The sequence below is a fragment of the Syngnathus floridae genome, chromosome 4 (genome assembly GCF_059516105.1).
Source record: "Syngnathus floridae isolate MCC-2025c chromosome 4, RoL_Sflo_1.0, whole genome shotgun sequence".
In the NCBI taxonomy this organism is placed as follows: domain Eukaryota; kingdom Metazoa; phylum Chordata; class Actinopteri; order Syngnathiformes; family Syngnathidae; genus Syngnathus; species Syngnathus floridae.
The window spans coordinates 12,499,340-12,623,075 of NC_142416.1; the positions used below are offsets into that span (position 1 = coordinate 12,499,340).

The 123,736-nt window shown below is 40.0% G+C and overlaps 9 protein-coding genes, 2 long non-coding RNA genes and 1 other non-coding gene across 16 annotated transcripts in view; 5 read left to right on the forward strand and 7 right to left on the reverse strand.

Moving 5' to 3' along the window:
• crebbpa (CREB binding lysine acetyltransferase a) overlaps window positions 1-6,106 on the forward strand; it is a 24,026-nt gene extending 17,920 nt beyond the window's left edge. For all 3 annotated transcript variants that reach the window (XM_088372310.1, XM_088372311.1, XM_088372312.1), the window contains 7 exons: window positions 476-622; window positions 706-819; window positions 906-1,071; window positions 1,371-1,538; window positions 1,636-1,797; window positions 1,904-2,185; window positions 2,380-6,106. In XM_088372310.1, coding sequence (XP_088228436.1) covers window positions 476-622; window positions 706-819; window positions 906-1,071; window positions 1,371-1,538; window positions 1,636-1,797; window positions 1,904-2,185; window positions 2,380-4,923 — 3,583 coding nt within the window. In that variant the 3' untranslated portion in view covers window positions 4,924-6,106. The remainder of the gene's footprint in view (window positions 1-475; window positions 623-705; window positions 820-905; window positions 1,072-1,370; window positions 1,539-1,635; window positions 1,798-1,903; window positions 2,186-2,379) is intronic.
• Window positions 6,107-6,949: 843 nt separating this feature from the next.
• On the forward strand, window positions 6,950-16,879 carry slx4 (SLX4 structure-specific endonuclease subunit homolog (S. cerevisiae)). The gene is made up of 14 exons (XM_088373339.1): window positions 6,950-7,099; window positions 7,213-7,732; window positions 7,882-8,089; window positions 8,295-8,513; window positions 8,670-8,896; window positions 9,078-9,373; window positions 9,700-9,895; window positions 10,066-10,229; window positions 10,332-10,478; window positions 11,041-11,210; window positions 11,310-13,363; window positions 13,557-13,662; window positions 14,227-14,553; window positions 14,790-16,879. Exons 2-14 carry the CDS (start codon window positions 7,339-7,341, stop codon window positions 15,133-15,135), a joined length of 4,854 nt encoding a protein of 1,617 aa, XP_088229465.1. The 5' UTR covers window positions 6,950-7,099; window positions 7,213-7,338; the 3' UTR covers window positions 15,136-16,879.
• On the reverse strand, window positions 15,564-18,442 carry mcrip2 (MAPK regulated corepressor interacting protein 2). Its single transcript, XM_088373342.1, has 5 exons — window positions 17,935-18,442; window positions 17,788-17,857; window positions 16,931-17,064; window positions 16,317-16,424; window positions 15,564-16,004 (listed from the first exon to the last, which is right to left on the reverse strand). The coding sequence occupies exons 1-5, from the start codon at window positions 17,990-17,992 to the stop codon at window positions 15,934-15,936; spliced, it is 441 nt and encodes a 146-aa protein (XP_088229468.1). The 5' UTR covers window positions 17,993-18,442; the 3' UTR covers window positions 15,564-15,933.
• Window positions 18,443-19,917: 1,475 nt separating this feature from the next.
• gde1 (glycerophosphodiester phosphodiesterase 1) lies at window positions 19,918-23,195 on the reverse strand. Of its 2 annotated transcripts, XR_015857959.1 has the most exons (7): window positions 22,780-23,195; window positions 22,487-22,662; window positions 22,206-22,311; window positions 21,862-21,954; window positions 21,236-21,447; window positions 20,953-21,154; window positions 19,918-20,523 (listed from the first exon to the last, which is right to left on the reverse strand). XR_015857959.1 is itself a non-coding variant. In XM_088373340.1 (6 exons), exons 1-6 carry the CDS (start codon window positions 23,035-23,037, stop codon window positions 21,007-21,009), a joined length of 993 nt encoding a protein of 330 aa, XP_088229466.1. In that variant the 5' UTR covers window positions 23,038-23,194; the 3' UTR covers window positions 19,918-21,006. The 2 variants fall into 2 exon arrangements, 1 of the variants encoding a protein (XP_088229466.1); XM_088373340.1 differs by having other exon boundaries at window positions 19,918-21,154; window positions 22,780-23,194.
• A 372-nt stretch (window positions 23,196-23,567) lies between these two features.
• On the forward strand, window positions 23,568-24,882 carry tmem186 (transmembrane protein 186). Its single transcript, XM_088373341.1, has 2 exons — window positions 23,568-23,720; window positions 24,002-24,882. Exons 1-2 carry the CDS (start codon window positions 23,709-23,711, stop codon window positions 24,668-24,670), a joined length of 681 nt encoding a protein of 226 aa, XP_088229467.1. The 5' UTR covers window positions 23,568-23,708; the 3' UTR covers window positions 24,671-24,882.
• A 10,017-nt stretch (window positions 24,883-34,899) lies between these two features.
• On the forward strand, window positions 34,900-86,522 carry LOC148399200 (uncharacterized). Its single transcript, XR_015858039.1, has 4 exons — window positions 34,900-34,960; window positions 75,333-75,476; window positions 83,470-83,602; window positions 85,984-86,522. It is a non-coding gene; the product is annotated as an uncharacterized LOC148399200 (long non-coding RNA).
• cxcl12b (chemokine (C-X-C motif) ligand 12b (stromal cell-derived factor 1)) lies at window positions 43,362-54,449 on the reverse strand. The gene is made up of 4 exons (XM_088374390.1): window positions 54,299-54,449; window positions 52,565-52,682; window positions 47,386-47,469; window positions 43,362-45,721 (listed from the first exon to the last, which is right to left on the reverse strand). The coding sequence occupies exons 1-4, from the start codon at window positions 54,363-54,365 to the stop codon at window positions 45,682-45,684; spliced, it is 309 nt and encodes a 102-aa protein (XP_088230516.1). The 5' UTR covers window positions 54,366-54,449; the 3' UTR covers window positions 43,362-45,681.
• LOC148399202 (uncharacterized) lies at window positions 62,266-79,548 on the reverse strand. Its single transcript, XR_015858040.1, has 4 exons — window positions 79,524-79,548; window positions 79,393-79,448; window positions 63,410-63,570; window positions 62,266-62,720 (listed from the first exon to the last, which is right to left on the reverse strand). It is a non-coding gene; the product is annotated as an uncharacterized LOC148399202 (long non-coding RNA).
• A 632-nt stretch (window positions 86,523-87,154) lies between the features above and the next one.
• Window positions 87,155-89,899, forward strand: LOC148399203 (uncharacterized). Its single transcript, XM_088373849.1, has 3 exons — window positions 87,155-87,398; window positions 88,233-88,329; window positions 88,541-89,899. Exons 1-3 carry the CDS (start codon window positions 87,299-87,301, stop codon window positions 88,854-88,856), a joined length of 513 nt encoding a protein of 170 aa, XP_088229975.1. The 5' UTR covers window positions 87,155-87,298; the 3' UTR covers window positions 88,857-89,899.
• Window positions 89,900-91,322: 1,423 nt separating this feature from the next.
• trnag-gcc (transfer RNA glycine (anticodon GCC)) lies at window positions 91,323-91,393 on the reverse strand. Its single transcript has one exon. It is a non-coding gene; the product is annotated as a tRNA-Gly (tRNA).
• Window positions 91,394-91,650: 257 nt separating this feature from the next.
• xpnpep1 (X-prolyl aminopeptidase (aminopeptidase P) 1, soluble) lies at window positions 91,651-106,993 on the reverse strand. Of its 2 annotated transcripts, XM_088374237.1 has the most exons (21): window positions 106,832-106,964; window positions 105,383-105,499; window positions 105,094-105,218; window positions 104,817-104,884; window positions 104,029-104,129; window positions 102,866-102,958; window positions 102,405-102,548; window positions 100,406-100,501; window positions 98,153-98,234; window positions 97,549-97,759; window positions 96,548-96,637; window positions 96,369-96,419; window positions 95,738-95,796; window positions 95,272-95,349; window positions 95,124-95,195; window positions 94,997-95,057; window positions 94,836-94,905; window positions 92,425-92,598; window positions 92,241-92,317; window positions 92,039-92,137; window positions 91,651-91,911 (listed from the first exon to the last, which is right to left on the reverse strand). In XM_088374237.1, the coding sequence occupies exons 2-21, from the start codon at window positions 105,399-105,401 to the stop codon at window positions 91,792-91,794; spliced, it is 1,890 nt and encodes a 629-aa protein (XP_088230363.1). In that variant the 5' UTR covers window positions 105,402-105,499; window positions 106,832-106,964; the 3' UTR covers window positions 91,651-91,791. The 2 variants fall into 2 exon arrangements, with proteins under 2 accessions (XP_088230363.1, XP_088230364.1); XM_088374238.1 differs by lacking the exon at window positions 105,383-105,499 and having other exon boundaries at window positions 106,832-106,993.
• Window positions 106,994-107,842: 849 nt separating this feature from the next.
• cusr (Copper-only SOD repeat protein) lies at window positions 107,843-116,530 on the reverse strand. Its single transcript, XM_088374206.1, has 10 exons — window positions 116,364-116,530; window positions 113,024-115,109; window positions 112,519-112,618; window positions 111,932-112,000; window positions 110,791-110,898; window positions 110,584-110,716; window positions 110,272-110,386; window positions 109,985-110,109; window positions 109,684-109,767; window positions 107,843-109,025 (listed from the first exon to the last, which is right to left on the reverse strand). Exons 1-10 carry the CDS (start codon window positions 116,398-116,400, stop codon window positions 108,952-108,954), a joined length of 2,931 nt encoding a protein of 976 aa, XP_088230332.1. The 5' UTR covers window positions 116,401-116,530; the 3' UTR covers window positions 107,843-108,951.
• Between the last annotated feature and the right edge of the window lie 7,206 nt (window positions 116,531-123,736).

A 123,736-nucleotide genomic window follows, 5' to 3' on the forward strand; every position in this document is an offset into this window, starting at 1 on the left:
TTAAAATTTATGTAGGCGGTGATTCTTTAATTTACCGTGGAGGGAGCTACACCAAGCACACTGAGACTCACTTCATGTAAGATAATTTGTTTGCAGCAAGTAAAATGGGCAACTTCCTTTATGTAGTTTAAAAGGAGCCAAAACAAATATTTTCAAAAAACGTGCTTTGTCACGTAACTAAGTCATCTTTCCTCATCAGTTATAAAACGATTACACATTTCAAACAATGCATCATCATGTTTACCAATGTGCACTAATTGGGAAATGCAATTTAATGCTCTTTTAACCCCAAGAAACTTCATGGCAACAGAATTGAAATCACCAAATGTTGAAACTCAATTGTGCTTTAAAGATTGATGTGATTACATGCAAAACACTTGAAAATGAGCTGCACGCATTACACAATTCACTTTTTTTTTTCCATTTTACTATAATCGCACGTCCTTCAATAATTGTTTTCCCTTGACGATTTCAGGTTTGTGGATACGGGTGAGATGCCAGAGACCTTTCCCTACAGAACCAAAGCACTTTTTGCCTTTGAAGAGATTGATGGCGTCGATGTGTGCTTCTTTGGCATGCATGTCCAGGAGTACGGCTCTGAATGCCCGTTCCCCAACACTAGGTCTGTACATGGGATGATTAATTTGTGGTTTGAGGCTTTCTGTGGGTTGAATGATCCGAATCTCCAATTTTCTACCCTCACAGACGAGTCTACATATCATACCTTGACAGTATTCACTTTTTCAAACCTCGAGTTTTGAGAACAGCGGTGTACCATGAGATCCTAATCGGCTATCTGGAATATGCCAAGAAACTCGGGTAACCACACCACATGGATTACATATATTTTGTTCAAATCACAAACGGTTCTCAGGTGTAACCTTTTGGTCTGTGCTTGTGTGAAGCTATGCTCAAGGTCACATTTGGGCGTGTCCACCAAGTGAGGGAGATGACTACATCTTCCACTGTCACCCTCCCGAGCAGAAGATTCCCAAACCTAAGAGGCTTCAGGACTGGTATCGGAAAATGCTGGACAAGGCCTTCGGAGAAAGAATCTTGCACGACTACAAGGTGAACATAATGACCATCACAAAATAAAATAATAAGAGTTAACATAAAACAAACAGTATAGTATTGCTGTGGGTCTTTGCATTCACGCTGGGTATTACTAAAAAGCTAGTATCGAAGGACCTGAGGGTCAGGGAAGTTTGATATGGTAAAAGATCTACGAGATAATTACTTCAACATGATTTTGCCACTATTTTTGGCAGTTTCCGTGGCGAGTTTCACACCGCTTGCAACATTTGCCATTTTTGTATGTATGATGGACATTTTAAGTAAATTACTAATGCTTTGTGTCTTCTACACAGGATATTTTCAAACAGGCAACTGAGGACCGTCTAACCAGCGCCAATGAGTTGCCCTATTTCGAAGGAGACTTCTGGCCCAATGTTCTGGAAGAAAGTATCAAGGAGCTCGAGCAGGAGGAGGAAGAGAGAAAAAAAGAGGAGAACACGGCTGCTTCTGAAACGCCAGAGGTTTGTCAACAATCTTAAACTTAGTTGTAATATTTTATTCTAGAGTAGTGTGAATTTGGTGAGTCTACTTATATGCTACTCTTTCATGTGCTCTCAGGGTACCCCAAGTGACAGCAAAAATGCTAAGAAGAAAAACAACAAGAAGACAAATAAAAACAAAAGCAGCATGAGTCGAGCTAACAAGAAGAAGCCCGGAATGCCGAATGTAGCGAATGATTTGTCCCAGAAGCTCTATGCTACCATGGAGAAGCACAAAGAGGTGAGTGAGACTCGTTTACAGCGTAGGTACTGTTTTTTTGACCATCAATGATGGACCAGCCATTGAGGGTGTATGTTTTAACACGAAAGTTGTTTGATTGCTGTAGGTGTTCTTTGTAATCCACCTCCACTCCGGGCCCATGGTCAACACTTTGCCCCCGATTATCGACCCGGACCCCTTGCTCTCCTGTGACCTGATGGATGGCCGTGATGCTTTCCTGACTTTGGCCAGGGACAAACATTGGGAGTTCAGCTCTCTCAGGAGATGCAAGTGGAGCACCATGTGTATGCTCGTTGAGCTGCACAACCAGGGACAAGACCGCTTTGTGTACACTTGCAATGAATGCAAGCATCACGTCGAGACACGTTGGCACTGCACAGTGTGCGAGGTCTGTTACCCTTGTGACAAATGCATGTTTTGCATACTCACCTAGATTTTTCCTGTCGTTACCTTTATGTACTTAAAATAGATGTCACACACTGTAGTTATTTAAAAAACAAAACAAAAAAACAAGTGCTGAAGAGTTACAAATTTAGGGGTATAGTCATGTTATTGACCTTGTCCCTGTCTTCCATTTCACAGGACTTCGACCTTTGTATTAATTGTTATAATGCAAAGGGTCATGAGCACCAGATGGTGAAATGGGGTCTCGGCTTGGATGATGACAGCAACAGCCAGAGTGGCGAGGCCTCAAAGAGCCCACAGGAAAGCCGGCGATTGAGCATCCAGCGTTGCATCCAGTCTCTCGTCCACGCTTGTCAGTGCCGCAACGCCAACTGTTCTCTGCCGTCCTGCCAGAAGATGAAGAGAGTGGTGCAGCACACCAAGTGTTGCAAGCGGAAAACAAACGGTGGCTGTCCTGTGTGCAAGCAGCTTATTGCTCTATGCTGTTACCATGCAAAGAACTGTCAGGAGAATAAGTGTCCGGTGCCGTTCTGCCTGAATATCAAGCACAAGCTTCGCCACCAGCAGCTGCAACACAGACTCCAGCAGGCTCACTTAATGAAGAGAAGAATGGCTACCATGCAAGGCAGAACCATGCCACTACCGTCCCCGCCGGCGTCAGCTGCTCCAACAACTCCCACTTCCCATACCCAGCCCAACACACCCCAGACGCCACAGCAGTCGCTGTCCAGTCAGCCTCAGACCCCCAACTCTGCAGGTGTCATGTCGCCCTCGTTCCCCAGCGCACCTCGAAACGGACAGCCTCAAGCGGCTGTGCCCCAGGGTAAGCCAGGGCCCCAAGCCTCCCCTCTGCATCAGCAACCGTCCCCTGTTCCACAGCCACCTCAGCCACAACAAATGCAGCAGCAGCAGCAGCAGCAGCCTCCTCTCGCTGCTGTCAAGATGGCACGCCACATTGAGTTGATGGCACAGGCCCAACAGAACCAGCAGAACTATCTGGTCAACATGAATGGCTTGCCCATGAACCCCCAGCAGCCACAGCAGCGTATGGCAGGACCGATGCAAGCACCCATGCAGATGGTACCAGGACCTCGGGGACCACAGGTCATGCAACCAAACATGGCCCCAGGTCAATGGCCTGGACCTGCCGGGCCCATACAGGCTGCACAAACTCAACAGCAAGGCCTTGTTCCAGGCCAGAACCCCCAACAGGCCATGACCATGCAGCGAACCATGATGGCCCCTGGACAGCAACCTCCGGGCCAGAGGATGCTCATTCCACAGCAGCCTGGTGCAAGGCCACAGGCACCACAGAGACCTGGTGCCATAGCCCCCAATGCTCTTCAGGATCTTCTCCGTACCCTCAAGTCTCCCAGCTCACCTCAGCAGCAACAGCAAGTCCTCAACATCCTCAAATCAAACCCTCAGCTAATGGCTGCCTTCATCAAACAACGAACAGCCAAGTACCACGCCAACCAACCGCAGCAACCCGGTCAGCAGCCAGGTTTGCCCACAATGCAGACCATGGCCATGCCGGGAGGCACTGTGCAGAGGCCAGGGATGCCATCTCAACAGTCTCAGCAGCCTCCTGCTCAGGGTATGGCAGCGATGGGGGCTCAAGGGCAGGTGATGAACACGGCACACAACACCAATCCGCAGATTCAAGAGCTCTATCGTCGGCAACTGTTAAGACAGCAGCAGCAGCAACAACAACAGCAGCAGCAGCAGCAACAACAGCAACAGCAGCAACCGCAACAGGGAGTGATGCCTCAGGGACACCCTGGCCAGTTCCCTGCCCAGGCTCAGGGCACAGCAGCTACGTACTCGCAGCTCCGCATGCAACAACAGCAGATGCAAGCCATGCAAGCAGGCGCAGGAGCAGCTGGCGGCCCAATGGGCCAGCTACCATCCATGGCTCAGATGGCTCAGACGGGCATGGGAATGGACCCTGCTCAAAAAATGCTCCATCAACGAATGCTTCAGCAGCAGCAGCAGCAACAGCAACAGCAACAACAACAGCAGCAACAGCAGCAACAACAGCAACAACAACAGCAGCAGCCGCCGCCGCAGCAGCAGCCGCCGCTGCAACAACAGCAGCAGCAGCCGCTGCAACAACAGCAGCAGCAGCCGCTGCAACAACAGCAGCAGCCGCTGCAACAACAGCAGCAGCAGCAGCCGCTGCAACAACAACAGCAGCAGCAGCCGCTGCAACAACAACAGCAGCAGCCGCAGCAACAACAGCAGCAGCCGCAGCAGCCGCCGCTGCCGCAGCAGCAACAGCAACTTCCTCAGCAACAGGCCGTCCTCAAGCAGCAGATGGCTTCTCCCGCACAGCCCAGCCCCATGAGTCCCCAGACCCACCTGCTTGCTGGCCAGCCCTCCCTCGCCAACAGTCTCAGCAACCAAGTCCGCTCTCCTGCCCCTGTTCAATCCCCACGTCCACCCTCGCAGCCACCACCACATTCCAGTCCCTCGCCGCAGATCCAGAACCAGCCCCAGCCCTCACCGCAGCACCCGCCTCCATCCCACTCCAGTTCCCCCCACCATGGACTTGGGGGCCCACTGTCTGGGTCCATGGAACAGGGACACCTGGGGACACCAGAACAAAGCGCCATGCTACCCCAGCTCAATCCTCCTAACCGAGGGGTACTAAATAGCGACTTGAGCATGGTGGGAGATGCTACAGGAGACACTCTAGAGAAGTTTGTGGAGGGATTGTAGCATTTCTGTTGAGAAATGAAGAACTACCGCGTCTCAGTACCTGAGACCCCTCCTAGATTCTTCCTAACTTCCCCTCAGACTCTTTATCTAAGAGGGCTTTGTTTGTTCTTTCTACTATTGAGATCTTTTTTGTACCTGTATAAAACTGTTGTAAAAACAAAAAAGAGAATTTGGTAGAGGAAGAAAAAAAAATAAAAGTCCAACACCCCGTGAAAATGAAATATTCCTTAGTTAAGGTTCCCCCCCCTTCTTGAAAATGTAACGGGGTTTGCAATTCGCTTCTTAAAATGCAATTTAAGTCACAAAGAATATATTTTTTGGTTGAGACCAAATGTGTTCAATACGCAATTTATTTTTGGTTGGTTCTTGGTGTGATTTCATACCATCCTCATTTTTTTTTTTAAATGTACAATTGCATTATATTATTCATATCTTTTGTACCATTAGAAAAAAAACAACCTTTTGTGTTTAAGTTGCGGCACCGGGCCAGGTTTTTGTTCTGTTCTCAAGCTGTCGTTCCTGGCATTTGTGGTCACGCGTTAAACCATTGCTCCAATATGATGTGCTGAGGGACTGAGACCTATCTCTTCTCTGTGTGTATGAAGAGCACCCAGTTGTATTAAAATAGGAAATGGACTGTGGCAGGTTGTTTACACAGACATGTATACAGGTGCACATGAAGACACCGATGCAAACCTCACACTCTCTAAAAGAATGACACATCCTACTGGTTTCACAAATCCCCTAAAACTAAGATTTACAGCCTCCATCTCAGATGCCTGGAAGTTGGAAACTCTTGTTTTGCAGGTGTAGAAAATTGTTACTTTGACATTAAAAAAAAAGAAATTGTCATGCTTTTTTGATACAAATATTGTAAAGAGAAAGAGACCAGTGACTTGAGGTGTGAGGTGCAAAGATCATCCAACCTTTAAATTATACACTAAAGTGCGTTTGAAGAATGGAGGCACCATCAAGATTCTCTTGGGAGTCATCAAGGCTCATTCCTCTTACAAAAAACTTGAACGGGTGGGAAGAGTTTGCTTTTTCTCCTATTGTAAAGCCAATATTAAGCAAAATACTATAAATATACGAGAGAACGAAAACACTGTACAAACTGGTAAAAGGCTCATTTCTTACTTCTATACCATATTGTTAAATAAACTGCAACAGATGAACTACAGAACTGTTGACTAAATCATGAAGGATCACTACTATTCATATTGTGAGGGCCTCGGTGTGGTTTCACTTCAGCCGCTTTATTCCCTTGAGTGGTTATGGAATGCACGATCATTCAAGAGCTGCTGTCTGCCACAGCTCACGCACAGTCACTCCACGCACACTGACACCTCACTTGGGTCACAAACTACAGTGGCACCCTCTATTCATGTTGAATAGGGACGTGAATGGAAGATGTTTGTGTGTTGGATGGGGTTGGGGGTTGAAACCTCGAATCTGCCAATCCGCGGGTGGCAAACCGCGACTATGCGGGTCCCATTCTGGGAAGTGCGCGACTTCGACAAATCGTTTCAGCGCAAGATTCGAGGTAAAACGCAATGGGCGGATCTGCACATTTTCTCGTATTCCGACAACCACTTGATTTAAATATGAGAAAATAGAAAATGTTGAGTACAATTGGGGTTGCAGTCGACGGACAAGTTTCGCTGTGGGAAGTGTAATTGTTCCATCACCTGGAAGCCATGCGATGTGAGATAGTTTTTTCTTTTTTTTTAATAAGTGCAAAAAATAACTGGTGCTTTGAAAAATCAGTTCTTTTCATAATTTCATTAGTAAAATTTTAGCCAAGTCTACCACGGTGTATGAAGTGCTGCATGGACAATTATGCAGTGTCAAACCAGATGTCAGCTTTTTTATTTTTTTATTTTTTTTTTAGGCTCAAACTCCTGCTATATAAAAACATAAATATTCATTCTGACTGTCCCGGTGCAAATCTGGTAAACGTAAATGTAAAGTGACACTTTCGAATAGCCAGCGCGACCCGGAAGTAAATAGTATGTTTTCCTGTCACATGACCAGAAGTAAAAACAGTTTGATGTGCGCGCTATAAAATGAAAACAAAACCGTCTGTAAAAAAAGTAATAAATGTACATTACAAACATTGTCAATAGAGGGATGGTTTGGAATTAGTATGAGACACTACATTGATGCTGAAAGTCCGGTGAGAACTCAATGTATTTATTCACGACTAGCTTGATGCTATATTTTAGATGTATAGAATATTGGAACGTATACATGGATGTATTATTTATTATTGGTTTTTTTCTATAATAGCACCCGCGGATCCTTGAATCAAACTGCAAGGGGCGAAAACGTTGGCGATCCGTTATGGATATTTGCCAGCGCGGATTCCATGCTGGCATATGTTCACGGTGACCAGTCAAAAAAAGGGTCGCAGTCATGAACGAGTCGGACCAGGACTTTGTTGACCTCTGCTCGAAGCTGTTGAAACGGTCCCGCAAGAAAGGATCCGAGCCTAAACGTAGGCGAATCGACCAGAAGACATCTTGTCAGACCAGCGATGGGAACCAAAGAAACGAGGGAAGCTCTGGAGCTCAGCTTGTCAGAACGGACTCACAGCCTGCTCATATCGAAGCACAACAGCTCATGGGAAACACGGGCAAGGTTGTTCATGATTCAGGAGATGTTTTGTTATCTTTAGCACAAACAACTGAACCGGGCATGGGGGCAAAAGATAAATTACTCAACGGGATGCAACAGTTTAAGAGAGCCAACCAGCCGAGGATGGTGCACAATGTGGAGCATAGCAGGGATCCATCTCCTCCACAGTCAGGTGAGGTGACATGATGGTTCCCCCCCGCCTTTCCCTCATTTTACCATTCAAATATTCTGACACAATTTCCAAACTTTATTGGAATCAGAGTTTTGTACCACTGTCAATGCAATTAATGTATAGTGAAATGCACACCGATCTGTCCCTAGAAATACCGCAGTCTTCCACTTCAGAGCACCAACTAAGGCTTCAGGACAGCGATGAGGTTCTGGCCATGCGGATGCAGAAGCAACTTGACCACGAGGCGGCAGAGGTCCACACACTGGACTTGGCAGCTGATGGTCTCTTCTTTTGCCACATCTGTCACCGAAACGTTTCACACATGACACCCGAAGGGCGCGCACAGCACATCAACAGGTCGGTCTTTTTACTAAGAAGTTACCAGTTGCCCCTGCTTTGGTTATATCCTAATGAATATAGTAGTGCAGTCTGTATTCTGCCCTAATAACATTTAATAACTGTTGAAGTCAGTTTATTTCCCTTTTAAACAGTGTCACATTTTGATTTGGGGTTGATATCTTTTTTCTTAAGAATATTCAAATGTGTATATATCTGCTGGTAGGTGTTTAGATGACAGTGAGCATCAAATGGTTGCTCCTCCTCGTCCTCCTCCTGCGGATGTCCCCGACTGTCCAATCTGTGGCAAGAAATTCAAGTCGCACAAAAGTCGCTCCACCCACTTAAAGCGTTGCTCGGCGGACATGGGTGTCAGTCCTGCCGACCTGCTGCAGGCGCTTCAGAGGCAGGCCGAAGAAACGCAACGTGCCACGAGCAACACACTGTATGTCTGCCACCTGTACACTTCACATCAGTCAAGCATACACACATTTGTATCTGTGGTTGAACAGAGTCCATTCCTCTTCAAGTTCTTTTTGCATTTTTATAAATGCATTCTCAACCCAAATCGATTTGGCCTCAATATTTTTATAATTTTCAGCATACAGACTGGAGGAGGCAAGAGGAAAGGCGTAATGAAGGCAAACCCGGCAGCAAAAAAGAAGCCCAGGAAAAAGACTGAGCCCCTGGATGAAGACACCATAATGGCCCTGGCTCTGTCATCCTCCCTGTTGGAACAGGAGAGGAAGCAGCTAAGTCTGGCAGGAACAGAAATCATCGCCACTGATTCCTCCATGAATCCTGTGTTGAAGTGGAGGCCAGATGCCGGTACAGCATCACCTCCTTTTGCTTGTCTTGCAAAATTAAGTTAATTTAGTAATTTTACAGAGATGGTACTGACTATAGAGTTAAAATGATTCAATGCTCTAAGGAAGGAAGACAGTATTTTGAACCTTGATGCTATGAATGTTTAGTGTGTCTAATAACATTCCAATTGCTCATTTTATAGGTAAGGGTCATGGTAAGAGGAAAAAGGGCACGGCCCCTCGTCCTCCTCCGATCCTCCTCATCCAGGATGCTGATACGGCCCTGACAAGGCTGCAGGAACGTGTTTCTGCCCTCCTCCTATGCAGTCGAGCTCCATCTCCACCTACCCCGACTCGCTGTCCCAGCACCTTGTCCACCTTGAGCGACGCTGCCCCCCTCTGGCAAAAGAGTGCACTGCTGAATGGACAATCAACCAGCGTATTAGACTTCTTCGTCCCGGAGCTCAAAGACTTTCTCGCACCGTGGGAACCAGCACGAGTAAGATGATAAATGTATTGGAGATGTTTGAATTAGTGAAAGCTGCTGTCCTTGTTCACATGGTGATTTTCAGTAAGGCATAATGTGATATTTGTAATAGTTCTTATGAATTCCTTTAGATGTTAAAAAACAAATTTGACTGGCTGGTGACGCGCCCCACCTCTTGTCTCATGCCCATTTCAGTGCACGGTTTTCATTAGACATCATGTGTGTTTTATTGATTGTTTTAATCAAGTAAGACCGCCATCATCTATCTCCAAATATATGCATATAGTAACTCCAAATGAGTTCTCCAATGCTCACCACTTTTTTACATCTGCCTGTAGATTCCCAGCGCTTCCACCCAATCCAACGACAAGGCTTCCATCTTATCATCCTCCCAGACAAGTGACTGCTCCTCAGCTCCCTCCAGTCCGTCTACGGGGCATCTCCCAGCAAACAGTCAGGCCCTGCAAGAATTAGTGGACCTGTCCAACGATGAAATCGCCCGCAGCACCTACACTGCTCCTGGCCCTAGCAAAGGTAAAAGAAATATATAGCTCTGTACTCTACACTGAGCATTTTGATTTGTGTGGTTCAAAATTGTCTATATGTTCTCTGAGGTTGACTAGCAACCATTCCAGTGTGTACCACCATGATTGTGAATTGCTGTCACTGTGGAGTATAATTGTTTTCCAATGATGTTTCCACAGACAAAAACACTAGTTTGTACACCGACCTCCAAGTGAGTGGCTTCTTTCTAGAAGAAACTACTGACCCCTGTGTGAAAGGTGCCCCTGGAGGTGACCTCCAGTGCCAAGCAGAAAGGTCTTTATGTCAACCAGAAGCAACAAAAGATTGCAGCAGTCATTTATCAGTAAGTTAACTCTCCACAGGCCAAAGTTTGGAAGTACAGTAACACAATGAATGTGTGGGTTCTTCCTGATGAGAGACAACTTCTCTCTTGTTTCCTCTGCAGGTGGCGCTATCCACCTTGGCATCAAACCTGAGCAGCATGGTGAATAACCCACTGCTCAGTGACTGGCAACTCCAGGTGGACAGTGGCCAAGTCTTCTTTGCTCATTCCTTCATGATATATGCACGATGCCCCCTCCTGGCAGAAATGGTAACTGCAACACAGTACTAAAAGAACTACTGTAGGCACTTTTTTCATCAAACAGATTCCATTTGTCCAGCTGGCATCAAAATACCCCAAGAAGCAGGAATTATAGTACACTTTACACACTTTATTTTCTGTCTTGCCAAAATCAGATTGATTTTTGTCGTATTCAAATGAGCCAGCTTTCATCCCGTCCCATGTACTGTTGGCCAATGGGAAGCCAGTCATTTGTTATTTACCATTACGGCTGTGGGCAGAACATCATGTCATTATAGAGGCTGGAGGTATATTTATTTTCTTTAAAAGCGCTTAAATACTTTTTTCCACACTCTGAACTCCGCTTGCTTTTAAGCTAGTAGAAGCAAGAAGCCCGTTGCAGCGCACACTCGGCCACAAGGCGAGACAAAGACTACGAAAGAGTTTATAATTCCGGGGGCAGAAATACTTTTGTCTTAACGTAGACATTTTCAGAAGTCGGCTGGTAACAAAAGAAAATAAATCATGCTCAGTTACCATCGAGAGGCTGAAAGCCTTTAGGGGCCTAAATATTGTGGTGTTTTTCTTCCAGATGCATGAAAGTGGAATCGGGGTGCATGAGGAGGGAATGCCGGCCGCTCAAAGGGTGTTGATCAACGATGTCCCAGGACAGGCGGTGTTAGTTCTGCTGCAGTACCTCTACACTGCTCAATTTTCCCTCTCAGCCTCATTACATCCTCATGTACTGGAGTTGGCATCCAGGTCAGTAAGCAGAAGTCACACATTTCCATACCTTACCAAACAAATTGAATTGATTTATTAAAGAGTAGGTGTATGACTTATCTGCTCCTATTTTGTAAGGTTTGATCTACAGGAGCTGCAGCAGCTATGCAAGTGTCACACTGATGAAGCTTCAGCTCAGGATGATGCCGGAGCCGCCGCAAGCCCCGGGGAGCACCTCGGCAACGGCACAGACGAGAATTTAACAGCGCTTTTCAACTCCATGTGGTGCCAGGAAGACGATGCAGACCAAGACGAGAGCAATGTCCACAAAGCTACTGACGTCGCATCAGGCGACAAAGAGCTCCACGAGGAGCAGGTGAACGAGGAAGAGCTGGATGAGATTTATGAGTTTGCCGCCACACAGAGAATGAGGGATGAGGAGGAGGTGAGCGTGGGAGAAAGTGATGAAGGAGGTGAGGAAGAGATATCAAGCAAATTAAGTGAACCAGGAGATATTCCAGGGAAATGTACTGACAAAAGCCCTCAGCATGAATTCGACCCTCTTCCGGACCACAGTCTTGATAGTAGTTATAATCGCCTCTTCTCAGATTCTGAGGCGCCCTCCAAAGAAGATCAAGACTCCTTCAGTCCTCCTTCCTCAACTCCACCACAAGCACATACGCCTTATGCTCCCACGTTCAAATCATCTGGTAGAACCACGCTTCAGTCCTCAACAAGTTTACGCAGTGACAATCCCACCGATCCGTCCATCTTTCCTCCACACCGGAATGATAACTGCTGTACTGTTGGAGTTAAGGAAATAGTTGAACAGGAACTCCCGGAACAAGGCATGCCTCGAAAGCCTCAAAGCCGTGTCCCACTACTTTCAAACTCCCCCCAGAAAAAGGAGCCAGACCTGATAGTTTTGTCAGACTCCAGTGAGGACATGGAGGGATCAGTTTCTAATCCCAGTGGCCAGAGTCCTATCTTGTCACATTCGCATAGCAAGCAGAACTTCACTCACTTAAAGCCAACAGAACCTTCTGCGGAGCAAAAGCACTCCAGAAATATGGAGCATAGTCTAGTTGATCTAAGTGAATCTCCTAACCAATGTGATCCTTTAGATTGTTCGCCAGAGCTCTTTTGGATCGTCCCCCCCACACCAGTCAGCACCAGTCCCAGAAGAACAAGTTTGGAGAGTTCTACTCACACCAAAAGCAGCATGCGTAGGGCAGAGCTGTTCCCAAAAGAATTTTGTAACACATCGAAGACCTCCAACAGTCCCACTTGTATTTCGACCAGCGTTTGCCCACTGGAGGAAAGTGGCGCTTGGATGAATCCGGAAAAAGCAGAAGTGGACTCGCCAGCACTTGCCGAGCCCAAATTTTCACTTTTCTCAGTTGTTTCCAATCACCTCCATGATTCGTCGAAGCAAGAAACGCCTCTCCAGCCCCGCTTTGAGCCTTCTAGCAGCACTCCTCTGCACTTAGATGTCCTCCAGCGCCGAATTCGGCTCGACACCTCGCCGCTCTACACAGGGATTGATGAGCAAAAGTCATTTAGTCAAGAACACGAAAGCCCAGAGAAGATACAATTTGATAGCTTCCATCTCTCCCCCTTTTCTGACTCTTCACAGCCACAATCTTCTACCACTCACAAAAGTAGCCAGAACAGCACGGGCTTTAAGCCAAAGAGTGGAACAACAACAAGAGAAGATGAAAAGATCACACAGTTGGATGATGATGTCATGGAAGAAGACGAAAGAAACAAAAGTTTTGAACAGGCTTCACTGTTCATGGACGAGCCACCGATTGCGTTCAACGACTCATGGGGCCTCAACGGCTGTGATGACGTCGCTGGGAACTCAAGATGCTTTAGTCTGAGACTAGAGGACAGCGAAGGACGCAGTTGGCCAGTGGACGCGGCAGCCTTGTCCGGCACCGCTCCGTCACCGCCATCCTGTCAAAATGGTGTGAATCAATACCAAGAACCCCAAAACCTGACTTCACAGCCATCTACTAGTAAAAAGGCTCAGACCTTCCAGACTTCAACAGCTGATGCCATGACTGATATTGCACCAGAAATGAGTGACAGCAATCTGGTCGCAAACATGTGGGACAGTTTAGAGGAGGAAGAGGAGATTTTGCCTCTTTCTCAAAGGCTGAAGCCTTCTGCCCAACTAAAAACACCATGTAAGTACTCTAACAAGAGAATTCTATTACAGGGACATTTTTTTGTGATAATTAAATCCAATCAAGTTATGACCTTCCATATCCATAGTGTATTAAATTCATTTAAATCACAATGACTAAATCTGGTTCATTTGAGACAAATCCATCTAAAGATGGAAAGCTAACATTGATGCAACTGTTTGTGTCTTTACAGCTCCTCCTCGCAATAAAAAACGTCCCACTCTGCCTCTAGTGCCCATCACGCCAATGCCTCACTACTCTGATATGGATACGCCAGAACTAAAGAGCAAACTGAACAGGTTAGTCAATTTGCATGAAAACAGGTAAGTAAAGACAGCCTGTTCCTTTTCACTCATGGCTATTAACTGAAGAGCGTTCAGTGTCGCTGTAGACCTTGTTTGATTAGAAGAAAAAAAAAAATGCTGGAGGATACCAAAGAAAGCATTTGTGCATATGTTAACTAAGGGTTGGAGTTCGAAATACTGTACTTTAATTTGTTCAACAATTGGAATTTTTTTTTGTGGTGGTAGGGCTGGTTATGTGTATTTTGATTCCTTTGCTTTCTCGGATAAGTGACAGTTGTCCTTGGGCAGGACATTAGGATATAAAATTACCTATAGTGGGATTTAAATTTTGTTCATATTGCACAGCACTACACCTTTTGTACGTCTTATATCATATCACTATGGTAGTGATATCATACATTTGTATTTTATCATTCCCTTACCCAGTGAGAAGGCTTTTTTTCAATCGAGGCTTTTAACAAACAGCTGAATATAAAGATAAACAAATTACAGTTTCCCTGTGTTCTACTGATGGATAGTTTGACTTCACAGATGCCGCTCACTGTCATCTATGTGCAGGTTTGGTGTTCGGGCATTACCAAAGCGCCAGATGATCGTCAAGTTGAAAGAGATCCACCAGTACACCCACCAGCTGGTCAACTCTGACTGTGAAGATGAGGCACCCTGTGCAGGGCCTGCAGCCCGGACAAAGCCCGCTCTCTCTAAGTCTTTGGCTGCTGGCGACAGGCCCGTCTCCTTGGAACACAAAGTCCATTTTAAGGAGCCCAGAGTGGCCACTTCCATCTCTGCGGGGAAACACAACCGAGAGGAGGAGGACACAGAGCCGCTGTCCAACTCTCAAGACTCCAATGTCTCTTCATCTACTTCAAGTGAAGACTCTGAGAGGTAATCCGTGCACTCACTATGTCACAGACACTATCTAAAAAGATCTGGAACAAGATCTGGCTTTTCAATGACAAAATAGCAAACTATTTTTTCAGTTTTTACATTATATTAAAGTGTGTGCGGAGTGCAATCCTCTTGTTTATGTACTGCAGTGTTGTTTCATTAAATTTGAAAGTTCAAGTGTTAAAGGCACAGATTTGTTAGTATTATTGTAAATCTGTAAATCTATTTTGCAGGCACAACCCGGAGCTGTGTCTTTCATCCGGCGCCGACTCAGACAGTGATGGCGGGATATCAGCTTCCCAAGCGGCCACCCGCCTCCAAGATCGGCTGCAGGCCGTGCGCTCGTTCATCCTGTCAGACTCCAGCCTGTACACTCAGATCCTGCAATACCAGCCTCTGGTCCTGTCTCAACTCCAGGAGCGCCTGAAAGCGGCAGGCATCCGTCTCGGTGCCGCCAAGCTGGTTAACTTTTTGGACTCCCAGTGCATCACCTTCACCACGGCCAAACCGGGGCAGGCCGCACCCACTCGTAGGCGTGTCAGGAAACCGGGCAAGAGGGCAAAAGCAGCAGGGAAATGAGTGACTCCAGCAAATCCTCCAAAGCACTGACATCAGGCAAGTGAAAAAGCTATGAGTAAAAATAAAATTGTGCTTTACACTTTTGAAGACTTGAAACATAAGTTTTTTTATTTTAAGTATTCTCGTATGTTTCTAAAAAAAACATTCACAATTATTGTGTAAATTAATGTGTAAAATGTGTTTATTTCTATGTCCAGTATGAATTATTCAGTGTATAAAGTCATATAAGCTGAATCTTTTGTTAGGAACTGAATATGAAAATTGTTTTTGATTTTTCCATAACTTTGAAGCTATTAGGTGCCATAGCCCCAGCAGAAATGTGTAGCCCGGTTAGGCCCCTTCAGCATAAAAAAATTCCTGGGGTTTGACTGGAAAACTTTAAAAAGTTGGTTCATTTTTGGCATCTTAAAAGAACTTGCACACATAAATTGTTATGAACATTTTGAAAAACATTTTACTTGTGCTCTTCAGTAGATTTCCAAAGATGAGCCAGTCGCTCCATACAGCAGAGCACCCTTGAGAAACGATGGAACCTCTTTTTGAACAAGAAAAGCTTCTATCAAACGTGTCATTCAAGTAGAGAGTGTGGCCTTTTTCGCAGCTACACATTAAATCTCGACTGTTAGGTGCACTCAGTTCTTAAAGCAGCGTGAAGCTTCAGCTTTCAGATCAAGCGCCAAAGGGCAGCCAAGGTTTCACACGGAGCATCCTGAAGCCAGACGGGACTTTCCCATCGACCCCTTCGCTGATGGGGCATCGGTGCATTGTGTCCCGTTGTGTTTCAAATCCTCCGAACAATCATGACAGGTCTGCAATATTTGCAAGGAAGCGCTGAGCCCACCACTCCTCCAAGTCAATGGGAACAAAATCTGCGTAGAAACAAAGGTAAGGTGGAATGATGTATTTTGCAATTTGTTTTTTTTAAAATTTCCACCTGGGCTGCATAGAGAGGGGTCTTGTTAAAAGACAAAAAAAAACTCACATTACAAAGTCATAGGCTTAAGTTTTCTCACACCAAGTTTTCAGTAACAAGGCAAGTTTGGGAACTTACATAAACACTGCCTGTAAAAAAACAAAAAAAACAAAAACTTAACTCTTTCTTACACCCTCAGCACAGTGTAGAAGCGTGGAGAAAAAAATGACCTGCTACCATTTGATCAAATAAAGACATGGGTGCTTACTCTTCATGACAACATTGGGACTCTTCTCTGTGTACTGAACAGGCCCGGGAATGTCCACCGACTCCCCGTTGTCGCCTTCTCCCAGCTTTTGCTCCACCTCCCGCCATGCTGGCGAAGAAAAGCAGAGCGCACCATTCTGAAAATGCACTTTCTGGTTCGACAGGAAAGTTAGGACGATGCGGTCTCTTAGTATGCGTTTCCCCAGGTGACTACAGTGGATATGTGTCAGCTGCCAGTGAAAGCCTTCACATGAAGATAAGCTTCAAGGTTTTGGCTGCATGGGAGTGTTCAACCTTCAGCCAAACACTAACAACAGCAAGCGGGATGTCAGCCAAGTGGCTTTCCATATTTGATGAAGGCAACAGCCGATTTGATCACATGTCAGACTGAAGAATATTGCTCAACTTTGAATGATTGCTTTTTTTTTGTTGTGGTTATAGTTTACTGTTGTGCTGAGACTGTTTTTCATTTCATCAGTTAAATATTATCATATACAGTATATTCTATTTCATATATAACCAAACAATATTACAATTAAAAAAAAAACACGTGTGTGGATTGAAGGAAGGAATATTTTATATTGTTGTTTTGACCAACAATTTACACTCACTCACCTTCAGATACAAATTTGACGTTCTCCTCGTGTGCAGGAGTGAATCCCTCTGTTGGACTGTTGACCTTCTGCACAGACGCAACGTGGTGACGCTTTCCATTGAGGCGGTTGAACACGATTTTTGGAGGTGGAGCGCTGAGGAGTTGAGAACAGTTGAGTCAAAAACAGCGGACATGAGTCACTATTACTGCAAAACAGGAGTTCAACTGTAACTATTTATACTATTGTTAAACAATATATATATATATATATTTTTACAAATGTGGTCAGTGCTTCCCTTCAATGTTTGGCCCAGCCATGTGCATTATGCTTAAGTGTGATATTTAGTTTGTTTACTTTGAGTTCTGTATTTGAGACCGAATCACTGTCTCTATGCAACACTTGTTTGTGCATTTTTTTCAGGAGCTTTTGTGTACCCGTGTTGTAAAATCCCGTTTTTCAGGGTGAAAAATGAATCCTCCCATATTGCTGTGGAGTTGCCAGAAGTTAAGTATAATAACTGATAGTTCACTTATCACTTGGCATAGCAATCCAATGTGTGTGAGTACTTTGACCAGATGTGACTTGATCTATACTTTTGTTTGTTTTTATTTTGATATCATTGTGAATGCCTTAATCCAGGTTGACACTTGGCAGGAAAAGGAGGAGGTAAGGGGCCACAGCAACTCATTCATGTAATAGTACCTAACCCTCATGACGTCACCACTGTTGGCCAGGTACTGAGGTCTCGGGTGTCAGACCGTGAAGGCATCGCATGCAACCGGAGTGCTTCGGCATGATAAAAGAAATGAGTAACGCAGCTTCACACACACAAATGAGTAACGCAGTTACACGCTTGCAACACGAAGAAAAACTTACTTTGACGTGAGCCACGTCGTCGGCTTGAGCTTCAGATCGGCGAATTTATTCTCAATCTGTTGCGTGGGGCCTTCGGTAAATTGGGCGAGAGAAGAGTTGGCCAACGTAATGTGACGCGACATTGCGTCACACTTTTGTAACACTCACCTGTCGTCCTCCGTTGTGTAACGAGTTTGCTGGGCCCTCTGGTGATGGTGTACATCATGGGACGACACCCGTGTCGAGTGTCCAATCGGAAAGATTGTCCACTCAAACTTTAACCTCTCCCCCGCTTCTCTTGATTGTGGGCGCAGTGGAGACGCAACTCGGGTTAGCAGCTCCGCAAGTCGGCCCCAAGTGCCGAGGGACGGTCAACACGGACTCTGCTGCTCCTTCGAACCCGCGGCAAGGTGCTTTGCCCGCGGCATGGAGGTCATCCAAGGAGAAAGCCGCTCCACGTGCAGGCGACTCTCACGCTGTCCCAAGAACAGCAGTGCTATAGGGGGCACAGCACGCTTCTTGGTGTCCGAGGACAGAAACTCACAGAGCGGAGGACACGGAACCTCCTGCGGTACCGCTGCTGCGTGACTGGTGGACAGTGGACACAAGGACACGACTTGGTTGATATCTACCACAGCACGGCGGTCGTGTTTCCCTTCGGCGTCAAGTAAGTCAGCGTGCTGTCACTCACTTCCGGTTGTTAATTTCCAAAATATTTTGACAACTTCTATATCAATTACTACATTTTCAAGTTTAAATTATTATTACTGCTTGGATGCAGGAGTGATATATTTATGAATTGTGACTCTGTTTACCTGTTATGGCACACAAGTAGTAAAACAAGAGGATCACATTGCTGTCCATCTAAACCTCAAATAATTGCAGTATGCATAGTAGATTTAGTGCTGTATGGAAATCTTGAAGACTTGAAGATCTTTCATTGAAAGATTTTACTAAGACACAAATCTGTCGATATTTTTGTCAATTGGATCTGAAAAAAAAATCCACCCCCATATTTTTAAAAAAACTACATTCTTTCAAACTATCAGTGCACAAACTTAACTATGATTCAGTTACTGGTTTGGTCAATATTATGCCAGAAAATAGACAAAAAGATCGATCATTGTTTTCCAAAATAAAATCAAATTTATTATTTCATTTAAACTCAAAGATAATCACAATTACTTTCATGGAGAATCGCATAAATTAAATATTTATTTTTGAAAAGCTGCAATTCTGAGCATTTGGAGAAAATTAAATAAAAAATAATGTTGATAATCATATTTTTATTAATTTGATAAGTGGTTGATTATTGATTGTTGGATTGTGTAATTAGCACTGTAAAGCTATACTATATTTCTTTTGAGTATGTATTGTCATAGCCTGTACGTTCGTAGCTTTGTGCATACCCCCAAAGCACATTATTTTGAAGTTCAGTTACCTCATTTCCGTCCAAGAGAGTTTATATGGGTAAGCCCTCCGTGACGTATTTCACACCCGTTTTGTTTTGGGGTGGCGGGGAGAGTGGGAATTTACCTTTCACGTATTAAAGCATTTCACAGACTCTTGATTACATTGAATTTAAGGGAAGCACAAAATAATCTTCACATTATTAGAACACTAAGTGCACCAACACGCCGAAACACGGGTTTCTGATTCATAAATTGTATTTGCGGTGCATAAATTAATGAGCAAAATCAACCCATTTCTATTAATCTCAGAGTGCGGCCATTTTGCCACTTGCTGTTGACGTCACAGTTGCTCAGGTAAGGGCCAATCACAGCGCAGCTTACTAACATCACATTACCGAACAGGTGAGCTGGGCCTTTGGCGGCCATGATGCCCTTTTCAGTTAATAGCAAGTGGCAAAATGCTACCTGTGAGATAAATAAAACCAAGAGGATTTTTCTGCTTTGATTCATCTTTCTAGGTCGTCCTCAGCCGATTCATAGTGAAAACAGAATACCGTGTTAAGACTAAAGTGGCTGCATAGAACATATAATTGTTAAGAAACATTTATGGCTCGACTTTCCTTTTAAAATGCTGAAGACTGGAAACTAATAAACTCCAGTCATTTGGATATAGTGTACAAAATTATATCTAAACTGTTTTCATCTCATCTTTCACTAAATTAATAACATTACACAAAGGGATATTATACCATTTATTTATATACATGCAATCATTTGTCATACATCGTAATTTTCATATAAAGCACATTAATTTTCCTCTTGAAGATTACCTCAAGGGTCATCTGGGGGTTGATCCTCAAGAGCACCATGATCAAGAAGCTGCTCAGACAGGCTTATCCAGACAGATATCACCACTCTGTCTGCTTATCTCTAACTATATGGGTTGCTCACCTGAGTCCACTGGCCAAGAGCGGGAGTCCCAGTATAACATCAAAATGGTTGACTGTGTAGCTGCATGATTGATTTGATTAGAAGCAACGTCCTAAGGTGACGTGCATATTAAACTCACATGTAAACAATGGAAAATGTATTCACACTGTGTATATCAAGAATCTATAAATTCCAACCATCTGAATAAAACCTCAGTGTTTTTCATGCGATCTGACAAGCTGTTTCATTGCAGATATTTAGCCGCCTTTATTGCTGCCGTTGGCCAAGTGGGAGAAATAGTGGCCATCAGGAGGGAGTGTGACTTGAATGACCTTCATGGGCCTCTGACTGGAACCTCATGGCACACAATGTCACCCAGTTTGGTTGGGATGACCTTCAAATGGTCATACGATACCTACAAAAAGTTACGGCTAATCGGCGCTTGAGTGAAATTTCAAGATGAACCTAAAATACACCATAAACTTCCCTTATTTTGACTTTGTGTAAACTTCTGAAAGGGCATGTCCAACTGTTCAGTGTTTTTTTTTTTTTTTCACTACTCGCACTAAAAAGGAGCTGAATGGCAAATTCATTACATAATGATCCATAAATCGACCAATACATTTCTTGGTTCAAATGAAATTGGCAGTGAAAGTGTTCTTTTCACCATGCTCTTTACATTTTGACATTGAGACCAGGATAACAGCCTAACATGTGCAGTCAAAAGTTTACAGAAGTTCACCCATACAGGTTATATTGCGTGTATTTTAGGTTCATTCCAATATTGTATTTGTAACTTTCTGTGAGTAGTCTAGTCAAATTATACATATAGACGTGTACGTACTAGAAAATGGCACCAAGGAGTTTGGAGTTTTTCTGTGAGTGCATGTAGGGAGTGTCAGTAGTGCGGGTCACAGTCCTCCACAAGGCTATCTGTGATGTAACTGACTTTCAGAAGCTCCTGGTAGTGTTGCTTCTCCACGCCGTTGTTTATGGTCCAGGCGACCACCTCCACCCCTCTCTGGCTCCAGTACTGCACATAGTCCCTAGAAAGAAAAAACAAATTAAAACTCATATCTTGGAAGTATAAGTATGACTGATGATTGTGTCTCTAAAGACAAACTCACTGCGAGACAAAGTTCTTTTGCACCAGGAAGGCGGAAATGCCACAAAGCTTCCACAGCAAGTGATGGTGGGCCCAGTCCAGCACAATATCCATTAATGTCAGCCAGTGGTGTTTCCATGGTGACAGGTAACGTGGGGAGCCATCGCCAAAGCGGCTCAAGCTCCAGGGCCTGTGGGTCAATGCGGTGATCACCTGAGGGTCAGTCTGCCTCATCTGTGCAAGGAATGAAAGTGGAGGAGGACATTTTACAGAATGTAACCAACGACATCATCTTTATCATCATTGGATGACTCCAAATACAGTCAAAGAAGTTTCAAAGAAAAAAGATGGTGTGAGTAATTACTATACACACTGTATAGAATCTATGCGATGTATGGTATGTGTGCCTTGAAGGGGTGTGGCTAAATGAGTTATGAGTGTTATCATTTTGGATTTGGGTGTTTGCCTCGTTTATTATGCAAGAAGCTCATAGCGAGTGTTGTCATTTTGGATTTGGGTGTTTGCCCTGTCAATAAACGACTGAAAGTACATCAGTCAATGTGGTTCTCCTTTGATTTAAAATAAGACTGAAAATAAAGTTCCCAACACTTGAGATAGCACAAGGTAAAATTCTAAATGGCCTCTGACCTTGTAGATGACCTTGGGTTCAAAAGAACAGACAATGCTGCTGTTGTACAGGACTGGATGCTTGTTGTAAAGAGCTGAGAGCGCTGCAGCTGCCTACCAGGGAAACACACCACAAAGTTATAGTATCTCACTTCCATATTTCCAGCGCGTGTGTGTGCAAGTTTGTAATTTTTTTAAAATCTGCATGTCCAACACTCCTGAAATCAAGAATATTGCCATGTGCAAAAGCAACCACAGCTACTTTACAGACCTCACTGATTTGGAAAAAAAAGGCAGAGTCATGATGAATGAGAATGAACATGCTATAACTTGCAAAAGTGCTCTGCTGTTATTTCAGACTGCACCTCGTCTGGATGGCCTTTCACATCAAAGTATATGGTGAGCTTCAATTTGATGCATTCCTCCACTGCCTGCTCCAGCGTTGGGATCTTCTCACCAGCAAACTTGTCCCTGGAAATAGAAGACACTGATGTGGCTGCTGTTGGATCGTTCCATTGCTGAAATACAGCAAAGTGTACTTTTCTTGGAGCTCATTAAGTACATACAGATGTACACACTTCATTTGGCTTTATAGTAAGACACGTGTAGAAAAAAAAAAGAGTTGACAAAGAACAGTTGAATTTACCTGAGTCGATGTTTAGCAGATGCGTCAAGTTTAGCCAAGTCATCAAATCTTAATTGTCTAAGGGTGCCTGATCCATTTGTGGTCCGATCGATGGTCTCGTCATGCATCAGAATTGGGACCCCGTCTGCAGAGAACTCCAGGTCGAGTTCCACTCCAGAGGCCCCATTCTTGCTCGCCTGGTGCGTGACAGGATTAATCAATAATCAATTTAAAATAATCTGACCAATTACGAAAAGTATGTGTCAAGGAGACACCTTGTCCGCTCGAAATCGAACTCCCCTGTACTCTCTTACCAGTCGGATGGCCGCTATCGTGTTTTCCGGGGCATCGTGTCCGCCTCCCCGGTGAGCCACCACGGACACATTCTCGAATCCGGCCGGATGAAGCACTTGTCGGGATCGGCCGGTTGGCAGCTGTGGGAAGCGGAACATGGCCAGGAAGAGGTAGAGGCAGCCAGTAAGGATGCCGGACCACACCGGGCTGCGAGTGGCCAGCAGGACCACCACGAATACGACAGAGTAGAGCGAGATGTCATCGCCCAGCTGCAGCATGTCGTGCCCTACGGTCCGGTGGATTGAAAGACGAGATTCGGTTCAAAGACGTGTGATATTGATCTCAAAGATCCGTGTCTGCACGAATGAATATTTTTTTCCTTTACTGTATAAACCTGCGACCGCAGTTACTGGCTAGCGTCACTTCCGTTATTCGCTTGTGACGTCATATATCAGCGTTTGTTTTGGTCGCAGACGCCTCTGTTAATGTCGCTTAATTGTGTTAATTATGTTAATTATGTGGCTTAGTCATGTTAGTTAATGATCGTAGAGAACAAATTATTTAAAAAAATAGAAAACACATAGAAATAAGTTTAATTCAAAATTATTCACTGCAATGTATTTTTTTGCTGTTTTCATCATCATCATCATCATCATCATCATCATCATCATCATCATCATCATCATCATCATCATTGATCTTAGGTGCAAAATTTACAGGCAGGCCTCACACCAAATTTATAGAGTGTCAGTTTTAACGTCACACACTAGATGGCGGTAATCAGCCTGCACTGCCTTCAGAGCTATATTGACGTCCAACGAAAGAACGGATATAAATACTTCCGGGTGTCTTTTCAGGTCTTTTCCCTGACCACAAAATAATGGAGTAATGACAGCTACCTTCATTTCATGTTCCTGGACATTTATTTATTGTGCCACTTTGAGTCCCGATGCCTTCCTTGGTGAGGAACTTGCTTATATGCTAAAATCTAATTCAGATTTAATCGTAGCACAAGTCAGAAGGATGGCATTTAATGTCACCTGAACTGCAGCCGCAGCTCCTAATGCTTTCCATTACAAGAAATGATTTAATTAATTTGCATTTGTTTCATTATAAGACTAATCATCTTCCATGATAATGTTATGACCTCAATTATTTTATATTGCAGTGGTTAGTATTGCAAATTGAATTTCTTTTTTATGGAGAGACGTATTTAACGTTTTGTTCTGTTTTCCTGACCAGATCTGTTCAGCCTTAGCAGGCAGGGGAAGGTCTCACCTCCTGTCCTGCATAAGAGGACCATGCCAGCAGCTTAGAGTTCCCTTGTCTTCTGGAGTTTGGCCTTGTGCATCCAAGCACATAAACATCCATCAAGGCTGTCGTGGACCCCTTACTCCCCAAATCACAGCCTCTGTCAGGTGCTCAGATTTGTCCACACAGAAATATGACATGATCTATAAATTCCCTCACATAAAGCTCTTCAGAGCCGTGTCCAGGCTAAAATTACTCCAAACCGGGATCACTGTGATTATCCTTCCACCTGTGTACGTTCTGTACCTAATGGGAGATGCCTCCCTTTTTCTTGTCAACTACACGACAGGAACGGCTCTGTTTGCTGGTGTCATGTTGTACACAGCTAGCCACTTCTTCAGGAGGGTTGTGGGAATGATGTACCTAGATTCGGCCCATAACACGCTCAAAGTGTCCCACCTGACATTCTGGGGTAGGCGCCATGACATCTACATGCCCGTGTCTGATGTTATGACTATTGCGGACACCGGGGACTCTTCACACGAAACTGTACTGAAACTGAAGCGTTATAGCACTCCCCAGACTTTGTTTTTCTCCACACATTTTGGACAGGTGGTGGACAAACAACGCTTTGAGAAGGTTTTTGGAAGTTTAAATTGATGTTTGCTATGTGTCATGTTAATGTTAATTCTTAACATTTGTGTAGCCAGACGACATCAAGGTTAGAAGCACAGGAATTCAAATATTAAGATTAAGGCTTGTTTCACAGCACAAATCATTTTCGTCAGTGAAGAGTCAGTTTGCTCTGACCTCTGTAGCTATAATACAAAAAAAGGAATTAGGTGAGAAATAAAAGGAGCGTGAATATTTCAGTGATGGTTTGTTTCATTCTTTGACTGTTCATTTACATTCCCATAACATAGACTCTCCACGCTTTGCTTTCTCAATCACAGTCAAGTATATAATTCTGAAATTATAAATATAGTCAAGTATTGTTTAACAACATTGTAGTGTTTTGTTAAGGTTATGGCCGTCGATGGGATGTCGCAGAGTGTCAAAAAGCTATAGTGTATCCACATTCACAGAAGGTACCAGGTCGTGAAGCAAACATAGTGGTTCAGCTGACCTGAGTCTGCCGGTCGGCTTCATAGAAACATTAGAGGTCACGGACCTAAGCCTCTTGCACCTGTGCAACTCTGCAGTGCAGTAGATTGGAGTAACCTGAGGATTATTTTCTTCGCAATCTCCTCTTCTATGACCAAATAGATAAAGTACAGAGTTACTGTGCCTCTCTGGAGTTTTTGTTTGCAACACAAAGTGGGACTGGTGTCGAATATGCAGTTTCGTTGTCGAAGTAAATGTAATACATCGTAGAATCCTCTAGATGTCGCTAGAAGCCTTTATTTTACGCCTGCTGTAAGGTCATCCACCGGAGTGGGCATTAACTTATTCATCGAGTTGAACTTGCTGTTTACTTCTTTCATGTTGCACTTGACATTAGTCTCTAGCCACGAGTTTTTCTGTATAACTACTAATCCAGCATATTTGTCTTTTCCTTTTTATTCTGATTGCTTTATTTTAACATACAGTGAAAAACAAAATGATATACATGCGACAAAAAATTAAGAAAATAATAAATGACATCATTCAATACAGTTTAAAATGTTACATTTCAACATCTCTAGTCCTACCCCTTAAATTATCATGCTAATTAATACTAATAGGTTATTCATGGCCTTTGTACATATTTATGTATCCAATTAATTTCTCTGCATAATGCTTCAAATGCAAAAACTCAAGCGCAATCAGGACCACGTACAGAGGAATAGACCTCTTGTAGTCTGCTGTTTACAGTACAGTTAATTTTAAATCCACTCAAACATCCTGCACCAGGAATAAACATTCAGTTATTGTGTCGTTGCAATCCCACTCAAAAGTTGTTGCCCAGCATCAGTTCACCTATGGGCTCCCAGAGCACTTGAAAACAAGAACAAAGAATGATCCTGGACTCAATTTTTTTTTTCCCCCTCCTTGCCAAACCTCCGTGTTTTGAAGTGGACTCTGGCAGCGCTTTCTCAAAGGGCCCAGGAGAGCTGTATTCCAATGTAGGAAAGCCCCAGAGCTGCTTGTTGCAATCTGGTTCCTAATAAACACGGCGACGAGAGACCCACCTCTGTTTGTTTGCTCATTGTTAATAACTCAGACGAGCTTCCTCCGATCAACAATATTGCATTGAACTTGAGTCGATAGCTACACAGGTGATTTCGCTTTTAATGTTCAGCCCCACTTCCGGTGTTTATGAACAGCACCGTTGCTTTTCTTGTCTCATTAGTCATGAACAATACTCTATAGGAGGGCACATGAAGAAATGGTGTGCAAAAATGGCAGCCCATGGTGTTTTCCCCTGAAAAACATTCCGAAATGCCATCGTGTTTAGATCACCTCTCATGCAGTGAATGCTTCAATCAGTCAGTCCATGATGGAGTATACAGTCATGCCAGATCATCGCGATCATACATCTATCAGGAGAGCCTGTTGTTCCTTTTTATTGTTATAAGGTGCATTCCATATTGTTCATGTCATTACTTTTTGAATCTTTACAACACAAAAGGGAAACTCTCTCGTCTGCAGAGAATTTTCTTTTGTTTTCAGTAGTCTGTCTCACCCTGAAATAATCCACATTCATTGTTTCATAATTTTAATGTAAAACCAGGAGGATGTCTGTCAGGGGGACAACGATAACGGCTGGAATTGTAAAACTGTTACTAAACTAAGCGCTGTATGGGTATTTTAAATTTGCAAAAGAAGACATAACTCCTTATAAAAAGATGAAACTTCATGACTTTTTTGTAGTTTTGCATAGTTTTGTTTTGTCCTTATTTGCACAACTTTGGTTTATCTGGAAAAGTCGTAGCAAATGCATATTTTTACGTTTGCATTGATATGCACATCTGAAATATTTAAAGCTGAAGCAGCAAAGTTTTATATGGAAATCGTCACTCAGTCTTACAATATGTGAAATAGGCCTTCATGTCAGAGGGGCCATGAAGACCAGTTTTTAAATGGTATTTTAACTCAGATTTTATAATTCTTTCATACAGCACACGACCTCAATCAAGGAGGTTATGTTAATATTGATATTCTATATTAATTTGTTTGTTTACCAATTCTTTTTTGGTTTTTTCCTTTTCAATTTTTTTGAATTGATGACACTTTTTTTACGATTTGTTCAAATATGGTGAAAATCTACACATAGAGGACACCATTTATCGTGTATGTATCCTAACCTAAGAGTTTGAAATTTTAATGTGTGAATGGAGGATCAGAAGTTGATCATTGGGAAACTTGAAAAGAAATGACTTTTCTAAAATATTACAGAATTCACTTTTTAAGAGGTATTGCTGTCTTCTTTGGAGTGTTTCATGGAAAAGTTATAGGAGTAGTATGTCTAATTCCACAAAGCATGTTGACTTTATTTGACATCTTGAAGGTTGATGAACATCTTGGTTGAGATATTTCAAACTTCTTGTCGCTTTGTAGCCTTACTTAGGCCCTTTGTTAAGCTCCAAGGGTAAAACCTCTGTTAGGAAACATAAGTTTGAGTAGCCTATGAACTTCAGGTGACTTAGAGAAGACACCCAAAATTGTAGAATTTTGTTCCTTCCAACATCTCAGTTTGAAAGAGAACTGCAGCTACCAGTCATACTGTTTGATTTATGACCAGTAGAAAGTGGGCAGCTTTGCGTCCCTGGTGGGAGTTTGAAACTTGGTACCATAAATCCCCATGGCTATGGTGGCCTGCAGAGAGTGTGCTTAACCTCGGGCTCCATTTATAATTAGAAACACACTCTTCTTAGAATCTATGGCAGGAAACAAGCCAGAGCTCCGTGTGTGCGAGGCTGTGGGCTAACAAAGAGAGGAAAGTGTACGCATGAGCCAGGCATGCGATTTGATCACAGTTTTGTCGCTGAGCGTGTTGCAGTAATCTCATTATAAAGCGCAGGTGGATGGGAAGCTGCGATGGAGAAAAACTAATGACACTTTAACGTACTGACTCTAATCTTGACATTAACTGTACCTGACATATTGTATTGGAAGAACGCCAAAGGGTGAAACCAGGGGGGTTTCATTATTGTAAAGATATCATAATTCTCACAGAGTTTTTTTTCCCCCTTCTTATCGGTGACTATCTTAATAGTTTCCGTAGTTCCGGGAGTATTTATTTTTATTGTTAGTTATTTTAATTGTCCAGCTGCTCACAAATCCATCCCCGAAAGTTGAAACTGCATTGTAGCATATTTTTCTTTTTTTTCCCCACCTCACCGCCCAACAATCCCCTATCCCCTTTATACAGTATGTATGATCCCCTATGTCTCCAAGAAAATCCGAAACACATGTCCCCTAGAGATAAACCCTAAGCCTGATCACTAGCCTAAATATATTGTTGAGGGGAAATCCTATTTTGCAAGAGAAAACGATTCAGAGTGGTGGACAAGCCACAGAAAACAGGAAATTCTAACAATTTCAGTCTTTCATTCGGACCATTCACTGGTTGCTTCAGTGAGCCCTCCACCACCCAAACTGCATGCAGAAATCTGAATCGTGTATTTGTGACATACTATTGAATACAGCAACTGATTGGACTAAATCATCTAATTAGAAACAAACAGTTTAAATTCAACTTGAATGCAATAATGCATAAGAGAATTGTGAAAAATATTATTTTTTGGTGCAAATGAGAAATAAGGCGGAAAAAAAGAGGCCATGTTGTTGGACATGTTTCACATTTCCAACCTTTGTTTTATGCACCAGTGTGTCCCATCACTATGGAAACCTGGGCTTAAGCCAATCAAAGTACTCACTATTGGGATTTATTTGAAAACAAAAGGCGTTCAGAATTCACTTTTCAATCGATGTTTTTTCCAGTAATAGTCAAAGGGACATGTTGTGGGTAACACAGGGTGAGGCTGGGAGAATCTGACAATGGACAATGAACTGTATGTATCACAACATCTATTGTGTTCTTGGGTGAAATATCTCCTTAACAGAATCCAAATATTGTTGCCTTTGAACCGCTAACAAATGTATCTTTTGTCCATTTCCCCAAGCAGACACATTCTTTCACTGGGGAATTCACAACAGATTATTTATTTTAAAGATAGACTAAATGTGTAGAGTGTTAAAGCAATCTTCACATTTTGTATTCAAAATGGTTCTGATAAAATGTTTGATTCTGTTAATCTATTCTGCTGATTTATATTCCTGAGCAATCAAGTACGTGGATCTAGAAGCTATAGCTGTCAGCTAACGCTAATCTGTGCATTTAATAAAACGTTGCAGCTCTGCTTGCCTTTTGACTTTGACATTATGTTTCAGGAAGCGTAGTGCAGCTGTGGCTTGAAAAGGCTTGGCATGCAATTGGTGGAGAAAGTTTGTGTGGGCTTGGATAATATGGCTGGCAGCGGGCGAAATCCTTGTACTTTCATTATCATCACTTTTCAGGAGACCCAAAAAGGGTATATTTCTGCAACCATTAGCTGGATTGTAAAGAGAGCTAAGTCACTAGATTGGTCAAATTAAAAAAAAACATTCAGGCAGAAGTTCAGAGAGGCTTGCCCACATAATTTTTTTTTCGAAACAGGGAAAGATTAATTCTTGTAATTTCACACTTGATCGCTGGGTAGGCACACCATACACAAACAATTCCAAAAATACAATTTCCATATGTCCCCTTTTACCATCCTTCAGTTTTTTAGGCTCCTCTGGCATGATGTCACTTGTAATATCTGAGGAGGTTATTGGAACCACTAGTAGTTGTTACCCCACTAAATGTTTATCATACAAAAAAGCAACATTGAATACAGGTTCTCACACTGGACCTGTCGAAAAAGCCGAATTGGCTCTACTTCAAATTTAGATTCTTTGAAAGTGAAGCCTCACTCAGTCGGGGGTTCCTACAGAAAAAAAATCCCTCTATGGGACCAATACAGTACAGAGGGACAACTGCTTTGTTCCCAACATTGTGTTCCCAACACCAGCGGCCATGCATGTCGTTTTATAACTCCACAAGGGCACAACAACGTTGTTCCTCATCAGGGAGGTGTCATGTATATCCCAGCATGATTTATTGGCTGATTAGTCATGTTTACTTTGGCAACTCCCGTCAGGACAGACTGACAGGCGCTGCAGAGGATTTCCTCAAGGTCAAGCTCATCAATACCAAACAATGCTACAACGGGCAGGAGGAGTTTTGTGAGGGTGGTGTAGGTGCTAAGTGCCAAATGAGTGCCAAGTGATGTAATCTACAAACTTATTGTAGCTGCAGGCTTCCAGTACTTGGCATAAATGCACAACAATGAACAAGGCGGAAGTCAATGGTTTGTTGTGCAACGTTGATTTGCAGGTTTATTGCTCTGCCATGCTATTATCAGTCAGTCCATTGTGGAAAATATAATTAATCATATGTGCAGTTTGAATGGAATGAGAGCTGTTTGTGGAACTATACCGACAATGATTACAATGAAGTTATTAAAGTTTTAATTGCGCTGCTATTTTGCTTTAAAACCTTAACTGTTGACACGTAGAAACTTTCAACATCCTCCCACCAACGTCAAACCAATGATTAATGTTACTAGCTGACACCTAATTCAAATTATACATCATTTTAAACCAGCGGGGCTGACTGAGTTTTTGTTTGTAAGCAGCAGTATAATTTGACCACCAAACACAAACCAGGACACCTTTAAATTAGATTAGTCACCATGCCAAGAGGATAATTGCAATCTTTTAAATGACACTATTGTTTTTACAAAATGTCTCGACAAAGTCAAGAATTTCACAATGTTCATTTTAAACTGCCATGCGGTGTTAGTTTATAGATCACCTGATATCTTGTCAGGAAATCAGATACAATCTTGCTATTTCTGTCTGGCAAATTGTGGGCAGGAAGTTTTGTCCAGATGTTACGCACTCCTTTGACTTTTAACTATAGCCTGTCACTTTCCTAGATTAGAGTGTATTTCTACATGCAAGCTTAAAGTAGTATCTGTTCAACAAAATAAATAAAATTCTATTATATTGATATACCTGCAGAGGTGTAATATCAAGGTCCAGTAAAAAGGCTTGCTCATGCCTGTTGAGAAGAAGCACCTCTGGCTAAAACCAAACAGTGGCAGGCTTTCTACTTTTTGGACCTGGACTTGACACGTCTGTATATTTGTGACCCCGAAACATACATCTGAAGTTATCTTAAGGCACTAAAGGTATGATATTTCTTAAAGTGCTTATCATTGTTGGGGTCATAGGTGAGCTGGAGCCTATCCCAGCTGATATTAGGGCAAAGGTACCATATTTTCCGGACTATAATGCGCACCAGACTATAAGGCGCACCTTCAATGAATGGCCCATTTTACAACTTTGTCCTTATATAAGGTGCACCAGACTATAAGGCGCACCATTAATGCATCATGTCAGATTTTTAATCCAAATCAAATCATTCTCCATTTTATCTTTTTTATTTCAACTTCAGACGCAACAAATTACTTTATAATGATCCATAGTCTTTTTGATTCATGATTCACAGTCTTCAGCGGGCCACTTATGATTGATTTGATGACACAATGCTTCAGGCCTGTTCAAATTTAGGAATTTGGTCCATATATAAGGCGCACTGGACTATAAGGCACACTGTCAGCTTTTGAGAAAATTTTAGGTTTTTAGGTGCGCCTTATAGTCAGGAAAATCTCAATGAAGTTAGCAGTGCTAACCACAACCCCACCATGTTGTCCCTATACATGGTAATCAGTTTTCTTGGCTCTAAGTAACAATACATTGTGTCCAAAAATATCTCTGTCCCATGCCTTAAGACTTTGTGGCGCTCTGAGCCACTCCCTTAAGGATTCCTTGGCTAATAACGGCACACAATCGGCAAGTGTGTCATTTTTCTCATATTAGGGCATATCAGAAAGAGGGAGAGAGAGTCCCGCCTCCAAATTCTCAGGGTGGCCTGCCCTAGTGGCAGAATGGCCGGTTCCTGTGTTTGTGCATGTTCCCGTCCCCTGCTGTCACCCTGAGGCACGTTGCCATTGTTTCCGTAGCGAGCACCGGAGATCACGGCTGCTCCTTCCATCGCTCGCTCCCCCGACTTGGGAAGGATGAGGAGTGGAGGCGCTGTACACAGTGGGTCACACCTACTGTACGTGAGTGGGAGATACGGGGAGACATCTGAGAGGACGTGGAGTCCACACACTTAAGCGTACACAAATAGACACGGTCCACTTGCACATGCACGTCCACCTTTTGTGTTCAGAAGGGAGATTCCAGGTTTTCTGGTAAACAGCGTTCAGGTAGACTCCCTGTCTGCACAAGGAGACTGTTGGACTGAAGCGACTCTGGGAACACAGTCAACAACAAAATCATTCCAAACATAATTGCAACAATAATGTCAGTAGGGATCCGAAAGGGAGGGCATTTGGCGGTATTTCTGGTAGTTCACCATGGGAATTTTTGGCGGGGGAATTTTGGAAAGATTAACTTTAATCCACTTTAATAAGATGATGATTTCTTTTTTTCTTAACTATTTAACAAAAAATGAAATGTTTAATGCAATCTAAAAAGTGTGCTTCAATAAATATTTACAAGCGGTACGGAAAATGGATGGATGTATCGTAAACATTTAAGTTTCCTGTCCTAGACTACATCATCCATTTATCCTTTTTCTATCCTGTATTGCTTTGCCTGTTCCTGGTCACGAGTGAGCCGAAGCTTATCCAAACTCACATTTACCGCATCAGTGAGAAGCTTCACCTACTCTGCCTGCAAGGAAGTCGAGCAAATGAACAATTACAGCATCATTTAGCATTAGCAAATTACTTATTCACATGGAAACAGCTTTTTTTTCTTTAATGCCCTTATAGCTTTCATAGCTACAAAATAATTGCACTAATTTTTACAGACGACCAACTGACTCACTCCCATATTTGTTTCCATTTTTACTTAAAATAAAACTTGTTCATCAGCACGATGAAGATATGATTACCGTTACCCGAATGAGCTCAAGCGATAAAGAAAATGCGGGGCTGAATAATTTTGAACCTCCTTATCTCACTTAAATCATTTCATAATTGTAAATACAGCGTGATCGTATCATCTGTAATTTAGCAACAAGTTTTGATGTCACAGAGCAACAGGATGCTTAGAAGGTTCCAGATGGTGTAGTTGCACAGTCTTCTTACCTCACAGAGCATAAATTGCAGTAATTTAAACGTCCGAGGGCTATTTATATTGGCCTATATACATGCATACCAGCTCCTGCACCCTAAATCCATCCACCCTAAAACTAAAGCCAAAGGGGTAGCTGGTGGGCCACGAGTTCTTGTTTTTCAAAGCGATCATCATGACAACCGTCTTAATTGAGCGTTAAGTGCTCTTTGTGATTGGAACGCTCATCTCTGTTGTAGATCAACTGGACAGCAGGAAGGTTCAGCACTTTCGTCCAATTCCAGCCAGGTTGCAATTAATTCATGCTTTTGTTTATGTAAGGAAGGTCTGCTCTCCATGCGCGCTTTGACGTGAGGTGCAATCTGGGAATGGTTGATGTTGTAGCAGCACAAGAATGTTTCTTTTTACCATATTCATTTGCCACATTTAAACAATTATTAGATTACAGTGTTTATAGAAGTTTCAAATAAATTAAATGTGCTTGTTTAATAAGCACACATTCAAAGAAATTTGTCCGGTGTCAAAAAGTTGGAAATTGGACTGGAATAAAATACGAGTACGAGTATTTTTCTGACATATAATTGATGCTTAGGGTCACGCACGGGCTCACAAGACGGTGTGAAATAAATACCACAAGGTTAAGAGCCTGCTATGAAAATTACCGCAAAGCTGATGAATAACATGATAATAAAAACCGTGGGGGCGCACATATTTCTTGTGTTTCCTCTCATGTGGCTACTAGACGTGGATAAGAGAGCATGTGTGATGCATTGACATCAAGTGCAGGTAGCTGAGTCACACGAGGAAACAACATTTGCTGTGAAATCCAACATTTTCCAGTGAAGATCAAGTTCTTAACTAATAGCTGATGGCATCTGGTCCTGATGAGCAAAGGAAACACTCCTCATGCCTTATGTTATTTCACTGTGCACAGGCTTTAAATAGTCCAAACAGAGCAAGTTAGTAATAGATTCCAGTCTTGATAAGTTGGGTTCGTTTTCTGGACTGTGTGTGATATTGCCTATATCTCCTTATTGCTTGAACAGAAGTTGTAAGGTCCATTTTGTTATTCCCTGGGAAGAAGGCCAGGATCATCACTGGACATTGAATGTCAGCCATCAGTCAATGTATGTCATTAATTGAAAGCACATTTTGATAATCACCACCTATACTTTCTTGTCAATGCCACACATAGAAGTTAATTAAAATCAAGTATTCAACCAAGATGTCACCACCATTGAAGGGACTTTTCATATTGTACAGCATAATGAAATCTTTCACTCATATTTGTTTTTAAATTTATTTAACTATAGACAGTGTTGAGTGTGTGTGTGTTTTGGTTTGGAGCCAGTACATGTGTAGTCGTGACACCTTGAAACACTTTGCTGTCTTCGCCCAGACTGATATTGAACAGAACATTCTCGACTGAGCTTGTATTGCCATTTTCAATCAAGAAAAAAATCACAAATATGCTGACAGCAGTGCCAAATGATGATTAATTCTTTGTCAGCAAACTCAAGGGAGAAGCATATGCATCACTTTGCATTTGTGTGGTGGATCCACCTGTAGAAACGTTCTCATCTGATTTGAAACACTGTGACCTCAATGTTAGAAATCATATCTGGTTGTGTGTGGTTTTAAGATGGTTGTTAAAGTTTGGCTTTGTTTCACAGGGCGCAGCATCACAGGAGGACAGAGCAACAAAAGCTGCTGTGTGGATCTTGATTTAAGGTAAGGGGCTACTTTTCAAATCTGTTTCGCAGCACAGTTTTACGGCCTATATCCATTGTAGAGGGATCCTGGATGATAAGTGAGCAATTTGTGATTTAATTTTTCTACTCACGCACTCTGTTATTATGTTTGATGGAATGTGGCCAAACAATTGTATTTATCAGTCTCTCTGTTTCATTTGATCATTAAGTAATATGACATGGAAATAAATTTAAATTGGTTAAAAATTGGATAGAGATTATTCATGGGGCAATATTTACCTTGGCAAAGCAGTAAGACGAGTGCTAAAATATGTGCATCACTTAAGTTTTTTTTTTTATGTCTTTGGATTTTATTGACTTGATTCATTTACATCCAATTTGCTTTGTGCTCCTTTGATTTTTCTCTGAAGTCAAGAATTCAGTAATTGGATAACTTTGCAAATTTCTTTGTCATCTGTTTGCATTATATATTAGGTTTTATTTGGACAACACAATTTAGTTTGCAAAGTTGGCTTTGAAGTAAAAAAAAAAAAATCAAGATGAATGCCCTTTTAATGCAGCACCTCACAATGGATGAATGGTCTTGGATTCAAGCTGTCAACTTTGAGAGACACGCTATAGACATAGATGCGACACTCAACTCTGACCCAAAAATTACTGCTGTCAAAAAAAATTTGATTTATTCGTGTCTTTCCCACAAAGCACCGACGTGGAATCAAAGGCCAAATACAAAGAAATCCATGCAGAAATAACACTCCCATGACTGAATTGGATCGTTCAACAAACAAGAACAAGACTGACAGCAGTTTGTCTGTCTTTCATCATTGTGAAAATATATTCTTAAAAGTGGGAATTCACATGCTTGTTTTCAGACTATTGTAGGTCAAGAAGAAATGATGGAAAGGAACCATACAAGCTTTTCTCACCAAACGTTGTGCTTTTAGGGTAAAACACATTTATTGACTTCATATAGTCACAGTGGATAATATTGACATTGAGAATGGGAAATAGTTTTGAAATAATCAATGCAACGTATCACATTCAAGGCACTGGAGATGGTTTTAATTTTCATTGTTGAATAAATCATCTGTACATTTTTTGATAGTTTTGGTTAGATTTTCCAGAACATTCTTGCCCCTTGATAGTTTCCAGCTTGGCAATTGTGCTACCTTTTGATTCAAAACGGATGCTTCCCAGATGTACACACGTCAACCTCTGGCTATACAATCATTGATGTTTGCAATGCAACAGATGGAGAAGCCGCTTGTGCAATAGAATGCCGCTTATTTGTAATGTCGCCATGGAAGTCAAATATTTATAAATGTACCAGCCACCACTTTAAAATGTACATTTGTTTTAGCAAAATTGTATAAAATGGGAACGCCCCTAAGACTTAGAACACCTTCGACTGCATTGGCCTGCCCAAATTGGTAAATTTTTATCGTCTTTCGCTCTCAAGTTTCTAAAGACGCTTTGAATACATCACACAGCTGTGCCATGTGAAATTAGTTACTCATCTGGATCATCCGTTCTGTCTGAATGATATTTTGGATGAGGTGGATATATTTTATTGTTCTGCATTGATTTCCTCACAAAACCATAAACTTGAGTTGTCATAAATGCGTGTCCTTTAACTGAGGCCAGACTTCTACAAGATGTTCATAATAGCACCCACTGGTTACAGAAGTGATGCATTCAAGTCTCTTCAGCGCTCTAAATGTGCACACATGCCTTTTGTAGTCCACAAGATGTGTTGGACTAAAATACTGTAGAAGTGGGACAGGGTCCACTGCTATTCATTTTAAATCATGTCTGACACAAGTTGGCTTCCATGACTCCAACAGTCGCAATTGATAAAAACAACTATTTTTGCAGACAAATTTCTATTGCGCTTGGGGCGGCAGATATACAATTTTCTGGGATGTGGCAGTGAACTTTACTTGCTACGTTTCTTGTAAGCATTCTGCCAAGAAAATTTTCCTTTTTTTTTCTTTCAAACCTTCATTATATTATTTCCTTTGGGTAAGAGAAACACAATACATATTTGGAATTTTATTACCAGAGCTGAATGCAGGTTGCCAGCAGCCCTGCCCAAAATGGCTTAAGCCCTGAATGATGCAATGCATCCCTCCAGTCGGCTGTTCTAAATGTTTTTATGAGCCACTGAGCATTGTGTGTTTTTCGTACGACGCTTTTAAGTCAAATTATTGTTGTTTTTTAGGGTCTTTTGGGAGGACTGCAATATTTGTGGAGCCTAGGCTTCAGCCTGTGCTTTTATCTGGTCTCTCAATTGGCAGTGTGTTATGTTTCAGGTCAAGCATCACAGCACTTTCGGCCACCGTTTTTCTTCCTGAGATTATTCTGAGATGATCATATTTTTTATGGTTGCCTCATAGTTCTGCAGATCCAGGTCTATATATCAGCGCTCACCTTTCTTTATGTGTTCCTATAATTTGCATGCTTGCTGGGATTTCTCCAGAATAGTCTAACTTGGTGAATGGTTGTTTGTTTATATGTGCCCTGCTGTGATTGACTGAAGATCAGTCCAGGATGTAGCCCAAAGTCACATGGGATAAGCCTCAAGCCCCTTGATGACCTCAAGCAGGATATAAAATGGAAAATAAAATCCATTCCATCCACGTGGTTGTAGTTTACACTGGTGTAAAGCTACACTACATCATTTTGATGAAACCGTTTAAACATCAAAATGTGTCATGTTAAATGGTGTCACTACATCGTAAAAGTTTTCCGATTTATGACTACAACAGAATATTTATTTTCATCACATTGCCATTTTGTTATCACTGGCATGGATCTCTGACAAGATTTTCCTTTAATAACCCACCCAGGCTGCCATGTGCTTATTACTCAATACATTTGTCATCCAAATCTCTCCTCAGCTGGTTTGCAGTGCACATGATGTGTAACATGGGAATAGCGCGTACATGTCAAGGCGCAGCGGGGCACTGAGAGAGCAACTCATGTTTGTCGAAAGTCTCCTCATGACTCCCCGAGGGAGGATTCGGCAGGGGAAACTAAACTATGCCACCCAAGGTAGTTGGACAACCTTTGACCCCATGTGACATCCCTCATGTGACCTGTCTCGCTGTCGGAGGGAGTCGCGTCTCAGTGCTTTTCACTGTTACGTTTTATTGTACTTTCCCACCCACGGTGAGCACTTACATCGACCAGCCAAGAATGGAAACTACGTCACATTTCTGCATACTTGTTCTCATGATATGCCGGATTTCCATGCTGTAACTCAAATAAGACCAAAAGAACACATGTTCACAAATATTCTTATATATGGATGCCATGTAAAGAGGCCAATGGACCTTGGTTGGATATGTTAGATATCATAGCACCCTGAATGTTGGTAGAATCATAAAAGTACAATTTAGGTCAGGAATCATTGCATTAATGCTGGTGCCTGTTATGAAGCTTTCCAGAATAGTTCCCAGCAGAATCATCTTTCACTTTGAACAGGAAGATTCCAAAATCTTCAGCTTCAAAGCTCTGCCGTATGTTTTTATTACGTCTCAGTAGTATTGTGTCATCTCTACACATGAATATACTGATTCAAGTTTTTTTTAAAAGAGAGTCCTCCAGATAAACTCAAGTTATATTTCAGTAGCATTCACCAGGTCCTGAAGGCGGGTATGTTGGAACTTTCAAAAGTGAACACACAAATAGTTTAGAAAAAGAGCTCAAAACTCAAACTGATCTGCTGTCATTGTGACGTCACCTGAAATTTCATGAGACTTTATCTTACTGTATTTATCATCTATTCTCGAGAATGAATTCCATAAGTATGCTTTTGTGGTTTTCTTTGGATTTGGAAGTGTGATGATAACCTTTGAACCCAAAATGGACCAAAATTATGTTAACATTCTGGCTTGGTGAAACTATTAAGATGACACCATTGGCGGTTTTACAGGGTGGCATCTGCCACCCCTACCAAATATCTTGACACCCCCCCCATCTATCAATAATGAATTCAACATTTTCGTAAAAACGTTCTTTATTTTTTTGACACAGTTTTAGAAAAAGTGTGTTTAGAATTTACTCCTACTCTGACACCCGGCCTTCTTTCAAAAAGAAATAGTTGCGTTCTAAAAACCACCAATAGAACTCCGGACATCGCGTGATTGCCTGCCAGGGCCCACATACTTTCGTTTTATGCCGACATCCTGACTGCATAGTACGGCGGCAGGCCAAGGATAATCGTCTTGATTATTACTACCACTAGATTGTTTTAATCCAATCGCTGCCAGTATATCGATATTTATATACTATCATTGGATTATGGTTTAGATGTTAATTATTGGCTAAGACAACACAGGACAAGCTTTAACAAGTCCTGTATGTTGTCAAAAAGGCCTGCAACATCCCAAAACTAATTGAAACATACTTGTATGGGTTTGGCCCAGTCCTTTGACGTTTGTGTTTAGCATCACACCTACTGAATGAAGCCATTAGAGACATTAAGACTTATGAAACACATACCAGGAGTTGGCTATAACTTTTTCCCAAGTAATGTAAGTTCATGAACTGGAGAACGTATGAGAAACACTTCACCTCTTCTGGGCCGGAGAGGAAAAGTCCGGTCCAATATTATCCTGTAACCACCCCGAAAAGAGAATGTTGGAAGCTTGTTTTGTGTTCGACCTCTGAGCAGAGACTTACAAATTGTCTTGAAGGCAAAAGTCTACTGCTACTTAGTGAAATGGCAGCTTTTATCTGAAATGACACATTATCACTCATTTACTTTGGTTTTAATCCAGAGACTTCTTCCGGTATCTATTTCACTGTAGTATAACCCGATGATGGACATTCTGATTTGACACTTTGGTGTTTTTTTTGGTTTGTTGACTTACTCGTCAATCATATCAGAGCTTCAAGTATAAAATAAAAAGCATTCAGCGTTCATATTACGCTCACCTGCAGATGGTGACATGTTTTGCTTGGATGTTCTCCTTCTGCTCTCTTGGCAGTCAAACTTTTCTTGTTGCGGTTCAGCTGACTCGAGAGAAATCCTTCCAGCTCTTTTAATACTCCGATGTGAACGTAAACTATAAAAAATAGTTTTAAATCAAAATCTTCAACATGTCACACACTCAGGTTTCAATTCTTGAATCACATTTTTTTATTTCATAGTCGCATATTGTTAACAAACACAAGTTATAGCAGACATTCAACTGAGTCTTATTATCACAATACCTATATAAATTCCTCATCTGCCTTGAATATAATCCTAATTTGTACAGCCGCCATCTGTGACCATGTTAGTCTAATGTAGGTCCTTCATGTGAGGGTGACATGTCTTGTCTGGAATTGTGATGATTGTTTGTGCTCATCACTCTGCTAAGCACTAACACAAGACACATTATACAGTGGAATGGTGCAGCTTGAGTGATAATTGCTTGCAGGCCTCGTTCGCTTTTGCAGTGGAAAATATCTGGGAAGTCAACGCTCTGCTTAATGATGCTTGTCAGTTAAATGGCAACAGAGCACTCTGATAAGCAGGCAACAAAGACGCTTCGCGGAGGCGGGCATCAATGCAACGATTCATTAAGCGGGCATCATAGCAGTCTTTTCTTTTCAGTCTTCTTTCTAAAATGAGCCGTGAATGATGATGTCAATTTTCTCTTCTTTTTCACTAGCCTCTTTCTTTCTACGTCTTTTCCACAATATGCAAATAAACAAGGATACATTGCATGCTATTCTCTGCTGAGCTGAAACTCACAATACATGATTTAGGGTGAGATTCATCTCATGTTCTACTGACTTTGTCCCTTTGTTGCTTGTTCAAACAGAAGATATTTGGCTAGTATTGATCAACCTGTTCTGGAGGTGAGGGGACCCCTAAAAAGTCAGCCATGATGGACCTGAGGGCATTCTGAAGCCCTCTGCAGCTTTATATGGGAATGTGTTCTTTTGGTTTGATGGAGAAGGAATCTCTTGTGTGAGAGAGATGTGAACTCTTTCATTCTCATTTCTCACCCTCTCTGTCTTTCTCTCAGGCTTTTCACACATCCACAGTCCTCGTCCGTCTCAGTGAGACACCGTTGAAGGCCATTGTGAATAGTTTGTATGTTCAGGCCTGGTGATGGTTGGCGGTGGGCGGTAACCATGGTTGGTATGCGTGCGGCGGGGTCACCACACAGTCAGGAGGACTGAGTTGTTCGATACTTATGATAGTTACTTACAAAATCAAATGTTATTAAATATTGCCCACTCTGCTTTTATGGCATTTTTTTTTCTTAAAAGACTAATGAACAGCAGATTCTTAGTAGAAGGGCCCCAGGATGAATGTCCCCCACGAAATGTATGCTCCATCTGACCCTTTGCATGAAACCAAGTCTTCAAAATGACCTGCAATGCGGAGTTAAATAGCGTGTCTAAAAGGAAGATGAGCGCTTGTCCTATCCTCAGAACACGAGAAATACAAGTTAAATGCACATTCGGAATCACAGTCTACAGTCAGTAGTGCAGTTCTACATCCAACATGTTTCCTATTAACTGGTATTAAGTTGTTCAAAGATGTACAGTCGAGAGCCTCAAATCATGCCGGATTACACACAACCTCCAAGAGCAAGTCGGCCAGGCAATTTGCTGTCCAGAATGGTTACGATTTCTGGCTCAGGTGATTCAACCTGACGGTTCCTGTGCGCTCACTTTTCCTTTTCCATGTAAATGACTCACAGAAAACATTTCATTTTAATCCACCATATTTTTTCTACAGGTGCAAAAGTTAAAGCAGAACAGGGCAAGTTTACGGCACATAACTAATCAATTGTTTTTGTAAATTTTGATTATGATGCAAAAGAAACTTGTTACTCAACATTTGAGAAAAAACCCCCGCCAAATATCTAATATTGATTGTATTTAGTCCAAATTACCTTTATTCTGTATGGAGGTATGAAAAAGATTAGTTGTGTGATTATTGTTAAATTTTACATCAACTCCTGGATTTAAAAAATATTAGAGATTTTTATTATGTAAAAAATAAAATCCCAGAATGGCTGAAAACAAAATGTAGGCTCGTTGTTATTGATTAACTAATCACATTCAATGCTGTGTTTAACATTAGGCCATCTCAATCAAAATAAATTGAAACATTATTTTGCAGGGTTACTTCATATTCTTCATATTTAGTGCAGAAATATCACTTTGGAAGTTTTTTGCTGAATGATGGATAAGCAAAGATCCATGCAAAGATTTCTTGCATGCATGCATGTGGGCACGTGTGTGAAATCTTAGTTGTGGGTGAGGTTGTACTTTTTTTTGTGGAAAAATGATTAGTTGGTTTCACCTGTTGGTGTCTGTGCATTATTGCTCTTAGTCGGACTGAGTATGCATATGAGAAAAAACTCGAATAAGCCTACGGGACACATTATATGACTCGCAACTGATTTGTCAGTTTTAATGAGAACATTTCAAGAAACTGATATTGTAAAAAGAATAATCTCAAATAAAACGCTAAAATGAATCAATTAAATGGAGCATGACTGAGTGTCTGCTAAAAAACATATTCAGAAACATCCCGTTCATATGTCCACCACCTTCATCATAACGGGGCCTCAGCTGAGTAAGCACAGTATAGAAATCATTTGTGACTGAGCCCAGAAGGCCCCAAACAAGCAACCTTGACCTTGGATCGCCCTTGGTCCACCTCCAAAAAGTGTCTCGAGTTGCTCATATGACTGGCCGCAGGTCAGAGGAGAGAGCAGCGCCATGAAATGAATCCGCTCAGCATGGCTCTGCTTGATTAGAGCTGACACATTGGAGCTCCGTGGGTTCCCTGGTGCTCCTCGGGAGTAATGAATCAGCACAAATGAACACACGTCGATGTGAAATCTCAGACAAGCGTGCTCATTTTACTAAGATTAATTCTTCATTAGTGTGTTGTGTGTTGGTTGGCGAAGAAGCTAAGCGGTCCCCCTTCTATTGTGGCTTGTGACAGGGAGTGGACATTCCCAGACATTTTTATTGATCCGTTTTATGAAGTGCTGAACTGTCGTCATTAGGGCTAAAGTTAAACTGGAGCCTATTTGGTCTATTCTCATTATCAAAAAAAAAAAAAAGAATTGAAAACAGAGAAAGACGCAGGATCACTGATGTGCTGTGAGGTTTATGGCTTTCGAGGCACTGACTCATAGCAATATTTTGCCAAGGAGTAAAACTAAATTTATAGCAACTCAAGAAAGATGCAAGAGCTTTTTCAGAGCAAGAGTGTTTTTGATTTGATATCCGTGAAAGGGTATGTTGCAGCGTGTACATGGTCTTACTTCAAAATTAAATCTTTAGGCCTGCCCATCTGGCCTAAATATATTTTTGTTTATTGTAAATGTCCTCATTTAGTGTCAGGGAGAATCAATTATGGAAACAACAACAACAACGCAATAAAACTAAAAGAATAATTTCATGTGACTTTATTGAAAAAGTGGTTTGCGTATGCTAGCTAAAATACTGTCTCATGGTTTACAGACAAAATACAAATGCTGCTAATACATGAGATATATTAAAAAAAATGTGTCATAAGCAGATTACAAAGATTATTTCACATTTTCTTGGTGTCCAAATGATATCCACTTATTTTTGCATACTAACAAGTAAATGCAAAACAGTGTTAAAAAAATACACAGTAAGAAATACACAAAGTGTCATTCCAAACATTGTGATACAGCGATATATTGGAATGGTTAAAATAGGCATTGATGTCTGTTTAATACAGTATATTAGTAATTGCTCTTTGCAATATTAGTAAGATCTATGCGCGGCTACACTCATTTATTTTTTTTTAAATGTATTTTTCTCTTTAAAAAGGGCACCAAATATGAACATAAGGTGCTCACATTACCTCTAAAATTCATATTTTGTTATTGGCATTGTGGAATCACGGATTAATTCATTATTGTGGTGCTGAATTATGACCTGAAATTATAGCCCATTCATATTTATCACACTTACTTAATAAGAATGCTTACTGCACTGCTGGCTGCCACCTAATTGGATTATAGCCTGTTAGCAAGCAGCCCGCCAATTGTCAAACATAACAAATAAAGTTAACAAAGACCACAACCACCAGTTTGTAGTATGTGAATAGTTAAGCAGAGAGGAAAGTCTATGGGGTGCTGGCTTTGTCCTAATAGAAAGCACATGTTGGATCGCAAAACACAGTTTTTGCTCTGCTTTGCCTCACAGGTTGTACTGACACTAAATATAAATAGGAAGGGTTTTCAAAGCTAATCAAGTGTTTGGTGTGGCTGTGCTGAAATATGTCTTGAATAATAATATTGACTTTAATTCTCAATTTGTTGGACGGATTAAAACAAGATGCAACAGTGGAATCCTTAGATGGACACCAGCGCTGTTGAATGAATGAAAGCAGAGAGAACAAAAACACAATTGGAGGACAGAATTTAATTGGCTTGGCTGACTTTTAACATTCAAAGAAGAAATCTAATTCCTCTGGTGCAAGAAATGACAAATTGTATCCACAATCTAATGCATGACAGGAATATGACATTTTAGCCTTCATTTAATATTTACTGTACTGTATTTTGCATTAAAAAGCATTCAGTGAGTATTTACACAATATAAAAATAAAAATTGTAACATTAACAAGACATAGCACTTGATAATAAAGTGGCTCAAAAAGATTTCTTTTTATGTATGATAAAAGATCATCAAACCATTCTCTTGGCCATCATGAACATTCCCTTTTTGACAAGCTGTTCAGCTTTTTGATATAGCCAACTTGCCCATCAATTCTCATCCAAGAATATTGCAGTCAATTTGCTCAAATGTCTCCAAACAATAAAAACCTTTACCAGATTAGGAATTCTGATCTTATAGCTGAGGTTTCATCTTGTTGTGTGATGCACTGAATAAATATTTGGTCACTACTGATATGCTCAATCAGCAAAAGCTGCTTTACCACACAATACATACACTAAAACTCCATTGTTCCATTTTCTTCATCATCTTTCTCTCTATTTCAACTTTACATCAGACCATTAAGAAATACTCCCAAAAATAAAGACATGAACTGATTATAGTATTGCATGACCTAAACAGTACAAACCGTATGAATAATAAAAATGCTTCCTGAATGTGTAGCACCACATGAACCAGTGCTTTGCGGCATGTTTGTCATTCCTAAAAAGTTGTGTTTAAAAATAGTGCCATTTTCACATACATAAGGCATAAAGTCGGAATATATCTACTTAGTGGATGATTGACATTCTTGATCATAGCGCAAATCAAGTATTTCAAAAGATCTTGAGAAAGTTGTGTTAGTGTGACCCGCCTATAAAGATGATACAAATTCTAATTCGGAATGACTAAAGGACACTTAACATACAGTGGTGGGCAAAATCATTACCCGTAAATCTGTTCAAAGAGAAAATTCAAAATGCCTTTTCCTACACACACTCTTGAGCTGATCAGCCAGCACTCACACAAACACAAGTGACATTATTTGCATCAATTGTTGCAAGACAGGTTTTAATCGCACTTGGTGCTACCGTGGAGGGTTTGGGGGGGGTACAGGTGGGACTGTGTGGACATCCAGAGAAGCCTGTGGTGGGTGGCACAAATTGGCGGTGAAGTGCTTCTTGTGCAAGCAGTCCAGAGAGGTGGACAGGTACATACAGCGTGTTTACATACATCCATAGCAGTGGAAAGGAGGTACACAGGTTGGACCCGAGGGTGCTTGACCAACATCCTTCAGACTTAGTTCCTCTTATTGTTGCGTCTTCTTGACTTTTTCACCCTGTGCACAAAGTTGGAAATATGTTTAATGGCAAATAATATGCTTTCCTTTACAGAAACCAAAGCAAACAAAACATGATTGCCCATGACTTCTCTTTCAGATTTTAGTTTACCGATTATATTCCGTTCTCTGCTACTTACTTATTCACCCATCTGTGATGTTTTTGTATCAAAATCTATAACAATAAATATAAATAACATATCCTTTTGGATTTCATACTGCGACAAGAAGTACATAAATGAGAGCTGAGGTTTTTTTTATATTGATTGATATTTAATTCTAATTTGATTTATGTTTATACTTATTTTAATATTTTTATTTTTTTAAATTTCCATTCATGTATAATGAATGTATGATTTTTTTTCTTTTTTTTAAAGGAATATACAGTTGATGTAATCTAACATGAAAAGAGCGATGTGATAAAGTGCAGCCATGCTCCTTGCAAGGGAACCAAATAAATGATTTTCTTCATTCTCGGTAGGGCACTATTTTGTGTTTCATGTCACATTCCGTGTTTTAGGTCGTCTCTCACAGTGTAACAACATTGATGTAATATGAGACATTAAGGCTACCAGGTGGGGTTAGAAATGTGTATCATGGACACATGTGAAGTGCACTAATAAAAAAAAATAATATGCATCTGTTCCCAGGCTGGAGCACAATCTTCTCATCTGACACACTGGGAAATGTTATGCTTGATACTATATCGCAACATGTGATGCCAAACATGTAGGGTCTCATGTAGAGACAGTCAAAGTCGACAGCAGTAATTCCCTCAACAATTCTGAGCTGCGCCGAGCCAAAATAACTCTCCTTGTTAAATCAGCCCCATATTTTTTTCTTTTTGTTCAAATCACTTGAGAAGTAGTGGCTGCTCATATCGGTTTAAAGGCCGGGCAAGAAACCAAATTGGGTGAATTCAGAGATTTGTTTGTAAACACGTTAAACGTTTGTTGTTGTTGCTTTAAAACAAATGTTTACAAGGTATAATTAGCTTTATATGGTTTGCAATTGACTCCTTGTACATCCACATGACTTGTTTTGTTTTCCCAACGTGAGGTTTTGTACTGTTTCGAGAATCAGACATTCAGCCTGGCAATAATCACCAGCAGACACTTTTGCTTATGAGGAATGTGAACATTTTAACAACATGGCTTGTTAAAATGTGAATGCTCTGCCACTGATATTAGACCTTCTAAACTTTCCTCCCCCGGTGTTGCCCCGCGGCCATGGCAAATCTGCTGTTAATGTGCAATTTGTGGTGATGATTTTGCAGAGCATGCATTTAAAAGTCCATTGGACATAGTTTTGTGTTTAAGTGTATTACTAAGTGCGGCGGGCGTGTGAGCTGATGATGATGAACACAGTGATGACGCCTGTGATGCTTAGACACAAGGTTATGAGAAAGGAGGAAGCAGGCGCACCACAGACAGATTTATCAGCCATCTTAACTACATGCACATCATTTCACAGATGATAATTCAGGCGGCTTACATCAACCAAGTCATTGCTTTCAAGGAGTAATTTCCAGCAAGATGGTGAAGCAGCAATTTGTATCAGTGGTTTATTTGTTCTGTGTCGGCTCTAAATTGTAATTAGTCATGTCTGTCTTGGTCAGTGATGTGCAAGACCACTCGAAGAGAGAGAGTGGTTTTTAATCTTACTTGTTTATGGCGTTCTTTAAGTACTGCTGCAGCCACTTGGTTTCTGGGTTGATGCAAACTTCCCGGTTGCTCTTCAGTTTGGCACTGTGGGATGGAGACAAAGAGGGTTGGATTATGAATAGGGTACAGCTTTGACTGCAATTTGCAATACCTGACAATTAATTTGATTTCCATAAAAATTTCAGATTTTTTTTTTACACTTTAAATTTAATTGCAGAAACATTTTTTCTCTCTCAATTTGCTGTTCAAGTCACAATGGAAGGCAATGGCAAATGATAAAATCCAGTCTCTTCCAAATGGTTTACTTTATTAACCAGACAGTAGCCTGCAAAAAACAAAAAAATAGCACCTTCCTCTAATCTGACATCATTTTCAGTGAACTAGTTATTGACTCCTAAAGAAACAAAAGAAAAACTTACACACTCCAGAATTAAAATTGTACTTTCATTTTGGAATGTAGTCTGCTAACAAGCAAAAAACACAAGATGATGCTTTTTTTTTTCTAACTAATTCAGGCAGCCATAGATAAAAAAAAAAAAAAAGGGAATACTGTATGTTCCCGTCAACTTACATTACTTTTCATGAAGGAGCATATGTACCATGAACTTAAACAGACAGACAAATAATCATAAATATTGTCTTCTCTGCAAACTGTGTGTTCCCGTCATCTTACATTATCCTTCATGAAGGAGCATATGTACCATTAACTTAGACAGACAAATAATCATAAATAATGTCTTCTCTGCAAGCCTATGTGTTCCACATATTGACTTACTAGTGTTTATTTTCTTGACATAACGTATGCTCACGGAAGAATGCACATTACCGTCAAGTTTGACCCACAAAAAGGCCTCTTGACTTCTTCAATTGCTTCAAGTTTACATGTGAAGTGTGTGTTTTTGACGTCCTGTATACGTAAATCAGGTTTATTGTTGACAAAAATTCAACACTACATTGTCTATGGAGCACCCTCTGCCTATAAATTTGCAGTGAAGCCAAAAGAGATACATTTTAAAAGCTTCTTTGGCAAGATCAACTCTAAGAGTTGGAACACTGAGATTCACAAATGCACAAGACGGACTGTTTTATAACGGCATTATTTGTGTGTTTTTTTTCCACTTGAATGAATTTCATTACTCCCAATTGGATAATAAATACTATCATGTAGTGAGGTGATAAAAGGTAATGTTAATGACCTACTGCTGTGTAAACACTTAGTTTTATGTGCTGGTTCTGGGCATTTTTAGCTTATCTGTTGCTTATAAATCATAATATCTTTGACTGAATATGGAATAATAGCACCATTTCATCTTTGAAGAAGTCACATTGAGTAAAACAGCTTCCAGGATGCTGTGACATCAAACTTTCAAAAGTTAAAATATTTAAACAAGGTTTCTTTATTTGATGACAATTAATGTATTTTATTTGGGGCAAAAAAAGGGACTCTTCGCCTCAGAGACACATTTAATGAAAATAGCGGTCAAAAACACCTGAGCTAAACCTCAGCATGTCTTCTAACACATGTGAGCTGTAAATGTGATGCTCATTGAGCATGACAGGTTGTCAACCCTTGGCCAGCTGTGAGAAATTAACACTTTTGTGTTTCCACTGAAGAGCAGCTGCATTAGAAAAAAAAAAAAAGAGAGAGAAATATGTTCATCTAGTTCTGTTTCCATGACTGGCATGGACCGCTGCGTAAATCTACACGGATTTGTTTCAGACCGGGTGTTGATCGTATTTTAAAATGGGTGGTTGCGCTGCTGTGGGTGTGAACACATCGGCTCCTCTCATTCATGTGGCTCACTCACATCTCACATGGAAACATTTGAGATGCAGCGATTTATGTGTGACTGGACCATGATCGCCCCGGTCAACTTAACATCATCTGCCCCTGGAGGTCTGCTTGCAGTTTCTTCTAAATGTGCCTTTTGCGCCTCAAAGCTTGGTTTACCATGTCTCCTCGTAAAGGTAGACCACGCATAACAAGGAGTATATCTAATTTGTGCATGGCCTCATTAGGGTTTTGTATTTGATTAGTAACAATATGATATTAATATTTGAAAGAAAATATGCCACTTCCCACCGTTTGGGCTCAGAAGTAGATCAAGTAGATGAAAGTGTGTGAGTAGATCAAAAAAACTCTGTCGCATTGAAGTTTATTTTTTTTTCTCAAGGTTTAATCTCCTGCCTGCTTGTGTGATATTGCACAGAGTCGAAAACATCTGTGCACATTGGTTTGATGTAAACTTTGACTCTGGTAACTTCTTTTGATCTGACCGGTGGTTCAATTTAACTGTGATTGAACCAAATAATTAGCGGATACAAATTAGGGTCATTTAAAACAGTATTGTCTGAGAGTGCTCGAACCTAATTCTTTCATGTACCAAAAGAAGAAAAGGGGCATTTTCCCAATCAATACATTGAAAATATCCATCCAAGTTCTCTGTTATCTTGAAGATACATTTCAAGATATAGATCCTCCTACAAGGTGCGGTCCAAAGAAAACTAAAGTTCGCAATTATTATTGTTTTATTTTTATTTTGGTGAAAATGTGTGCTTTGACTTTTATCACTTCAAATTGTGGCAAAAGAGAGAAATCTTTTTTCTATCTGAGGTATTTGAATCAATATTACTATTTTATATAATATATCCATTCATCCATTTTCTGAACATCTTTATTCTTTTTACTATTGTTGTTTCTTCTAATAGAGAAATATTTGAACATACTGAAAATATGAATTTAATGCCAAGTTGTGGGCTGATATTTCTGGAACATCAATGTGTTCCCAGAGTATGATTGATTACCATTGTTGTGGTCCAAGTGTGTGTGTGTGTGTGTGTGTGTGTGAGTGTGTGTGAGAGCACCCCCATGAGTGATGAAAACATGTGTAAATATTTAGGTGAAGATTTGTAGCAACACAAGTCGGGGGCAGGCGGCTCGGCTCTTAACATGTGTGTGTCACACCTTTTGTGACAAAAGGTCATGTGTGAGAGCTCGCAACTTCGAGGGGAGTCTTTCTCTTCCTTCCATATCTCCATCACACTGCTCCACAAATGAAACACCATCTCGCTTTAACCGGCCACCTTCTGTGTTCCTCTCCTCACACGAGCAAATGGCATCTCACTTTAAAGAGACGAAGAGCATCCAATCCCTCAAACTAACATGTCAGCAGCTCCGTAACTGGATCTTTGTTTATTTTCTCTCCTCTTCTTTTATTGGGGGGATGGCATGTCCATCCGCTTGGGACCTCCATCCTGTTTTTGATGTGTTCCTCGAATCCCTTCTGTCCTGTTTTATCTGTCTACTGGTCTGGGCCAGCAAGTCACCTCTAATTGACTTGGCTCAAGTTTGACGGCTGGTGTTCCACAAGCAGCAGGTAGTAATTACTTCACAGCAAGTTAATACCAACAGCATGCTGGGATGAGTGGGAAGGAGATGCGGGGGTCATATTGGGGAGCATGGCGGGTGACTGTCAGGCAGGGCGAGGGGAGGGGGGGTCATTGAGAAGTATAATGTTTCTCTACGTGCTTTCATGTGCCTCAGTGGCGATATCTCAGGAGCGAGATGTTTTTCTCCTCTCCTCTCACCTCGCCGAAATGACTTCTTGACTCCTCTGGGCTGGTCGCATCTCTCTGTGTCCTCTGTGACCTTTTGCCATTCATTCACGCTCCATAGAGTCACAAGTCACCTCCTCCTCATTTGGCAGCCTTTTTGCCTTTTGGCTGAGGCCTCTGCCACCTGATTTTCTATAGAAAACTAATGAATGAGGCTTTTGAGTTAATGTGTTCCAGATCGGTGACATTATACTCAGCCTTGCTGTGCGGTCTGAGGCGGCAGATAAAAAAAAAAAAAAAAAGAGAAAGTGGAAAAGGGACGCAGGGGGTCAGCAGAAACACAAAGGTAATCACTTTGACCCTTAATTATTGCTTCCTTTGCAAAACATAAATAGCCCCCTCGAGCTTCGGCCGTCATATTTTTCTTAATTCGTAGTGCAACACTTTGAAGTAGCCACTTTATGAATGATTTAAACACCTTACAACAAATGAACCTTCAATAAAGAAAAAAAAGAAAATAACTGTAGATTTAATTAACTCAATTATTATAATTTATCTGGATCCACATTATTTTATTTGTACAGTCACTTGACAAAACATTTTTTTCAGTGTAGTATTATAGCATTATACATTAAATTACACATTAACAGTATTCATTGCTTGTCACAACAATTTCTACATTTTAGGCTTGTTACATGTACATTGTAGAATTGTATAAAATCTCTTGGATTAGTTTAATAGGAAAATATTTGGAAGTTTAAGCAAGAAAAGTTTATATTTAGAAAAAAATGATATCCTTTAGATATGGGGAAATTCATTACTAATAGTTTGCTTTGTATTTGTAATTCTCCAATTATATCTTTTGCATAGTATACAAACAAACACACTTTCATCTGAAGTCAGCTGTGATTGACAACCTGGGCTGGTCACCAGTCATTCGTAATATTTCACACTTCATTACATTTAATCGAGCATTTTTTCCTACATCTTTTCATGACATTGTTTGGCAAGGACTCAAGTTGAATTAATGTTCCTTGCACAATTTAGACATCAAAATGCAAGCTCCGAAAGTTGCTATCCTGTTAAATATGTGACTGTTGTACATTTTTGGCATGGCAGCAGTTTGTGTAAGACTAGAGAATTCTCTTGGCAAAGCAGGAACGTATATCTAGATATGACAACTGTTCCTGTTCTGTTTATCACATTTGTCGATATCCACCCAAAAAACCAACAACACAAAACAAAACAAAAGCACTACATTTCTACCAGCATGTCCAAAAATTTCCCACTTGGCAACTTGTGATATAGCGCTCTTGTGTAATATATTTGAATTTATATATTCCAGCTTGTTCTGCTGGATGGATAGCATTTCCTTCACGTCGTCAGAGCCTAGCCAACTATTTTACGTTCACACATGAAAATCAAATCAAAGTAACAAATACAGCGTGTTTTGTTTACGTTGTTGCTTAGCTGCTTTAACCTTTTACTTGACCTAAAACTACAGATCAATGAAGCTGAAGTGAAAAACCTTCACAACATTTCAATGTCACTAATACCTATGTGGCCAAGAACAGCGTCTACCTGGAATTCTTACAGAAACAAATATCTAAAATGCTATACTCACATGACTTGGAAAGGGCAGTTGGGTGTGTGGAGGAACTTGAGTTCTTTGATGGAGCGCTGGGGAACCGTGTTGAGAGTAGAACGACACCAGCACCTCTCCACAAGACTGATGGGCTTTGCTGCAAACACATCAAATAGAAAATTAGAAAATTGGAAGACAATATGCAAAGAACACTGCAGAACTAGTGTCTTCTTTTTAGGCAATCAAAAGCCACTTTGTATTGTATGTCCCTAATAAAAAAAATGACACCCCGTTAAAAGAATTAGGAATAAGGAAATGATAAAGAATTAATCTCTTAAACGATGATGTCATTACATCCTGACTTCTGTGCTAGAAGTGTGTTTAATCGACTCTCACATCTTTCCAAAGCATGGGAACGTACGAGTTTACGTACTATTGCTCTCGACAACATGTTCATTAAAAAGAGATTAGTCCCTTTTTGACCGCTTTCTTTTTTCCGCGCCCGCACACACCACAGAATTTTAGCTTTTCACTCAGAACGCATTCAGCCGGACCTCTCTCACTAAAGGGTCCTCAACACACAATTTCTGATGTCGTCCTCTTTCATAAAAGAGCCCTCTGCAGCTCACACAGCCTCAGTGGAAATCACCCTAAGTACATTCTTAAAATGATTACAAATCACCCGTGTGCCACCAGCATGGAAGCTCGCGGGGCCCGGTGCACTACTGCAGATGCAAGCTGATAACATCAAACATCAAAGTATGATAAGCGCATTCCTTAATACAGCTTGCGGATTGGTCCAAAATGACAGCTTTCAAAATGAAACATTTTGCAATGTATTCCTTGGTTTTTAACAAGGTACTGCACAATAAATTTAATTAAATAAGTAAAATAAAGCAGGTGCACCTTGTGTAACTATGACCAACCAGATATTGATAGTGATAATTTACTTATACCAAATGTGCCACCACAAATGGCAAAGACCCAAGTAATATAAGCCTAATGCCGACACCCTATTCTAATGCAAACGAGGGGATCATTATGCAACATGCAGCTCTGGCGCCCGAAATGAGCAACCACAGCTATCACTAGCGTGTTGTTTATCCCTAATTAGAAGCTAATTAAAAGAAAGCAAAGAGAAAAGCCAAATGCACACAAGTCTTTAATATGCAATGTGGGGGTGTTAGCAGGGAAGAAACAACAAGATTAACAGAAGCGCAGGTCAGGCAGCTCAACAGTCTGATTTGACGCCTGGCAAGGGACATAAGGTGACACTAAAGCGGGGCCACAAAGTTGATAACATGCAACTTTGTTAGATAACCATTTGGTGTCCTGTTAAAAAAAAAAATCTAGCATACATAATTTTTATGCAAAAACCTCAAAACAAATTGTGCGAGAAATTTATTGGGAAATACCACTCTTGATAAATGTAGCTTATGTGATTATATACATCATATGATGGAATTTATTTATTTAACCCAAGAGTCATGAATTTTAAATAATAAAAACAATAATAATGATAATAATAATAATAAGAGAAAAGGATACAATTTGACCATCAATATTCAGACGTTAAAAAATACTTCACATTTGAGATTTTATAATATTCTTGAGGCATATCAGCTATTTCAAAATAATAATTATGAGAATAAAAAATATAGTCTTATAAAAAAAATTGTCAAGTTCAGACTAACAAATGAAAGGTCTTACAGTACACAGTAGATCGGTGAAATAATAATAATAATCATAAAAGCCTGCTTGATTCTAACTTACCGGTACTTGTAGGTCCATGTGTGACCACGGCCAAGAGAAGCATCAGTGGCAGAAGTTTGACGTCCATGTTGGTGCTTGCTCAAGCTGCTCCGTCTGCTACAGTCCAAGGCACTACTGAGGCCGCCAGCTCTGTATTGTGTTAAAACCTCGATGAGAGGGAGAGTCAGAGAGAGAGAGAGAGAGAGAGAGAGGGGAAGGAGGGAGACCCACTTTCTCAGAAGAGGAGGGCAGAGGGGGTGTCCCAGCATAGAAGGAGAGGAGAAGGAGGAGGGAGCAGTGGCGAGTCAGGAGAGACTTCCTCACTTGTAAAAGCTTGGCAAGGGTCAAGGAGAAAGTCTGGTGCAAATTCTTTGACTCCTTTTTTCCTTGCATTCTCTTTGTCAGAATGAGCCTAAAATGTTCGATAATTTTTACAGGTGAACTTAATCTGTCCTTCTGTAACCTTTTGACCTCAGCAGGTGTTTGATCCATGAGTCGACCAATGAAGTTCAAACGACGTCTACTTCTGCGCCTTTCTGTGACTCTTCCAGTCTGTCTGTACCTCTTTTGCAAGCTGCAGAAAGAAACATCCCATTGTTACTGTGGATCACCTGTTAGATGTCACGTTGGTTTCATGTAATGAAAATGTGAAGTACATGATGAAGACAGTATACAATATAGTGCATATAAAAAAATATGCAAGTGTTTATGTGATATAAAAAAAAATGACACTGCGATAAATAATTTCACAACCTGCAATGTGACCTATGCAACTCAACAGAAAAAAAATCGGAATGAGGGGAGGTAAAAATAACATATAACTCAAATAATGCAAAAGTGTGCACACCCGCTTGTAACTTGGGATGTGGGTGTGAATAGAATTAACCAATCATGGTTAACCTTATGTTTATTGGGGATCAGCACACAGTTGGCGCTATAAAAAAAAATCTAATCATGATTCATGTTAATGTGCCCCTTTTATATTATTGTTGAAGTCTCCTTATCATCTGCCGCACACACGTCTATGTGACCTCCCTCTCGAGCTTCCTGCTGTTAGACTAATCTTGTATTCTGCATATCAGATGATTGTGCCAATTCTCCCTCTCTCTCTCTGTCTCTCTCTAGCTCAATGGAAAGTTTGCGTGTATTGAAGTTGCAATGCAAATGCTGAAGCTCTGGATTATTTAAGACGATAATAATGACCAAAGAGTTAACTTAATGTGCTCGTTGGATGAAGAACAAATGGAAACACTTTATTTTCGAGCTCAATTCTTTATACGAGGCTACGGAGGCCCATTGCATGAGAATACAATGGCCTACTTTTCCAGTTTGCATTTTTCAGTGGAATCTTGAAGGCTACCATCATCAAACCTTTATTAACTGTGCAGGCAATGTTCAAGTTAGATGTTTTTACATTGTTAATGTTAATTGATCAACTTAGCAACAATGCACACTTGACAACAATAATAATTTATACAAATAATAATCTCATAATAATAATAAATTGACCCCTCAAAAATAAGCACAATAAAATAAAAAACTTATATTTGATAATAAGTGGTGATGCGTATGTAAACGCTGGAGTCCTCGTGCTTAGTAGTGAAATCTTACCTTCACCCTTTGTTAGGTCAGATACCACTTTTGGTAAAAGCCATTTTCTGTGTTGAAAATATCAAACATAGTTCTAAATTACATCAAATCAACCGACTGAAACGATTCATCGAAAAACTAGAAGTAAGAGAATAAAACTCTTAGCAACACTACGCAAGTACATAATTGGGTTTGTCTCTACAAGTAAATTAACATTCACATTTTCTTGCCAGATCATGACGCCCCTTTGGCACCCCCACCCAGCCCTTATCATGCTCAATAAAACCATACAAGCACTTAAGAGTGGTTGTGAATTCATACGCCAAATCCCTTTACAGGCCCATGCCTCCGGTGGTGAAGAAGTGGCAGGTCCCGTTGTAAACCATAAACTTGAGAGGGTGTTTAGAATTAGCCAAAGTAGGGTGCACTAAAACTGCCACCAAGAGGAGAGAGCTCAAACTGATCTGGCAAAGTGTAAATGTGCTGGCTGGAACTGACCTTCTCTAATGACACCAACAACGTGTTTTTAGTGTTTTACGGTGCAAGTAAACAAGCTGAGAAATAACACAACATTTAGCCATTAAGACTGCAGTCCTCCATTGCAATATAATAGTCGTTTATTACCTCTGGCAAGGGAGTGTGGATTTTTCCAGTTTGTTTCTATGCAACTTTGACTCAAACTGTCATTTAAGTTAAATACTGCATATTTTATGATGGCCTTATATTTACAGGCCTACCGCATGTTATGTTTGTGTAGTATAATGAAAAATAGTTCATGCAAGTGCTGGGATGTCACAAGACCATTTATGGTATTCAAACTGAAGTCATTATTTGAACGTACACAAGAACCATAAAAACGAGACCACAAAATAAAAGTTATTCTGCATAGGTCTGAACCCTCTCAGTCAAATAATAAACTTGACTTTGGGTACCAGTTCAGGTAAAATTCAACTCAACTGCTCAAATCGTTCCGAGTAACAGAAAGATCTTCTGCTTGCTGTCTCATTGGTTATCATTCCATTTCACTTATCACAACTTTGAGATTTCCTGACATTCTTGAAAATGGTCACATTTCTTTTAGCCTCCTCAGCTCTAAAATGTCAAAGTGGCAAACACGCAAGCTGGGAATGTGTTTGGCACGTTTCCCACCGACCCGTGGAACGACACCGCCACTTGTATTGCACGTGGGGTCAGAGTTCACTGTTTCATGTACCTGTGTAGGGTTACAGGCAATTGGGCTGCCTGCTCTTTGTTCTGGACCCGTCTTGATTGACAAGCGTGCACAAATGGTTGCCTTGATGAAGGATATGATCGAGAGCAGATGAGTATTTGAGCAGGGTAAGTGTTCTGTGTCACCTGCTATCTTACACAAATAAAATTTCAAAGTCCATTAAAGGCTTGACCTTGGACAATTACTAAACATTACAAGACCTTTGCGGATTTTTCCATTTCTCTCCATGTGGTCATCCCTGATTGCTTGGCTTTAAATGATGAACTACAAAGTGAGCAAATACTGTATGGCCCTTTTCCTATTAGAAGGCTCCAAGTGATATCTGATCACATGGTTATATTGAAACTTCTGAAGTAGTAGAAAAACACTATTTATTTTTCCTTTTTGTTGACACATTATGCAGTTTCCTGCTATGGCTGAAGTATTTTTGCCTTATAAATTAATCGTAACTGTTAAAATAGTTATTGAATAAACTTAAGTGGACTAACATAACATATGTTCTGCTGAAAACTTCTGTCCTTTCGGCGAAAGATCTTACGATACGCATACTGCTGACTTTCATCACAACCTTCTTTCATCAGCGTGTATGAAATAGCACTTAAAACTGGCTAACACAAACACAATATTAATTCTCCCCCATGTAAAAATGAACCCAAATAAACACAGACTAATCTTTTGAGTAATCTCACACAACAGCAGATCCCCGCTGTAAAGTTGTGATCTCTGTCAGGAGATTGCTCGGCACTCAATGGTTTATTGTGCTTGAGTCTGCTGCTGAGTTGCGTTTTATGGTGGCAGGACACATGAAGGCTTTTCCTCCTCTGTGCTTGGATAAACAGTAGTTCACAATCACACTAGGGTCTATAGAGGGCAATCATAACGTGCCATATAAACACACATTCATCAACGTGGAGATTCTCCCAAGGGATGTGTATATCACTTTTTAGATCACATTAAGACCAAGTGTTGATTAAAAGCTTTGGTCAGCTTCTATTGATCAACTTCAGCAGAAACAGGAATGTCAGTCAGAGTTGAGAGGAATATGGTTGGAGCTAAATACAGGCTGATTCTGGAAAAATAAAATGTTGGAGGCTGCATAGATTTGATATTGGAAACGAGATTCATCTTCCAGGAAGTTTGTTAGAGACATTCCTTGAAAGCTTTCAGCTGTAACCGCTGTTAGGTGGCACAAGAAAGTATTGACGCAGGAGGCTGAATGCAAATGCACACCATATTTTTTGCCTAAAATCAACATTCATTTTTTCCTAAAATTAACATTGATATTTTGAGCTGGTTGACCATATAAAATGAGAATTAAAATATGGTTTGTAGATATAAATACTTTTTTTCAAGTCACTCTGTCTGTACCTGTTTTGAATCAATCAAAAAATATATTTATATAATTTTGCTTTCAGTGGTGGAAAACTACTTAGAGCAAGGAGGACCAAAATACATTTTATTTTTTTTACTGCCAGCCAAGCTTCTAAAGGGCAAAGGGTATAAAACTTTATTTTTTTTTGTACTCCACATACAGTTAAAAAGCTACTAAAGGCGCCAGAGGGAATGATGAAGACATTTCCATCTGAATAAGAATTTGCTCACATCCTGAATGTGTTTGAAGTTCTCCTAGTTTGTGGCTTCTGCTAGAAAGGCTTCTCATTGACTAATCCAGTTTAGCTGGTGCCCGCCTGTGGAGGAGAGAATCTGGCATCCCACCAGTGCAACTCAATGGATGCTTTTTTAGACAAAAGCAAAAATGGCCACCCTTCTCCTCTTCTTCTGTCCTTGTACCCAGCTTGAAAAGCGCATTGATTCTAGCTCCTTTTTCATAGATTTGTCAAGAGCATGGTTTGCATTTGACCCTGTTGTCATGGATTCAGAACCTGTCTAGGGCAGGACATGTGTGTACTGTATACTGTTGAGGATTGCTGAGAAAGGAGAGGGCTGGCTGGAGCACTGGTCCCCTCTTTGGTGGCACAATTAAACAAGGAGCTCACGATTCTTTTCTCACAGGAGGCCATTTAAATGGGTGGCAATCAAAACTCATTCTCTAATTGGATGAGCTGCACCATAAGCTCTCGTGTGCATGGGTTAATAGTGTGTAACGCACATTTATATATACATATGCACATACATGCATCAGTTGTAACTATAATAGACAGCACCATGCAGTTTTGCTGCAATGTGATATCTTGAAGTCAAGACTGATAAACGTTAAGAGTAAGGTCTTGTTGCAGCTCAATAATGAGCAGTAACAATGGTGTTCGAGCCAATTTTCTCACTGGAGCATTCTCTGCAAGTGTCAAAAGTAATCACATTACCAGCTTGGATGCACTTCAAAAGCACAACTTAATCTGTGAAGCATGACAGCTTGATGATGTTAAAAACATGAAGCTATTATTGTACATTATCTAGTAGATCTGAGTACGAATGTTCTTCTAAATACAATTTTAGATGATCGATGGTTCTCTACTAGTCAGACTCAAGCATGGCTATTTTTCCTTCTTTTATTTTCTTTACTTTAGAATAACCAGCTGAGAATTGAGACCTTGAATCTGTTGTTGGGTCAAACTGTAGTGGCTGCTGTGCTCAATGTGGGTCCCTCACATTTTTATTTTTGGAATCTTCAATCTGCATCCTTCCAGTTCCCAAGCCAAGCTCTCACTGACTGAACCAACGCCATCAGAGTGGTCTCATCAGTTCTGTGAAGATTGACTGCACGATGGTGAACACAAAAAAAAACCCCATCACTTATGAAAACATCAGGATGATGTCTGTCACAGTCTGCATGTGAAGTCTTCATCGGTTTGAGACAGTTTAATTCACCTTGGAGATTCCCGGTGGAAAGATACGAGGAAACCGCAGATGCTGTTTTCTCCTCCCTTTCTTACTGTCCCATGGCGACGAGCGATTGAGGGGCCGCTTTCAAATTGACAAGTTTAATTTATCTGCCAAAAGCCAATGTCAAGGAAGCCAAGAGTGCAAAAAACAAAAAAGGTAAATTGAAAACATCAGGTTAACATGGCAGCCTTTTAAAGAACATCTCCCTCTGCTAAGCTTTTCAACTCTGGCAAATTAAAGCTGAATTGGCTCTCACACGTCATCCACATTTCACTCTTTGCTTGGGTTTGCTCAACATTTGAGGAATTCAAGTGTGGAAAACCTGCATTGGTCGCTGCTGTCTTTGGGATGTAAATTTCTTTTGGACTTTGAGGCCTTAATGGGATGGACGTCTGGCTCATCAGCTTCAATTCTGTTAGCTTTGGAGCGTGCACACACAAATTTTCTTTAAGTACCACACAGAGGCGCACACATGCACGCAACATGGCTCTTCTGGAATAGTGAAGAAATCCTGCTGGTATGAAGATGAGGTCACAACCCTGACACAAAGGTCTTGCTAAGCCTTGCAGGTGCTATGGTACGGATATAAATCCATCCTGGTACAAATTCTTTTGAGGTAACATAGAGTGTAACTGTTTCAATAGACAGCAAAAGATATCTTGTTTAAATGGTTCCATATTTAAATGGCTTATTTATTAGTCCACAACACAATTGTCATTCTACCCTGCAAGATTTCTGCTACCATTCAAATTTCTACCATTTGTTCTGAGTGATCTGTGTACAGCTGGACCCATATGATGTAAACATGGATGTCTAAATCCACCAGTGAAGACATAAGCTGACTTTGACTTTTACTTTAAACAGAAAGAGGCAGAATGCATTTTGTATTTTTGAAAACGGCAGCACACTGTACTAGTGGTTAGTAAGTTTGTATCACAGTTAAAAGGTCCCAAGTTCCAATTTTGCTCTATCAATTTGTACATTCCACCAGTTCTTGAACAACTTTTTTTCTCCCAAAGATTCCAAATTGCCCATGTGCGTGATTGTCTGTTAGTGGCTTGTGATTGGCTGGCATCCGACCAAGGGTGCACCCCACCTCTTGCCCAGTCAGCTGGGTTAGGTAGGCTTCATATCAGCTTTGGACTTAATAAGAACACGTTGAAAGATAAATGGAACATTTTCACGGAGACAGAAACCATAAAACTATCTGTCAGTGTGTTCTACTCATGTACCTTTCCAGCTCTTATTATATCACTCACATAATGTAAATGTAAATGGGAATGTACTTATGCAGAGAATGGCAGTAGATGTCATGTCCAATTGCCACAGAAACTTTTCCAAATATGAGCTGACTTTAATAAAAGCTCAGACTTGGTATTCTTCATCCGAGCTGTGACATACTCTATTTTGTCTCCCAATGTAATTTTGCTGTCTTGACAACCTGGATTGATTGCATACATTTATAAAAACATTCGGCGCCATCAGTTGTAATAATGAAAATAATTTCAACCAAACTACCGTGTGAACCACTTTTGCATGCAAAGTAAAAAGACAAATGAAAGATTGTTATATTCGTAACATTCATCTTCCCATTTCATAACAAACGATTTAACTGTGTCTCCTGCTTCTATTTCTGCACCTTTTCAACATTTTTCTCTCTTGCACATACTTTGGCCCATTCGAGCCTTCCCAGTTATTTATTTAATCCAGCAGTCCCGTATCGAGGCTCTGTAATTGTCTCCAGTTACATTGTTTGACAGATTTGAATGCAATATACCGTCTTAATTTCTTCCATCATCATATTTATTGAAAACAGTTTATGGGTATGCTCATATGGAACCTCTAGTCTTATGTTAAACAGCTCGGAAACTTGAACCTTGTTGATCAACTTTCATAACAAGTGACAATATGTACTGTGATGCTTGAGTCTTTGTTGAAGCTGGGTCCATTCCCATGTCTGTCTCTTATTGAGGCTGGTTCTTCTTTTGGAATAGGTTTTGCATCAAAACATGGGAAAAAAATCCAAAGAAAAAGAAAAATCCAAGTCCGGACTTATTTCCTTGGTGCACTCTGAATTGAGGTCATGTGAGCCATCCTGATGTTTTGCATGACGTCTTGCATGACGTTCTTTGTCCAATTTAGTTGGAAATCAATAAATCATTAGATTATTGAGAAATAATGACAACAATCAGTTTCTTCACATAGATAAACATTATGCATTATTCATAACATAATCTAACCAAATTTGTCAATTAGGAAATATGCAACAAAATGGCAGCCCTTCACATAAATCAGTACCCTAACTCATTTTGGGAAATAAATCAAGTTTGCCCAAATCGACATCGCATGTGTTTTATTTGGTTTTGCTACACTTAATGTAAACATCCATCATTAATGCTGCACTTATCTCTCTGTCCCACCCATCAAACCTTTATCTGTTGATCTTTTTACATTGACCTATCAAGTGATATTATAGGCCCCCTTTTTTTAAGACTGCCGATTTATGAGCCATCTGTGAAAACATGACAGGGTTTCTCTTGCCTCTCCACCGCCTCCTCCTTGTCTGTCATCTTCTCCTCCTCCCTGTCTACGCGCAGAGTCAACAAGAATCTGTGTGTGATGCTTCCCAGATGGAGGGTAGTCAAATGTTCACGCTCAAGGAGATGGGACCCATCAACCTCAACCGAGTGGTCTCGAGAGTTGTGACACTGGTTTCGTTTTGTTGTTCATTCTTGTGATGGAAGAAGAAGATATGAGACGAGAACTTTCACGCAGGTCCATCTAACGAGAAGGTGCATATTAAAGGCAGGTAAAGGAATGAAAGGCAAAATCACTCTCAGGTTCCAAGAAGAAGCAATAGAACCATTTTTAAGACTTTCACATTTAATTAATGCATAGTCATAACTTTGAATGTAGAAAAACTTAACGGGTGCTCCTCAAGCTTGATGACAATGAATAGCAAATGAAAAGCTTGGGAGAAGCTGAGGCACACTAAAGAAGGGGAGGTTATTGCCAATTAGTTTCAACTCAGAGTCTTCATCAGGGCATCACAATTTTAAATGAAGCATTTTGGAACAATTTAAAGCTGACTCTCTAAACCTGCTCTAAAATGAATCGGAACCTGCTGAATTTCAAAAACAAGAGTCAAAATAAAACATAAATACAATTATTCTAATTTTGCTTTGAGGATTTTTTGTTGTTGAACGTATCGACAAAGTAGAGATGTAACTAATAATGTATTATGGTTCGATTAGGATCGATTAAATGTTCATTCCTTGAATCCAGACATTTGTATTTTTGAAGACCTCTTATTCTTTTCAACTGGTGCAAAAGGCACAACTTACATAAAAGAGCTCAGCAGTCATGAACAATTTTCCTGTTTATATGGATTGATGCTCACAACAGAGCTTACATGGCACGCACACCTCCCCCCACCCCCACACGCAAACAAATAAATTCCAGGCACTCACCTACCACACAGCTTGAAAGATGCCGACGGCCTGGTCGCGGTGTTAGATCTCAGTGAATTGTTTTTGAAGTACGTCGAAAGGGGGTTGTCCGGTCATGACATTATCTACCGACACACAGATGCACACACTGCCTGACCTCGGATGGCAGGCCTTGGAGCACACTGAATAGAAGAGCAGATGGTAGCTGAGAGGTGGCTTCAATGCAAAAGGAAAGTGAGTAACAGAAAAGTTAAAAAAAAAACTTTAGTCAGGTGTGTGTTTGAAGTTTTCATGTAGAAAATCTTGTCTAAAGCACCCAGCAGCACTGTCGCAGTTTGAGGAAGTTCCCCACGAGGAAATTGTGTCGGTTATTTATTTAATTAACACATTCGTCAAGATTAACAGGGGTTGTGTATTGATTGGCATGTATAATATTTACAAGATGAATCTAGTTTGCTGCATGGTTGCATGTATATATAACCCTCAAAATTCAGATGTCCAGCACAAAAAAGTATTTCCAAGCTCTCTGAAAAGAAAATGATTTGCTTTCCAAACGGACAAAAGTTCCCTTGTCTTTTCTTTGTTCTTGTGCCAAGAAGAATCTATCAACATATCCACCAAATCCAATTTACTGTACTTATTCTAATCCCATAGGTGCAGAGGTTTTATTCTCAATCCTCAAATTGTGGCCAGCGCTGGCCTTGGATCTGTCGAGTTAGGCAATCGGGGTGCTGAATTCAGCCTCCCAGCTTGAGCATAGCAAAGCATTTCCACAACACAACTGTGGTTAACTGTTGAAAAGTGTTAAGAAGCTAAATTGTTTCTTTTCAACAAAAAGTATGAGTGACAAAAATGCTTGACTTTTTTTTTTCCCCTGTTTTGTTTCCCACAAACCTCCAATCAGTAAATTCTGACACTGTCAAAGTTCAGTTCAGCGATTTTAGAGTAAGTACAGGATTTGCCATGTTGGAAATTCGAGATGTTGGCAGGCAAGGAAAGTAGAAGAGCACCTGCATGCTGAAGGTTCCAATATTTGGACTACCGCACACCCTCGTAAAAAAAGTTCTTTTGGGAACAACTATAATGCTTCCATGTTGGCTGTGGCCTCACACAAAAAGTTCTGCCCCAGTGGTGACGGCCATAGAGGGAATTATTGAATTATTGGCCCAAAAACATTGCCTTTCCCCCGGCATATTCTATTTGAAGCCTTCCAGTGGAGGACTGTCAGATTCATCCAGTTTATTTATTTACTTACTAACCTCACCTTGCTTGAACAGAAAAGATGGCAATCTCCAGAACTGTGTTTTAGTAGAAATGAATCACATTACTTGCCCCACCAATATTTGTGCAATGCCTTTCCAACAGCAAGAAAGTTTGCCATTCTCAAATCAACAGCAATTTTGAAACAGAGTGTTGTGGTACAAGGAAGGTGGAAAGTCTTGAGCAGTCATTAAAGTATCTCTTTTATATCTATTAGGTTATTTATATGAATTCCAAAAGGGTAACACAGGAGACATATTGTCAGAGTTTCATTTGCACTTTGGTAGATGGGTATTTATCATAATTATCTTTTAGCAAATTGCAGTTAACATTAATGATATGATTATGGAGGGTTTGTTATGATTAATATAATAACAAAACCAATTTTTGTGTGTGTAATTTTCAATGGTGTCCTTTTAGGGCAGCTTCGACACATGCCTAGTACTGATGTATTTCGCTCATTTCACTTTTGTAATTAGTAATCTCGTACCCCGATTACTTTTTTTATTGCATTTATTTTTTTAATTAAAGACTATTTCTGCAGTTGCAAAATGCATTGAAAACGATCAATCTTATTGTACGATAGAAACTGCTGATGGGGGGTGTTGCTGGGGGAAGGTGTAGAAGAGGAAGAGGAGACACCTGGTTTGTTTTCCCAACTCGGACTGAATCAATACTCACAGTGTGGGCTCACCCATCTGTTGACAGCTCAAGTAACCATAGTGGTGGGGTGTGGGGGTCTTCAACAGGAGAGTGTGGGGACTTGGGATGGTGGCGCATGTGTGAATGTAAACGCACTTGTCATCAATACAAGGGCATCTGCTCCCTTCGTTCCTCTTCCTCCATCTGAGAATCAAGCGGTTACCGTTGCGTAAGTGTTGTGTCGTGTTGAAATGTGTGCCGACATGCTGCCGTGCAAGTGTGAAAAGGGCAAGAGAATCTGGAAGACATTATCAGCACTGAATTGTGTCCACAATCAGGAGGCACTTAGAGGCGCGAAACAATGACCTCACGAGGGCTGGCAAAGGTCACTACGTCAACCTTGCAGCGGCAAACAAAAGGATGCCTGAGGTCGATAGGAGTCAGAAGCGCTGACTGAAGACACCACTTACACACATGCATCCTGAGTGGGGGAAAAAAAGAACATAGCTGACGGGATTATGTGGTCCAGCTGAGAGTGCGTTTGCGTTGCGGGCAAGCTTTTCTACTATCAGTTTACAAAAGGGAGTTGAGAGCGGCAGGTGAAAAGTTAGAAGGATTAAATGGGCAGATCAATTATGAATGGTGGCACCTTTATGATGTATATGAAAAACATTTAACATTAGACAAACAAATGAGAAGTATTTGGGTGTTAGTGCATGAACATTTTCCAGCTTTGTCACGCTGTCATGGTTGTAGTGGTGTGTGAGTTGTTGATGGAATCTGGGCTCCATTGTTGGTCTCAGTGGTGAGATCATGTTTCACAAATCAAGCTGGAGCCAGAGCACTTTCTCCCTGTAGCGTGTCTTTGCTCAGGTTCACTGGGATAAATCACATCATGCCGTCTCATATTGAGTTTGTATGAAACAATAATCAAGGTATATGTTTCGTAATCCTTCGTTTTAGCAACTATATCCGCAAAACAATGCAAAGCTCCTGTGCTTTATATGTTTTTATTGTTTAGTTTTGTTTTTGAGCTTGAGGCTGTAGGCTTGTGTTTAGAACGTGTTCATCTTTAGGAGCATTACCTTTTATATTGGTCGTTTATTAGAGTGCATCCAATGTGAGCATTAAATGCATTTTTTGCTAAAAACCATAAAAAAATTTCAGCATCAATGCATTATATTAAAAGGCTTCTCTCTACATTCCACAAATGTACTGTATAATGTACTGCATTTGGCATTATCGAAAGTGAAGAGAAATAATAATAATGATAATAATAATAATAATAATAATAATAATAATAATAATAATAATAATATGGGTTAACCCAATTTAAAAATTGCTTCAATTATCAATAAATTTTGTCTGTGGAATTTGTAGCCTAAACATACAAATGTGATACAATACCGGAGCTGTGCCAATTATTCTGCTGTTAAAAAGATTATCAAAAAATATTAATATATGGATATGATTGTGGTAGATTGCAAATAATTTTTTATCTAAATTATGTTGGCACCTTGACAATACAGTCAACAAACTAGAGACTATCATCTACCAACTATCGTTGCCATTTTTACATTTTTGTAAATCTGTGACTACGACTGGAAAGCACCAGTCCTAAAATATTGGAAATGCTCGGCTCTACAGTGCCGCTGAACAAATGATTGGAGTATACATTGGTTAGGTGATGACAAACTAACCACTGAGGCATGTGCCATGTTGTTCTGATGATGAACATTTGTGTCTGTATAAAAGCAAAAGATGTCTGTAAAACCACTCTTCCCATCTGTTTGGCTTCCATAAAATCCATCCATGCGCCATAAACCTCCTCTAAAGACAAACCCTATAAAAGGAACCACCTCTGAGTGTATGATCTTTCCAAAAACAAACCAAGCATTGGCCTTCAACGATCTGTTACGCGTGTTTACGCCAAAGCAACAAAGCTTCCATCCGCTGGAGCAGGTTAGCAAGTCAGGTGGAGAGGTGAGAATGTCTGTTGGCGGCGGGCGGAGCTCAGACTGACTTATGGCGGGAGTGGAAGCCCGACGGGGCTCCACGACTCGCTTTGGTGTTTATTTACTCTCCCGTTTAACAAGCATTATGATTCATATGTCAGCGTTAACTGCCTTGAGGGGACCAAATATTTATGTAAGTAAGACCTCTGCTTACTGGGGAGGAAACCAACACACACATGCATAAATACACATGCACAGACACACAAAAACACTCACAATGAACTGCTTTTTATATTATGATATGACATATGACCCTCACAACCCCTCAACGCAAAAACTAAGATTAGCACAATGATTAATGGATGTCTACAACATGGGCTGGCGTGTGTGGAAGTTAAGATCAAGCATTCACTAAGGCTTGCATGTGATTAGAACATGATGCTCTGCTTCTCATTATTCTTTCCTCACATTCTGTCTGGTTGTCACCTAAGCTGGGGCAACGCTGGGGCAACTTTAGATCTTGATTTAGATCTGCATACACTCAGCAAAGCCAAGTTAATTGGCCAATTATTTCATTTATGCCGCTGTTGACGAAAGCAGCAGATCAACAGACATGTGGCAAAGAAATACGGAAAAAATGCATAATATAGTACTCGAGTACACCACAAACAACAAGAGAATTAAGAACACACATGGAGACTTTTTTTTCTCTCATGTGTGGTATCTCTCACATTTGTAAAAATTGGTGAATGTGTGCGTTGTCTACAAATTTTAGGATGTTGACACTTTGACCCTGGAAAAGATTAATATCCTGTCTGGGAAAATGTATTGTCCATTAAAAAAGGTCAACGAGGATCCCAGAATGAATTGTGTTTGAACAGATGGAAATTATAATTTTAAAAAAGTCATTTTATCACCACATTTTGTCTTCTCAAAGATTTTGTTCATTTTTCTGTCAGCACATGCTAACATCTTTTTACACTTTCAACAAAGACACACATTTTGCTAGACAGGCTCGGTAACTTCCTGCTGGGTAAAATCAAGCGTGTGGAATGCGAAGCGGTGTTGACTTGAATGTCTGCGTTAGCTAATCCTTAGATCTGTTTGTTATATACCTTTTACAGCCTTCAATAATCCCCGAATATAACCTGTGGCCAGAGCCGTCTTTATGGCCTTAATCATGAAGACTGGGGTCAATCCACTTAACACCAATCTCTCCTCCATCACTTCCTCTTTACCTCCTCTTTCATCTGACCATCGTCAGGGCATAAAAAAATAAAAGCTCTCTCTCTCTCTCTCCCTCTTTCTCTCTTACTTCTCTCGCTCATCATCATCAAATTCAGGGATTGAGACACAAAATAATTTGGTGATATGATTCCGTCAATATATTTATCAGAAAATTAAACTACTTCTTCACGTCATGCATGTTAATAATGATTTCATGTTTGGCCAAAACAATCCATGAAATCATTTTAGTGGGAATTATTCAACTGTGATAAGCCAAAAACACAATTAAATTATTTTTAAGGACCGTCACAATGACGGAGATTGTTTTCAAAACATAGATATCATAATACAAAACTCAACTGCAGACAATATATTTTTTCATCAAAATTATTACGTAAAAACAAAGATATCAAACGTCTTGATATATAATTCATAATGTCCCAAGAATGAATATCCAGTGTTTTGTAAATGAACTCAGAGTTGACTGAGGAAATTCCCACAGAAATACGAGTCACACTTAAACACAAAATTGACACTGCACACATCTTAAGGGAGCCAACTTGGAGGAAAAAGGAGCACTCCAACAAAGACCTAATCTATACGTCTCAATCGGTGTGTCAAGCTGTTTGAGTTTAGACTCAGGACTGTTGGGAGTCTGGTCATGCCTCCATGTCTGAGGATTAAGGCTTCTGTTGGCATACAGGCTCCGTACCCCTATAGTCCATCCATAGTCGCCCCTATTATTTAACCACCACTTTTCCAGAAATTGAAATTCACTCCAGCAGCCTCTCAAATGTCTACATTTGCCTCTTTGCTACCATCATTTTTGCAACCTTGGTAGAAAATATCGGGGTCATAACAGTGGAAATGTTACTCAAACCGCATGCTGACTATTATCACTGCTTTTGGCATCTGGAAAAGAGAAGTGAGAAGTATGCGGTTTGGTTGCAGAAATATTTTGTGAAACAGAGAGATACAGCATAGATAGAGTGATAGATATAAATAATTCAGAAATTAAGGATGTATGCATCACCCCCAAGCAACTCCACCCCTGCGTGGAGGCTTTCCAGCTGTTAGTATTGTGTCCCACTTTGGGCCGGTATATTTTAAGGCAGGTCACAGCCCATAGAAGTAAGGCCTTACGGGAAATGTTGTCATCATGTGAGTGAAACATGAGTGTGTGTTATCAGCACTTACAGGAAATTTGCCCTCTAAGGGGCACAATATGCCATAAGTCATATTTCCTTCATTAGTCATTAGCATTAGTTTAATCTCCACAGCCAATCTCCCGACAAACATGAACGACTGCTGCAGCAAAAAAACAACAACAACAACATGACAATAAATACATGAATGACAAATTGATGAAATACTACAATATTTCCAAATAAGACTGGACTGAAGGTACCAAAATTAGCATAATAGATATAACGCTTTTGTAGCGATTACAGCAAACTTAGTTTAAAGACCAATGACTGTGTTTGAACTGCCAACTTATTTTATTAGAAAGAAAAAAAAATTACATACTGTATTTATTAACAGGCTCTGATATCACAAAGGAAATTTCAACCAGGGCTACATTTGCACATTTTTAATCAACCTTTTTCAGATTCTGGATAAACAAACAATACCTGTGAATTGCATAACATTATGTAAATAGAAGAATATAGTCATCACATAAAAAAAAAATACAGATGTGGTTATTTAAATGATTTCTTTAAATACAGTAAAAAAAACTGGAGCACTGTACAAACACAAAATGAATTGTTGTTTAATATACAAGATTTGAATGAGGAGCATTCAGTTATTTTTCAAATTTAAAATTAGTTATTAGTACAGTATTGGCAATAGCATAGAAATTAGTGATTTATTTATTTACAATCTCTGAAACTCAGTATGATTTTTGTTGTTAGTTAGTTAGTTAATTAGTTAGTTAGTTAGCCTATGTTTCCGTCTTGTTGCTTGATTGTTCAAATGTCTCCACGGCAGAAAAGTAACGGCAGCAACACACTGGTACACAAACCCACACAGGCAGAGTCAACAAGAACCACTTCACTAGCCAGACCCACCAAGTGGAACCCGGGTTCCTTGAGGATCACATTAACCCCATGACTTTCACACACAAAAATGTTGGCGCCTATAGAAAGCGCTCTATAGGATGTTAGTTTTGTAAAGTTTCCAAGCAAATGGTAAACAAGGGTTCTCCTTTGCCCTCCTTTTCACGCCAACGTTTTATTCTGCACAAACGGGCAGCCACCCACCTCGACCCAGCTGACGAGCCACAAAGGCTGCAAAGCTGCAATGAAAGACCAAAGACATTTTGTGAGAGGGGGCATTTTCATCATTCCAAGTCTATGGTCAGTTTTGAGCACTGAGGTGTGAATGAGCTTTTGGGACATTCAGGCTTTGGATGAACATCATTAAGAACGTTTTGAGCCACTGCAAAGTGCAAAGGCCGCACGCATTCACGTGTAATGATAAAACTCCACAAGATCAGTAACCTCGTTCTGTTTCAATTCTCACAAATGCCAGTCAGGCTCAAAGTAGTTTGTATCAACACTCCAAGAAACTTTCTTCAATTTGTGGTAGCTTCCCCAATAAAGACGGGAGATGAAAGATGGTGACACACTTTTCATTCCAGTAAAAGTCTTCAGAGTGTGGCCTGTGTTGAGGACACCAGCTCTGTAACGCATCTGCTGCAGCAGTTCGTAAAACCAGTTCCCTTGTTGCTTTGTAGCGGCTGAACAATGAGCCAGAAAATCCCTATAAACTGAAATGACCATGAAGCCCTGATTTTTTTTCAGCCAGGAAATTAGAGAAAGTTCAGTCACATTACAGTTTTAGGAACATTCCCTAGGCACAAATTGCTCAATTGGTTTTTAGCTTGAAATGGAGGTAAGACTTGGTAGTCACTGACTGTTCATACCGTTTTACAACTTTGAAACAATTCCTTGGTTTTGGGTGAATTTAAACAAATTAATCAGGTTAAAGATTATTTTTTCTTTGCGTTTTTTTCCCATACGTTTTTGCCCTACTTTTGCGACAGAGGTCCTTTTCTTCGGCAATGTAGTCCAGTGTATTTACAATGATCATTTATTTCATGAGTGAAATATGCTGGACACAGTAAAGTTGTCCGCAGCATTTTTACTGTTTAGGTGGTCAAAAAATATTTTTGCCACTGGACTTACCCATGCAGTGTTGTTCATTGATGCAATTGCAATCCGCTAAACTAAAGATAGTTAAAAAAAACATTAACTCAAGTAGTAAATAGGCTTCTGATAACTTGACAGTTTTCTCCCATTTCTTCGGTTGTTTATCTCTCTGTGTTTTTACTACATCTTGTTAGTCTGTCTCTCCTAAACCATATCAACTCTCCATCAGCACTACACAGCGCACTTGAGTCTCTGGGGCTGGCAACTCCCTCTTCTCCTATCAGCAAGTTCATCAGAGTGCTTTTTCGGTACTCGTTGACAAGACTGCGGTGGCGGCAATCGCTCAGGGCCAGTCCGGGTCGCCTTTCATGTTTGACTGATTTTCCATTTAAATTGAATTACAGAGAATTAGCAGCACAGCCAAGTCAAGTGAGGAACTTCTCAAACTGACACAGGAGTTACAATCCAGTCAGAGACATGCTAAATGCCTTTTGGGATAAAATCGCTTGTCAATGCGATTACATCCTCAAAAATAGCATTTGTCAATTTTGACTTTGTGAATGATTTTTTCCATGCAATTCACTAATCATCCTAGTTGTGTTCAAGAATACAAATGTGTTTTTCATATTATGTTCACATATACTTGGCCACTGCGTGAGCGATTCGTAGCTTGATCCAGACTTAATACCCCACGAGAGGAATAGAGATCTCTCAGTTCCCTGACATGAATCACAAAGACAAATGGACATTCAGCAGACCCACAGGAAGACACAAGCTAATGCAGACAGTGTGCGCCGGGTCGTTTAACACTGAATGCACTTTGAATATGTAGTGAGTAATCTCACCTCCAGGAGAGAAGTCAGGCATATTGTTTTAAAATAAATGTTCCTGTATTGCAGGCCCGTTCTTATTTTCACAGCTGGGCGGGCAGTAGATGCTTGATAAAAAAATGAAATCACAGCTCTGGTGAAGATGATGAACCATACACAATGCAACTCACCTCCTGTTTCAGTTCAAAGTGGAGGACATTCATTTATCAGACAAAATGAGCTTTTTGTAATGTTTGTTTTTAATATTTAGATTGTTCGAATCATCTTCTCCTCCTTTGTGCTTCAATTATATTTTGATGTTTGCCTGTCCTGTCTGTCTTGATAAATGATGAAGACATGTTGATTTTGCTTCAACTCTGCCATCTGTCCTGTAAACCATAACTAAGGATTGTAAACCTGTGCCGCTGACCTCAGCTCTGCTTTTATGGAGGACCATGACCACAGTTGAAGCTGTCGCCTCCAATTTGTGGCAGCATAGGTAAGAAAACAGGAGTGCTGATCTCTATTGATGGAGATTATGACCGAACGCAAGGTCAGCCTCCATAAACTTTGACCTCGAAATCTCACAAATAGTCACAATGTGTAAAATACCCCGGGGCCCATGTGCAAATATGCTTTCTGTGGAAATATTTGACATAAAATGGCAGTAAAGTTTTAATTTATTGTTTTCACTGTCTTTGTGGTTGTACCATTATGTTGTATGTAAAGCGTTATAGCTGCAGCTGGTATGGAATGCACTATATAATAATTATAATTATATTTATATTACATATAAATATTCTATAAATACAGTTGTATTGTATCGTACCGTATCGTATCGTATTGTAAAGACAGACCAGGACAGAAAAGGTCATGCAGTAACAGGAGCGTCATTTAAAGCAACAATATGTAATGAAGGAAAATAAAAAATACATTTCATGATACACTGATAGAAAAGATGACTCTGTATTTGCCATGGTGACCATCAAGGTCATCTTGTTAAATATATGACGTCTGGTAGAAAAATCTGGTAGAGAAATAAATCTCCAACATGTGGGAGCAGATGAATGTGTGGTTTAGAATGGCGACAAAAATATCATCCTGTTGTTTCGCAGGGCAATAAGTCAAGTGAGAAATGAAGTCATTTTCTCCTCGTGCGCCACACAAATGGGATGAAAACAGTCTGTTAAAGTGCAATGACATCTTTGTAGTGAGACAAGCCAGGGATGTGCACTCCACGGGAAGACTAGTCAAGCTGAAGAATGTAACTTGGCCCCAGATAACATGAGATATGAATGCATACATGTAGTAGAAGGAAACAAGACTGGAAGGTTTATGGGGTCTTCTCTCAACTGTGAGGACAGGAAGAGTGAAGAGGGGGACTGAGGGGAGGGGTGCTTGAATTCTCTCGAACCACAGCAGTGTATTTATGGGCCACCCGTAAACCTCCGATGATCTCGGGCCTGACCGCCCTGCCCGTAAACCGCCAGTTTAAGAAAATCCCAGAATGCTCTGAACCTTGACTGAAGCTGCTGAAGTAAGAGGACACCTTCAGGTGTGACAGGGTTCCAAATAAACCACCTCTCGTGACTTAAAAAAAACAAAGACATGTGTCTAGTTGTCTCTCAGGACAGGGAAGATTCCTTTTTGGTAGGGAATTCCAGCCACAAGTGATCCAGAACAAGTGGGATTAACGCCTCTCGTTGTGGACCCAATGAGCTTGAGAGAAGGTGAATCCGGATGGAATCAGGAAGACAGAAGCAAGGAGGCGTGATGTGTTTACTGCCACACATGAACGCACATTGCATTGTCAGATTGTCAGCAAGCTGAGAGCAGACAGGACGTCCTGCCAATCACACAAACTCACAGTTTTACCATCCGTTGTGTGGGTTTGCACATTCCCAAAGTCTGTCAAGTGGAAATTAATGCCTTCTAAAAGTATACATCCAGTTTAGCATCTTTCTTGGACCCAGACACCCCGACATGTTTGAGCTGTGAAAACATAATTGCTTAAAATGGCCATGCCAGCACAATATTTCAGTCATTGTCAAACACATTTCAATCATAATTGTTGCGGCTTTTGGAATAACTTAATCTTTGCAAGATGTAAGTCTTAAATAGGACATACGTAATATGAAAATTTGATGACAACTGGTTTGACGCATGCAAACGTATGTATATGTCTCCTATATGTAATCGAGAATCATCTTTTTTTTTCTTTAGGAGTGAAAGAATTTAAACATTTTGCAGTTTTCATTTTGTTGGCAAAAACCTCACAGATTTTGTATGACAAACTAGAGCAGAGCTTGAAAGTGAAATGTGTGCATGTTTTCTTTTCAGTACTCAATCTGTCCCGACTATTCTTGAAGGAGGGATTACGGATGAAACAAAAGTGCTATGTATTTTAAATAATTTCTGTTCCAACATTCCTAAGGCAGATACGTGAGATTGATATGTCTGTTTGTGATTTTCACCTGAAGAGCATAATTTACTGCAGAGATGTAGAAAGACCATGACATCAATAGTATTTTAGAAGAAACATTTTTTATATTCTGATGAGTGAACGGTGAATTTGAACCTTTTATTACTATTTAGGGTAAAAGAACAAAAAAAAACAATGATCACAAATTATAAACACCAGAATGTTGTTAAAAAAAAAAAAGACCAGCTGTTGTGATGTGAAGCTAGACCAAAGAACACAATGAGCGTGGAGTGTTATGTGTGCTTGTGTTGGCAAGCGTGGATTTCTTCACACCCGCATCCATATGTGTACATGTGGGTCACAGGAGATAAAATTATAGAGACTGCAGATTACAAAATGTTAAAATGTAAGAGTACAAACAAATGATGGTACCTTTGCTGTATATGTATTGAAATATGAACATGCTTTCTCTTCCAGGGAATAAAACCCAATGTTGCGCTTCAGAACGCTGTGGGAGATCAACATGTTGAACTTCCTGTCAGGACCAGCAAATTACATTTGGAAAAGATTCACATTCACGACCATGCTCTCATCTGGCACGCTCCAAAGCAGCTGCACAAGGTAAAGGAGCTTCAGTGAAGTGTTACAGTCAGTGACATTGTTGAATGTTGATGTCCTCGCCCCTCTTGGAAACAGCGCCAATGGCTGTTTATTGCCCTGTTAAATCCACATGAGGCTGTCAGCAGACAGCAGGTAGACATCGATGAACTACTGTAACCGGGGGATATAGATGGAATATGCACTTGTGCGTTTTATTGTTAGACTTTTCAGGCAATCCAATAACACGTGGTAGAGTGTCTCACTGATCAGCATGTGGGATCCATAACACTTTCCCCACTATATTTGACACATGATGTCATATGCTTTGGATCATCTTTCCTTCATTCTTCATGTTTTGCTCTCATTCAATATGTCTCTTAGACGAATGTAAGCAGCAGGGTTGCACAATGTTGTGGAGCTCATCAATGCTTCATTTCATGAATCAACCCAGCTACTAATTTGCTTCGTAATTGTTGTTCCAAATGTAAACTCAATTCCTCCTTATCAACTGTTCTTAAGCAACATTTGGGATTTGTTTTTTTTAATCATTTTGAACACGGCATTTTTTTTTTTTTATATGCCTTCAATATCTCCAGAACTACAGTATTTATCCACTTATGTAAACTGCTGAAACTATGCTTGATTGCTCAGCTCAGAAAGGAAAACAAGGGGCGCACCTAAGTTCAATACGTCATTTCTTCTAATTTCTTTCTGCTGACCTTTGGTCATCTCAAGTATTCACTGCAATTCACGTACAGCAGGGACCGGCAGGGATAATGGAGGTGCCTTCGATGCCAGAGGTCAAATTTAATGGAAAGCTCTCGTGCGAGCCGTCTCAACGACGTCTGCTCAAGCCAATCAGAATGTTTAACATCTCCCACCGGAACTCAGACCTAGTTCATGCGCAAGTGCTTTTGAGATGGACGCGTGTCAGGAAGATACTTTGGCCAATGATGTAATGACGTAAAGTGCTATCGACGTGGAGGGAAAAGGATGCTCATGGGAAGGTGAAAAATGTAAGATTGACTAATTTTGGTAAAGCACGCAGCAGGGAACGTGTCTAATAAAGATTTGTATCGTTCAGACTGGCTCACGCATGTTGAACATGTTCTCTCTCCTCTGCCTAATTCTGCACAGAGGAAATAAACATCTTCTTGAAACCAGTCTAAGGGGGTCCTCCAAAAAGATTAGCTAACATCCACTAAGTACAAGCCTAAAGTATTATGTTTCAATAATGTTTGAGTAAAATACACTGCCCAAGCGCATAAGTTTTGATCTAAGGGGATCTCTCTATATCTCGTAGTGTCATTTAAATCCATTCACCAACTGTTAAAAGTGAGGAGAAGGATAAAAGTTAATCAAATAAGTTTTCTGCAAGGATACAGTTGGAATCTAATTGCGTATTTAGGCACAATTACAATCCGCAATAAGGTATCATGCAGAGTTCCCCTCATTTTTCATTTCATATTTAATATGAGCATCAAAAGTGCTTGTTGCACAAATCTTTCAATAATAATGATAATGAAAAAACAACTAAAGAAGGAGATTTGCACAGAAGTCAGGTTTAGGTTTCAGGTTTAGCAGATCAGCGTGAGCAAGTTTTGAGTTGAAAAAGACATATTGGATGAAAAGGACATGTAAATAGACATGTTCAGTTTAATGATGCCTGTTGGATCAACAATCATCAGAAAAGGAAACAATTCACCACCAAGTGTGGCTTTTTTTGTGGGTCCGGATGTTTATTTCAAACGCTCATATTAACCTGGAGTATGGTTGTTTAAGAACTTGATGAAGTTAAATATACTTGGATTTATATGTAAAAATACAAGCTTTATAATATAATAATTGTAAACTAGTTGTGTACTGTAAGTAATATAGTATATGGTGAGAGTGTATTATATCCTTGGATTGAAATCAAGTGGTGCTTAAGAGCAAATAGCCTGCACTAGAGGCTCTATTGGGAACTTTCAAGTATTTATTGACTCAGTCAAATTAAACCCTGAGGACCACCGTGATTAACTGAATGTTTTATTTCACTACTGTGGTCGCACAGGCACTTCGACGACATGCTTGTATTTGTATAGTGGTGGAGTGGGTGCCACGTTTGTGTGTGTTTCCTGCAGAGTGCAGTACATGAAACCAGTGGGTCGAGTTTATCTAGTGCGGTCAGCACAGCAGGACATGTATCTACAGCAATAAGAGGAGCCTAGAGGCTCGTTTTACTGTCCGAACTGATTTAGTCTTTTTCATGACTGCATTAACCTCATGTAAATAACTCGTGTGCACGTGCGGCTTATGGTCAGGTGCGGCTTGTATAAGTATAAAACTAAAAGAATCACGAATTTTAGCTGGTGCGGTTTATAGTCTGCTGGAGCTTATAGCCCAAAAATTACGGTACTTACAGTGGGATTTCATACTAATTGCAAAAGTGGTTGAAAAGACAACATAGTATAACTATATGGGAGGTGTCTATATGCTCAACTGAGTAACTGTTTTGCTGCGTGAGCTGCACACCTGTTGTCTCTACCCGCAAAAATATTTAAACAAGCGACTTCATCAGTCCATCAATCAATCAAATTGGTAATTCTTCATCTAACCAATATTCCATCTTTGATCCAGCATGACTGTTCCCTAGTGCGGGTAAGGTCCATAAAAGCATGCTCGGATGAATTTCATGTGGAAGAACTTACGCAAAACTCTGACCTCAAGATCATGAACTGCATTTGGGATGAGCAAGTCAGCAGGTCTGGCTTCCTGTGGGTCCAGTGAATCGTGTCGACTTGAAAATTATTTTCCAGTACTTTCCAGGATTTTTTTTATTGCCACAGTATGCGGTCCAATTATTGCAACGTATACTAGTCATTTCCACCTCCAAGCGTTGGTGAAGTTTTATTTTCTACAAATGAAAATTCCATTTTGTACGTTTAACAAGATTGCTTCAATGTTACCAAATACCAGTGTCGTGCAGTTAGGGCCTTCAAAACCTTCTCAGCAGGCCCAAAAGGTTAGAAAGAAGTAGTCCAGATAGTCTCCAGAATAATCACCCCAGTAATATGTGCAACACACAAATGCAACAAACTCCAGTTCTCAATATTCATATCTATTCATATCTAAGCTGCAGTAACTAACATTAAGCAATCTCCAACTCATGTGCACTTCATACAAATTCCGGCTATCATAGTTGAGTGCAAAGCCGAAATTCATACACTGTGAGTATGAATGACCTCTATCTAGTGCTGTTTCTTCAAATCTGGCACAGAAGGAATTGATCGGGGGGTGGGAAGTGGGAAGTGTTGTCCATGATGGATGTGACGCACATCCTTCTGTCAGCCTCCTCTTCGATGATGTCCAGTTGGCAGCAGAGGACAGAGCTTACTTTCTCTTCCTATTAATGCCCGGCACGCAATGACAAGAAACAATGCAGAGGCCATAATAAAAGGTCCTGAGCAAGGCTCTGCTTGTAATGAATGATCTCAGCCTCCTCAGCAAGTGGAGGCGACTCTGGCCCTTCATGTAGCAGTACCTCGAATTATTCAGGTCAACATCAGAGAATTTAAAATCTAATCTTGTCAATAAAGAACAAACACTCAACATTTGAGAAATTATTGACAAATTCAAATGTGTGCTTGCGTGTGTGTGGCAGTTAAAAAGAATTGCATATAAATTAGACCATGTTTTTATTTAGAGCCTATAAAGTATCTTTCATCCGTGTAATAATAGCGCTTAGCTTTAGGAATGTTTTTTCTCTCTCCGTGGAGTTATACATCACAGTTTTACCTCTACAATAATCACAGCTCCTCAATTTATTAGCAGTACCAAAAATGGTTTATGTTCGCTTTAAAGTGTCAACTGTGCAGTGAACTCAGCTGGTTTCCATTTTTCTGTCATTATTACGTACTTGTATTTAAAAGGCCACAAAGCAAGAAGAAATCCATACCTCGTGGTCACATGGCATTGTAACAAACTTATGCAGCGTATCATACACGATTAAACCTGTAGATATATCCTGTTTATTATTTTTAAAATCTGCCAGCAAACTGAGAAACAAACACCAAAACATTTACTTACCTGCTAGTAAGTTAGTTTAAACCCGATACACCTGCAGTATCTTTTTCAGAGTATTCTTGACTTAAAAGTGTCTTGTTCAACCAATGAAAGGATTGTGTCTTCATCCACTATAATTATCTTCTGTCGTCTTCCGGGTTGTTTGATGTGGAACTCACCAAAGCCTTCTTTTCAGGAATCAGGAACTAATTAATAAGTCACTTTGCTTTCTCTAATATCAAACAGTTTTGTGGCTCGGCCATTCGGAGACTCATGTTAAGATGTAATTGTGCAGAGAAAATAAACTTAAGGCAGGTTTACCGCTGTGGCGGATGGAGGTGTAGTAAAACTAACAGAAGCCGGGGGTTCATGTTGACTAGCTGATCCCAACAGTCAGTACCACGCTGAGAAAATATTTGGGCTAAGAGTTTGCCCTTCGGTGGTGCACCGTGACGAGGCGCAAAGAGAGTCCTTGTTTAGCCAGTGTGAGTGCGCAATGAGTGGGGTGATCCCACACCTCCATCTGAAAGATGGAGTGGGAGTGGGGGGCCCTCAGAGGCAGAGGGTCATTTCTGTTTTATGTTTGCCCAAACCTGCTTGTGTAGGCCTCTTTGTATTCAGGAGAGGTGAGGCTCCACGTGATTGCTCACAGGACCACAATGAATCATGCAGCGGTCATCCTCTCACTCTATCTTTTCCCAACCATTTGTTTATGCCTGACACACATTTACAAATGCGCTCATCGTTATTTGAAAGTTTGGCAAGTTCACTTTGGAGCTTGTGGAATTCACAAGTACGTGTTTGACCTTTGCCTTTAAAAACAAATCCTCAAAAGTGAGGTAAGCAGGAGCTCTAAACTGGTTGTTTGAAAGGAAAGGTTCTGTGAACAAACTCATCACAGTAACCTGAATTTGTAATTACAGTTTTATTAAAAACAGATTAATCAACTACAAATTAATGACACGGAACACATTGGATATTGAGTCATCCAAACTGACATCCTTTTTAAATTTAGCAGGTTAGTTTTGATTTGACCACTGATTACATTTGATCATGATGAGTAGGACAAGTAATTAACTAAGTAAGCAGCAAGCAAGGAATAAATAAATAAATAAATAAATAAATTACTTAATACGACGAGCCCTTGAGAACTATAGGTTCATTCCATTTTTTTGTCATTTTGCACGAGGGTGTTTTGAGAGTGTTTAAGTTTTATGACTCCAATAAAACCTTGGGGATTTATATCCTGTTGATTTACAATGGAAGAGTACATCTTGGGATACGCGTTTTTATGGAAATCATGGTTTTAGCTCAGAATTTGTCATTTTGCCCAATGTCAAGCTTTTGAGTTATGAATTATCCATATTAATCCACAACAACGGCTTCATGGGCTTGATCCCGGTCAGCAGTTTAAATTAGGCTGGTAGTAATCGATCATCACACAGGTCCGATGAAGTGCATACGAAGCACGTTCACAATGGCAGTTATGTAAAAAGCAGCGGACCATGTGTTGCTTATAAAACTGTCACTAAAACCTTTGTCACCTTGTTAAAGGCTCTTGCTTATGAAAAACAAACAGGTGAGCGATGGATTGTTGCAAAAATCAATAACGGATTTTTTACCCCTGAGAAAAGTATTGTCAAAGTAGAAGTAACATAGTTCAAGATTTTCTATGAAATCATCTGTCAGACAAGGTCAACAGTCAACACGTTTTCTCACGAGATTTTAGTAGAACGACGCACAATAAATCACCAGATTGCATTCATCGCTGGATTTGTTTCTTTCCCAGAAAACTGTCAATTTTACTGTACATCTCTGAAGCAATATATCGATACCTTGTGTGTGTGAGTGTGTTTGTATGTGTGTGTAGGTGTGTGCGCTCAAAGTCATTAATATTAACACAAACAAAATACAATGCCAATGTGGCATGCATGAAGTCGTGGCCTTTCCATGATTGATATATTTTAGATCATGGGATTACTGTTCTAAGTCCCGGTTGTCCAGGAATAAATTCCCTTGGGCAATCCCTATGATCGTATAAAATATGGTCGTTAGCTTCAAGGGGATCTTTGCCTTTTTCCAATGTCCATCCTGTGAAAACATATGAAAACATGTGTGTGTGTGTGTGTGTGTGTGTGGGGGGGGGGAGGAGGTTATGGGGAGACTTGCATTCCTCAAACCATCTCTATATAAGAGAATCTTATTTTAGTTACAGCTCCTGTGTCACACACAGACACTCACGCACAAACTCGCACGCATGCACATACACACACGTAAAATAAATTGTCCAATTCCCCTGGAGTGTCTGTTGACATGCTTTTCCCAGAGATCTATGTATACACTCATCTTGGACCATCTTTGTTTGTTACATATGCATGCCCAAGTGTGTGGCTCCCACAGATTAAGTTGGTTTGGGAATTCATTTGCGACATACACTAGGAAAATTTCCAACATGAGCAAGTGTCCAATGTCAAAATATGTTTTAGCTAATCATTTTAGCTCTTACCTATGCATCCATTTTTAATACTGCTGATCATAGTAAGAGCTGCAGTGTAGTTTGGTGCACCAAATGGGATGAATCATAAGTGGATTCTTGTAGGAATGAAGCATCCCTTCCTCTTCCATGTACTGGATTGTTTTCATGCGATTGTTTTGAGCCTGTTTAGACTCTTGAATCCTTGAAGTTTGGTCAAGACAAGTGGGCTGCAAGCCTCCGACAGTTTAATGCAACATGGAAGCAATTTGATGTGATTGAAAGCCAGCATTTTTGAGTGCATCGTTTTAGAGCATTTTCTTTTCTCTCTCTCTCTAATCATTACATAGCAGCTTTTAGGAAGTGCGGTTTGCCATGTCATGGCTGAATGATGGAATGCTATTAACGTTAATACCTACAGTGAACACTGGCAGTAAGCACTTCCTACAGTTTTTATGTTTCTTATCTTGGACCAAGAGCAAGGCAGCCTTTGTCTTTTTATAGGCTTCTTTGTCTGCATATTTTTTTACACACTCACAAATCAAGTCAAAAACAGAACATACAACAGGTCTTTTGGCATCATCTACAAACGGGCCATCCAAGCTCAACACCAGCAATGAAATACTACAGTATGCCAAGATCACAAATATCCTCAAAATATGCTTACGCCATAATGAAGTCGCAAATCAGCATAAAAACAATTCACAATCACAGAAGTTGTTTGGCATCCTCAACAAATCATATCAACTCAAACATAGACAGTGCTGGTCAAGGGCAAAACGTTCATGTAGCTCTAGACTGATTTGATCAATATTCCACATAATAACATAATGAGAAGCACAAACATTTGTACATAGTTTGACACGCATGGAATATCGAGTGAAAAGACCACACACCTTAGAACAACACCCAGTCATCTTACAGCAATGTTATTCATGTATTCCTTGATTGCTTGTAAATAAAGTAAGACAATTTCAAAAAATGATATTATTTTTGAAACGGATTCAGATGGGTGGGGAAGTACAAGCTTTGTTTAAGAGGCAGAATCCATCTCTGATGAGGGAAAAATTTGCAATTTCCCTCAATTTAATGGGCGGAATCCCTGAGAGAGAATGGCGGTTGTGTAGAATAAACAGCAAATCCCTGTGAAACAAAACAGGGCATATTTCTCAATCTGCTTTTTATTTGGATCTCTATGCCATGTTCTAAAAGTAGCGTTTTCAGTCAGATTTGTCAGAAAGATAGATATATGAACATACTTTTTAAACCCCACGAGAGAAATCAAGAGATGGCACATGCATAACAGATATACATTCACACACATGTACACGTATGCACACACTCATACAGACATACACACACAACAACAAAAACGAGCAGATGCATAAAATGAATGCATAAAAAGTATGACCATCTTTAACTTATAACTTAAATAATCTGTATACAGCAGGCTCTAATGCCATGAAAAAAAATAACTTTACCATTCTCCTCCACCAGATTCATCTGGGAGATGGCCTCCTAACATGGTTATTCCAATGAGACTTGATGGACTGCAGACATTAGCCATGTTCCCGTATTGTTACGTGAGTGACATCAGCAAAGAGATACAAATCACTAAAGGAAAAGAAGGGTGAGTTCACATTTGCATCACAAACAAAAATTGAATTATCTTTACCAGACGCGTCGTTAATATTCACCTCATGTCCACCTCTTTCCTTCTTTCATTCAAACAATCCAATGTTGGCTTCTCATGGGCAACAGTAGCTTTAGAAGAAGGTTTTTTTTCACCCCCTTACAAATTGTTTAACTAACACTCCCCAGACTGCTTTGTCACGTGTACAAAGATAAAGTGATGTTTGATGGGATAACCCAATTAACACACTGGGACCCCACAGCATGTCGGCTCGCTGTTCTCCGTTTGTATTTGTGTTCAACTGGAACATGCAGCTCAAGGACATAAAATAATTCTACCTGTAGAAAATACTAATGCTCAGTTTTGATTCATATTGTTGATATTTCACTAACTTCGTGTACCTAAAAAAATTATCTGGTCAGTCACCTTTGTATGATATTTCTGACAACTGTTTAATGCTTTGATAAGACATAAAATATAAAACCAGGCCAGACTTTTGGATATTTTCCGATTTTTTTTTCTACATTTACCCCCGCCCCTCATAGGGAAGATATATTGATTTCAGAGATACTTTGACCCCCTCCCTCTTTGGGGAAAAAAAAAAATCCCATCTCCGCCAGTAACAGTACCTCATCAGTTTTAAGACAAGACAAAACAACACTGCAGCTTCGGTGTACGTTTTACATGAGCAAAAAGAGAAACATAGTAGCCACAGATGAGTTACATCAAAGTCCTTATCAGGTACATGCCCCCTTGCTTTTCCATCATTTGGATACAGTTCGTTAGTGTTAGTCATCCTCACATCACACTGCAGCTTGTCCCTCCCTCACGTAAGAAGTGTAATAATGAGGTGCGTTTGTCAGCTCTGTTATACTACAAATTCTTACTAATGCGAGTTCAAGGCCTTTAAACTAAGCAAAATGATGTACAAATACTTTTTACATATTTGGTGTCAAATAGGAATGAACTGGTGTTGGGATGAATTGTGATGAGTCCAAAATAATATTTTGACCCTCTCTTTGACAGCCAGTCATGTTGGTTTATTTTCTTAGCAAAAGGAGGTGCACCATGCAGGGTAATGTTATTATGATAAATTCATTTGTTTTTTGTTTTTTTTTTGGTCCATTCAATTGTATACTTTAAAGATCTCCACAATCAACAGTATTTCAATTGCTGATACAAATAAAAGCAGCAGAAACAGACACCGTAGCAGTCGTTATGTGCTTAGTGGTAAACATTTGGGAGACTGTAATGAATCAAGTCAGGACCCTCTCATTGAACCACATAAGAACAAATGGATCGCACCAGAACGTTAATTCCCAGACAGCCATGTGTAAACATGACATGGGCAAGGAGGGGGCGATGAAGGATGCGCAGGAATTCACCGGACGACCACAGATGACCGATGGACCTGACCGCTTTGGATTCTGAAAATTCAAAATATAAAAGGTCATAGCTGTGAAGTGTGTGTCCAGTGTGTGTACCCCACCTCTTGTTAGGAGTCATCCGGGATGAGCTCCAACACACCTATGACCCTAGTGAGGATAATTGCTTTAGAAAATGGATGGCTGGATGGACTTAACATAACACTTGTGGGTTGAAAATGAATGTGGAGTATTTGAATCCCCCATCTGTTTTTAATTTCTCGCACAATCACAGCAGCTCCTTTATTAAATCGCCATTTACTCCTGTTTGAATTGAATCCATCCTGTCAGTCTCAATGATTTGTAATGATTACAAATGGGGTATAGTATATAATGGCATGTGTCATTTCACTTCAGTAGTCGTTTCATATACTGTAATAAGGATACAATATTCCCCATTTATTTCTGAAAGAGGATTTAAATATGAGATATCAATCTTTCCTATTTCTACTGGAAACGATCGCAAAACATTTGACAAAGCCAAGTAGATGCTTCATTTCACTTCTGAATGTTTTCCAATACAAACGTTTTGCTTTCCCTTTACGTCAAAGCAAAATTAAGACACCCATTTTTTTGCTGTTCTGTTATTCACAAACCAAGTGGTTCACATTCCAGGTTACTCCTAAAAACTCATCCCATCTTCTTATTGACAATACACAGCCAACAATAATGATCTTATCCCAAACCTCTCCGATTTAGTAGCCGCTGTGATTTATGGAATCATCGTGGTCCCAACTACATATTCGTAGTGACTTGTCTCATGCCAACTGGTTCATTAAAATAAACCTCATAATCTCATCCATGTGCTCTTCAAAACTGGAACAGCTCTGAGTGCCAGGGTTGATGTGAACATCAAACCAGGGTTGAAAACGTTCATGAGGTGTAAAAGAGATATTTCATGCCCTATGTGACACTGCTTCATCATTCACTCAACTTCTGTCTTTGTTTTTCCAGACTGTACGCTGCCCTGAAAACAGGAACGTCCAAGTCAGACTACCAGAGGCGTCAACGTGACTGAGGAGCAGACATAAAAGCCAAGTCTGACATCTAGTGAGTGCTTTGTAAAGTGTACTTTTGGACCAGCAAATCCTGAAATTAATTTTACAGACAACATATACTAAAACAATCAAAATTGGAAAATGCAGAACTGCTCTACCAGAGTTGGATGAGTTAACAAAAAAATATTGTTTCACAAAACAATATATTAACGTAAAATAATGACAAACATCTGCAAAAACAAACGCAATAGTGCAAATTCAGTGCTGTTAATACGGTTGAATTATAGAAACTTGTATTTATTACGGCTATTAAATTCTGTGAACTTCATAATCATTATCATACGGACTCATTAAACACCTAAAAATAATCGTCTGGTCAATTCCTACCTAATTTCCAAAATGTAAACCTCCTGTTTGTTTTGTGTGTAGTGTTGGCATTTTGGGAGGTATTGGATTTTCTTGAGGTGTGAGCTTTAATTAGCAAAATTATAAAAAGTAGAACCACCAGATCTTTCACGATGTGTGACTCAATATGATTTTCATTTTACAATTGTTTATATAGAAAACAGTGGAGGCTACTGAAATAAAGGATGCTTTCAATGATTTTATAATATCCTAATTTGAGATTTAGCTGATCAAATAAAGACCCTGGAAGGTCGATACATTGCTTAGCTTTTCAAACAGACTGCTCTTATTAGTTGCTCAATTAATAATGTTGGGATTCAGGATGAAATGAAGCATAAGGAAGGAAGAATGCTGCCTTTGTTTTTCATTGAACTGTTTTGGCTCTTGCGATTTTTTTGAAACCAAATATCTGCAGAGGCCCGTTCGGGTACCCCTCTAAAAGGAATGCTTTCAATTGGGCTCAGAAATAACAAATTAAAAGGTTACACAGATGCAAGAAAATAACTTCCCCTGACTTACTAACTTTACTAACTTATATAACAGTAAGGTTAAGTCAAAAGAGCCTACTCTCACATCATTTTAGGACTTACTTCTGCAAACTGAGAGCCTTCACAATTACCACAGGCAGTTTGGAAGAGTGCAACTTTCTCCCTTCATCGTCCCCCCCCTAAACAAAGCGCTCGAGCCGAATAATGAGCAGTAAACACGAGGGGAGCTGAGAGAGAACGAGAGTTGAAATGAAGGGTGACAAAAAGAGGGGGTGTCTCCATGGCAACCGAACCAAGCCATTCGGGTACCGTCACCCAAGCTGCGACTGATTCCAATGCCGCAAGTTTGAAGCTCAGCTTTGCCGGGTTGCTGGCAACATGAGTGGAGCGCAAGAGGAGCGAATGATGACAGCTCACAGCCTTCATGTCAACGCAACGTTGGATCTGCATGATGAGGAGATGAAAACAGCAGTTTTTGGTCTGTTATCCTCTTTTATATAATGTAGACCAGGGGTCACCAACCTTTTTCACATTGAGAGCCATTTCTTGGGCACTGCTTAATGGCACCACTGAAATACTGAAACGTACTGCTGAAATAAAAAATATTCTCAAACTAGTTTAATTTTATTCGTATTTCATCTGTGTGAAGCCACTCATTATCTTAATGATTCATCACAATAATTATGGATATTGATTTAACAAAGCGGTACTTATAGTATGCTAAACTTTATTTGGATTGTAGAGTTCGGCAAGTGTTTACTTTTTCAAATGATTACCTACAGAGTTTGTAGGAAATGACAATATTCCATCTCTTGTGAACTATTTTTAGAACAGGCTCTCAGGCTACTCATGTGGGCCACTTAGCGCCTGCAGGCAACCATTATGATTACCCCTCATGTAGACCAATACATATTCCAATGGCCCCTATGGAGCTGAACCTGGGTCCAATAAAACTAAAGGTTTTTCCATTAAAATCTCACAGTTGTATTCTTAACTTGATACTGAAACTACACTGATTGAAGCTGCTTCATATGAACATTTATTCGAGATCCCCGAATTCATGTCCGTGTACTCATTCATTATTTATGCTCACAATTGTGGCAATTAGAATTCACCACTTAAGTATAGTTTCTATTTTTTCCACTACAATTGGAAGTTTTGACTTATTAGTTTGTAATCAAAACTACTGTGTTGCATCTGTAATAATTTGATCTGGTAGGCATGTGTCTATATGATTCATTTATATTCTCAAGCATCATAAGCAATTATGATGTTGAGATAAAATACAACATGATTGTTTTCTCCATCCCAGAGGTCAAAGTTTTTGACATAGTCATCATTTCCTTGGCCCTGTGTATCCTGATCATCACCGCCAGCTACTGCATGAGTGTGTGCTACAACCGCAGCAGGTGACACACACACACACACTCACACACATACAACAGCACAATGCATTATATTTGCCTCCATGAGCTTTCAGCAATGATATCATTTGTGACCAGAATGTCACTCAGTAAAGCGCAGACATCTGCCAAGGCTGGACTACTGACAACAGTGAATAAAAAAATGATAAAAGGAAAATGGTGCATCATCATGATAATAAGTGACATATTTTTCCAGGCAATCAAAGAGAGCCCAAGTGTATGAGACTGCAGTGACTCACGGGGAGCCAGTGGACCCTGTTGCGGTCAGGGCGGTGAAGCGGTCAACTAGTTTCATCAACCCGCTGGCCTTCTTTCGGAGAGCAGATGCAGCTAAAGACAACTCCAGAATCTATTACATCTATAGTAACCCGCTGCCCGTGGGAGCCAAGGAGGATGAAGAAGACACAGCCAGGCAAATCACACTTTCACCGCTTCCGTCCATTGAGGAGTATGCGCAAGACCCCAATAGTGGAGTCATCCTGGACCCACCAATTTTTTACATGCAGCTTTAGATGTGGGACATTATACTCTTATAAGTGTAAAATGGAGTAAAAGAGCTGTGAAAACATTGGTGCATTTTTGAGGCTCTGGAAAGGTTTTGCAGTGCTGTAATGATTTCATCACAGTTATGACAGCCAAGATGATGGATTTAGAGCCCAAGGAACTTCAAGGAAGTTCAAAATATGTAGTTCTTACAAGCGATACATCATGGGAACTGTATAATTGTGCAATTTTAGAGGCGTTTCCGACAAGTCAAAGGTCACGATGTGCTGTTAAGTTTCTGTTTTTGATTCAGTGCTGGAATAGTCTAGTGATGTGCATTCCAGTTATTTTAGGTGAACTGAATCTTTAGAATCAGTTCACTCAAAAGATTCGTTCAAGTGAATCGTTCTCACAAATCGTCCCCCTCCCCACAAACACGCACTAATCCGTTCAGTTCATATGACTCCAACCAGTAGGGGTCGGTGATGCCCATTGTAGCTGGTGCCACCTCGCCGTAAAACAAAACGAAGAAGAAAATGACGTAACTTCCCGTTCACGAAGGAGTCGTGAATTGCATTTCCCGTTCATCAATTGAACGAGTCAAGTGATTTGCATTTTCATTCATAATCAGGGAACAAATCCTGATTTTCCTGTTCGCGAACGAGCTAATGGGTGAACTGCCTTCCTTCCCGTGCACCAACGGATCAGCCAGTGAATGTGTTGCGTGTCCTGGCGTGAACGATGTAAGCCAGAATGTAGATCTACGATTTGCCAAGGAAAGAAAGAACCACTCACTGAAACACCACTTCTTTAATGCTTGTTTTCTCCAAGCTAACGCCTAACTTTATTGCATGAAGGGATGCCCCGTTATGCAACAACGGGGAGCTGATGCTTCTCTTTGGGTAATCTTGATTTTATAACACTTATAGTAGTTTTTAAATAACGTGTATGCATATATACGCCTAAATATTGTTATCCAATATATTTACTGCAATTTCACATTGGATTGCTGGTTTGAAATTTACTTTGATTATTGTAATTATTATTTTAATAAACATTTATTTTAAAACTTGTCTGGTGTTTTATTCCTTGTTTTTATACCCGCCAATTAAAACATAAAAATCTGACATTTGGTTAACTGCTTTATATGACAATGTGTTTTACGTTGTTATATGAGTTGGTGTCCCCCAAAATAACAAATGTCAGCATAATAGATTTTTTTTCTCATCCTTTTATTCAAACACAAAGACATTTGGTAGAATAACATCATCAACTACAATCAGCAAATACACAATTAAAACATCACTGTTGGCATAACGTGAAAATGGTGGTGTACCTAATAGAGTGTCCGAATGACGTCACATAAATAAGAAAGTGTAGCGAACGATTCTTTTGAACAAATCTTCCGATTCTAAAGATTCAGTTCACTTTTGAACTGGAATACACATCACTCGTACAAAGCAGTGCATACGGCTCTGGGTTGCAAGGTCGAAATAGCCGACTGAGAAGTGCAATGGGCTCTTGCTCGGAAAAAATTTGGTTCGATCCCGGCTATGAGAATAAACTACAAGTGCTATTAGAATTGCAACCTCATTTCGTATGCGTTATTTATTCATTTATTTATTTTTACCTTGTGTAGTATAACTATTGAAGTGTCCAAGAGGTGTACCTAATCATAGGCCACTTCATTGGGGAAAAAGCTTAAGTGAAAGTGAAAAGTGCCCTCACCCCCACCTCCTAATTGGCTGTTTGATCTCTGACGTAATTTGGACACTCCATTAGGTACACCACCATTTTCAGGAGTACCTAATCACAGGCCACTTTATTAGGGAACTATCATGGTCAAAGGTCACAGGTGTCAAGCTCTAGTCCTTGGGGCCGCGTTCCAACATGTTTTCCAAGTGACCCTCGTTAAGCGCACCTGCGTGAAAAGTTTTTGGTCACTTTCACGTTCCGCAGGAGCTAAAACTTTTCACGCAGGTGCACTTAACGAGGGAATCACACGGACACTCCATTAGGTACACCACCATTTTCAAGTGTACCTAATAACAGGCCACTTTATTAGGGAAATATCATGGTCAAAGGTCACAGGTGTCAAGCTCCAGTCCTCGAGGGGCCGCGTTCCAACATGTTTTCCAAGTGACCCTCGTTAAGTGCACCTGCGTGAAAAGTTTTAGCTACTGCAGAACGTGAAATGAGCTAAAAGTTTTCACGCAGGTGTGTTTAACGAGGGTAACTTGGAAAACATATTGGAACGCGGCCCTCGAGGACTGGAGGTCGACACCCCTGGTTTAAGTGAAAAGTGCCACAACTTTCTGATTTTCTATGAATGAGCACAGAATTGTGTTAAATTTAAGATTAAGTACAATTGGTTAATAGACTGGCTCACTGAATATTCAAGTGCATCGTGATATTTGTCATTGTGGTATATTGTCAATGGTCCCCATTAAGATAATTATTTTATTGATCCCCAGAGGGAAATTTGAAAACAGAAATGCATTGACCGGGAATCGAACCCGGGCCTCCCACATGGCAAGCGAGAATTCTACCACTGAACCACCAATGCTTGTTAATAGGTCCTTGGTTGTAGTTGGTGGATTAAAAAAAGTGGTGTGTGTACATTTTTTCTCATTGATCAAAATGTTTTGCTAGCATACAATACATATACTGTGGTGTACTGTACTGAAGTGATCAGTTTTCTGCAATTGTTCTTTTTTGTAACTCAACAGCATATTCCAAACTTTCCAAGACAAAAGTGATGAATGAGTTTGTGCCAAGATGATCATTTGACAGTAAGACTATGAAACACCAATAAAACATTGATTCATTTTCATTGATCTTTAATAAAACTCTTGATAGGACGTTGTGTTAAAAAAAGAAGAGACATGAAAGAAGTTGAGAAATGTAAAAACACTGATGACTGCACAGCACCAGATGGCACAGTACTCCTGGCCATCGTGGTCTTCACACGATGGGTTGGGTTTCTCGGATGAGCCACTCCAGCGCCTCCTTTCTGCCTTGACGCTCCAGCTCCGCCCCTACCACCTGGCGGCACATCCTGTGGTACTTGTTCACCCAGTCCCGCTGGCGACACAAGGACACGCAAACACGCTTTTAGTACTACACGTAGAAGATTTAGTCAAAGAAACATTCTACTTGTAAAACAAGTATTTGAGAAGAATGCAATTGAAACGGTGTGGAACGTGTTTACCTCCTTCTGGGTGAGCAGCTCTGTGTTCATCATCTTGACTTGGATAGGAACCAGGGTCAAGGGTTCAAATGTCAAACTACCTCTATTTCTGTAGTTGTACTAGGGGAGATCAAAGAACACAGTGTTACAGCTCAAAGTTCGAATCAAGAACACTCATACAAACTGTAGAACCTGTTTTCCTTCAGTTTAAATAAAGTCTTACCTTAGTCTTCGTTGGTACAACAAGAACCACATTTTCAAGTCGGATACCAAAAGCTCCATCTTCATAATACCCTGGTTCTACGAATTAAACAAGAAAATGTATATTTAAAAAAGGCTTGTATCTGATATTCTATCTCTAAAACTGACAAAGTTGGTGAGCTCTGCCTTAGTGTGTCAATCCATACCATCACTGACAATCATGCCTGCCTCAAGAGGTTCATCAGCGAAAGTCTTGTAGCTGATGCCGCAGGGCCCCTCGTGAACATTAAGAAAGCAGCCGACGCCGTGACCTGTACCATGCAGGTAGTCCAGGCCCGACTCCCACAGGGCTGCTCGCGCAAATGAGTCCAGCAGGTGGCCTGGACAGTGGACAAAAGGCATATAGTCAAGCAGTATGTGTTTGCAGAATTATGATAAAAGTATAACTTTAACATGACATTTAGCCTACTTTCTGTCGGAAAGCAAGAGCCAAATTTGTTATTTATTCTTACCATCAGTGTGTAACTGGCACATTGCGTTCTTGCTAATTCGGTTAATTGTGTTCATTGTTTGCAGCATAAATACCATTCTTACGAAAGTTAAGCAAAACTTGTTTGCTTTGACGAAAAAAACTGATTACAGTTTTTGAAATTTGGTACAAGGTTTTGTTATTTGTGCGAAGAGTTTGGCAAAAAAAACATAACACATTTTGAAAAGAAAAATACAACTCTATATTAATATGCGTTACCAAAATCGTGTAGAGTGTAATGCATTAGTTTATGCATCAAGATTTATTGCAGCAATTCATTTCAATTAGCTGTTCCTTCTGTTGTGCCGACCTTGACCACTGAAGGCAGTATAATACCATCATGCCGCGCTAGCTGCTCGATGTGGCTTTCTGGAACAAGTCATTTTTTGTAGAGGATAAATAATATAAAGCCCATGAGGTATATTATCATATATATCATATTATTGTCTACATGTGTTGTTATTTAAATTTTAACATTTTAAAGGTTGTACAACCGTGACTATCAATAACTCTTAGTATATCAGTTTTAGATGTATTGATATACTGTTATTATCAAACTAGTGGGGATCTTTCTTAAAGCAGCATAATTTATTTCCTTATTTGTTATTTATTGGCCTTCATTTAATCTTCACTTGAGTGTCATTAAACAGCTTTCGCAAAAGTTAGATGAATTTACTACCGGCATTTGCGCATTTAGGTCAAAGCAATTAAAGAAATAAAAGGCTTAACGACAGATTGAGTGTCACACACCCGTCACACACCTGGAAAAAAATGCGTACGGGCTTCTAGTTAAGCACCTATGTTGTGGTGAATCATATATATAAGTTATACAAGTTTGACATTCCAGATGACATTCCCCCAATCCTCTTTCTGGATCATCCAAATGCTCTCTAGCTAACGTCAGATGGGCCTGTAGTGACTTAAGCAGGGTTGAGTCCCTGGCGGCGTAGTGTGTTACTGATGGTAGTCTTGTTACTTTGGTCCCTCACTAGGTCCCTCTGTGTTTTTCAGAGATTTCTGTTCACCGTTCTTGTGATCATTTTAACCCCACGAGGTGAGATCTTGCGTGGAGCCCCAGATCGAGGCCATTATTGACCAAATACTTATTTTCCACCGTAATTTGCAAGTAAATTCTTTAAAAATCAGACAATGTGATTTTCTGGATCTTTTTTTCATTTAGTCTCTTATAGTTGAAGGGTACCTATGACGGAAATTACAACTCTCATCTTGTAAGTGGGAGAATTTGCACAATTGGTGGCTAACTAAATACTTTTTTGCCCCACTGTATCTAAAAATTTCTATCTTGCCTCTTTTTATTTTGCTAGGTGACCCTAATACGCCGTTGTAATTTACACCATGTAGAGCTACAAAAAAAAGTTCACATGTAGCGCTACAAGAGTACAAAAAAATAAAAATGAAACAAAGAACAAAAGCAACAATCAGACAATCAGATAAATAATGAGAAGTTCTTCTGATTTGAACAGATTATCAGCGTGTCCAGATATAGCTCCTTTTCCTGCTGTCCCTCATTTATTTCACTATTGCTAATGTTCTCTCCCCTGTGCACTCGCTTAAATGTCGCCACTTTGGCTACTGCAGTCAGTGATTAACAATTAGTCTCTGACAATTAGTAAATGACAATCATGAACAAGCTTTTTCAAGTGAACATGAGAACGGCTTCCAATAATTCCGTGCTCTCAATACACAACACTACTTTTTACAGTCGACGTCGACCACTTGCAAAGCAAGGATTTTTTTCCTTGTGGGGGCGGGCCATGGGCAGCCAAGGAAATTCAGATAGCCTGGCAAAGTGGCGCTGGAGAGCACGCCATTTATTGCGCCTTGACCTTGGGTCAAAACGAAGCATCCAGTCAAAGTTGTTTACTTGCTGTGAAGTGTGCAACATCACTCTTCAGCAGTGTAAGTCTATCCTCATTTAAAACGGCGCATGGGAAAGACAATAGTTCATTCATTCATTCAGCATTAAATCAGTTTTAAATAACTAGAAATCCATAGATCCATAGAAACTTTGGCACTGTTTTGTGAATACTGAACAAAATGTCATCCAAACTTCAATTTAAGTGGTACCTTTGGTTCCATTGGGGAAAACGGCAGCACTGACAGCAATGTGTCCCTTGAGTACATAAGTGAAGCATTCCTTAGAGAATAAAGAAAGGACGTCATTTCTTTGGAAATTGCTCTGATTATAGTATTGCTCAGGACAAAAATAGATTGTGGACGGTTGGTACCTTTTCATACGCAGAAGGGATTCCAAAGTGCATGGTGCGTGTGACGTCTGTTGTGCCATCACTGCCAAAGAGCAGACAAGTCAAACCATATACCCATTAAGTTTCTGCGTCAGAACAATGACTTTACATGTACTGGGCTCCGGAATCGATGAGATAAACTTCATTGACGGTGAGCGTTCTGTTGGTCTCAGGCAGAGGCCTACAAAGACAAGTGTATTAGAAAGACACCAAAACAAATGCAAAACAAATCAAAGTGCATCTTTGACTTTTCTGACCTGTAATGTATGATTGCTGCATTGGGCCCAACGCTGGAGATTGTAGGGAAACTGAGGCCGACAAAGTTTTTCTGTTGGCTGCAAAAATACATTGGAAATTTTCAATTGGCTTACTTTTGGTGCTTCAAAGATTAACATCCAATCCAACCCCTTTAGGGTGACATGGATGTTGGAACTGAGATTCAAACCCAGAACCTCTGGACTGTGGGGCAGATGTGCTAACAATTGGTGCAACGCGCTGCCCCCAAAACTACAAAATTCTTTACATATAGACCAAAATTAAAATGTTTAATGATTCAATTCTGCATAGGGTTAGGGTTCAATCTTAAGACATACATTGAATTGGTTGATAGATGGATGGATGGATGTTTTTCTACATTCAGTAGAGGCAGTTTTAACTCGAGAGCCTCTCATCAGACAGCTTTGTAAAGTATAAAATGAATTTGTTTGGAAATACAAACATCACCTGCGTAGTTCTTCAGCCTTGTCAGCAGCTGAGATTTCTGTTACAGTGCCTTTTGGAATCTATAAAATGATCAATATGACAAAATGACAGCAAAATCAGTAAATAGTATGTATTTCCCCAAGGCACAAAACATTGAAGGAAGTACTTAAGATCTGCAAGTATTATATTGACTATGTTAACTTCAACCACAATATGAATAAACTTGGTTAGAAATCTGAGATCACAATTATAAAGAATCCTTGTGCAAGACTGGCTCCTCATGACACAATTCAGAAAGGGCAAACCTTCAATTACAGTAGTTAAGTAGTGTAGTTAGTTTGTAACAATTGTAAGAATTGATCAAAGAAAAGCTGAAAGTTATTTAAAAAAAAGTGCTGCTGAGCTAATTACTAGAAGTGGAGTTTATAAGGTCTTTGGAGTTGTTTGGAGCAGTCATGTGAGTGACCCATAACATTCAAAGAAAAAAAGTTTTGCAAAGTCATTTCATTCTTCTAAAAAAAGGAAAATAACATTATCGATATTGGTGATTAGACCGTAGGTTAAGGTTCAGCCTGAAAATCAAGAAACTCGAGGATTCTTTATGAATCCAGTCCAGATAATTTTTGTAATGTTGAAAATCATACAACTGTACCTCTTTTTCCAACCAGGCAAAGAGGTCACACAGAGCGACAGCATCCTTGATCTATCAGAAAAATGACAGATTATTTGTGACACATGAATAAAGCCACAGATGCGGTTTATAAATGTTAATATGTAAACGCATGCATGGTTTTACGTGGATTTCATAAAAAACAAGGGGGTCGATCTTACATGGGCTGTTTTCATTCCTTGAATCTCTGTCGTGTTCTTCACTGCCTTGGCAAGACAAAGAGGGGTATAAGGAATGGTGGACCTGTGCGCCTGTATACACAACAAAATGGAACGGTCACTGGTTGAAAAGAATGAACTTCAATACGGTGCAAATAGGGGAGACAACTAAAACACTGCCAGAGAGTGATAAAGATGTTTACTACTGTGGTTGCAGTTTGCAATAGTGCACTGATATAAAATAAGACAATCTTGTTCAGCCAAACAAGATAATTGAAAACATTGTCATATTTACAATGCTGACCTGGAGGCTGTTAGAGTGGTGCTTATTTTTGCAAGAACCACACGGAGACAGTATGCCCTTTTTAAGCATTTGCAAATGGAGAGCCATTCGTCGCTGTGCATGCAGCGATGAGCATTGCAGGGCGTGTTGTACGACGTTGTGTAGGATGGGACAGCCTAGGTTAGTACAGGTTACATTCCAATATAAGCATAAAACTAATCTAGCTAGGTTATGTATTACAGGTTACATTCCAACACAATCATACGATCAAGATAATCTGGAAAACCCTGACAGAGGCAACCCTAGGGTACACTTTGACAGCAGAGCTGGGATTTGAACTGACGACCCTAGAGTCAGCGAATGATTCACTCTCCCAACTGAGCTCCAAGCATCCATGTGAAGTGGCCCCATATTAACAATATGATGCGGTGCAGTTCAACCAGAATAAAAATATCAACTTTATGGTGCTCCACATCTCAAATAAATGTTCTAAAGAACTCAGTTTCCTTTCAGAATCAATACTTGGATTACTTTTTATGATACCACATGAAGCCTTTTAAAAGCTGTCATGGGACAGTCTTTTTTTTTATCCTGGACAAAATATAATGGAAACAAATATGCAGCTTTTTTTCAAGATTCTCAGCTAGGGAACAAAACACATACAGTACATCTTTAAAAAATGCTTGCTTTCTGGACAAACGACATGCATACCCTCCCTCACCTGGGGGATGGCCTGCGTGAGAGCACAACTGGCCTTGTCACAGATCCAAACTTTGTCCTTGTGGCCAAGTGCAGTGCAGATGTTCTGCAACTCAGTGAAGACCCCTTCGTATGGGAATGTCTGAATGTGAAACTCAGGTAAGCTGGGCGTATCCAGCTGCAGATGCTCTCTCAGTGCTGGATCAGCGAGACGCTTCAAGTCCACAAAAAGCCTGCAGAAAGATTCAGGTGAAAAGAAAATGGAGTGAAAATACTATTTGTTTATTTATTAATTTATGTATTTATTAAGTTTTGAGAACACATTCACTCAAAATAAGTTATCCACTAGCGGTTGGGCAAAGTAGCAACAAAATAGACAAATTAAATGTCACTATGTTGGTCACTGGAAAATGAAGAAAAGAGGAAGAATGAGACATTCTCTGTCTCAAATAAAAGAAAAAAATCAGGCCATTTAAATTAAATTGGATAATTTCCCCTATACGCACATACATACACACACCTTATGACCTGTCACACTGGTTGAGAATGAATGCAATAAAGAACACATTTGAATGAATTAAAAATGCGCACAAAAAACCTCGGCAACAAATGAATTGAATTCCAACCTTATTGAGTTGATCCCCACAATAGTATATGCAAAGAAGACAGGGTTATACTCAATATCTGCACCACGGAGATTGAAAAGCCCTAGAATAAAAAGAAAAAAAACACCATAATCATAATTATTATTTAAAAACTAGAAGCTTTGTGCAGTATATTGTGTATGATCATTCAATGGTCTGTGATATATTCTGTGATTGAGCTACCATCTTAAGTCATTTGAGATAAAATAAGCAGAACTGCAACTTTTGTACATGATTTCATGTTGTGTGTAGGTTGTGTGTGTGTGTATATATATATATATATATATATATATATATATATATATATATATATATATATATATATATATATATATATATACACAGCATATGATATACAAGTTTCACTTTTTTTCATTGAACTGCCGAAATAATGTGAGTTTTTAACAATATTCAAATCTAGGAGATTCACCTATAAACAGCCCAGTTTTTTTCTTTTTTTTTGTGATGATCCTCTGCAGATGCCTGAGCAACTCCCCTTCAAACCAAATGTCTATTTAGTCTAAATACAAACTGATGACAATCACAATCAATGTAATTATCATGAATTTTCCGAGCAAACAATCAGAACTAAGAGCTCTTCAGGCACGGTCAACAAGATGCTCAAATGGACACCCGTACGTCCCGGGGTCCTTGGATCGTGATCTTGTATCAAAGCTGACTTATGCAAGAGAAGTGAGGCTGATGCACACGTTAAACTAGTAAGAGGTGATCGCAATAGAATTTGTGTGTTTCAAAATATGGTTATTGCAAGTGGATCTTTTGTTAAGTTGCAATAAAATGCATGCTGAGTTATTTTTTTGTCATAGTCGAGTTGTCATAATATTTCTTTCATTTACCCAGTGGTGGATAGATATTTTTAATCTGCTTACAAGGACAGTTTTTATTTACACTGTGCATTTCGCATTTATTCATACATATAATTACACGTCTGACATACCGGTAATTTCTCAAGAATCAATTGGACCGGCGAGGTACGCAACGCTCGTCTATATTTTTGATACAAGCTTCACTTTTTTAGGCACACATGAAATTGTAAATACGTATTGCTGTAAAACACAATACATTGTATTTTCTGCATTTCTGCATTTCAGCAATGCATGGCTGTGCCGGGAAATGGATTTCTCATGTGTGTGCTGCATGCGTGTGAATTTTTGTGTTTCTCTCCCGGTCTGTCAGATTGTCATTGGTTGGCTTTAGTTGTCGATCAATGCCAAACTAGAAAGGAGGTACGTACGCCTTGAGCTTTACTTGCAGAGCGCGCGTCATCTTAACTGTCAATATTAATACTGTGAATGTTCATAACTAGATTATCAATATATCGCCCAGCCCTAGCCAATACAAGCCCTGATCCAATACCTTGGAATTGCCTTAAAAAAGGAATGCATGCAAATTGTCTCAATTGGTTTCCCGCTTTTGTTATTAGTTTAAAAGTATCCCAACATTATACTTTTATATATGACTGTAATTCTAGTGCAGCAACTGTGCAAATTAGGGAAATATTTTTAATTTCTAACATATATAATTGGTGCCGCATAAAATAATGCCACTCTCAATTTGGCAATATTTTTGCACCCCAGGATTCTTATCTCACTGTGTGACTTCAAAACCAAACAAATTACAACAAAAGCAACACAACGTTAACAAATACATAAACAGGTAGGTAAGTGAGTGAGTGAGTGAGTGAGTGAGTGAGTGAGTGAGTGAGTGAGTGAGTGAGCGAGCGAGCGAGCGAGCGAACGAACGAATGAATGAATGAATGAATGAATGAATGAATATTCTTTTTAGCTGATACTGGTCAGCTGAAAAAAAAATTACTAGATTGGATTGGCACAACTCAATTTTTTAAATATGTTAGAGGTTAAAAATTTTTCAATGCATAAAATTAAGAGGCAATTATTAAGTCTATGAATATAATAAGTATAAATAAGTGGTGAGATTGCATCTCCATGTTTTCACTTTGGCGTTTGACCTTGACGGAGAGGTGTGAACTCTGGTTAGTCTTGTTTATACAACACTGCAACTAAAACCCAGTCTTCCATCCGCAGATATACCAATGCAAGATTGCATTACCTCAGCGAAAACACACCGGCAATTGTTTATACAACACTGCAACTAAAACCCAGTTTTCCATCCGCAGATATGCCAATGCAAGATTGCATTATCTCAGCGAAAACACACCGGCAATTGAGGTCATTCGCATGACTGAATTCTTACATGCTATCTCGTCCAGAGCTGTGGCAATGAACCAGGACATTTTTCGTTCTGCCATCTTTGCGCGCAGCGCTGTGATCTTGTCTTGCCAGGACATACCTAAAAGAGAAGAAAAACAAGTCTAATCTGATCACTAATTGTAAATCCTAATTTTTAAATTCTGACAAAGAATACAAATACATATAAAAAAATCATAGACAATCTCAGACAATTGCATATACTATTAGTGATCTACAATTTGCTACTTGCTAATTCATTCATTTACAGATTGTCTTATGGAAACTACCTTCTGTTATTTTTTTTGTTTGAGATAAGGCCAAAGCCCTGCTAGTGTAAAAGTATTTCTTTGCTGCATCTTGGTGCCCAAAACTGTGTTGAGCTTCAGTTAGCCAGGCCATTGCCCAGGCGAATAGAAACGCTTCATGTACATGTTACGGCATCTATAGGCAATTAAAAACCTCGTAAAGGGGATACAGAAGGCGGTCTGAATTACTCGCAAATTTTTCTAGCAATGTGATATTCTTGGCACGGCATCCCTAAATAAGACGACTCGATCAATCACATGGTCTTGATCTAATCAAATCAGTTAAAAACAACAGAAGCCATGATTGGCAAGGAAAGAGTAAAAGGTTTAGAGTATCTCCCGTAATCATGATTCTCTACTTGTGAATTTACCTGTTGACTAGTTCACTGTTTCTGTGCTCAGGTGTAAAAAAAAAAGGGTTCTTCGCATATACAGCGAACATGATGCAGTTTACCCTTTTCTAGTTCCGTGAAATATGACAGCCGTGTATTCATAGCCTCACATAAACAGCTGAGTATGAGCCTTAAATAGGACGTAGATTTGAAGACGGAACTTATGTGTTTCTTTAATGCTTTCTTACAAACTACCAACAAAATTATAAAAATAAAGATCTAATCTATTGATAATGCATGCTTGTTGTTATCGGCGCCTTGCTCATGTTACGACGTATGACTTGGCTTATCTGGATTCAACTAGTGTGCGTGCCAAGAATGCCATAGCTAAGGAAGGCTAAGGAAGGCCAAGCAAGGGAAAAGGTCACAGCCACACAACAGCCTATCCCAAGCCATGTATGCTAGAGAGGCCTTGTTTAATAGATTTTTATTCTGGGGGCGGCATGGTGCTACGGGCATTGCTATATTCCAGTGTGCACATCATCATTCCAATTTAATGGATAATGAGTATTAGTTATGAGAAGTTCACCGTCGCAACACACATAAAGGTCTGAACTTGACTCCGGAGAAAAATATTCAGTGGAAAACTCTTGAGCCAAAACAAAAACAGAAAGTTTCCAGGGTAATAATTACGTGATTCGACTACCAACGAAATCTGCCACCGGACCTGATGAGCAACTCGCAGAAATGTTTGATGACAATCACTCTTGATGCTCAGTAATTCACTGCACACAAATAAACGTGTAACCATTTGAACTTCAGCATGCACAAGGCATTCATTACCTGTAAAATGAGCACGACATAATGTGTGAGGCTTTTTCAAACCACAGAAGAGTAAGAAATGTTTGTCTGATTCATTCATAAACTTTATATACATAATTTATTTTATCTGCAGCTTTTACCTCGTACAGAATCGATATCAATATTGCTAAAATTACCATCAGAGATCTAGCAAATCATTAAAATCCAGATGCAAAGTTTTCTTTAAGTCATGGATATTCTTCTTTAATGAGTCCGTTACTCCTTTTAATTTAACATTTTCATGCACTGCAGTGTTGTGAATAACAGTTTTTGGGACAATAAGCCTAAAACGCTGTTGAATTTACATGACGATGTGCATGTCGGAACACAGCAATGTCCATGATGTTGTTTGCGTTGCTTTTGGGAGGGAGCTAGACCCTTTTTAAGGCTCAAAGCAATCTACGTTTGTGATGGTTAATTTAAGCAAGCCCTGTGAACACACCGTGGAGCTACTCCCCTGCAGCCATTTTACCATTCATGTCAGGGTGATACGTGTTGTACAGACCCGTGTAGTCCAATCCCAAGGTACGAAGCTGCGTGCTTGGTCTTTGTGGACGGTCACTCCACACCACATCGATGAGGTTTTCTTGCACTGCTATGAGAGAGTGGCCCGCGCTGGTCAGTGCCTTGGACATGGCTTTCCATTGATCTGACACGAAACAGATGCAGGGAGAAAAATAACACATGGTAAAAGTTTAAAATACAATAACGGCAAAAGTTTGGACACAAGTCTGCATTCAATAACATGACAACTACTACATAAAAATTGTGACTATTTGCTTAAAAGCTTTACTTCCAGAGTACTTCAGCAAAGTACCGTCAGGCGACTTCTTTGGATGCCACTGTGTGTAACGTATGTGGCCATTGACTGTTTCTACCACAGCACAGTGTGAATGATGATAAGCTTTTACACTGCTATCGGTTGCATCTGCTGCAAGGACTTTTTGGAGCATGAAATGAAAATACCTGCGGCAATGATCCAAGGGTCAACCCCCACTTTGGAGTTCTCTGGCAGGACACTAATCAGCCAGTCCTCCTGCGACGGCGTCTCCTTCAGTCCTGTATGACAGTTGAAGAAATACATTATTTGGGTATGCCTATTTAGCTGTTGAATTCCAAGATTTTTCATTATCTTTATTAATATAGGCATGTGCGTAACAATCTATCGCAGACATTGATGTATCCATTTCAGGGGTGTCAAACTGATTTTTTTCGCGGGCCGCGTTGTAATCATAGCTTCTTTCGGAGGGCCATTATGACTGTCAACCCAAACAAATGTATGAGCACCTAATATTATATACGATAAAAGCTACAAAACAAACTGACAAATAACTCGTTTTCAAATCAGACGAGTAAAATATTTAAAAAAAAGAGATATTATTAAAAGTGAAGACAATTTGCATTTCTAGTAATGACACACGAATTTGATGCACAATTTGACTTCGCGGGCCACATAAAATGATATGGCGGGCCGTACCTAGGTCTTGAGTTTGACACCTGTGATCTATTTGTATCTGTATATGGATCTATGATCCAACTACACTTGATTCATCTTGATAGTACTATTACCAAGAAATAGTGAACTGGACAAAGCATTTATTCTTCCTATCATTGATGTTATCATCACATGCCAGCAGACAAGTTAGCATAGCGGATGGCGGAAGACGCAGATGAGAATTCACCAAGCCACCATTGAGGTCCATTGTGTCGATACACATTGCCATTTGCAAAGATAAAGTTGCTTGGAATAGGTCACAGGCTTTTTCTGCACGTAAAGGTCACATTACCACGGCAACGCGACAAACATCTATAACCACTTAATGCATTCAGACAACAAGGAATTCCCACAACACCGACAATCCAGGCACCATATGAAGCATTACTGCTGCAGCTAAAGCAACAGCGTAAGATAACATCAGGTCAGCAAAAGCCTAAGGCCACGCCAGAATGCTTAGTCAGTGCCAAGGCCAAAACTCAATTTGGGCAAAAACATCATGATATTAAAAACAACTGTACAATTAGCAGGTAAAGGTACTGTTAATTCAATCTATTATTGTTATGTTAAAAAACAAACACAGCAGGTAATCCGACAGTACTGTTGGTTGCACTTTTTTTTTTAAATGCATTACCCATCTTCATAAGGGTCCAGTTGTTGTCCATTTGCTGAGTGGCCTGAAGAAAATAACGGCCGTCAGTCCACATGGCGGCGTACTGCTCTGTGACGATGGCTGTACCTATACATCACAACAGTCACTCATGACTTAAAAGGCTCGTTGTTGTCCCAAAAACAGTGGTTCTTAAACTTTTTACATTTTTACTACCCCAAAAAATGCTTGCCTTTCCAAGTTCCAGCAAAATAACAAACATTAAAATACAGTAGCATAGCAAGCCTAAGTGTTCACAATTTGAGGCAGCTTATGAGCTACTGTAACTTTAAGTGATATAAAACTAATAACATATATATTTTTTAAAACTGAAGCAACTGTTGCTGTTTGAATATTTAACTCAGTATTCTTTTGTATATCGAAAGAGACAGCTGCAGTGACACTCCACTTTTCCACGAGAATTACTGCTCTACAAAACACAGTTAAAATCTCTTAAATTAAATGTTCATAAAGTCTGATGGATGAGAATTTGAATTTTTCATTGAGGAATGGATTCATTCTGATTTACTTCCCATGAGTAAAAAAATAAAACTTGAAACTAGCTAAAAGTCGGGAAGTCCCTGTATCTTGCAACCACCCCATTAGATTAGATTAGATCGAATTTTATTTATCCTACAGTGGGGAAATCTTCTTGTCACAGCAGCGTACAAGAGTGCAAGAATACAAGAAACGTGTAAAATGTAAAAATGGATATATTACAGACAAACATAGACAAAGTGCTCAAACAAAAACTAAAAGTACTATTAGAACAGGTACCTGCTGAGCCGTTGAAACCACAGATAAACTCCCGCCTGCAGTCACATGGTGCGATGTATTCACTCTTAAAGACACAAAGACATTACAAACATAAAACATAGGTAGACCACATACATCATTAACAATTCGGTGAAGGTTAGAAGCAAGAATTCATTTCAAAAGATCAGACAAACAGAAAATGGGTGCAGAATCACAAAAGTACCAGTAGTGTGAGTTATTACACAGAGCAAGTTTCTAGTAAATCAATTTTGTAAAGAGGCAATAATGTTTTACCTGATGGGCATCACCAGATGGGATGATATAAGCTTGAAGAGGCTCAGAAAAATATTTACAATTCTTCATCACCTGGCGGAGATGCCTGAGCAGCTCCCCTGTGATCTTTGGAGACATGTTTCTGTCTGAATGGACGAGAAGCAGAAAAATACTTAATTCAGTGGGAAATACAGTGAAACAACATTCCCTTGACACAGTTCAGTTTGGATGTTTGCAAAGTATACAAGCAAAAATAATTAACCACAATGTTCTGATATTGACAATTTAAAACCTGAGGCAGTGATATTACCAGACATTTTCGAGGACATGAAGACTTCGGACGACTGGAGGAGTGACTCACTCTAACTGGCTGTCTATTAACGTGGAGCTCACAGATCACGTCTTGATCTTTAACCCCTGTAACATGCTGATTCAGCAACAGGTGTCTTTAAAAATCTTAGAAGTGGTACACTCACAGGACTCTTGATTAGGTACCATTAGAACAATCTTTTTAGAGCTAATGTGAACAGCTTGAACACTTTGCTTTTCTGGTGGAGGTCACCAAATAAGTGTAAACACCTCTCAGTATGATATATGGCCAACTCCAATAGACAGCACTAAATATGTTGGTACAAGGCAGCACAGAACATCCTGGGAATGAGATTGTGTTTGGTGAGATGTCTTTTTTTGCGGACCCGATCAATTGGCAAATTACAACCAATTGCTGATTTTGCATGTAAAATGCAAATTATGGGCTGATCCATCCCAGCCGATCAGATCTGTGAAAAGTCTAATCTCAGCTGAGTTTGTGTGAGAAAAAGGGGAACAAACCATGGTCGTCAGTCACTCACTTACACGGCGCATACCGAAAACCATTCGCATTCACACAAATTAATAATTCAGAATTCTCCATTTTTTAAGAATGGTGAGGAAGCTTGAATAATTTGGCAAAAACCCACGGCACAACTCCAAATGCCAAGTAGGCCTTAAGCCAAAACTGGAAGCACTCTTGACTGTGATGCAGACTCACTTAAATTTAGTGATTAAATCACAATTATGTTGCCATACTTTTGTTTGCAACTAACTTTTTTTTTCATGTGAAATCAAGGGAATGCTTTGTAAAACTGTAGCATTGTACGTATGTGTGTTTTCTGGTATTGTAATAACCTCGTTATAATACAGCATAAACTATAAAGTGTTGAACGCTGTGTAATAAAGTGGATTTACTGCTCAGTCACATTAACAACACATTAACGCTGCCAAATGTCCCCCAATCACGTTGCAGGCTTCTACATCGATGGGCGTTACCATCGCTTCGCATGCAACTGACGTTTGTAAATTGACAATGTGTTTCTAAAAAAAAATAGAAAACTCATTTTCCTTGCGATCGTGAGCTGCTAATACAAAGACACACAATTATTTAACGTGTTCTGGTCATAAAATTACATTTGGATTAGTGTGTTTTAAGGCCAGCTATGCAGTAACAACAACAACAACAACAACAGTGTGCTATTGGTGTGTTTGGAAAACAGGAGAACATCATCGGGATGTTTTAAACACCCAGCACGTCGCACCTCAAGTTCACTCTCGGCTTTCATGACGAACAATAACGTGGGTTCAAGTAACAGACGTGGGATGAGCAAACGTGTCGCTCGTTCGAAAATAGACCGCATCTGCCAAATGACTCGAATTTGAAGTCCTTTCCACGCTTTACGGTCAAATGGCCCCATATGCAGTACATAAAATAATGAATACACACCCGGGTGCTTTCGCCTTGTGCGCGGGGTTCTTGCGATTAAGCGGACAAAATGTCAACAACAAGTCTTCGGGGTTTGGTTTACTAACAGAAGGCAGCCATTTCGTTGGTGACGTCGACGTCCACGTGACTACAGTTTGTTCCAGTAACAGCGGAGGGATGCAGCCTCACCCATCCATGTGTACTCGTATATACAGTATCGTCTGTCCGTGGCCTCGCCGCGTTATTTTTTTATGTGCAATCATTTTATGCCCCCCAAGTTGATATGAATAAAAATCATAACACTAATAATCATATGTTATGTAACTTACATTGGGAGACAAATCTCACATTGCACAATACAGGCAACAGTAAGCAGTAAACTATAATGCAAAGGTAAAAGAAACAGTCAAGAGGTAAAATCAGCCTCACAAGCTTTTTGAAAATGTAAACTTTAAGAGCACCGTGGATATAATATAATGTAAAATAATATAATATAATGAACATGCTCCCACTATCTAGTGTTGACTAATGACAGACTCCTGCAGAGCCCTAATTGCTCAAATACCTGCAAGAGGAGGAGATGTTCCACCATGCAGAGTTTTTAAGTAATTGCTAACACTGCTTAACAGAGAAATTACACACTGCAAAAACAATTTTAACATCACCGCAAGTTTTAAAGTTCCTTCAAAAATGGAATGAAGGAAAGCAGCCCTTTCGTGTTTCCATGCTGTCATACTGTATAAATACATATGTGTTTTGCTACAAAGCTTAAGAGTCAGTCAGTCATCTTTCAGCATTTCCCACAAAACTACTGTTGAAATTTGTCCACAATTTAGGGCGCACGCTATCTGCGCCTCACGGCAAAAGCCAAGACTTTTTGTATCTCGAACCCATTCCTTCACTACTTCAGCGACACCAGACGTTGTTGCCAGGGGCATAGCTAGAATATTTTTCAGTGTGGTTGCCAGGGTAACAAATACCTCACTGAGGGGTGGCCATTCGCACACACACGTACACAAAGAATTCAAACTCTTGAAAACTCCCAAAACTCATTGTTTATCATACCATATACAGTCAAGGTTTCATTCATTACAATGCAAACCTTGCAAAACACACAATACAAACAGGTCAAGTCAAAGGTGAGGTTCACACTGCAGGTCTATTCAATTTGGAGTTATTGGTGAAACACATTTTGTGTGTTTTCACATTACATACAAAACACTGCGGAAGCTTTAATTTAGCTCAGCTACATTTCTCTAGTGGGTAGCTTCAGTGTACTGTAAGATACATTCAATGTCAAATGGCAACATTTTCCAAGTAACCAAACAAGAGCAATTTCATAGCAATAAATTAGTATTTTGGTGGCCGTACATTAGCATTTTATTCATATATGCGTTGTGGCCAGAACTGACCTATTATTGCAGCACCCTATTAAAGCACTGAGAAGCACCATGTATGGTTATTTAAAGATCAGTGACTCACTATACAAACCATAGATTTTATTCAGTATACTGTACATCGATTTACAAACAAAAATTTAGAGTGCATACTTTAAGACAGAAGTCTAGGAATGTTCAAATAAACAACAGCAAATACCATATTTTCCGCACTATAAGGCGCACCTAAAAACCTCCAATTTTCTCGACAGTGCGCCTTATAAATCAGGTGTGCCTTATATATGAACCAATATTGAGCCACTACAGCAGGCGTGTCCAAAGTCTGGCCCGCGGGCCAAATGTATACATCTTATATATGGACAAAGTTTTAAAACGGGCCATTCATTGAAGGTGCGCCTTATATATGTACAAAGTTTTAAAATGAGCCATTCATTGAAGGTGCTCTTTATAATCCAGTGCGCCTTATAGTGCGGAAAATACGGTACTGTTAACAGTGTAAAGGACATGAGAAATATACACAATGAAAAATCAAGTTTGTTGATAGGATTTATAGAAAGATCAGATGAGGTCCTGATGCTATGCCATACTTCATTCCATAAACACTTTCAGTGGATTATTTAACTGGTTCTTTTATCACAAAAATGATAAAAGAACCAGTTAAATAATTGACAAGTGAAAACTAAATGAACATAGTACAACTACATTCAGTGGATGAACCCTGGGTGTGGTAGTGGCCTATGACACTCAAAGTAGACGTCCCACAACAAATAAGAAGCCGACGACAATGTGTTTGGGTGCCAGGACTCCGGCCGCACTCCCTGTAAACATCAGATAAGGGTTTTCACAAAAGGGATTAAACGTTTAGAAATTTCTTCACATCTAAACTATTATTAGCAATTCAGTTCTTTCTTCTCTTTCTTTCTGTACTTTTTTTAGTCCTCATTAGGGTTATGGGTGAGCAGGAGCCTATTCCAAGTGACTTTGGCCAAAAAGTGCGGTACACCAAGGCATCTTATTAAAAATAACCATAATGATGATATAATTATTATAATTGTTACTGTCAACAAATTAAGATGTTTTTATTCCAAATGACTTGGGCCAAAAAGTGCGGTACACCAAGGGCTAGTCACATTACTAAAAATAACCATAATAATTATACTTGTTATTGTCAACAAATTTAAAAAAAGTTAGACACGCAAGTAAACATTTCTAGATTATTTTTTTGTGCTGATTTCAAAGCTGAGCCGTCTTTCCTTTAGCACATCAGGTAAAAATAAGATAAAAAAAAATCTGGCTTTGTAACACACGTCATAATGATTCAAATATTCGCACCCTCAATTGGGAACATAGTAAGGATTACAGGGGTGTTTACATGGAACACAAACTATTTAGGACTGCATACATACACACGTATTCACATGGATCATTTATTTGAGTTACACTTGAATATTGAATATATAGGCAAAGTACACTTACTGAAGTCGCAATCGTCGGACTCTCGGAAGTCGCCCATTTGTTCACTGGTTTTGACAGCTCTCAGAAGTTCTTCACTGACATTACCTTAGAGGAAAAGCCAACGTTCAGTCACACAATGGACAGCAGACTGTCCCTACTGGTCTAGAGCATCTTGAGAATTAGAATGCAAATAAACTTGGTATTTTGTGGGAGATTTTTGTGATAATGGACAAATTTCAAAATGAATTTAGTACTTCAAACAAAAGCCTATACTTAATTTGTGCTATTCATTTGTCTTATTGCATGAAAAACAACAGCATACCTGATATCATGTAGCTTACTCGCTGGCATCTTCCTTCAGCTTCAGGCATGGGAGAGGAACCCAAGATGGTCACTCTTGCCGTTTCAACTTGCACGACAGTAGCAACACGACTGCGGAATTCATATCTGGGGAAAAGAGCGGGGTTTACTGTTACGCATTTGGACTGCTGTGATAATGTCTAGGTTATGATAGGTGAAGTTGAAAGTTCAAACTGTATTCCACTGTGTGACATGTAGATCTAATACAAATTACGGTAATACCGACTGTGGATGTTTTTTTTCACTCACCTGCTGAAATTTGTAACTCTGGGGAAGGTCTGGTCTGCAAAGGGAGATTCTGGGAAAATGTCAGCGCATGCAATGATGTCCTCACCATCCTTCAGCACTAAAGACCTCTTGACCACTGTGAATGTATCGTAACAAACTTATTTTTAGGGCATGGCATTTTTGCTTACCTAAATAAACAGAGTGATAGTGTCTCAGTCTCATTCTAAATACACTCTAGGTTTACATCTGAGTTAATTATTAGCATGTGGAGAAAAGCCATGAAGGGGTTGCTGATGGGCACGTGACTGAAGGTCCTCATTACTCAGTTCTCACCAGTGTGATCCCCAGAAAGTTGAATGATGCTGTCAGTGTAGAGCTGTCTCTCCCTCAGGCTGACTGCACCGTGTCTTCCAGATAACTCACCAACCACACAGCTCAAAGGATAGTCAATAGAGCAGCTAGAACTCTAAAAAATGAATATATGTGTTTGTCATTGTTAAGTATAGATTAGCTATCACACTTGAAGCTTTCGAGTCTTACCATCGATGTCATGTTGAAAGGGTTATAGGTTCTCTGGTAATTGTTACACTGGCTGCTATCAGTGACGCCGATAAGGTTATTTGATATGAACAGTGACGCCTCGGTCAGCTGCAAAGAGACATTAAAACAAACAAAAAAAACAAGCTCAAGCTTTTTCTTCCCTAAGAATTCTCACATACAACACACCCAGTTATGAGTGCATATTTCCTTCAATGAGTACTTCGCAATAAAAACACCTGTCATCCTTAATCGGGAAGACTATTTCTCGGTAAATGACACGTACTTTCATGCAATCTATGTAGGTCATTGCTTTCTTAGTCATCGAGCATTTCAAATTAACTTCATCCCTTTGAAATCAGGTCCTTGAAAAGTATAAAATATTACAAAGTTGCACATCACTGGACTACTAACATCCTGCTACAGAATACTTGTCTACTCGGAATCAAAACAAAATCTACAAATGTTGCAATGCAATGCAATCTGCTCATCAAAACATACATTTAACAAAAGTATAGCAATAATACCACTGGGAGGGTCTTAACTTGGAATGGGGGAGGGGGAGTTAAGTTATCAGTAGTACAGCATTTACAGAATAAAAAAAAAAAAAGAGGGGGGGGTATGTAAAAATGTTGGAAGGACTCCTGGATAATTGATGCAGCCAGAGTAACGTAGCTGAAGAGCTGACGGCCAAATGTCAGATGTTCGTTTACTTGCTTGTAATGGTGCATATTAAATTAAACCACTGAACCATTGCTTCTCATTTACGCAAGTGTATTCAGGTCACAGCAAACAGTCGAATAAAAGTGCTTATTTTGTCTCTATGGAATGTTTTACCTACACATACCACCATGCTCGGCCTGACAAAGAAAGAAGAAATAAAAAAAAACTACAGACAGAATTGTACTAAAGCACAAAACAACATTTTTAAGGTTGATTATGTACCATACCCATTTTATTAATTTGGCACAGGATAATAAATGCTTCTGACCTACTTGTATGTCGCAATTGAATTCTTAATCTTGTAAAAACTACACCATTTTTAAAATGAGTTTTTACTTCAAACAAAGTTTCAAATATCACAGTATGCAGTCGTGTGAACAGCCAAACAAGCAAAACATCTGTACGTGTATGCAATACTTACAGTTGCAGATAGTAGATTCACCTCCAGGGTGGTATCACCGCTACTTCCATCAGGAAACATTTGCTGGACCTGGAAGAGATCAACCAGAGATAGTAGATGTATTAATTGCTTATTCACAGAAAGCAATGATGTCCTGCCCATTTTTTTTGCTCTGCAAGAAGAATGAATTCGGATTTAAAAAGAAGTGCTTTATGTTAAATCATTTTGATTGTCTCCAAGCTATCACCTCACATGCAAATACTAAGTTGTTAGCTCTTTTCCATAGATGCTGCCGGGCTCAGCATGGTGCCTCAGGAGGATAGCTGACAGGCACAGCTGTTCTCTTTTGCGCTTCATAGGGGCATTTAGATTCTTACTGCCAGAAATGGATGACAAGTTAAAATTGTCATCCTTTACCTCCCTTGCGTAACCTACGGTACCACACGCACAATGCAGTCTCACATGTTTTTGTGGCAGCTTGGCTCATGTTAAGTTACAGCTGTCAAGGAGGACTGAAAATCACCCATTTGTGATTACTGTGAAAATATTCTACATAACTAGCGCGCTCCAACCTGCGGGAGCAGATGCTGAAGACTTGCAATGCTTACCATTCTGACTGTCCCATTTAAAGGACCATTAAACACAGCCTTGGCAAGGATCCATTGTCCATCTGTATTTCTCTCCGCAGATATGTCGGCACACTGCTGTCTGTGAAAAAAGTGCATTTTTATGCATATCAATCAAAGGTCTGTGAAAGGCCTTTTTTTTCACACAATATTTTGAGTGACTTAATAAATGGAGACTTATGCATTATACTAAAACAAGGGGGGCTCTGTTACAAAGGACTCTACACCTGACTGCCTTCAAAAGGGAAGTAAGCTCTATTTCTATCCCAGCAGGTTTGCCTGTGTTGAACACACAATGCCTATTCATGACAAGTTGTACAAGAGCCAGAATTTTGTGAAAAAGAAAGAAAATGATCTCCCATTACTTCCAATGGTAGTTAGCCTTTCTTTCTGTTTTAGGAGCACGACCTTTCCTTGCCCCACATTTTGTTCATTCTGATTATTTCACACCCTTTATGGATACACACCCATCGACATGTGTGCTCACCTTGATCCGTTGCTGCTGTAGTGAATCACAATAGATCTTCCCACGACGCTGTGGGGCCCAGTTAGTGGTAGGTTGCTGTCGACATACATCTCCTGCGATTCATTCAAGTCAGTCAGCAGCCCAAATTTTCCACTGAGATCGCCAATCTCGTACTGGTCAACAGTGCCATTTCCAGGTGGAGGGGACAGTGTGATGTTGACAGACAGTGGGTTGTAGTGTCCTCTAATATTTGCATCGGAACATGGTTCTGTGCTGTTTGGTTTGATGGGCAAAATGTGAACGTGGTAGCCACCGGCCATGGCATTCAAGTTGGACAAGGACACCGCTATATTTGTGGGGCCGTTGGGGATAGATTGGTATAACTGAATATTTCCAGTGGATGAGCCAGGGCCAAACCAAGGTCCTAGGTTTGCTTTGGGTACACGCAGCATAGTGATATTAGCGCATGCAATCCTTGGCCCTCCTCTTCCCGCCTGATGGATGACCACAGAACGACCAATAGCGCCTGAGCCTTGCAACCGCGAAGTGACATCTGTGAAGAAATGTTTCGCTTCGACCCCGCCAACTGTGGCACTGAGGTTGAGGGTACTGTATTTATTAGAAAGGTCGCCGACTTCACAGGAAAGCGGATTGGATGGGCCACAGTGGAGACCATAACTGCTATCTTGTGTGTCAACATTATAAGGGTTCCAGTGACCACCTGCTGTGCTGCAGCGTGTCTCATCATCGTCCCGCTCTGAGCTGATGGGGTACACATGGATATGCCAGTTGTGGTTTATGGTTGAGGCCATTGTGGGGTTTCCATATGACAAAACCAAAAAGTTGGATACATCAGAGAGGGGGTGGTCCTTCAGCTGGGTGAACCACATTTCACCAACCACTGGGCTCCTAAAAGTAGCTCTGGCTACAATGACTTCACCGGGATAGCCAATGCTGGCGCAAACATACCTGGCACCATCTGTCAGGTGAATCAGAACGGATCGGCCAACAATACTATTACGTCCAAAAAGAGGCAGGTTGAAGTCTATAAATGTCATATTCACTTCATTTGTAGTTGCGAGGGACATATGCTTGGAACTGAGGTCTCCAACCTCGTAAAGGTCATGTGTCGATCCAGGTCCACTGGGGTATGTCGGGGCACTTACGTTGACACCAAATGGATTCCAATGGGGGCCCAAATTGTCATTGGAGCACAGGTTAGAAGAAGATGACCTGCCTGAAGGAACAGGAAAATTGTGGACATGAAAAGGACCCACCCTGTTCCGCAAGTTACTCAGGCTGACCTTCACCTCTGTCTGATCAAAAGGGGAAGCTTGACGGAAGCGCACGTATCCATGTATTCCTTTCATATCAAATTGGGCACTCACTTGCTTCTCTGGTACATTATAGATTTGAGCACATATGAAGGTTGAAGCTTGGCGAAGGATGAGAAACGCTGTGTTGTCATCATAGTCACTTAAATCCAGGCGAGATTTCTTAGGTTGCAAGGGAGTTCCAATCTCGACGACACTCAGATTTGTTAAAGCGGATTCATCTAAACTACCAAGAAGAACATCGCAGCTTGTAGTTGAGCTTACTGAGCCAAAGAGTGTCATGTTGGTCGAGGATGCATTGACTTGACCAATGGTAACAAGATCTAGTAGGAGCCTTGAGTTGCTTAGTTGAGCGTTTCGACGAATATAAACATTACCTGCAATCCCTCCAGTGAACCGAGCCTGACTTGTCAAGACTGTTTGACTGCGACTTACAACTGTGCACACACGACGGTTGTCGCAGGTCTGCAAAGTCAGCGATAGATCATCCAGGTTTGAGCGCTGATCAAATAGACTTGACACACTGAAGCTGTCATCTGACGTGGGATTGGCAGTGAATGTGAAAACACTAGAGCCAATGTTTGCCTCTGAGCACGGATCAACAAAGTGGCCGTACATGACGGGAAACTCAGTGAGGGAAAGGGTGATGGTACCGCATGATCCAGCACCAGTGACGTTGACAGCGGCCGTCCGTGACGTTGAGTCAAATTGCACCTGACCTAAAACTCCATCCATGTTGATTGGAGCTAGAAACTGAACACTGGAGGCGGAACCTAAAAGAAAAAACACCACACCAAAAACATTTGATTGGGGAATAATAGTAGAAGTACTTTTTTTTTATTTTTTTATCTTTGATCTGTTCAGCATTCTCACTGGAAATTATGCAGTACTTGTATTAGAGCCATTTTTTACTACCGCCGAGATTGATTAACAAAATCGTTTCAGTCAATAATTTCATGAATTTTTAACATTTGTTAACAACTAGCTGTTATTTCTCCAAGTAGCCTACGTGAATAATTTCTTCAAGCAAAACCGAAAATAATTTTCACACCGTACTCGAGTCATCATTTAATTTACAGATTTTACAGGGTAATAATGTTTTTAATTTATTCTCAAAGTTCAACACATTTAACAAAAAAATTATGCATTGACCGGGAGAATATTAAGACAAATTACACTTATTAACAGTATACCATGTTTTCTAAAAAACCCACAGATCACCTTACTAATGTGATAATACAGAGATTAATTTATTTTGCTCTTGCATTTTTTGTACCGCATTTGTCATACTATTTAATCGATACAATTGCTCTGAAACAAATAAATAAAAAAAAGCTAGTGCTGGCCCTTTTGACTTTTGTACACATCTTTTATTTAACTGCACCAAAACATATGAAGGACAAGTGAAAATCAAATAGACATGGTCTCGTCAGACCGGTGAATTATTTACGAAGGAATTATTTTCCAAGTGAAAGCTTGAAACATTGCACTGAACCAGAAGTGTAATACCTCAAATGGCAGAATTTAAGATGGTGTAATAATCCCAAATATGTATGTGCAATAACAATCTTTGCTAAATATAGACACAATGGCATCATAATAATCGAGACAGGTAATTTTGAATATTTTCCTTTTTTTTTGTCTTCCACTCAGTTGCGCCTGTCTGGTATAAACCATCTGTCCATTTGTTTTTTCCACTTATTCATTCTAGAGTCAGGTCACTGGACTTTTTTTTTTTTTTTATTACATACAATGATTGCATTAAATTCATCATGTGAGCACCGCACGTATACACACTTCCACAATTGACATGCGTGCAAATTATAAAAAGTAGAAAATTAGCAGCCAAATCTGAACGAGACTTTAAATGTTTTTTAAGCTAGAAGCCCTTTTGTTCACACGCACCATCCTGCGGGCAAAATAAAGCACTCAGTTATCTAATTAAAAAATTAGTCAAACAATTAAAGGTTACAAATAAAAGCCTACTGACAGCACATTCAGTTCTGGAAAAGCTACTTTATACTCACCAGTGAAGCTAATTAGCAGAGCAATCAGAAGGCACATAGTGGCAGGATGGCAAAAGTCAAATGAAAAATCTGTGCAGTATCTGTGAAGTGTGGGGACACAAGTGCATTCTCTATGAATGTGTCCTGCGTGACTGGTTTGCAGAAGTGTACAGCTCTCTTATACTTCAATAATTGTGCCATCTGTCTATGTCAGCCTGTGATTGGTTATCAGGGCTGTTTCAGCTGTCCTGGTTAGGATAGGGGAGGGCTCAAGGCAGCATGGATGGAGGTGGCTTCCACAAAGAGCAAAATGAAAGCATAGGAAGACATTTGACATTTGAATATGCTCAATTGTTCACATAAACCACATACATAAGTATGCCATTGCTGGTGTTACTGTCATGCTTCATGAAAATGCTTCAAAGAAAAAAAAAGGAATAATTCAGATGGGTGGGGTTGGTTTACATTTCACGTTCACTCCTCTGGCCAAATGAATAGAGGTAGAAGAAAAGTTAAATTGGAATATTTGAGGTGTCTGACAGTTCTTGGGAATTTATTTTTTCCTTCCACTTCTCAGACTATGCATCATTTGTCCTTGTGACTGAGCCGAGGAAAGAAAATGATGGAAATAGGAACATGTTCTAAGAATAGACCCCAATAGCCCATCATTTTGGGCTGTTTGTGGTAGGCCATACAGTTATTTACTTACATACCCTAGAGTGCATGTGAAGTGGATCAGGTCCTTCATTTGCTTTGTTTGGATCACTGATTGCTGCAGAGGCTACACTTGTTATGTGACTATTTCTGTGCCTCTGCGGGTTTGCTGACTGCTATGGTTTGCACTTGAAAATATGCACTGTAACAAAAAATTGTTAAGCTTGCAGAGACATAGCAGTGGTGTCAGCTGAATGTACATTTAAATCAGAATTAAACTCTTTTATGTTTGAGCTTTGGCAAGTTTCCACATCATCCTTCTCCCACAGTCAAAATGTGTACGGCACAGAATTGAATGTCAGTGTGGAGGATTGGCGGAGATAGGATCCTAGTCTGTAAGGAATCCAGCGGTAGTATCCAAAATTCTTTCATCTAATCCGGTTTCCTCCCATATTCTAAAAAACGTGCATGGGAGGCCGGCTGAACACTCCAAATTGTCCGTTGGTATGAGTGTAGGTGAGAATGTGCAACCAGCTCAGTTTGTCCCCCGCCTCCCACTGCTGGGATAGACTCCAGCTCTGCCGCAAACCTCATGAGGATGAACTCAGATGATGAATGAAAGTTACCATGGTCAAATAAAAAACAGTAAGCGCATCAAATCATGAGAAAATGAACAAATAATTCAAAGCCAGAAAATGAGTTTTTTATAGATTCCCTGGGTGTGGTCCAAATGAAGCATGCAGTACATTTGTATGTAATTAGTGTAACCATATAATTAAAACCATAAAGTGTTCAATAGAATTGTGGTTCAGCAAAGAAACGTTTCAATGAATGGGTGGCACCTATTCACGTAAAATAACAAAGGATGGCACATTCCTTTCTGACTCATCCTGAATTAGAAACTAAACGAGATTTTTTTTCATTTCTGTTTCTTACTGTCTCCTTATGTTTTTAGTGTAATTTGAACAGTTTGAAAAATTTTTTTGTTTTCTTAATATTTCAAAATGTAGTTGTTCTTTTCACGCATGTCCTAACCTTTAGGAAAAACGTTGCATTAGAATAAGATGTGAATGCTATTTTTATGTTTGAATGCCAAATGAATAAAGAGTACTTTATTGAGGAGGTTGTATCCCATTTTACAGAAGACCTCAGCGCTTTACTCAATGTTTATTCAACTTATCTCCCCTCTGACACCATCTGAGGTTGTGCACTTTGATCAACAGTTTCAATTGTTCTTGCCCTCTAGATGGAGCCAGTACAGCATATTTCAATGCGTCAATGTTCTCAAGCTTGCAGCAAAACTACAATACCAAATACAAAAATGGATGGTCATTATTTAAACCATATTACTATTATTGTTTTGATCATTTTTATTCTATCACGTACAATGTGTTTATTTAGTTGTTTTTCTGCTGAAATCACACAGTCTCTCATGTCTGGAGGCTTTCCACAGATCCATAACAATCCTGAAATGATCATTTCTAAAAGTAAGGCCTCCATTACAACTAAAAATACATAACACGCTATCTTCAACTTTGTTAAGGCTGAAGATTTTTTTTTTTCTTGACTGGCTGCAAGATGCAATCAAAATAGTTTTGTCTATCTAGTACCTTCCATCATGCTTGCTATCCTGGATGACTTTGGGCGAGAGGTGGGGTACACCCAGGGATGATTAATTCTATAAAAATAATATTTTTTGACTGTAAATCACCTTACTAGTTGTGGTCTCATTCACTGAATGTGCAGGTATTTAATTTACTCCAAGTGGCCTTTTAAAAGTGTATTTAAAACATCGGAATTTTCATTCCCGAGACCTTCATTGCATATAGGACCTACATTGTGAAGGATAAAGAAATTCAGATGATGTGTGGAGGGCTGGAAGGACGGATGGACAGACGGATGGAGGGTTTCCAATGGCTTCTATGGTCATTGGCTCCCTGGCCTAACATTCGAGTTGCTTTTCATGTATTCAAGTTTGTTTAAGAAAGTGTATGGCTTGTACAACCGGTTGGTAAAAGTTAACTTCAAGTAACTGAAAGCAAAAGTAGAATTGTTCCCGTCAATACGTTAACGGTAATGGAAAGGAATGGAATGCACACTGCATTGTTTTGCATCCAGACGTCAATGATAATTAGCATTCGTGTAAATCGTATTTTCGTAGGTCTTGTGCGTGAGTGTGTGTGTGTGTGTGTGTGTGTGTGTGTGTGTGTATGTGTGCACGCACGTTATCAGTGCTCATCTCTTCTTATCACCGAAAGAAAAAAAAAAACTTGTTTTAGAAAAGATTGCGTGTCAAGTCATCTCACTCCATACAAGCTCATAAAATCCACGGATAAGATCATATGTACAAACGACAAAACTCGGTGGAATCATCTTAGATGGAAATTTACGTGGATTTTTGTCTGCTCCCTTTATCAACTGAAAGTTATATACTAATTTGGTTTAAATATTTTTAAATACTTTGACTAGACAAACATGCCTGTGGGTTGGAGAGTGATCCCAGTGGGTTTAAACTTGGACGTGAACTTGTTCAGAGGACAGAGATGACTTCATCATTACCTCACTCTGTACTGCTTTGCGCGGCCTTATCAAAACCACGTGGCTCTCCCTGCTATGCACACTGCAAAGTGATTGATTCTTAGACACTGTTTTCTGTGTTTTATTATGTTGGCTGTATGTTTTATCATGTTAGAATGTAATTATTTCTGGGGTGATAATCACTGCGTGTAATTCAGTGCTGCAGCTTTGGTTCACTTCCCAAGAGTTTTTTCGCAACGCAATGTTAAATTCAGAATATTCTGACAATGCTTTGCTTAATGTCCTGTATAGACTCCAGCAAATCAGCTTCTCATTCCGACATGTCAACGATGTCTTGCGCATGCTGATTTTAAAAGAATGAGAAGAACAGATAATACTGCTGGCAAATTAAGCCTCCTGTGTTCAAGCTCTCAATGGTGCAAAAAGCCCATTTTCAACTGCTTTAGGCAGCATGACTCAGGCTGGTCACAAGAATAGAACCCTTTGAGACAAAATATAAGGGAAAGAAAGCCAACAGGTGGAGGTCTTAGCCTATTCCCCAACTAAAGCAAAATTATATTGTGGAGTATGTCCAGATGTAAGAAGCTCCAGCTGCAAGGAGCTTCTTCTAAACCAATAATCTAATAATGTTTCTCTGTAGTTTTATTCTTTGTGGAAAATTTCCATGACCCAATATGAGGCTTGATCACTGATTTATTTATTTTTGACAGATTCTTGGCCTAACTGCATGAAACAAAAACGAAAGTGGGTGTGGTAACTTGATCTGCTGCCAACTCTGATTTTGCAATCTAGAGCCACACAATTTCCAGTCATCCATCTCAGGTGCATTCAAAGCTGTCATTTTGAATTTGTAAATGTGAAAGCGAAAGGAGAATTCTTGCTGCTACATGCAATAGGTCTATTTTGGTTGTTAAGAAAATAATGCATAAGGGAAGGTGAATTTACTTTTATAAATTATTATTATCCATCCATTTTCTATACCTCTTGTCCCCATGGGGGTTGCGGGAATTATTATTATATCTAAATATTTATCATGATATACAGTACCAATCAAAAGTTTCAAAAAACCCTCCTAATCAGTGTTTTTTTTTTTTTTCATTATTTGGTCAGCTTGTGTATCAACTGTACCTCACAGTCTCTGAGATATAACCCTGTTAACAGTGGTCACTTTTGTTCTTGTAACTTGTTGATTATCCATCTATTTTCAACACCACTTCAACATTTGGATTGTTTTATATTGTGTGTTTAATGTTGCCCTGTCTGCATCCATTGCAGCCTTGTCATCCTGGAAGGGGGATCCTACCTTGTGGTCTCTTCTCAAGGGTTCTCATTTTTCCCCAGTTGGGGTTTTGTGAGTTTTTCCCTGCCCTCCTGAGAGTTGAGATCAGGGGATGTTGAGAATAATTGTCAATTTTGCCCGTGTGAATCCCTTTGAGACTTGTCTGTGATTAAGGGCTGTATAAATAAATTTGACTTTACCTTACTTGAGTTGAAGCTAATTATTTTAATTGCTATAGATAATGTTCAACCATTGGCTGGCGGTGTACATTTAAATTTGCATCTTGTAGCTTGCTCATTTTCCATCGACCCATTTTCAACAGCACTCCGCTGGGAGGGCTGGGGCCTATCCTATCTGCCATGGTATGAAAGATGAACCACACCCTGAACTGGATGCTAGTTACAGGGCAGGGCATTTGGAGACTAGTCACACCCTCACCCCCATTGTCACTGAGTAGGAATTAGTCCAACGCTGCCTACAGACAGGTCAGGCGAGTATCCCCCCACACCATCAGCAACATGCTTGTGAACTAAATTTATTTTGTCTGAGTAGAATAGCATAAAACACAATTAATTTTTTTTTTCTCAAGTGTCTTAGTATATTACAAAAAAAAACATCCATGCAATCGACAAAATATAATTAAATTGCACTAAAGTGCTTCTGTACTGTTTTAGTAAGAATATTCAGTTGTTCAGTTCCAACAGAATTGACAAAGTGTTTACACAATGTTTATAATTTTCCTCCATTTGGTCATGCATGGCTGCCAAGTGGTCGAGAGCTGTAGTCTGCCTCACAGTTCGGAGATTCAGCTGTCCTGTACCGAGCTTGCATGGGTTTTCTTCAGGTGCTGCGGTTTCCTTCCACATTCCAAAATAAAAACAATTGTTTTGGCAATCAAAGAAAATTAGTCAGAAAAGTTGATTATTTTATTGAGGCGGATTGTCACGCCCAGTGTTGTGTAGTGGTGGTGACTCAAGAAGCAATGTTGCGTTACATCCTGTTCAAGTGATGGCAAAATGATATTTGGCTGTGTGAACAGAAATAGTCACAAATTCTATTCAAGGTCATTTTAATATATTAAAAGTACCTGAAAGCAGAATATCCTTAAATTTTATTGTGCATACACTGTTTGTGCATGCGGCCTGACACACAAACACCAAACTAACGGTGAAGCCAAATGTAGCATGACAGCTAATCTCTGCAGAGGAGGATTTTGCATGCCGTACAATTTTCCATGGAGGATGTGTCTGGTTGGAGGCAGGCAGAGATACACAATTGGACATGTGTCGCCTTGCCGGGACTGTCGCAGGATGTGGAGGCTGAATTTCCTTTTTCTCAGCATAGGAAATAACGACATAGTACCCATCTTTTGTTCGATTCTTTCAGGAGGGCCACTGATATGCTCCCGGGTTGGAGGTTACAAAAACAATGTAGTAAGATCACGGTCATGTGATATTCGCGAGAACCATGTTTCTCTGTCCTTAGTGGGCCAGTGACACAATTTGGTGTTTGAAGTGTTATTTGAAGGATGCTGTTGAGATGAGTCGTGTCATTTTGTTGTCAATAACAGTGCGTTGGATGATGTCATCACGCTTGGCCTGATACTCTGTTGCAGAAAAATCGGTTCCTTAGTCTCCAGGTGATGACAGTAAGGGGAGGAGGGAGTATAAATGTATGCTCAACTTTTTGATAGAAGTTGGGTTTGTTGATTTATTGGTGCCCTTGAGCAAAGAGAATTCACGACAGTATCCAAAGCAATCTTATGTCTTATTTTGTCTTTTTACAAGAAATACAGTTCAAAGTTCATCATTTAAAAAAAAAAGCACTTGGATGTGCGTGCTTGTCTCGCAGGCCATTGGAGCCATTTGCGTCACCTCCATTTCTTCTGCGTACAGCTTGTTATGAACAATGAGCACTGTTATTTTTGATTTGCTAGAATAAATGTTGAAATAATGTCATGGCTGTTTGTGGTTGATGTGAGGACTGGAACATGCCTGCTTAGTGTTTAAGTTCATCTTGGAACGTGATGTTCCATCTCATCCAACCCCTTGGTTCAGTTTACTAAATCATGTCCAGATTCCCAAATAAACTATCTGAACAACAAGACTATCAATGGTCCCCTTTTCAGTCCATAATAACCATAATTTTCACAACACAAAGCAGATCCGGGAAAAACAGACTTGACCCAGCAGGTCTCTCACGTCTCCTCAATCAATTCTCACTGCATTCAGTCAGATTGTTGCGTAATCGTTGATGATGCCAGTGCTTGTGGGGTTTGACCGTCACATTCATCACATCACAGAGGCGACCACAGTGGTCAGCAGTGTGGATTATGTAACTGTACTGGCTGCTATGATTTATGTGAACAAACGCATTGCCTGTCTTGATTAAAGCTGGATCTACCTCCCACAAACCTTTTCAAGTAGTTGTAGTTTAAGTTTGGGTTGTTAAGGAGACTCAGTGTAACTGAGCCAACAATAGATGTGAAGGGGGTCGCTTATATTTTTCATCTGTTCTATAATAAGTCTTCATAAGCGTTCATGTAGTTTGTGATACGAGTTCATCCATCACGGTCTGGACGGGAGCTATCTTTTCAGAAGCGAGACGGACTACATAATTGTTCAGAGTAAGCCAACATTTATGAGCAAATATTCACCCTCTTGCATTCAATTGCTCCACTCCATGGTGGCCAAAATCACGAAATAACCAAACTGTCAAACTGTAGTTGAGGTAAAACACACTAGCCGAAGTCTAAAGCAAAAGAAGCTGGTTAATGAAATGGTCACTTGTCCAAAATGTCCCATAGATCATGTAAAATCCAGATGCCCCAAGATTGTTGTTCGTAAGTACAGAATGGAACATTTTGGCATCGGTACTGACTGGAACGGTAAAAATGTGTTTGTCTTCTTTCAACGGAACAATA

Coding starts and splice junctions, on each gene's coding strand:
- slx4 (XM_088373339.1), top strand. CDS start 7,339: ATGAACGAGTCGGACCAGGACTTTGTTGACCTCTGCTCGAAGCTGTTG. Junction 8,514..8,669: donor CGTGCCACGAGCAACACACT/GTATGTCTGCCA, acceptor TATAATTTTCAG/CATACAGACTGGAGGAGGCA. Junction 14,554..14,789: donor TCAAGTGAAGACTCTGAGAG/GTAATCCGTGCA, acceptor TCTATTTTGCAG/GCACAACCCGGAGCTGTGTC.
- mcrip2 (XM_088373342.1), bottom strand. CDS start 17,992: ATGATGTACACCATCACCAGAGGGCCCAGCAAACTCGTTACACAACGG. Junction 17,858..17,934: donor TACACAACGGAGGACGACAG/GTGAGTGTTACA, acceptor AATTTACCGAAG/GCCCCACGCAACAGATTGAG. Junction 16,425..16,930: donor CGTCAAATTTGTATCTGAAG/GTGAGTGAGTGT, acceptor TTTCTTCGCCAG/CATGGCGGGAGGTGGAGCAA.
- gde1 (XM_088373340.1), bottom strand. CDS start 23,037: ATGCTGCAGCTGGGCGATGACATCTCGCTCTACTCTGTCGTATTCGTG. Junction 22,663..22,779: donor CGATAGCGGCCATCCGACTG/GTAAGAGAGTAC, acceptor GTCACGCACCAG/GCGAGCAAGAATGGGGCCTC. Junction 21,448..21,861: donor AACCCAAGGTCATCTACAAG/GTCAGAGGCCAT, acceptor TTCCTTGCACAG/ATGAGGCAGACTGACCCTCA.
- cxcl12b (XM_088374390.1), bottom strand. CDS start 54,365: ATGGACGTCAAACTTCTGCCACTGATGCTTCTCTTGGCCGTGGTCACA. Junction 47,470..52,564: donor AACTGCCCTTTCCAAGTCAT/GTGAGTATAGCA, acceptor TCCATCCCACAG/TGCCAAACTGAAGAGCAACC. Junction 45,722..47,385: donor TTAAAGAACGCCATAAACAA/GTAAGATTAAAA, acceptor CTTTGTGCACAG/GGTGAAAAAGTCAAGAAGAC.
- LOC148399203 (XM_088373849.1), top strand. CDS start 87,299: ATGAGTGGAGCGCAAGAGGAGCGAATGATGACAGCTCACAGCCTTCAT. Junction 87,399..88,232: donor GATGAAAACAGCAGTTTTTG/GTCTGTTATCCT, acceptor TCTCCATCCCAG/AGGTCAAAGTTTTTGACATA. Junction 88,330..88,540: donor GTGTGCTACAACCGCAGCAG/GTGACACACACA, acceptor ATATTTTTCCAG/GCAATCAAAGAGAGCCCAAG.
- xpnpep1 (XM_088374237.1), bottom strand. Junction 102,959..104,028: donor CTGGACCCTTATGAAGATGG/GTAATGCATTTA, acceptor ACTGTCATACAG/GACTGAAGGAGACGCCGTCG. Junction 92,318..92,424: donor AGGCATGATTGTCAGTGATG/GTATGGATTGAC, acceptor TTTAATTCGTAG/AACCAGGGTATTATGAAGAT.
- cusr (XM_088374206.1), bottom strand. CDS start 116,400: ATGTGCCTTCTGATTGCTCTGCTAATTAGCTTCACTG. Junction 115,110..116,363: donor TCTGCTAATTAGCTTCACTG/GTGAGTATAAAG, acceptor TTTTTCTTTTAG/GTTCCGCCTCCAGTGTTCAG. Junction 109,768..109,984: donor AGTAAGCTACATGATATCAG/GTATGCTGTTGT, acceptor TTTTCCTCTAAG/GTAATGTCAGTGAAGAACTT.